This window comes from Passer montanus, unplaced genomic scaffold, assembly GCF_014805655.1.
Source record: "Passer montanus isolate IOZ18808 unplaced genomic scaffold, ASM1480565v1 scaffold110, whole genome shotgun sequence".
Taxonomy (NCBI): domain Eukaryota; kingdom Metazoa; phylum Chordata; class Aves; order Passeriformes; family Passeridae; genus Passer; species Passer montanus.
Genome location: NW_024357614.1, coordinates 1,458,755 through 1,602,933, shown reverse-complemented (window position 1 = coordinate 1,602,933; position 144,179 = coordinate 1,458,755). Strand labels below are relative to the sequence as shown.

Sequence of the window (144,179 nt, the reverse complement as noted above, 5' to 3'; positions counted from 1 at the left end):
ACTAGAAATTATACATTTTCTTGTTAAGACTCAAAATATTCAGTATCTATCTTTGTTACATTAGATGTAGTTAACACTAGAAATTATACATTTTCTTGTTAACTAACAACAACTAACAACAACTAACACTGAAATATTTGCCTTAAATGCATGGTATTTCACCAATGTTTTCAGCCTCCTACTTTCAGCTGAAGGAAACTTAATGCATTTACACAACATAAAACTTGCAAATATAAAATATAAATCTTGGTAAAATATGCCGAAAATGGCAGGTATGTCTGAAGCAAAATTCTTCTGATGCATGTACCCTACAGATACATGTTTTTGCTGTAGTTGTTTGGACTTTAAAATATACCTGGATAGAAAAGCAAGACAGTATCTTACTCAAAGCTAAAGATCACATGTTAGAACATGCATAGTTTTTGCCAATGTACAATATAATCTTTTATAATACTGCAATACTTCAAATACCAAATAAAATACAATCAGCTCAAGATTGTTAATGCTCACATTCCAAAATTGTAACTCAACAACTGAGTTGCATACTCTGTATTCTACCATAAATAGGAAGAAAAAACCTGGAAAAATAAGTTGCCTTGGACACTGATACAACAGCTACCTGAAAATAGTCCTGTAACAATAATCTTATTTCTTATTGGAGTTCTGCAGAAAAGAAAGCAAATATTTTCTCCTAAATAAATGGAAAGCACGTGTATTTACAGATAAAGAGGATACATGGATGTATCCTCTTCTTGTATCAATTTTTTTAATAGAAACTTTACCTAGCATAATACTTTAACAAACCTGGTTTCTTTCCTATTTGGGCTGTGGTTGTGGAGTGCTAGTCTCTCCTGTTAAGTTGCAAATGAAGGAGAGAGAGTAAACCATTTGCCAGGGGCCACACTTGGGCTGTGAACTGAATGTGGGTCTTCCAAGTAATGTGTTAGTGCTCTAAGCGCTTAGACAACCATTCTCAATCTGTGGAGTGTGAAACACCAGCCCTTGCAATCATGAAAATACTTTCCAAAAAATAAATAGAACATAAGTGAGAAGTGTGACTACGCTGACAGCGCTCATTATGCTACGCTCATGCAGGGGTCATAAGCTGAATATGAAAAGTATCTCAAATTGCTTCCTCTGTCAAGCCTCTGCAAAAAATAATAATAATTTTAAAAAGCAGAGGTTGGTTAATTCTCATGAGATGTTATAGTATTCCTGATTATATTCCTGCTTTTTCCTGCTTCCATATTTTATCTTCATGTCCAATTTGAAAATAGAGCAAAAATTATGAGTATATCCCACTTTCACGTGGTATGTGATGTCACCAAGCACAATATAGTGATTCACTACCTTCTTTCCATTTATATTTTCATGCTTCTGGAAGGCAAACCTGGGTCTCTACAATGATTTTCTTTCAATATCTGAATGAAGACCGTAAACTGGAACTCAGAGGTAATTCCAATATTTATCATTTTTAGGGTACTTCTAGGACCAAACAGGAGATAGGCAAAAGCAAATTCAACAAAAAATTCTCCACAAGAGTCATCTGCCCTTGTATGACTAGTCAAGAAAATGAAATTTAAAAAAAAAACAAACCAAACCAAACCAAAACAAAACAAAACAAAACAAAACAAAGCAAAAACAAACAAACACAAAAACCAAACATATAAGTAGAGAAAATAAGTGGAAGCTAAATAGAAAATGTTACAGTATCTCAAGTGATATATCTCAAAATATATATCTCAAAAGATATATCTCAAAAAAACCTCCTTTTTTTTTACATATCAAGAACACACTGAATTGAAAATTAAATTTATTTTTCATTTCAATCAAAAGATGAAAACCAGCCCAATTTTAAAATGTTATCTATCTTACAATTTCAAATTATCACAGTTGTAATTTATTTATTTCAGCATAATACAGCCTCATCCTGTCTGAGAGGTGCTTTCAGGCACATGCTTGGAACCCATGATACTTACATCACAAGTGACAATCTCACACTGCTGCAGCTGGATAAAACGCTGGAGCTGAAAATAATTTTTCTTTTCCATCATGTAAACCTGCTTATTGAGTTGACATAGCAGTCCCTATTTAATATTGTTTCATATATTCTAAGCAAAACTTCCAACTACTTTGAAAGAGGGCTTAGGTGAGAGGTTTGTAGGGCACCTTCCACTGGGTTGCATAAATACATCCTAATACTGACAGGGACATGATCTAACCAGCACATGACACCTGTAGCTGAGGGTTTGGTTCATGCACTGAGGTTTCCCAAGTGCACCACTAAGAAAAACTGAATATCCTTTAAAAAAGAAACACAATTTATTTTCCATTTCAAATAAATGGATTTTAATGTTTAGTTCTAGCAGAAAAACCTTCAGTCTGTGAGTTTCACTACCTGGTAATGTACCTCAGATTAGGTATTGACAGGCTGCTGCTGCTACTCATAAATCCCTTTGTGTTCCAAGAAACTTTTGTTTCCATAAGGCCATAGTTTAAAGTAACATGTTTTTGTTTCCAATATTTCAAGTGCCTGTAAGGAAACAATTGTCCAAGCAGCTCTAGACCTTTCCAACTAGACCTTAACCCCCATTCTGGCTGACTGTTCTCTCTTTACTGTTCTCTGCATGTATCAGTTCTGCGTAGATGAATCTCAACACACAACTTAAAGTACTGTGAGCTGAAGCAATGAATTCCAATGGCAGGAGTTTAAATAATCACAGCCAACTTTAATCCTGCTTTAACACTTTTACCACTGCCTAGTTAAATCTAAATTGTGAGATATCAGTTTGCAAATGCTGATTGGATTTGACTGGTGTAATCATTCATGTTTACATTTGTGAACTCCACTAATGTTAATAAAAGGTGGTTTTGTGCATGCTATTTCTCATTGCATTCGTGTGACGTAATATTGAAAATGTTGTACATAAAGCTGCATGATTTTACTTCTCTGAGTTTACAGGTATTTTAGTGCTCACGAACAATATTGAAACAAGACTACTAGAATCTCTGTCTTATAAAAGATAGACAAAGAGTTTTATTTTCTTAACTAATAATAGACTTATGTCTTTCAAGACAAGGTTGAGAGAGGGAAACTGCTGAGATACCACAACTTCTGAGTTTGTTTCTTGTCAAACCTGTCTATCCAAGACCCAACTAAAACAAGCTATGGTTTTGTTAAGATGGGTACACATACCTTGTGTGACCTTGATAAACTCCACCAACGTTTTTCATAACAACACATTTGGCATCTGTCAGGAACAGCAGAATACTGGCAGTTTGTCATGAACTAAATGATGAAAAGCGTTCTCATCCCTGGGAATAGTCTTCTGGAAAGATTTCTGTGGAATACCAACACCTCAGACTGAAATTCTTCATTCAACAATGGTTCTCCACTCCCACATGCCTATATAATATAAACTGAAAAAAAGTAAGATAATAGTCTGTGTGCATTGCACTGCTGGTTCTCTCTTTGGCATCACTTTCTCCTCATCATGTTGGAGCACCTAATGGGCAGCGCTTTTCAGGAAACTAGCAGGCTGAGAAAGAGATCACCTGAGTACCAGGTTTGCTGCAAGCTGAGTGGATGTTATCCACTTATATCCACTTATACGACAGATTATTCAGAATGTGCACTGAATAATGCAAGTAACATGAATGCTCTTTATCTGCATGATTTTTCAATTTTAGACCTTGAATACTTATTGCTTTTTCATTATCATGAATTTTGCAGCATGCAAAAGCCAAAAAAAGGACTTAAAAGAATACAAGATTAATCCAAATAATATTATTTATACAAAAGAAATTTGCAAAATATATTTCTAGTGTAACAAAAATGTCACATGTAAATGAGTGTATCCAGACCCTGAAATAAAATTGACTGCATTCCTATTTTGCTACTTCTGTTGTTAAACTCAAGTAGTTGTGAAACCGATAAGCATTCTAAAAGAGTTCTTATGACCATACGTGGCAACTAAATTAATAGAACATGATCTGCACAGATAATATTCAAACATGACATGCACAGAATTAAATTCTACTCAGTTGTTAGAATAAGTTTTAGTTTGAACTCAGATTTTAATGGATAATATTTGTATTTGTTCTACCATCAATTACAGCAGGAAACAATTCAAAGATCTGATAGTATTAAATATATTAGAAATCAATATGTCTTCCAAAAATGTGTACTACAAAATAATAATCAAGATTACTTGATTACACAGTAATATTATATATGTACACATAGAAGTATTTTTATTGTAATATTACACAGTGTGTCATATTGTTCCACAGTATTTGAGCTGCAGTTAACAGCTGACTGGAATCTTAGATTCCCATGGTGATACAGATCCATACATTAAACTACCACTTACTCCTACTTGCACAGAGCTGAACCATACACTCTGCATTTCCAGTACCAGGACTTGCTTTCAGTGTGGCATTCAAATATTAAGGCAGAGGACTACCCTTTCCCCAGAGTTCCTGACTACCTGTAATTCCTTCAGCATTTGGAGAGCTTCTGGCAAGATTCTGGCTGTGGAACACTGCATCTTTGTGCAGTCTTTAGATGGGGAGCAGCAAACATTCACAAAATCCAGGACATTGGGATTTGCAAATGGCTGATTAGAAATGTACTTTGATTTGAAAATACAAGAAACAGTCCTAATGTAAGAAGTCTCTCTTCTAAGTCTTCTGGTTCTCTAGAAAAGGTGAGATGTTGCCTGACAAACTTCCATTGCCCCCTGTTGGAGAGTGAAATGTTAATGCTTAACCACTCACAACCCACCACTTGCAAAAGCAGCAGGTGCTCTTCTGAGACCAGGTTTGCAAAGTAACTGCCCACATGCAGAGAGGGTGACCACCCACCACTGGAGGCTGCAAGCTGGGTCTGAGCCACATAAGGGAGAAGGTCAATAAAATGCAGAACCTGTGAAGGTGAGATAGTGTTTTTCATCATATAAATGTCCTCCCTTACACAGCCTTGTCAGGTGAAAAAGTTCTCCCACCCCATTGGAGAAGGTTATCAGGAAATTCAAACATTATCCTGAGGGTTTTCATTCCTTCTGATGGGGCATAACTGGCTCAGCCTCACTGAGGTGAGAGGCAGCTGCCATGTCTTACAAGGTGCCCCCAGGCACCCCCAGACTCACTTCTGGGGCCTTCCACCAGACTGCACATGATTCACAGTGTAAAACTGCCCCCTGCCCAGGGGGAGAACCTGGATATTCCCACCTAAACATATATTAACCCACTGAAATCTATGTTTTGGGGGCTTCCCTCATTTCTGGCAGATCAGGACTGCAAACATGACTTCCACCAATGAAGACTGCAATTATAACCAAGTTTCATTACTAAATCTATGAGTGGTATTATCATTCTTCTCTATCTACTTTTAAACTTTCTTTCTCTTTCTTCTTTTCTTTTCCTTATGTATTTGCTTAAGTGATATCTATATACTTTGATATTGCTATATTTCTACAGGTAATAATGAAAGCATCTAAATTTTTATACTTTTATATTGCTATATTACTAGAGATAATAATAACCAAAATGGCTACATACTTCTTATCCATTGCAGCCAAACTCTGGTAAAGTAAACCCTCCATATATATATACACACACATATATATATGTATGTATGTGTACATATAGATATGTATAAAAATTGGCTGTTCAGTGCAGTTTCACTCTAATCTGTCCCCAGGGATTTATTAAAAAGAACCTGAGTTACCCTTTCCTTCAGGGCAGCATCATAATACCCCCTAAGAGATATTGCTGGATGAAGCCAATGCTGTAGATGAAATAAAACTAAATTTTAATGGAGAAATTATCTTTTATCAAAAACATAAAACATTTCTTAGGGCACTAGCATGACAAATTCTAGTGTATTCATCTGTCTTTCTCTGTATTCATCATATATAATAAGAATACCTATTTCATTGAGTTCTTATCCCAACATTTGTATAAAAAAATCCTTTAGTACAACAGCCAGTACAAAGCCTTCTACTGTCCTCTTCTCTGTATGTCTCTGCCTTATTGGATTAGCAACTCTGCATTCTACCCTTCCCTTCTTGGGACCCTCACACAGATTTATCATTATCCAGCTCCAATTTCAAGCCTATTCTACTTTTCCTCTACAGATGACATAATGTCCAATGTTCAATTACAGAGTTTTCTCCATACATCACACTTTCTTCTAATGTTACCTCCTCTAATAAAACCTCCTTTGTGATCCACAACCAACACAATCAGCCTGCAGCATTTTGCTTTATTTCCTGCTATTTTCCAGCTTTCTGGCTGCCACATCCATCTTCCTCAGGCTAGATACAGCACAGTCAGCCCTACTGCCAGATTTAGCACATTGCTTGTCCAGTTCCCCAGGCCACCCTGGTCCTTCCTAATAGATGTATTTGAAATAGAAATAAGCAAGAAAGAAAAAAAATTGTGAAGTAAAAAGCAAACTCTATGAAATACAGTTAATGAGTGCTACTTAAACACTGGTTTGAGATAGAGCTTTGGTCAATGCCATTGGTTACCAAAAATGATTGTTAAGCCAGTGAAATACACAATCAATAAATAACAGAATTCAGTTCTGGAAATTACTATGATTTTCCTCTCTGAGAAAAGTCTGATCCCAAACACAACAACTAAAAGGCATTCTGAGTCCTTCAAAAAGAGGCAAATGTAAAATTAGTCTTATAATCACAAACCTCTATAGTGAGGAAATATGAAAGACTATGACAAAACTCCACAAAAAATAGAAAGCAATATGCAACACAGCAGTATAAATAAAGCCATTTAAATGAGGTTTAATCAAAACCAGGATTAGGGCCACAGCAAATTAGCATTTTCTTTAAGTAGCTTAGGGCAAAAAGCTTCTCAGAAAATAAAATATATGAGCAGATGCAAATAAAAACAAATAATAATAAAGCCGTCTACAGAGATTAAAACCAATGCATTGCTACAGTCTGTAATTTGATAACTCTACTGAGCATACACATAAATATAAACGTGTTCTAATTAAGGCATCAAGGTTGTGGTGAAATGATAAGCATATTTTACCAGCTCATACAGAAGATCATCATTCAGCCAGTAGTCACCTCCACAGCTGCCCAAACCAGCAACAGCTGCATTCATTGGAACCACCAAGAAGGTGGTAGTTGAATTAGCTTTGAATTCCTACATATAAAAGCCAAATTAGGGGAGAAACAAGGAAATTAATTACTGCAGCTCAATAGTCCACAATGGGTTGAGCTCTCTAGAAATTCCCCCATGGGATAGTTTTCCGACAGAGAATGCTGCATCTACAAAGTTAAAGCATTTTGCAGGAAAACATAGGCTTCATCCAAAAATGCAATGAACAATCACTGGAATATTTACCTTTCACAATAACACTCAATTCAAAGTGAAATTATATCAGAACACAATACTGATGACCTTAGCAGAGGTAAATATTTAACCTCTAAGAAATGGAACATTTTGATATAGTCAGAATCGGTTTTGATATATTTTATTTCATCCTGGCTATCATAACTTTTCCATTCCTACTGAAGTAATTACTAAGCATGTCTCTCCAAGACAGCAAAAATCACTCATCAAGGTTGTAATACGGAATAGTAATTAAAATGGGCAATACAATGAAAGTTTTGTAAACAAAGGTATATTTCTCATAGAGCAGGAACATAATAGGTGTTTTCTAGGAGTGTTTATGTTAAGATGTTGTCACAAAAGAACTGAGTTATCTCAGAGAGAGCTAGAAACCACTGGGAACAGAATGGGAAATGATGTTACATAAAGTTGCTCTAATGCTGGTCCAAAGCCCTTACCATACCTAGCTGGTTGTAACGGAGTGTACAGGAAAACTGAGGGAAAAGAAGCAGAATTTTCTCCAAACCAGATGACAATGGTAAGGAAACAAATTTGTACTGGAAAGCTGCAGATATTGTATAAGAATGTAATGAATGATTTGAAAACAAGAGCAAGGTTTATTTTCTGGAATTAATATAAATGAATTCTTATTTTCCCCCACTGTCTTCATTGCTGTTATCAAGATAGAGATGATAATATAGGAGAGGATAGACTTATATACACTCTGTTATAGGAACTATACAAATAACATGCTGATATCTCTTGAATTACTGTCATAAGACTTCATACAGTGACAAATGGGTGATAAGCTCAGAGAAAAAGAGGATATCAGAGACTACAGGAATCAGGAAAAAATACATGCAACTGGCATTGGGAGTTGGAGAGCAGAAACATAAAGTCAATACATAAAGTAATGTCAGAGGAGTTTTCCTGATCAAGTGATAGGAGTGCAAAGTTACACTGAAGGACATAAAGCATTAGAAGAGTCTAGGTAAATAAAATACTTGCAACTCATATCCTTCCATGTATAATTTACACAGAAGCTGCTTGGGGCTCAGTCATTGTAACAAAGTAATATTGATAAAATATGAAGGAGTATCAAGTAAAAATTCAAATATTAATTGACTTTCCTAAACTATTAGGATACTATGCATACATATAATACACATAACTTTAAAATTTTAATATTTTAATTATATTTTCAGTGAAATATGTGGGTTTTTAATCTCTTCAAAGATGTACTCTGCTGTTATGTCTGCTTTGTGTCAATATCGTTGTGCTGAATTATCTATGAATTGGTTGTGATTGGGAAAATATTGCTGAAAAGATAATGTGTTATTGAACTGTGATTGTTCTTTGAGACTTTTTGTAGCTTAGAAAAAATTACAGGTCCACATTACACACAGATCCTGCAGAAAGAAACCAATTTTTCCAGTCTTGTTTGCCAGCCTTCAAAAAAGAAGCAGAAGTCAACATATGAAAAGTCACCATGTGAAAACTTTAGTATAAATAAAAAGATGACTATATGAATGGCCAGCTTTCCATGAGTTTCAATGTCTGTGCTCTTGCTCTGAAGTCTTTAGTGACTTTCAGGTTATTTGGTGTCTGTGGTGCTGAGTTGGAAAATGGCACTGTCCTCCATACTCTGATCATTTGGGTTACTCCTGACATGAATTTTGGCAAGGCCCAGGGTCTGCCTAAAGATGTACTTGGAGCAAGTTTTTGTGCAGCTCCATAATCTTCACTGCTGTGGAGACTGGGAGTTGTGAGATCTGTGTCTCCATGCAGAAGACAGTTCTGATGTCATTTAGAGTCCTTCCAGAGGCCCAGACTCATTTCCTGCTGTTACAAAGCTAGCAGTTATGCAATGGCGCGTCTGTGTGTGAATACTTACACAGCACAATGAATTAAAAGTTAGATTAAAGCTCTGAGTTCTCTAAAGGCCAATTTGAGTTGCAAATCCACTTTAATTTTTCCGCTGTAGTGGAAATCACACAGCTGATATCCCGAAGAGGCTGCATATTTTACCCACAGGATGTGTCTTTCCTGCCTGGAGATGGCTCCCTTGTCAGCAGCCCTGTATGAGTTGCTTTGCACCACTGTGACCCTTACGTACGCTAAAAAGCTGGAGTGAATATTTCACCAAGCAGAGTCCCTGTGCTCTTTGGAGCTGCTGGTCATTCCTTAGATCCCTATATATATTCAGGAAATAATTGCTGAGAATTCTGGGATTTTATTTTTTTCTGCTGATATGCACATGTTGTATGTTGGTATATATCCATACCTCTTTGTTCCTGCCCTAGCACTTTTTGTTAAATCTCATAATTGGAACACATATGCAAATATACAGGAAAGTATTGATGAATTCCTTATAATTCAGCTTCCAAGAAAAATATTTCAAATTTATGGGAATAATAAGTTAAAAAAATAAAATGGACAAAATATAAAAGCAAATGTAAAGCTATAGATTAAAATTTGTTTCTAGTTATAGTGGGTTTTTTTCAGATTAGGATCATACTTCTGCTGCTTTCCTGTTATCATGCAAGCTAATTAAAATTTGACTTCTACATCTCTCTTTCTAAAAGTCTTTTCTTCCTCTGCTGATGGTAAGGACAGGTAAGGAAAAAGGTAGGTATATGAAACATCAAGAGGAGCCAAAATGCAGTCAAGTTAATAGAACTCAAACTTCAACATGCACTTCAAAGCACAGCAAAAGGGATCAGGCTGAAGTTTCTTAAATGGGATCTCAATACAATACTTTAATACGTTAGGGCTCTTCTGTTTAAGCACTTGTTTAGACAAGATTTTCTTGCTAACACAGCTATAGAGATAAAACACCTGATTTTAAGTTTTCAATATACTGTGAAGCACACCTATTCTATGAAAAACCGAGGACCTGAGAATTAATGAAAGCATTGATTCATGCGGGGCCAGAAGGACAAAGGAAACAACTCTTTCCTTCCCTTAGGTCCTTTGTCTGGATGTAAGTGAAGATTTGGCACATCTCTTCAAGTTTTCTCCATGTCAGGATGCTGTCAGAGCAATACTTCCAAACCCAAGACAAATGCCTGGGAGCAGCGCTGTGCCAGGCGGTGGCCCTGTCCCTCCCTGCCTCCCCAGGGCCTCCCCAGTGTCCCTGCAGGGCCCCACAGCCAAGGCTGCTCTGTACCCTGGCCTTCCCAAAGCTCTCCCACAGAGTCTGCATCTTCTGTCCATCCCCTGGAATTTCCAGATTTTCCAGGGTATGTTCCAGATTTTCACCCTGGAACACTTTGAGGCTGTCTCAGGGACTCCATGGCTGCAGGACTCCTTCCCCTCCATTAAGGAATCATGGAAGCTCTCTCTCATCTTTCAGATGTGTGCATTTGACAGGCTAAACTTATCACTGTTATCTCCCTGCCTCTCAGCATATTTTCTCTTCAAGGGGTACTTTTTCCCTCAAATGGTACTTCTATTTATTTAGTCATACAGTAATCTGAAATGATTTGGGGAATTAATAAACAAGATATAAATAAAATAACGAAGGAAGCATCTACTGTGAAGCTCACTACCTCTTAAGAAGTTTGGGGTTTTTTACGAAAAAGGGAGCAGTAAACAAACCACAAATTCCAGTAAAGTTCTATTTATATCTTTGGTCAATAACTCTGTATATGTTTTGTTATGTTTTGCAGATAAGACAGAAGTTATCTTCATTAACTTCATAAAGCCTAACTTCTCAATTGAAAAGCCTAGGATATTCAATGTGTACTAAATAAGAATGTCATTTTCCAGCTGTATTATTTTGATTAACTGATGTTGCAAAATAAGTTTTTTGCTGCATTTATTAGCATCTAAGGCACTGCTTGTCTGAAAATATGCACCTATATATGAGTTTTGCCATCACCACTCTACCCCAGAACCAGGCTGGCAGCATGGCACAGGCCTTTTGCCATCCCTTGTCTTTACCACAGCCCCCAGGAGCTGCTAAAACCATGCAGCATCAACACTCACCAGGCTCAGGCCAGGCACTGCATGTGCACTGTGTTCATTTCTCCAGCTATGTCCCTCTGCTCTGCAGACAATGCTACTGTCCTTGCCCATGTTTTTGAGGGAAAGCCTAAACGTGTCATATCTGTGTAGAAAAGATTCAGAGATCACAGGATTACAGAATGGTAAGAGTTGGAAGGGACAGTAAAGGTCATCTATTCCCAGCCCCTACTGCCATAGGCAGGGACGTCTCCCACGAGACCGGGTTGTTTGAGGCCTTATCCGACCTGGCCTTAAGCACTGCCAGGGATGGGACGTCCACAGCTTCTCTGGGCAACTTGTTCCAATGGCTCACAACCCTCACAGTAAAGAATCTCCTCCCAATATTTAACCTAAATTTCCTCCCTTTCAGTTTGTACCCATTACTCCTCATCATGTCACTGCAGTTCCTGATGAAGGGTGCCTCTCCAGCTTCCCTGACGGCCCCTTCAGATCCTGCGAGGTTGCCATGAGGCCTTCACACAACCTTCCCTTCTCCAGACTGAGCAGCCCCAGCTGTCCCAGCCTGGTGTTGTAGGGGACGTGCTCCAGTCCCTTTATCGACTTCATGTTCCTCCTCTGGACTTGCTCCTACAGTTCCATGTCCTCTTATGCTGGGGACACCAGAACTGGACACAGCACTGCAGTGGGGTCTCATCAGAGCAAGGTGGAGAAGGAGAGTCACCTCCTTTGACCTGCTGGCCACACGGCTCTTGATGCGTTACAAAGAACAGTTACCTGTAAATTTTATTTACTTATATTAAAGACATGTAAATTCTTCAAATTTATCTCTGGATGGAATTCCACCTTTATGTTTTGGTGACTGTATTCAGGAATAATATATGAAGTAGTCTGTTTTCATCTGCATAATCCTCCTTGATTTTTTGCTATTAATGCTCATTCTAGAAAGAGACATGCTCCAACTATTTCAAAATTCAGTGGAAATGGGCCGAATAGCTCTTTTGGAATATCTTGCAAATTAGTCTTAGTGAAATAAAAAATTGGTTGATGTAGATTCAAAGTGCACACTGTTCAAAGACTTTTAGGTTACTAGCAGTGACTTACAGGTTACTAGAAGGCTAGATATATATCACTGATAACATTCTTTTTCTAACATCTTAAAAAAGATATATTCACTGAAAACTTTTGCCTTTTTTGCTGAACACCCTGAGTGCACAAAACTGGTCATGCTGTCTGAGCTTATCAAATCCAACCCCATTATTAAGGCAAATACATCACAATCTTACATAACAGTTTTTCCACACTGCTGCCCAGAATATTTGTAGATGTTTGCTGTTTGTGCTGTTTCTTTTGACCTTCTCCATTTCTCTACTTTTTCTTCTTTTTCTTCCTTCCTTTCTTGGTTTCTCATCCTTTCCTGTTTTGATAGTGACAAATGGTCATATAGTGACCTCTTTCTTGATCAGCTGCTGGACGTTTCAGCCTCCCTTTCCTATTTGTTTACAGCTGCCTCATTTTTTGTTCCTCCTAGTTTCTTCTCCCATGATGCTTTCTTCCCTCTGTAAGATGGGACAAGATGTAAGAGTCTTGCTGGCTTCACTCTGAGTTTTTCCCTGGCAAATGGCCCAAGTGGTTATGGGGTCTCATTCCCTCTTGTTTACAGCATTAGAAATTAAAGACTAGGCATGAATTCCAGGTGATTCCATAAAAGCAATCCGAATAAAAACAAACAAAAATATGAGCTTTGATTCTTTGGCTTCTCCTAAGTAATATATTTCTGACATGTAAATATCAGAAATATATCAAGTAATATCACCTCGAACTTGGTTACATAAAATGTAAGCACAGAACAGTCCTTTAACAGCAAGCTGCTTCCCTTTCCTTGAAGATGTTAAGGTTCTCTAGAATTACTTATTATATTTGGAGGTTGAACACTGTTTCATATTAATTAATCTGATCAATTTAATTCTTACATAATTTTAGTCTGAAAGAATATAAATTTTACAGCATTAATAAATACAGTCTAGCTAGTGGCATTAGAGAAATTTAACATCTATCTTTTTTTTTTTGTTTGGGAGTTGGCTGGGCATGAAGATTTAGTTTGCAAGTCTTTCATATTTCTGCTAATGTAAAATGACAGAGTCTTTCATAATCCTGCCAAAACATAAATTCTTTAGTCTATTAAACACTAGAAGTTGCATCTGTATAAAAGACAGAATATGTCACACAGAAATTGACAGAACAGCTATAAAGCAAGGGAGATGTAGCTTCCTTAGAACTCTCTGCCTAGCTAGACTAAGCTTGCCAATGCAATTGTGATTATTTTTCTCTATTAAATCTACAATTACCTATTACTATTGCTATATATCATATCAGAAAAGTAGGCCCTTTGGGAAGGCATTGCCAATTTTAACAAAAAAAGAGTTACTATGCCACCATGCACTCTTTATAATCATTAGAAGTTCTGCCAAAAAGTTAAATCAAAAATTGTCACTCTGTAGAGCACTGCCTCCAGCTATAAAACAGGAATGTTTTATGTAAGGAATGTGAAAATATCCGTTTGCTGTTAGGAGGGAATAACAGACTTTGTGGTCCAGACAAATCTACAACTTCATTTGAAACAAAAAAAGGTGTTTGTTTATCTGTTTTTTAGATTGGTGTTTTCTCATTCATCATATGGCAGATGATTAACTTTTTCATTTTATCTTTTGTAATTTAGTGACCCCATTTCAAAATCCTGGCAAAATACATTTGTTTTGTTTGTTTGGGTTTTTGGGGTTTTTTTGTTTGTTTGTTGGTTTTTTTGGGTTTTTTTTGGTTTTTTTGAGGTGCAGCTGATTAAGTGAAAAATTAGGAAGAATATGCAGAAAAAACTATTTAAAATATGTAGGAGTGCTTGTTTGTCCCTGTGTGGTGTCTAACTCTGGTGGTCTGTAACAGTTCCATCAATCTACCTAAACTAATGAACTAGCAGCAACTAACTCCTGGACTTGATGAGAGCTACAGCAACAGTCCAAAAACTTAGCTTCTCTTCCAACTTTTCTGTCATTATGCCTACGAAACCTAAGAAAATGTCAGGCAGAGAAAGCACTTGACAACAAACCAGTTGATTGATTCAGTGGATTCTTTGTGCATCTGTATATACCCATTCTTGCCTCAGTGGTAATACCTTTGTGACAAAAGTCAGCATTCTGCCCCAGATTTGGAGACACTGTGGTTTCCAGGTGAACAGAGAATAATTGCAACAGCTATAATACATTGCCAGCCCAACCTCAGAGACCATAATAATTCCTGTTATGAATGAATGCCCCAAACTAGACACAGAGAAGTATAAACTACAGAACAATAAACTGAGCAGTACAGTAAGCTGAGATATGTATAAGTAGGACATAATAATTACTACTACAACACAGATAAAATTATTCTGAATAAATGCATAAAAATACCAAGTGATTTTTCAGTCATTACTGCTTGCAAAATATATGCTGTGAATGAGAAGTTTTAATAAAAAAAGAAAGCAAAGAGGCATTGTCATGGAGTCTTACACTCAGTGATAGTATTTGCTCAGTAAGGAAGATAACACAAGAATGAGAAATAGAAAATAACATGTGAAGGGAAAACATTATAAAAATAAACTCTCTATGGGCCTGTGGGATCATCTGATATCAGACTCGCAAAGGCGTAGTAAACAAACTCAGGATTTATCAGAAATGGTACAGGTGAAATGGCTCTAAAATATGTCCTCATGAAAATCCAAGCATCTTTAGCTACCCCCTTCATTTTCATCATCCTGACCTTCTGATTCCAGGGAAGAGAGGGGAATGGCGTCCTGTACTTGTGTGCACACATACACTAGGCAAAAGGCTCGTGTTGCAGCTGCTGCCCCGTGTGATGAGTTCTCCCACAGACCACCCAGTGGTCTCCCCTCTGCTCCCTCAGCAGCACAGGAGAGACACATTTGCATTTTCAAGCATATCCTTTGATCAAACATTTCTCCTTCCCAGAAAAAGACAAGGCCTTGATCTTATGTATTTTGTGGGGAGTGTTCAGCACACAGACAGGCAGTGAGGCCATGTTAGAGTGACTCAAGAAAATGTCAGGGAAATCCTTCATAAAGTGTAGCTCCAGCTAGGGAAGGCAGTTTTAAAATTAAACTCTCGTTAAATATTAAAACATAACATGTGCCAGAATGTTTTAATCCAAGCAATTAATGCTTTACATATTGTCAGATTGTCTTTGTTGATGAATAATGAAATTAAAACCATATTTGTTTGCATTGATTGTGTATGTCAAAAAAAAATTAAATAGTTTGACGGATGCTATTCAGGCTTCACTGAGTGTTAGATTATTAGTCATTTAATGAAAGACATAATTTTAAGTTTTGCAGTTAGAAGAATAATAGTCTGATTAACATCAACAATAAATCAGTATATTATCATGGTACTTATAAAATACAATGCTAACAATTACATAAAAAGAAATCAGCATTTTATTGAAGGAGAACTGAATAAAAAAGTCTGGGAATGCTGCAAAGTAATTAAATAAAGACCATATGACAGTTGTTAATACAGTTTTGTAACTGTTTGCATTCTACATGCTTACTTTTTTGTTTGTTCATTTTCACCAATTCAATTACTTTGCACATGCCTGACGGTACAACATGGAAATTGAAATCAATTCCCAGCATCAAATGATACCTGCAGAAATAAAAGAAGGCTTTCTCTGATGCAGAAAGATTTAAACTACTGAATGACTAATAAATACAAATTCTGGTGTGAAGCTCAGACAGGTTAAATAAAGAGATTTTTCAGAGACTTCTTAGAGACTATCAACATTCAGTGTTAAAAGTGGAAGTAATGGAAGTTCTCGATAAACAGATTTTATACTACCAGCATTGAGTATTTTTTTTCCCAAATATCCATGACCATGTATGTTTGACTTCAGCTTCCAGTGCTCACAGTCTACAATTCTTTTTCGAAATTAAAGTCTATCTTATTAGGGAATGCATTTCCCATACCTAAGATTCTGGAGATTGATTAGGGAGGGTGGGTTTTTTTTTATTTTCCAGATAAACCAATACTTTTAGACAATATGTCTCCCAGGGCAACAAGATTATACTGCTTCAAATCAGGGCCCACAATATTCCTGTAGAAATTGCTCCATTTTGTGTTGGTAAAATAGGCATTGAAATTCAAATATAAGGTAAGCACCCTAATCAACATTTTTATTATTCTCAAACTCCAACTCTAAAAGTCAGATACTATTTCAATACACTAATTTTTATTCTAAAAAATTGAACTGCTTCGACAATGGAATTCATTATTTCTTCTCAATGCCGGTTAAACCAATCCTAAGAGCTAAAAGAATGGAACCAGTGATGGACTGAGGAGGAAATTTGATCTAGTTCTCCATCATCTTCTGTAAGCATCTTAAATGCAATAATTTCAAAAACAATACCCCTTCATAGTTTTGAAGTTTCAGTCTTTATCCATATTTTTGACAATTTGTTTTTAAATACCAGTTTCTATTCAGAGTACAACAATCAAAACCACAGGTTTGGGAGCATTACTGGTTGTTTGAAAATTCACGTAGTTAAGTCTGAAACTGAAAAAAACCAAAAAACATGTCAATTCTGATAAGATGTGGTCATGAGAATTCATAATTGCCACAGTGAGACTGTGTCCTTCTGCTGCCAATAACACTGAAAAATTTTATTTAGTATTTTTTAAAGAGATATGAATGCTTTGAGAACACCTGTAACAAAGCAGATGAGAAACAACTCTGGAAATAGCTGATGAGCAGCCTCAGGCACTTCTACCTCAAGACTGGTCCTGGTCACAATCCAGCAACAGAATAGATAGTTGGCCAATAATATACCTCAAAGCTGAAATTATATACTTCCTTTTAATCCTAACTAAAAAAATACACCCTAATTTGCATCAAATGAGGCTTTTAAAGTCTCTCATTAAGAAATACAAATATTATTCCAATACCATATAGCAGTAAGAATATATAATTCATAAAGGAAGCTGAGTAGACCAAACAGTAATTTTTTTAAGTATCTTACGAAGATTCCACTAAACCTTAAAAACTCTACTAATATAATCCACATCATTTTCACACATTCATCTTTTCCCAGTAGTATTTTGCACTTACTATATTACAGTATGTTTTAACACAAAAGATAGGTAGGGTTTAGCTGCACAGAAAGCATCAAATGATAATTATCATCTTATTATTTTCACTCAGTATCATCAGTTTTATATTCACTAAATTCAATATGGAAAGCAAAGCCACTCATAGAATCAAAAAACTGTTAGTACATGTTACTTTGGATAATTTCTTACTGTTATTACTTTACAATGTGAAATCCCTCACGGAAAGAGAAAACTGAAAGATGCAATAAAACAAGACTTCTATGTCAAACATATTAGTAAACTGAATGAAAATTCAGCATGCACATCTTAGTATTTCCAGGTGTTTCAAAATTCAGAGTCATTGCAAGACAACCTAAGTGTGCATGTTTTAGTTGAACGCCATACTTTTTCACTGTCATGAGAAGATGGGAAAAGAAGGGCAGAAAATGCAACTGAGATTCAAGACCCAGGAAGTATTTAAAAGTCTTGGAAGGAAGCCACTATGTACACTGAAATGCCAAATAATATTTGCAGTTCATCACTGAAAGTTCATCACTTTTAGTTGCTAAATCTAGATTTCTGTGAAGGCCTAGAAAGAATTTAGATACAGAAGCTTATGGATGAAGTCATAGTAGGATTTCTGAGTTTCACAGAGTTAAACTAATTTTGAAAATTTCTACTTCTAATCCATCTGTGATTTTAAGTCTACAGCAACTACCAGAGAGAGCAAGCACTAGCAGAAGATAGTGAAATACAGGGGAGAAGGAACTGGAACTTAAATCAGGGAAGTACAATAGAAGTGCCATTAAACTTGATGACTAAACCCTGTTCAGATTATCCCAATCAGCACATGCATTGACAAAGCTCCAGTAGCTGCTGTAAAAAACTGGTTTATTTTTCCTTAAATAAAAAGACCCTGCTATTATTTACAAATACCACGTGGTAGCAGGTGATTTACTGCAGACACTTCTTATTTCAAATAGCATAAAACTAAAAGAAAGTAGATAAAATTTTATGCTATCAGCAAATATAGAGTCTTGAGGTACTGTTACCACATTTTTAAATGTGTATTTTCATATGCTCTTGGAGTTTTATTTGTAGCATAAACTGCTCTCTTCCGTTATCAAAGATTTTTTTTCTCCCAAACTGCTTGAGGTCACTATAATAAATTTTGTGATCTGGGAGAGCTAATGTAGAAGCCTTAGGTGCACAAGGAGAACTTGCTTTACACACAGAGGGACTTTGCCTGTCCCTCTGTGTGTAAAGCTGTACATCCCTTTTGAGCCTGTGTGTCCCTCACTTTTCTGTCTTCTCTTCTATATTAGTCATAGGTGATTATAGGGCATGTGGTGCAAAGGTTTGGAGATGGCATTAATCTGTGTCAGCTAGTGATCTGAGGAAACCTTTAGCACACGAAAACACTGGACTGATGTTTAAACACTGGGACTAAGCAATGAACCTTTTTACAGGAGAAGTTGCATTGCAAACCTTCAAAAATATAGGCTGATTGATAGCTTAACTATTCTGTTATCACGACACATTTTTCAAGTCTGGTCACATACATCCTAGAGGTGGTTTTGCATGGAAATGAGGCAGAGAAGAAAAATCAAGCACAATCATTAAAACTAGAACCCTCAGGTATTTCAGCTCACACAAAAAAAGGACTCTAAAGAACCTTTCTGAACCCAGAACTTACTGAAATTATTTCAATCACAGCTGCCGACTCCAACTTAAGTTTAATGAAATAAAATTAATAGTTGAATTGACACTATGTTCCTCCTGATTCCCTTATTACATTCACAGTGTCTCAGAATTATCCAGATTATTTAATGAATCTCAAATATGAAATATATAAAAACATAATTCACTTTAGAAAAACAGCCAGTGGAGAAATTTGTTCAAAAAACCTACCTTGAAACAGCACTTGCTGCTATTTTTAGTTGTCTGACATTTGATCTCCAAATAAGAGACAATTACCAAAACTGTACATTCTGGGCCACTAAATTCTAAATTTAAATGCAGACAACTATTAGGGTATATTTTACAAAATTAATTCATGGACAGATCTGTAGTGATAGTGTTTGACAAAGAAAAAAACACAAACACTATAAATATCATATTTATATGACCGAAAGTAATTGGGACCAGAAAGCCACAAACAGAGAAATAATTATCAGTTTCCTAGTCACCTAGTTTTCTACTTAGCAAATATTATATGATTATTCTTTAATATTAAAAAGATACATTAAACTATGTATTGACAGTCAAAATTATTCTACAGAATAACTGTAATACTCTTCCTTTGTGATATTGGTTAATGGTGGCTATGTGACATAATTAGTCATAGAAGACTTGAGAATGTTAATTTCAATTTTTTTTGTTTGCATGCTTTGAAACTGTGGACTGTTTGCTGCTTAGCTACCAACTTTTCCCAAGCAGCTAAAAATGGGTTTGCTTCTCATAAATTATTGGTTTCTAAAACTGGATTTTTCCCAGAAGGACACAGTTACACAGGTGATAATTTCATCTCTATTATCAGCATGAGTTGAATTGTCAGAGAGATGGCATAAATTCCCAGAAAGTAATGATAAGATGCAATGGGAAAGTAAAACAGTAGTTCCATCTTTCCAGGTATTTAGATTAAATAATTATTTGTATCTCACAGCAGTGTCTCATACAACAATGTAGAAAACATTTAATTAAATGGTCTCTATATTTGTGTTGTATTGTGCAAGTGCATATGGTTGTACTGTTTGTATTTGTCAGATATGGTCAGCAACTACCTTACATTTTAAAATTGGTTGAAATGGGGTTATATCTCTCACTTGTGATGCTGATATCAGGTACAAATTATAATAAACATCAGAACTAAAATCCTGTAAGCACTGTGCACAGGACTTCACCCAGAAGAAATTCATTGAGATCAGAACTCCATCCAGGTCTGGGGTTTGTAGCCAGTTGTTCTTAACTTTGGGAACAGGAAAACACTGAACAAATTGCTTCACAGTCTGCTTTGTCTTTCTTTTTAAATACATAAAATACTACAATTTTCCAGGTCTACTTCATCTAACGTACCTAGTGGCATTTGTGGTAGGTTGGAGTTGTCAGATTTAATTGCAGGTATTAATGCAGAATCACAGTTATTTTGGGTCTGATCTTTCAAATCACCATTTCATCACCTGCATCATCCACAGCTGAGCATTTTCAAAGTGAGAACTTGGAAATTTGCAGATAATATTGTTTATAAAGGCAAAAAACACTCACCACCATTGTGCAGTGTTACATCACATTCTAGCACCAGTAACCTAATAAGCGTAGTTGTTAAAATTGGAAGCACAATGCTAACAGCTGACTGACAGCAGCTACTGATAATTTTGCACATGATGTTGTTAGATGCCTAAAGCAAGAGAATCACCAAATACAATACACAAACAGAAAAAAACAGTAAATATTAACAAGCATTGTGAAATACGTAGTAAATACCTGCAGGCCAGGGCTTGAAATTGGATTACTGTAAGGGGAATGATTCAAACATGAATCAGCTGGAGGCATGGTTGCTGCAGTTACTTGTGCAGCGAGTGCAGCAGGACTCCGCACACCAGCAGGGGCCATGGGCAGCATGGTCACTGTGTACAGGGCCACGCTGCTCTGCCAAAGAGGAACTGGAACTGTGAAGCACCAGCTCACCAAGATAAAAACAGTGTGTGCTGTCAGCAACCTGAGCCACCAACGCTGCACAGCGCAGAGCTGTTTGGGCACACATTTGGCACCACGTCAGCCCCTCCTCACTGAGCTCCCAGTCACCATGCTGGGAGGAGTGCTCCTGCCCACACGCACCGTCTACCGGTGTCATCCTGCCACATTGGTCACTGCACTTGGCATCACATGTAGATGTGTATGATGGATAAGGGTAAACTGTTCCTAACACTCAACCTGACTACAAGACTGCTCAGAAATATGACAGTGAAAAAGAAGGCATTTCTTGGGAATCTAGCAGGGGTTGTGACAGCTTCTGAAGTACAGCATACTTAAATATGTCAGTCTGAAGAATTATAACAGATTTTTGGTGTGATGTAGCTACTAAGATTTTATAATGGCTAATGAACACCAGAACTGCATCATCAACTTGTTGATAGACATATAAAAGAGACAGCACTGGCAGCAGGAGAGATTATGACAGTGTAGTGATAATTACACCACACCAGGCAGCAAAAAAAAACTAAGGAGAAGATGATGGACACTTTACTGGAGTGACACTATTGACATCTGATTCTTTGGGTCTGTACCCAAATTTGAAAAGTCTGTTCTATTTTATGCAGAAAGCTATGTACAAGAGTTGGCGACCTATTTTTCTTCTTGTCATCCAACTCTGATTTTTCAGTCTGCTGATATTATACATTTATTATGCACAATTAAAAAGACACCCTTGTTCTAATACATAAATTTGGAGATTGCCTTGTCTTGTCTCATAGCTTCTGAATTTGGGGAGAAGCAAAAAATATTTGTGGGAGTCCTAGCCAACAGAAGCATTATGAATATCAGTTTAGACTTTTGCTTTAATTTAAGTACTAAAGAATTAGCTTTGATGAAGTATCTCCCTTTTTCTTACTTTGTCAGCTTTGCAGCTGACTCCTTTCCCAGAGCAGACCTGATCCTTCAAGCTGTGGCTGCATGACCAGAACAAAACAGAACAGTAAATCTCTGAACCCTCTACTTGTGGAGGAAGAATGAAGAAATTGCTCTGAGTTATGTTAGTGGCTCAGGTTCAACTGCCAAGAATGAATTGGGAAGGTGTTCATTTTACAATGAGTAAATGAAATTCAAGAAGAAATCTGCTAGAACCAAGAAGGAAATAATATATGCTCTCTGCTAATCTGATTTGGAGAATGGTACACAGGCACACCAGCTGAAGAGGAAAGAAATTGTGCAAAAATTCAGTCACTGAAATTGAAAGTCCAAGTTGTAGACAAGGCAAAAAAGAGTTGACCCAAGGAGAGATTTTAATGGTCCAGTCTCTTTGTTACTGCTTGACAACTATTTTTAAATGCAGGTTTTTATGGCACTTTGCAGTCTTGTTCATTCATTCTTCTTTTAATTCGGTGTTAAATAAATAGATGGGTCAGAAAATTGACTAATAATTCTGAGAATATTGGGGCAATCTGACACTGCATCCACAGTAATACTGTTGACACCCATGTACATTTTCCCAAAGATGCACATAATGGGTAGAAATGAAATTAATTTAAACTGGTGAAACTCCACTGAATCCACAATTAACTGTCTCAGGCCCTCTTGTGAAACTTACAGCCAGGCCTGGCACAAGTATATGCTGTGTTATCTATATAGGGTACAGTCCTGTGTTTTGATAGCACTGAGTAGAAAATATAAAGGCTAAAAAAAGATTTTCATGTTCCTAAGCTGAAGAATCACTAATCTCTGCTATATAGCTAGTGACAAAATCTGGTTATCAGTAGATTGTGCTTTATCTCCCTCTGAACAGGACCTTATGGATTCCAACAGAAGAGAAAATTATGTTGATTTCCCCACTATTTAAATTTTTAAATATTAAAGTCCTAGTGCTACTACAGATATACCCATCATTTATTCCATTGACGTGTTTGAGGTGCCAGACTTCAGTGTACCACATTTGCAAGCAATGCTCTAGTTGGTCTTCTCAATTCTGAGGACATACCCAGCATGTAGAGAAAAACTTACTTTCTATTCTCTATTCTAGCAATGATCTTACCTTTTTCAGCTACTAAAGTCTGCAAAGATAGAATGATTACGTTTCTTAAAAGTAATCCTGCTTCTAAAATTTAAAGGTTGCATGTACACATGTGCATAGTTCTACTTAATGCAAAACCAGAGCTAGGCTTATTATTAATTTTCCAGGAAAAACAAAACCAGAAATAATGCAACACCAGGTATTTGATCAGAATAGCTTTAAGTAATGCAAATAATGCAAAGTGACAAGAATATGTATCTCATTACATACATTATCATTACAAGGTAAACAGTGTATCACCTTGGCTAAAATCAGTAATTGTTGGTTGTTTCTTTTTAGCCTTGGGGCAGAGGATATTTTCCAGCCCATTTTTAAAGCTTTTGCTTGGAGAAGAAAAAAGAAAAAAAAAGGAAAAAAAAAAGAAAAAAAAAAGAAAAAAAAAAAGGTGTTTCTTCATCAATAAAATACAAAATCTGCTCAACTTCATAGAGGAGCAATATCTATCCTCACAGGTCGTTAGAGGCAAGCACAATTTCTGACTTAGCATATTGCCAAGAACATCAAACTGGGACACCAACTGATAAAGCATTACTTAAATAATAATAATTATTATACTTGGTATCTAGAATTATTTGCATGCAGAGGTCACATTTTCTTTGTATCTTTCTGAATAAATGCTTACATACACAGTACATGCACAAGTGACACCTGATTTTAAGAGAAAACTCATGGTTTTTTTCTCAGCACAGACATTTTCTAGTGCAATACATGGCTATAAATTCTTTCTTATCACAAATTTATCAGAGACTACTAATATTTTCCATTCCAAAAGAAATCTGGTAAAGGAACTTGTAGTTTTCATTTGCATCTTTCATACTGCCAGAGCAATTAGTGCAGCTTTGTGCTGATCAGCAATGTTCCAGGTGAAAAAGCTGACATTTCACTGGAGACTTCTAGTGACATAACAAAATTCTAGGCAATCATCTCGTAAGAGAACCTCTCTACAATTCCTTCCAATCAAGTTGTCAATTAAGACATGGTTTTACTGCATAACTGGCATGAAATTCATAACAAAAGAACTATCTGACTTCAGAGTCATTGTATATGAAAAATTACTGTGTGACACCTCGACAAAAGAAACATTCTAGTACCTCGATACCATTAGATTCAATATCAAACTGCATAATACTGCCATAAAGGTGTCAACACTAATAAAAAACACCAAGAGCTACTGGCTGCTCAGTTTAGATGTAAACCTAGAGCTCAATAACATAAATGTGCTTAAATAAAGCTTGAAAGACCAAATTGAATACTTGATTTCCTCACAATATACAACAAAGTTGGGAAATTTGAAGACTTATCCTACCGCAAATTATACAAATGTCTTGTATGATTCTTCACTGGGTTAAGAATACCTCAGTAAGTTCAATGGCTTTGAGCTTAATTTGACACTTGGGTTGAATATGTCAAGTTGATTCCCATTTTCCTACCTTGAAAATTCTCTCAGACCACCTTATCATAAATACAAAAAATTTTATCCTATCAGTTTGTCTTCCCTAAAGAATTTCAGAAAGGCATTTACTGAATCATATCTCATTTTCACCTGTTCTCTCTTCTAGAAATACACAGAAAGTATTAGTTCCTTCTCTCAAAAAAAATCACCAAAAAACAAAACAAAACAAAAAAAATAAAACTACAACAACAAAAAACAATAGAAAGAAAAAAAATCCCAAACAAACAAGCAAAAAAAAAAAAAACCAACCCACCTGTGATAGTAAAATTTACACAGACAGAAAACTAGTGTTTTAAAGAGTGTACCTACCCTGAAATTACTATATGATGCAATAATACACATCTGAAAAATTATGCTTAGGAGGAAAAAATCTAAAACTAAACTAATGCATGAATAGACAAAGAATTTGGTTAATTTTGCACTCTGCTGCTCTGGTGAAAGGTCTCTAATGAAAATCTAGTCAGCAGAGAAAATTATTCCCTAAAAACATGGAGATTTTGATTGAAATGATAATGAGGACCATCCAGATTCATGATTCATTTCAGTTCAAAATCTAAAGGCTTTAGTCCAAGAGATGAACTCTTGACAAACACAGAAGAATGAGACCCATAACCCTTATCCTTTAAAAATAAGAAAACAGCTTTAATTACAAGTCAATAAATGCATTATGCAAGATGAACTCTGCATGTGTCTAATAGTAGAATTTGTAATATTAAACTAAATACTTGTGAACAAAGAGGTCTTTCAGTATGCAATATCATGAGCAAAACCAGTTAATCCAATCTCAATTTCAAAAAGCAGAAAAGGGTTTCTGGAACATAATCCACTGGTGTTTTCTAATAAGAACAATGAATGTAAAAGTCGCCTTTAAAATGCATGAACATCTGGACCATGCTAAATGAAAACAAAGTTACATAAACAAAAAATAAGAATTTTCTTTCTCTGTCTCATGTCTGTACAACAGAGAAATCAATTTTCTTGACACAAGTACATTGATGTAATTGATAAAACATTTAGCTGGCATATTTCTCCATATGTGTAACTTGGAACTGATGCAGCTTTGCTACAATAAAACAATAAAAACTAGGTTCTGCCAGGATTTTGTTGGGTTGGCAAATTCTAAGGCTCTCTGCAGAGTTCCTTTCCTCAATGTCTCTGTATTGGTGAGCCAAAAATTCACATAGTAATAGAAAGTGTTTCTTCTATGACAGCTACAACAGCAGGCAGAATTCACAATGTCCTGCAAAGAACTAGAGAGCATCCTAATTTCACATCTGATGCATTAAGACCAATGGGTGCAGACAGAAATCATCATTCACTTAATTTTTCATACCATTTAGAAAAATATTAAAGCTGTAGACATTTCAACCCTGGAAGTGTTCAAAGACATGTTGAGCAACCTGGTCTAGTGGGAAGTGTCCCTTTCCAGGAGATTTGGAACTAAATGATCTTTATGGTCTCTTCCAACCCAAATTGTTCAATGAGTCTATGTTTCTAATATCTATTTCAAGAAATTAATATAACTTCTCAAAAGCAGTAAATCAGTCAGGTTCAGCAAAAGATGTCAACAAAGCAGTCAGCTATGAATGACTCAAATATCTACTAGTCTTATTAATATCATGTGACATTCCTGAGAGCACACCAAAAATGTATTGTGCATTGTATCAAATCTATTTCCCTATGCAGAAAACTACAATGCATTTGGAAGCTAACATAATGCTGAAGACAATGTCAAGTGCAATAAACTTCTAGAGTTTGACATGCCTACCAAATTAAGCAAAACTTCACCAACTTCTTTTAATTCTCAAATAGTAGAATGCATACTCATGGTTTGAAGAGGTTTTCTTCAGAGGTGAATCATAAATAGAACATCTAAGAGCAAAATAAAACCTGCCACCTAATAAAATCATTTTTGATCACACTACATTGATTTTGATACCTTTATTTATGTAGAATCAATATTAAGCATAGAGAAGGATGTTTAAAACAGTAAGATTTTAAAATAGAGAGTGCCTTTTTCTGAATCATGACATTCTGATAGAATTAAAAAAAAACCTTTTTCTACATGATTAATGGAAGCTGAACCACATTTTAATTTTCATTGTGGCCTGTGAATTTAAGTATCCACTTCACTGGGATACTTACACAGGGACTACAATGTGTAGGAAGGTATAATTTTGTGGTTGTCACTCAAAAGCAAATGCTGTGCAATTCATACCTCAGTATCTTTTCTTGATAATCTGTTGCTACCCAAAGGAGCCCATTGTGGCTCCAAGAGCATCTTCCTATCTCTCCCTTGTCACTGCCATATTTTCTGGAAAAATCTCCTTGCGCAGGATTTCTCTCCTGGGAAGCTGAGAAGCCTCACAGAAAAATGAAAACAATAATTATCTGATTTGCTTCTCCTGTGTTTTCCTGCTGTGAAATGTGTTTGGACATTATTTACCAATAGGTGGTTGTTTCATCAGTTGCATGTGAATTGTTTTGACTTATTGGCCAATTATGGCTGTGTTGTACTCTCTGAGGATAGTCATGAGTTTTTCATTAGTATTTTTCTAACCTTCTGTCTGTATCCTTTCTGTATTCTTTAGTATTCTTTAGTTTAGTATAGTATTCTTTAATATAATATCATATCATAAAATAATAAATTAGCCTTCTAACAACATGGAGTCAGATTCCTTCCTTTCCTTTCAACGTCGGGGAACCCAGCAAATGCAAGACTCTCTCCACTGCAGTTTAGACCTGCTTCATTGTCATTGGCTGGGGGAGTGAGAAAGAGATCCACATGTTCTGTCAAATCTCAGCCCCTTTCTCCAATAACATTAACAAGGGTTGGCTCAGCAATTCCAGAATCTTCCTAAATACAGACATGTCTGGGCTGCCAATAGCGCAGTCTAGAGAGGTAAATAGCCTCCTTCATCTTGAGAGTGGTTGTGAAATAAAGAGCACCACTGCACATTATTTTTCTAGTGCCCAGGCTTAACTTTCATTGGAACAGAGAAAAAAAATCTCTAGAAAAATATTACATTAGCAAAATGTGTAGGAAGACATCTGCCTGAGACTTTATACCTTCCATCTTTGGCTCTGTGTGATCTATCACATTCTAACTTATTTTCCTTATCCAGTACTGGTATTGTAAAGATGAGCCTCACATTAAGAAAAATTACCTCCGCTGTTTTCTTGGACAACAGGAGAAAGTTAAAGTAACTGAACTGGAGCAAAGACACACCTAGCTGCTTTTAAAAAGGGGATGGATTAAGGAAGTTACTAGAACAACACAAGAACATTTCTCCCAGACTCCAGTCCTTTAAAGATTTTGGACTACCTGTCCCCATACTTATACAACATTGTACTCATACAACAAGCATAAGGGGATTCTCCCATTATAAATCAACATAACACAGCATACTGATCTTGCAAACTACCTGGAAAATTTATTCTTGCACAGTATCCTAGGATTTCTCAAAATTTCATTGTCTTTTGTCTATGTTTTTTTTTAATAATTTCTGTTGAACAGTTTAATTTTGCATCTGCATAAAAAACTGAGCCACTAGAACGTATGAAAAAAGCAAAAAAAGAAAGGCTGAAAATTCAGTACCAACTGATCACATTGTGGTAGGTTGCTCCCAGCTAGCAGCCAGGCACCCACATTGCCTACACAGCCTCTTACTCACTCCCCACAAGTAGGAAAGAACGAAAATAGGAATAACCATAACAAAAAATCTCATAGATCTTACCATCACAAGAAAACAGACACAGCACTGGAAACTTAACTTAGTATAAAACATTAATTACTAACTGAGGATTGTGACACAAAAAAAGAAACAATTAAACGCCTAAAGAAGACATCTTTCCTCCTCCATTCCCAGTCTCAGCTTCACTCCAGACACCTTCCTCCTCCATTCCCAGTCTCCTCATCCCCCACTATCCCTGCAGGTTATGTGAGTCTGGTGAGGCAACAGGCAGTGCAGCAGGCTGGGGTCAGGGCACAGCGCATGCCTTCAGGCTCAATCATGGACATACTCTCTGGTCTTGCTCTTCCATCTCTTAGTCTTAATGACAATTTTTGAACTCTATTTTCACAGAGGCACCACACATTTGGTTGATGGGCTCAGATGGGTCCTATGGTGGGCTTGCTGTGGTGTATGCTTTCTAGTATTACTAGTATGCTTTCATCATACTAGTACTTATTTTCATCAATTCAGACTACAAAATAGACAACTAACCAGTATCTGATGCATCATATTAATATCTCATCATATTAATACCTGATCTATTGTAGGCAGACTAGGCTTCAGGAAACACAGAAAAAATTACTGGAGGCCCATTCAGTGGACTGAAGTTGGCAACAAATATTTTGAAACGAGTTTAACACTCTTAAATGCAACAAAAATTCGAGAATCTCACAAGCTTCTCGGTTGCGTTTGGAGGAAGTGGATTTTGTTACTTAGAGGTTACTGCAGTCAGTATTGGTTTTTATCATGACATTTTCACTCCTCAGGATAATCACAGTATTTCCATGATTAGAACTTTGGATGATAACTATCAATACATGCTTTTCCACACACCATCTCCTCAGGGAACCACCGAGAGCTGTGAGCCTCCTCACCTCAAAGATGATGTGTGTTTTAAAGTAGAAAACCGTACAAAATATTATCAACTGCTGCCACATATTCTGGGACATTTTTATAACCTGGACTACCTACTGGATTATTCTAATAATTTCTTATCCTATACAGCTCAAAGCTGAAGGCTATTTGACTACATTATCACAGTATTAAGAAGGCTTTGGCACAAAACAACAGGACACATTCAACTTCCTAAGAGCACAGTACAGTGTATTCACCTGTTGTAAAAGAAATAACTACTGTCTCATAAATAAGTATTAATCTTAGCACCAGCTTATCAAAATTCTGCACACACAGATAATGTTATTGTAAGAAAATTAAAGTAAGTATGACAGAAAAAAAGGTTAAAAGTTTTCCACCAGTTTCTTTAAAAACATTAAAATACAATATTTAAATTACTGATAAGACTTATTATATATGGGCATTTGAACACTTATATGGAGATAGTTTCCTCATTTCCTGAAGAAAATTTTCCTGGTCTAGTAAATTATTTGACAAATCCTAGCAGCACCAGACATAGCAAGCCAACATGTATTTATGGCTTAAGAGATGTCCAGGTAGAAGAATGGTCGAATTATTCATCAGGAAAAAAAGTATAATATTTTAAATTCTACAAAACTAACAAAGAATCAAAAATACAAATCAATGCAAAGTAATGATTTTAAAATTACCTATTCATCATCAGAAATTTCCTTAACCTCGATTAGTATACAAATATCATGTCTTACAGAGACTGGTTTTGGAAATTATGGCAAAGGCATGCTTCCTGCTTACTCACTGCAGGGATTATTCAAGAAAGAGGACATCTACAATTCTGAATCATGCAGTAGTCACCATAGTAACATGCCTATCTTTAGAACAAACATCATTCTTACGGTGTTTACATTTATCAAAAAATCTGATCTCTATGAACCTAATCTAACATGACAGCATCTTTTCTCCATCCTCCATATTTGCTGTTCCAATCTTTTATTTTAGCATGGGCCCAAAGACTATCTTGATGCATATATCTTGCCAATAGCATGCCCTAGTTACTTTTAGAATATAAAATTGGTTGTTTTACTCTTGTAGAACTGGGACCATACTAGACCCTTGTGGGCCAGCACATTTGGTCAACATTTTTCATTAAGATTGTTCTGAAGGGAAGAAGCTATTCTCCTCTCAAATAACAAGTCATTACAAGGAAGTCTTAAGTACGTGCCTAATCTGAAGCACCAAACTGGGTTCTAATATTCCAGCTGATGTTTTCATGAGCCCCTTTTCATGATGTTTCATCTGTTTTCAAACAAAGCTTTACTCAGAAAGCCCACCAAAGCAGCTGCCCACAAAACACCTGAATCCACAGAGCTGATTGAGTCCAGAGTTGAAAAGCAAATCTAAGCAATTTAGGACAATACGTCAGAAATTAGATTATTTACTTTTAAAACCACGATCTCCAAAATATACATCTTGCACGTGTTAGTTGTTTTCTTTCCTAAATTACATAGGTTGTTGCATGAACACATCAGTCTCACACAAAGCAAGAAGTACCTTTCCACATTCTGAGTCACATATCTTTGCTCTCCCTTAAGTTACAAGACATTCCTGCCTCTCAGATTCTTTAAATTTGCATCACATTCTTTCACAGTCTGATCCAATGAAGGACCACTCTGTAACCTGCTTTTTTTTCCTTTGTTTTGAATGTTTTTGCTGGTTTGTCAGCAGAAAAACTGTCAAAATACATATGTTCTTACCAAGATAAATTATATTCTAAAATAAATCTTAAACTCAAATCTAAAGAAAGGACTAGGAGGAAAAAAGTATTTGGGAAAAAAACCCCACCTTTTTCGGGTAGATAAAATAGAGAGATAGATACACATATTTATATATGTAATCTATATAATTTAGTTACTACCTTTTTTTTGCATAATTTTCTGAAATGTGTTAACCTTCACAACTTCATTTTTCTGTTTCATTTCAACAGATTTTTAATTTTAAATGGGGAAAAACTTTTTTTATCAGCTGCTTAAATTTTTAATCTGAGAAAATGAGAAAAGGAAGTCTTTAATAATCTGAATAAGCCCTTCCTCCTTGTTCTCTTACTAGGTCAGACACATCAAACTATCAAGGTTTTGAAGTTCTATAGCAGCCTGCTAGTTTTTAAAGACATTTCCAGATATAACAACATTTTTTCTCCTTCTGAATTTATGTTTGCTGTCCATAATATCTCCATGAAGCAAGATGGTCAAGTGAGCAAATATGGTCAACAATGATGGGAAATTAACGACATATTTATTTCTTTTCACTTTAATATACCTATTATGGTGCTCTAAAGTTTTATAAATGTTTCATGAAAAAAAAATTCACACTTGAGAGTCATCTTTTGCTGCTATATATTGTAAGAAACAGTCATAAATGTGAGCTAGTGGGTGAAATGTTAAAGAGGAAATAAACTAAATATATTCATAGCACATTTCATCTTCGCAGAGAAAATCAAATTGTCCCGAAAAAACATGAAGCATGCCCAGAAAGCAAAAGAATTATTGCATTAACAGACTTCATCAATATCTGGCCTTTAGAGGTCGTTACAAGAAATGCAATAGAAAGTTAAAGTAATTTTGTAGAATTAAATTCTTCTTTTCCAAAATATGAGCAACTACATACCAGTGATTTACAAATGTTTAATTTCACAGGCTATAAATCTCGGAACAAATTGCTCTACATTGCCTTTGACATAAGTACTGAAAAAATACAAAATATTGAGGTTTTTGATTACTGATGATGAACTATCTTTAGACCATGAGCAACATTTTATTTGCACCAGTTACACTGAAAGCTTAAATCTACATCAGCAACTGGATGCAAGAGCTGCTCTGATTTAATGAGTGTCAATAATTTACGGATACATGACAGAAGGGCATATAAAAAGTTTCAAATTACAACAGTGTTCATCCAAAGATGCATGAAAATATTAAGAAAACTTTACAGCTATTTATTCTGTCTTTATGTCATATAAACTTCCTGCATATAATGGAGGTTTACATAGTCAGACATTTAGAAATCTCACAGAACTTTTCACTACACCTTTTGGTCCACTATATCTTAGGTCAATTTGACTAAACCATAATTTCACAGAGCAAAATAATTTCAGATGACCACTAAGTCGTGCTGCAAGATCCCTCTCTTTTATTATGTCTCTTGCACAGAGAACCTCAGCCTCCTATTTTCTGTTGGCTTTCCTGTCAATGCTTTAGGCTGCATGCAAAAATTGTACTTTACCATGTTTTGTTAATCTGTACTACATGTCAACCTGCTACAAGCAATTGCTTTAGTAGATCAACATTTTCAGAGCAATATTTAGACATCCATTTGGACATGAAAATGTTTCATCACCAACTCAGGGTGTTAAGATTTAGTGACATAGAGACATAGAATCTTCAAAGGAAGACAGACATTTAACTCTACAGGATGTAATTGTCATTGATTTTGCCCCAAAGTTCAGTTTCTGACTGTAAGGCTCTGGTATACCAGAAGGGGTGAGAGTAAGGCCTTATGAAGGAAATCTACAAATGTGTTGGCAGCATTTTTTAGGTGCTGAATCAGTTAGAAATTAATGAGAGTTTTAAGCCTACTGTGGATATACCATCATAAATCTTTCCCCAGAAGCATGCAAGGAACTTTATTCCATGTCTCCTAAAATGGTTTTGAAATTCCTTCAACTTGTCTTAATAGTTCAATATACTTGGCCATCTTCTTGCATTTAAACTGCCTGGGAAATTTGCCTAAATTCCCACAACATTTCAGCTAGTCTGAAACATCATTTTCAAGAAATAAAAAATGACAAAAAAAAAGTCTTCATGCATTATCAACTTCACATGCAGAAATATTGACTATGTAGGCCAGAACAGAAATAGATGCCTTCCATTTCATAACCTGATTAGCCACAGAGAAGTGCTAAATGAATCTGAGATCCATCTTTCCCAGAGGTGTGGTGGATTGTATTTATGATAACAGCATGGAGAATCACGTAGAGTGTACACAAAACTTCCTTATATTTTGTACTGGATGGATTCTCTATCCCATCCAATAAACGCCAGGTTTAAAAGCCCCAATGTTTTTTTCAAAATGCTTATCTTTGATTTCATATACTAGTGGCCAAAGAGCCTATTTTCCTAAACTTCACCCAATTTATTTTCCTATCTCTGGTTTATTTTTAAATTCATATTATATTTGAGATTAGAGAAGAAATTGAATATTACTTTTTAATAATTTGAAAATTTGCTGTGAGCATTTTTCATAAATGTATATAAGCTAAAATAGTATATATTCACTGAGCAATACAAGTTTATAAATTTATATTGTCTATAGAGTCTTAATCTTTTAGGGAAAGACAAACCTTATGCTTAGTACAGAAAAGTTGGGAGTCAGATATTAAAGACTAAAACAATTGATACGTGATATCACGAGTGAATAGATATTTTTAATTTGCTAATAGCTGTGTTAAACCAACCTAATAAACTGAGCCCTTCTTAGCACAGGCACCACTGTCCTACGTGAAGCAGGCTGCCTGCTCTCACAACCTAATAGGTCACTCAGCCTTCAGTATGGCAGTGATCATGACCAGGGTCCTCAGGGCTACATAACACCTAGGCTTTAGCTCCTGTGTTTCTCTACTTTACTAGAAATTACCATAAATACTAAGAAAATCACCATTATTCAGTATACCTATGATTAATAAAGTGAATATTTATATGTATAGATACATATATATACACACACATATATATACATATATATGTACATATCTCTCTGTCTCTCAAGCTATTACAAATTATATGTACTCAATAGTACAGCAACAATAAATAACAGCAGCATTTAATAATAACATCAACTAGCACACCTATAACAGTACAGGATACTACAAAATTAACACCATTTAAAAATTTTTATCAATAGTGTGAGAGCAGATATGCTCATAATAAAATACTTTTATGTATATATATGGTACCCGGCACAGTAAATAGAATACAGATGGGGCCAAAGCATCTCAAAGGGAAGGACAAATCAAATTAACCCCAGAAGTGGACCTGGAGAAGGACAAATAAAATCATCTCACTTCAAGGTGATCTGAGTCACAGAGTTTGGAGTCAGACAGGCACCCATAGCAAGTGACCAGAATATCGGAAGAGAGGTCATGCAGAGAGCTCAGCCTGATGGAGAAAAGGAAAACTGCATGTACTAGGACAAATTCTAAGAGAGATAAGCACTATTCTGAATAAAAAACTAGTCATTTTTTACACAGAATTATAAGAGAGTTCAGGACACCACTATTTAAAGGTATCCAATGGATGTTGTTAATTTAACCTCGACATCAAACAGAGAATTACTTTTTTCAAACCTCTTGGACAAGTTTTTGAATGTCCAGACTGTTTTCCTGGTTTTGCAGTTTGGAATAGCCAATGTCAGCTGCTGCTTTGCTTATAGGACACTTTTATCTTTTCAGGTGATCAGTATGGTTCTTATCCATGGTGTCTCATAATGTATCCAGTTTCCAGGCAGATAATTGATAGAAACTGAAGTCAGCACATATGTCACTGAATACAAAAAAGGGCACAATTGTTGAATTAAAAAGTCTCTGTCTTATAATCGCTTTTCACAGTAGTGGCACAGGCTAAGCACAGAAACAGAACTTAAAGGGGTTTCTAGTGAAAGTCAGCCATGAAGGGCATTGAACTTCAAGGGTGTGTTTGTAAACTCAAAGGCAGTACACACAGGACTCAGGAATAGTCTGGGACTTTTAGATCTGAATGCAAAGCAAACCCTGGCTTTTGATATTTCTCTTTCATCTATGCTTCTCATTTGTGGCTCCTCATATAAATGGGTGCACTAAGAGAGGGTTTCTCAGCATGGAAATATTCCAGGTAAGCCATAAAATACAATACTGTTTCTCCACAACAAGTTCCCATTATGGAAAATGCAACAGTGGAAAAATGAAAAACTGCCTTCTAGAAAAGGACTAATACATAAAGGAACAAGCAGTAAAACTAGAAAAAGTCAGCTATGCTGAAAGAATGAGACCATACCAGGAAAATGGCCAGCAATAAATCAATAACAGGTGTTGCAACTGGAATTAAAAGTGCAGCCTTATATGCAATCTGTCAATAACCAGACAGCCAAATTTGGCAGCTTAGACCAGATTACCCATTGTAGTCCCTCCCAACCTTACCCATTCTGTGACTCTGTGATTCAAGACCCCCTAAGATTCTTGTTTGCAAGCAGGGAAAACCAAGTATGACTTGAGCCCAAAGGAGGCATTCCAGATATAGCAAATAAACAAAAATAAATTACTGCATAAGATGTGAAAAGTTCATTATTATATTCTACTAATTACAAGACAGAGAAGGAAAGCATCTGTTTTCATATAACACTACCTGTAGCTTTTTCTTCTTTTTTAAATACTGGGATGGGGAATCAATTGAGAATTTGAAGATGTCAAAATGGCTGTAGCTGTTACAAGTACAGCTACTGACTTGCTGATAAAGCCCCTTCATTTTTGTCATACAAAGGAGAAGGAAATAATTTCAAAATTCTCAATAATTTTTCAAATAATTTGACTGTCTCACAAAACAGATGCATACATTTTCTTTAAACTTCTGTGATTTTCACAGTACTTAATTTTAAACAAAAAACCCACAAGGATCAACAGAGTTTTAAATACACACTGACTAATTCCCTGAACACCTAAGTTCCCTTAAATGATACATAGAAAAGCAGAGGTTAGGAAAGAAAATAGTACTTAATTCAGAGGACAATGGGTTAGAGACTCAGCAAAATTCTCACAAAAGGGCTGTAGAAACAAAAATAGGCTTTCTTCCTCTGCAAACCGACCAAGCAAAAAATCAATGGAGAAATACCTTGCCAATGCAGTTTCCTTCATGTAATTATATAATGTAATTATATATTTTGAGGACATTTTCACTGTTCTAAAAGAGCAATTCTATTTCCTAAATAAATATTCCTAGGCCATAGGGTCTGATCTATTCTTCTTGCAGTTTCAAAGAATATTACTTCCATAACCCTATCTTTTTCTCTGAGTCCCACTTTTGCCAATACTATGTGTATCTAGAGAAAAAGGATATGCATGTACACATATCTACTTCCACACTCAAAAAAACCTCTTACGTGTGTAATGTAAAAGAAAACATAAACCTCAAATATTTATAATGCAATGCTCATAATCCATTAGAATGCTGCTGTCATGCTCTTTGTGTAAGAAAGGAAATTTTGTTACAAACGAAACATTTTTCCTTAACTGTGAAGACAACCAAAACAATTGATGTTGCATCTTATTTTCAGCAGATGAAAGTAAATAGGCAAGTCATTTGAACTCATTTCCTGCAGTGCCTGAATGGGTTTTTTGCCAGAAGCCTTATAGACATGTTGCTTATGCAGCAAAGTATGGACTTCCGTTGCAGCTAAATTTTGATATTAAAATCCTAGCAGAAAACAAAGATCTTTTTATGCATGGCCCTGTTCTTAAAGATTCTGATGAAAGGAACAGGAGATGGAGTACTTTCATGTTAAATTCATCTAAACAAAAAATGTAAATAATTACAATGTTTTTGAATTTATCCTAATCAATAGTTTATATGCCTATTTTACCGCCTATTAGAATTGCTGTCAAATTTAAAAATAATTGAAGTAAACTTTGCTACTAACACAGTTGACTGGCAAAACACTGTTTAAATGTTAATCTGGTGTTTATTCAGATGCTTCAGACTTTCTACTTGCAATAGACTTCATTTCAACAAACAAAAAAATATAAAGGCAAAGCCAACCATAAGAAAAAAAAACAAAAACAAACTAACAAACAAAAAAAAAAAAAAAAAAAAAAAAAAACCAAAAAAACCAACCAAACAAACATTTCCTCTATTTTGCTGCATTTTCCCATTTTCCATGATGGCAACTTTGTCATTAACTTCTGTATTTCAATAAGCATCATAAATTAAATAAGAAATACATTCTTGTGTGAAAAAGCTATGGATTAAATCCATCATATTTTAATTTAAACAGAGATTATGAGAATTTAAGTCATTTGTCAGAGGAATCTGGCACTCACTCAAGTAAATATTCTGTTTCCCTAAAAGAGTTGATCTCAAAACAGTGAAGTAAAGCTACTCATGCCAGCAAGCTTATTTTTTTAACCTGCAGGGAAGGAAAAACTAAAAAGTGTTTTCCAGTAGAATAAATTTTACTGACCCTGTAAATTTAAGATTCATCCCTATAGACTTTGGTTTTCCTTTTTTGTTTAGTTATATACAAAACTGAAACATATTTGCCTCTCATATGCTTATCAGATTTGAGCATCACGTGGAATTCAGTGATGCTTACATATAACAAAAAAAGCCCATCTCCCTATTGCTTTGTAAGGCTATCAACCTTTTAAAACACATCCATCAAGATACTACAAAAGAAATAAAATCAGACATTTCTACTGAATATTGCTCAGTGCATCAGAACCACCCTTCCTGTGAGAAAGAAAGGAACAAGAAGATTATATGTTAAAGAAGAAAAGAAAAATCAGAAAGCTAGAGAATAAAGAAGCAAAAAGGTATTTTATCATACCAAAGGAAGGTAACATTTAATGGTGAAAAGAAACTGCCTTGGCTAAACATTTTGTCTGTATCAAAAATTTGGTAATGAATCTATAGAATTTTAACCATTATTTTCATTTACAAGAATCAGTTTATGAGCCCACAATGATTGTTACTAGGAGTCTTTTATACATCAACAGCTGCTGTCCATACTTTTTTCCAAGGAAGATGTTACCATGCTATGAATGTAGATGAAGTAACAACACATCCATGATTTCATACCACCAACAACAGTCATCCTTATGACTAATAAGGCTCTTTACCCCCACAAACTTTCTGACACTGTGTGCAGATCCAGAGTGCTCACACAATAGGCAAAAACTCACATTTTCACAGAAAGAGCAATTTCTTTCCTGTTTAGGCATACCACATTACTGCTGGCTCTCAACAGCCTCTGTTTTTCCAAATGGCAGAGTGGAGGAGATGGTACAACTGTGACTGTTCCTGAGCTGCCTGCAGTATTCAGTAAGTAAATAGATTTCATCAAAACCTGCAGTAGAGAGTAACAAGATTAACAGCTTCCAAAGACAGAAAGAAAATATTTTTTAAAAAATCTTTTCTTTAATTCTCCAAATGGGTAAGTGGACCAAAAAGAATAACCACAATACTCTAGAATAAAAAAATCCACCTATGAAAATAGTATTCCAACAAAGGAATAGCAAAAACTTTTAAAAGTATCACTATGGTCAAATTGCCAACATATAAATTGTGGTACATCACAGTGTTCTACTAGAAGGCTACTCTTTAATAATATAGATTATCTTAAATTTGGATTAAGTAAAAATGAAGTGCAGAAGGGGTTTTTTTGTGTATCTATGATGGTCAATGGGAAAAAAAAAAGCTAGCACAAGTTAAAACATGAAGATAAATAACAGCAAAGGCTTGGGATGCATTGAATAATTTAAAATAAATGTACATAAAAAAAGGTCATTTGACTTTTCAAAGATGAATGGAACTTTAAAGAGGAAATAGACAAAGTGTTAAGATGCAAAATATTACTTTTTTCACCCCAACCCCCCCCAGCTTTTTTCCCTGCAAGTCAGTGAATTACCAGCCTGGGCTTTTGTAAACAAAAGTCAGGCTTACAGTAATGACAGCTGAGTACTTGGGAAACATTGACATCACACCTATGAATGTTCTTGAAAGGTTACAGAACATTACACTTCATAAGGTTTCAAAACCAGACAACATAAAATGAAGAGTGCTAAATGCCAGAGAGGCTATATGGACGTTAGCAGATATTTCATTACACAATAGATGTGGGAGATCTTTAGTAGGGAGATCTCCAAGGAGTAGTAAGAAGATTCCATTTGCCGCTGCTTCATCAGTCCTCTTAACCTTTCAGCTCCAAAATATCCCAACACTACGCAGGATGAAGTAAATAATTGCTGTAACAAAGAAGGTTGTCCAGGCGTAATTTCACTGAAGGCATGGCTAGGTAAACAGGTGAAAGTTTAAAATACATCTGCTTATAGAAACCACAATACTGTTAAGTATTTTCAGAAACTTGAGCAAGCAAATAGGTATCTGGATGTTGATGTATTTTCCTGAAGAATTAGAGGACTTCTGCATGATGTGGTAATCAAGTCAACAGAGATGTTGCAAAGGCAGAATATGGTATTTGTTGTGCCTGAAGAAACAGTAGGGGTCTAAAATCATTTTGGTCTCTGCCTGTCTCAGAGATATCACCTGGGATAACATCAGCTTCTTTTATGCTTTTATGCTTCTTTATGAACGCCAGCTGAGCCAGCTGGATTTTATGAATCATCAGGTGACAGCATCCTTCCACTTTGATCCTTTACTGGCAAAAGTGTGCCTGAGTGTTTTCCAGGATAAAGAAATTTTCTACTTTAACAGCAACAAAGATGTGTCTAGCTGCAGTCAAGTCTACACAGGGGAGAACTGCTGAAACTGCCTTGCAAGTGAAAGTGGAGGAAGTGCACGGACTGCTTTAAACAAGTCTCAGCAGACAAAGCAATCCACTTGCTAAAGACAAGGAAAAGCTACCAAGGAATTATCTTCAGGCTGATGAAGAGATTTAAGCGTGTTTCTCAGAGTGGCAGCTAATCAGGGAAGCTTTTCCAAAGGCAGTTTGAAATTAAGGAAAAGTGTCAGAGGCAAATGACATGCCTGCCTTCCTCACTGCCCCATCAACAGCAGTATGTTCTCAGCTTAGCCTGAACTATCTCAAAATTACGGAAACAAAGGAAAGATATCAAAGCATGACATGGATTTCTCTGAAGTCAGGAGAAAGAGAGAAATTAAAGGACACATGCTAATGTAAAAATAATGAGCTAAAATGAGAGGTTAACTTGGATACTTTTATACCTTTAACCTGGAAAAAATGGGTTTGTTTGTTTTTCCTTGGGCATATTTGTTCTTTAGGAATGATAAAAAAGAAACTGCCTTTTACAAAATTGTCAGACCAGGATGCACAAAAGGAAAAGTAATTTTAAAAAATTACTTAAAAAATTATTAACTCCTCAGTATTTTATTTTTAAAGAAAGAAGTAAACTGTTTTCAAATTAAATTTCTACTGAAAGAAAAGGGAAAGAAGAGGACAAACATGCTGTAAAGAGATTTACTGTTCAGTACTGACTAACTTACACAATTCAGCTGTAAATTCTCTCTCAATGTAATCATCCTTGTGTTATCAAAACCAAAACAGTAGAGAATTTATTTACTTCAGAACATTAACAGTACTAGGCTGCAAGCTAATGTGGGTTGCCTTCAGGACAGCAACAAAATTATGCAGTTCATCCTCTTATGCAAAAGCAAGAGTAGGAATGAAGGCTGATAGGGCTGATACTCTGAGGGCACAAAGCTAAGCTAATAAATGACCTGCAGAGAGTGTGGGCTGCATCACCCTGCAGCCCTACCGGAGTCAAAGAGGACATCCATAAGGGATTGGGACCAGAGCCTGCCATATGGCTTGGAGACACAGATCACAGGATTTTCTCTCTTGCTCACTGTACATAATTTTTTTACTACAGTTACAGTGAGGAGGATTTCCTCAGCAAATGTGCCTATTGCTCATAGCACAAACTTCTAATATCTATATATAAAGATATATTACTGTACAAGGACTATTTCTGTTTCAATTGCCTATTTCCTCATAAAATGTTTTCAAAACATACTCTATTATTAGAATGGGGAAAGTGATAGCATAAAGAGATAAATGAAATGTGAACAAATTTTCTTTTTCAGTAAATTTTAAGAGCATGTTAAGCACTTGGGGAAGTGGTCCAATGGTCCACACGTTCAAATCAGCATTAAGCAAAAAGGCAGAATCACTTGATAATTTCATGTCCTCAAAGTTCCTAGGGAAGAAAACAGTCCATTATTCTAAAAGCAACCATACAGAGATTTACATACACTTGACTTGTTGAAATGCTGTAAATGAAAGTGAAATGCTTTGCTTCCCAGTAAATACAATACTGGGAATACAACATAATTCTTTTCACTTATGCCTAACAATATCACCAACATTTTTTTCAGTTCTGTTCCCGCCCTTTTTGCTTTCACCACTAAGGGAAAAGACCACTTTGCAAAGAATCATCACAGAATCACAGAATCACAGAAGCACAGAATAAGCTGACTTGGAAAGGACCCACAAGGTCATCGAGTCTATGTTCTGGCCCTGCAAGCACCATGTGCCTGAGAGCACTGTCCAAATGCCTCTTGAGCTCTGTGAGGCTGGGGCTGGGACCACTTCCCTGGGGAGCCTGTGCAGTGCCTGGCCACCCTCTGGGTGAACCACATTATTCTAATATCCAACTTAAACCTTCCCTGACACAACACTTTATTGAAAAAACAACTCTTCATGTTTTCCATCAGGACTGATTTGATGGATATATTGTTTTACCAAGTTTCTCCTGTCCTTCTTGGGTGTACCCATGCACCCATGTCTGTCATCACCTTATAAAAAGATAATTTCTTCCTAAGAAATTCAAAATATATGCATCATTCATTTTTAGACATCATAAACTTTTTCAAACTATATCTCTTTCAAACTATGCTTCTTTTCCCAAATCTCTCATTTAGAATGAGATGCATCAAAAGTTCCAGGTTTAACTATTATAATTCAATAACACCTTTTATTTCTACTACTAAACACTTAGATACTCTGAATATCATACTGATGGTATGCAATAAACTATTTTTACATATTTGGTTTGGTTTGGTTTTTTAATCTTAATATATACAAAATTATTTATTTAAATTCTTATATTCAGTGTTGCTGAGAATGACCCAAAATGAAAGAAAGTAGCTAGACATATCATCATCATCTTCCTGAAACCTAAATGTTTATGAAATTGTCTACAGGCTTTATTATTCTTTGACAATTCACATAAGAACTATTGTGGACATGGAAGAAATTTCACAGGGCAAGAAACAATAAGGTCTTAAGAAAGGTAATGAAAAATTGTTAGAAATTGTAGTTTAAAAATATTATATATGATTAACATATTAATTGTTTAGACTGGTTCACATTCCGATTGTGAGCCAGTTTCTTTATGTATCTCATTTATGTATCACTGGCATTTATAACTCAAAACAGCCAAATCTCAAGTAAAATCTTCCATTTGTAAAGCAGAAATATTTTTTTTAGCAGCTGCAAGGGAAAATTTGCAAAAAAAGGGCACATTAAACATTTGTCCAAGGACACAACAAGGTCCAGGAAAGGCCATTCACCCATCCTTTTCACACAGTACATAAGTGTACATTTCACTCAGCTCTTGATATGAAGAAAAGGTAATGACATGCCAATTATTATCTCAGGCTGCATAGGAGAGGGTGAAGATTTATTGATGTTCTCAGACATGATGAAGATGATCTGAACTGCCCAGAATGTTGGTACTCAAGCTGCCTTCTTGAATCCAGTCAATCTCTGCCAGAAAAAAATCCAATTTCAGTAGAGAAATGCAGTATAATCACAGGTGAGAAATTCTAGGCCACATCCCAGAGCACATATATCACATCCTCATCTAAGGAGTAGTAGAGCAAAATCCAATTACATATAGATTGTATAACACAGTAAGTACCTTTGCCATAATAACTAACCTTTTAATTGCATGATGGTTGTATATTTGATCTTTGCTCACAAAACAATGAATAATTTCAGATCCATGTAACAGGCTACAGATATTAATTCCTTAAATTCATACAAATCCATTCTCAGCTGAGGTGACATAAACTGAATTAAATGTCAGTGCATAGACGTTAATTCTTTGTTTTTCTGGGCTTGTTTTTAAATTCATATGCATGAAATAAAAGGTTTTTTTCTAGTGAGCGCCTTGTTAACTGGACTAGGGTCTTCGGTGCATCAAAAATATGAGCTAGCATGCTGCAGCACAATGGTTTTTCAGCCTAGGAAGTTCTGACATAATACAATTGCTTAATTCTATCATTTAAGCACAAGTAGCTGTATCTATCAGCATAATAAGATTACAAGGCTTTTTGTAATGCAAATGAGCTAGAGCCTTTTAAACCCATCACTAAAATTTTCATTGAAAGACATGACAGCGACCAGGGAGCCTAAGTCTACTGTTTTCTTCACCCTTTCAAGACCAGAGATTAGGACTAGAAAACTGGGCATTGATAGGCTGGCTTTTGCAAATTCTTTCACTGGTCTAAAACCTCTTTTTGGTAAAAGGCTTCATCTTCCCTGGTGCCAAGTAATTTCTTCAAAAGACACAGGGACATACAATGCCTTGTTCAGAGCCATGTTCAGGTCAGCAAAGTCCTCCGCTTGAAATTCTCTCAAGCTGTTCCCACCTCTTTTAACCTCAAAATTTTCAGATCTTTTTTTTTTCTCCTTAAACTCAGCCACTAGACAACATATGCACATGCAGCCAGCTATGACAGAGTCCTGGCTATTTGGTGATTTACCAGCCTCAGCTTTCAGCAGGCAAGTCCAAATACCATACATTTGGTGTGTGTCTCGGATCCCTTGATAAACACAGTGACTACAAGCAGTATCTAGTCCTCTGTTTCACCATACTACTGCCAGGATATCTCTACATTGCTGGTGAGACTGAGTTTACAAGGGCTGGATTTCCCTCTATTTGAAAACCCACAATTCAGACAAACAGTCCAAGCCTTTTTTCCCATCAAAAGTGAGGACATTCTTCCCAAATATATGCAGCTCAGTTTTCTTCCCAATTACCCTAAATATCCTCTAACTTAGAACAAGAGTTTTCTTACTTTCCCACCCCAGCTGACATCTCACTTGATTCTTTTACCCTAACCTCCTCTCTAATTCTATTCATAAATTTTATTCCCTTTCCTTTGCTCTCCTTGACCCTGGATGCTGAACATAATACCAGTCTTTGCAGCAGGAAAGGGGTTATGGTTAAATTGCTAACCTCTCTTCACTCTAGTATCATTTTAAAGAAAATCATCCTAGTCATATGCAGTCATTGATAAAAATAAACTAACTTTCTGGAAAATACTCAGAACTAGGAAAAACCTTCTGTGAACACAGTAATTGTCAATTCTCTCTTTAAAATGCCCACTTTTGGCACTTCAAAAGACAAATCTGGACAGACTTTTACAGTTATACTAAATGTCAGACACCTGACAAAGTCACACTGACAGAGTTCAGGTTCCCAGCACAAAGCCTGGAGATGCAGTAGCATTTTCAGAAGAGACACCATGAATTTCTTATTTGATGTAAGGTAACAAGCAGTTATCTTGTACAAGCAGTAACTGAAACAGTTCAGCCATTTGGGGTTACCAGAAAAAAAAGAGGTCAAACCATTTACCTATCATAGAAACACCACAGCCTAACTGTAACAGATGTGTAAATAATAAGCAACCAGGAGCAGTCCTGTGAGAGGCTGGACAGCTATAGCAATTTACAGAGCTTGAATTCTAAACAGCAAATGCAGCAAGCCACATGGCAGAGGCCAACCAGGCTGAAACCTGGGAATGCTCCATAGCACAGCAGGATACAGCCATGCAGTGACAGCTAGAATAGGTCCTGAGCACAGTACAACATCTGAATCAATAAAGTGCTCGGTATTTTCTGCTCAGCTCCCTGCACAGCTGTTCCATGGGACACCTGCATTTACTGACGTGTCCCCAGGCAGTGCCACTAGCACACTCCAGCAGAGCCTTCCACCTCACCCGGATTCTGATATACTTTTACATGCTATGCAGATTAGGGCTGAGACAAGATTATTACCTGTCCCAAGTGCTCAGGTGACTGTAGGCAGAAAGGCAAGCAATAACAGCCTGTCAGCTGTATCAGCCCCTCTCCACTACCATGCTTTTTCATCAGTCTCTTTATCAATCTTCATACTCTTTAACAGTCTTTTCTTCTTGTAATTAGAGCTTTCCCCACTGTTCAGCCTGTATATTCCCAGGAAACAACTCTCAGCCCTTTTCCTTATGGTGTTTACAAGCTCAGACTCTCCAGGGTACAGTACCACTGCCTCAGAGCACTGTGTGAGAGAATGAATCTGCTCCTGGCTCCAGAAACTCTCAGGGACAGCCAGCCTCTCATTCCAGCATGACACAGCAGGCTAGAAGGGACTTCTAGCCTTCTTCTCAAGCCCATCTACCCATTAATGGTGACATGTAAGAGCAGAAGATATTCCTCCACTAATCATTCTGCCTTCACAATTTTATTTTTAAATATATATTTTTTGAATGTTGAGAGTTATTTCACATATTTTGTGCATATACCAGAACAGCTGTAATTTCCATTATAAAGTTAGACTTGCCATTACTAAGAAACAATACGAAAAAAAATTAATAAAAGTTTTTAATTTTTTTTTTGCTGTTAATAATGAGCACTGAAGCAAATATGAAAGAGAATGAGGCAATAGATTAAAGCAGCACATTATGTTGACTAATTTAAGTTCTTGAAAATTAAGGAAAATTAAAGAAAATAATAAAGAAAATTAAATTCAGCCTGACATTTTAGTGATTATTTTTTAAATAATTTCATTAGGGTTTTAAAGGACAGTAAAATGGCTGTCTTAATAGAATCCTTATTAGAGTAAAAGAAGAAATGTTGATAATAGAAAAATATGAAATTTCACACTGCTTTCAAGGTTTTCAACAAACTATGACAGCCCAACAAGACACTATATTCTTCATGCCAAGCCCCCTGGGCTTTAAATAGTCACAGAATTAGTGTTTTAAGGGTCTCCCAGTTGTATTTTTTAACTAATAAGGATAAAGTGTTGTGGCTCCTGTGCCACCTCTGTTAATCCTGCTTAAGCACAGCAGTACAGAATTGGCACATTATCCAAGGGCAGTGCAAAGTAACATGCAGTTACCTAGTTCTTTTCAGAATTATTTTCAGCATACAATTAATTACTAAGATAAGCTTCTGTCATGGGAAAAGAACAGAGAAGCAATACACTTTACATTAATTCCTCCAGGGTGAAGCACAAATTATTTCCTGCATACACTGTTATGATTGCTGTTTGATTGTTCAGTAAATACATAAAATACTAGGCGTCATTAGGTAACCTGATTTAGGATATATACATCCTACTATATTATATGTAAGAGAATGATATAGTATAATTAGAATGTGAGTTGTGCAGAACCATCATGTAGCACTAGAAAGTTTAAGTGCAAACATGGAGATTAACTGAAAATTTTTACTAGGAACATGCCAATTTAGCTCATCTGAGAGCTAAAATTCTTTCTGCAGTTTAAATTTCATTCTTAGTTATTCAGAATATAACTTCTTCCCCATCAAGTTTTACTCCTGGATTATTAGCTAAGTTTTTATAGTTTTTCCACTACACAAAATAACTTTTCCTCTTTGATTTATTGCTCTGAGGTTCAGGAAAGCCTAAAGGAATAGAAAGGTGTTTCTACCTACAAATTCCTTCTCAATTTTTAAAACCCTTGCACATACATTTCCTTACTTATTTCTTTCCTCAATACCTGTGTAACCAGCACTGACAGTTCAATACTCAGTCTTCAGTTTTATAATGTATTGAAAATAGTAATGTAATTATGGCTTGAGAGAAACCAGACTGAAACTGGTAAACCAAATCACCTTTCATCTCAAGCCCAAGGGAACAGTGAAATGTTTTTTGTACTAGAGAGGCTGAAAAAATAAAAGTCATCAGACAAACCAGAAGTCACACTGGAAGTTCTTCAGGAATTTTAATTATATGGGCTGATGTTATATGCCAAAATAGGACTGACTTGTTTCAGTTTTCACATTTTGAGCATGTGTAGAGAAACTACATGAGAAAATAAAAGAATAAGGCACACGAGATGTCAGCATAAACAGTGGAGTAACTGAAGAAAGCAAGGAAAGGCTTCTGTGCTGAATATTGGCTGACCTGAGACATGAGAAAAACGGAACTATTGTTTCCTTGTGTTTGACTCCTACTTGTTTAGAGGCTCTCAACCGTATTTTTTTACAACTGAATGGAGTTTCTTTTAAAACCTGAGTACATCACCAATTCCTCTTAGCCAAAATATTTGATCACATCTTCTCTGCTATGTGTGAGATCAGATTTTTAAGTTTTCTCTCCTCGTCACCTTTAAGACCCTCTCTGGAACAAAGTGAAGGTCAAGTCACAGAAAACCAAATCTGACAAGCACTTTCCTAACTCTCTGATGTCTGCAAACCAGAAGTAATGGTGTGAAGAATACAGAATAAAGTGTCAGTGCAGAAAGGACTATCTCTTCAGAGAGCAAAGCACCAGTCTGCAAGATATTTCCAGAACTAACAAACCAGAAATAACAGGGTGTGAGATTTCACATTTTCACAAATCCAAAGTATGAAATTACCCCATTACAAAAAAGAGTGCAATGTAAAAAGAAAAAAAATCCATTTTGGGTATCACAGGTAATAACACTATAACTCTCATGCAGAATCTTTTAGGAATTTGACATACCATTTGAAAAATATATTGCAAATTTTCAACTGTTTACAGCAATTCAGTATTTAATTCAGGTTTTCCTTAGATAGACAAAATGCAGTACAAAATATTACACCAATGGATTGCATTTTGTGACTAGAAATTTACAAAAATTCTGTGAAGTGTATTCTGTCATGGCACAATAAATCACTACCAAGTAAGCAAAGGTATCACCTATTTGATCTCCATTTTTTCACTCCTGCAAAATCCAATAGATCTTACTCCTGGTCAGAAGAGTTGTTTTGTGTACTGTCTCCTTCCTTACCATGACTTTCTGAGCCCAGCATTTTTTACAGGGAAAAGAGCTTGGACATTAACAGGCTGCATAGCTTGGTCTGAACTCCATAAACTGCAGCCAGTTTACCCTGTAGCATGTGGTCTTTGTTGTCTATTTCCAATCTCTCCTGCAGTCGCCTTGCTCAAATCCTCCCTACTTTCTCAACACAGTTTGGGGTTTTTTTTGTTAGTCTGCCTTTTCAACATGCAGCCATCACTCCAGTAAGCCCAAAAATGACTCTTTTACTTTTTTCTCCCTTTTGCCGGCATCTTTCCCTCACTAGGAATTCCTACACCCTGCTGCTGATTTTCAACCATTTTTCTCCCACAAAACAGCATATACTTTTGCAGGAAATGACAGTGATATGATACAAATAGCCTCCTCCTGGTCAGTATTTCCTCTTTAATAAAATCTGATGGGTAGTCTTGCTAAAAAGTCCAAAGAAGCCTAAGCTGATAGTTCTTCACTGTATGAAAAAAATATTCACAGAAATGTCAGTTTGATTTTCTGCAAGCTATGACCATGTCTAAGATTAAAAGCAGATGATCCCTTGCAATCACATTCACATGTTTTAACAAGGTTGTTATTGCACAAAAAAACATAAGACACTGACCTAAGCAACCCAAATTAAGCATTAAATCAGCATGATCTCAGTTTATCCAAACTTGCTTAGAACATTTTGAAAGATTTTTTGACAAAATGATTGCTTGGCAAGTGCTTTCTTCCAGCACATGTTGCCTGCTCTCCCACAAGCATCATGGTGTTACTTGCATTTTTGCATAACTTACAGAAACACTGGCATTGGTTTACAACTGATATATATCTAATGGTGAAATGCGGTGATCTACTAGTGCACAGACATGGCATAAATAAACACGGAATAGCAGCCTGTGCCTCCCTCACACCAAAATGTGGTGACAAATTTTTGCACACTATTGCAAATTGTCATACAGCCAAACCCAAACTAAATTAGTGGCAGGAACTGCTTGTGCCATTGAACTAAACTCAGAACAGTTTTACAAGAATATAAGTCAACGTTTCTAATTTACAGCTGTTTCTAGGCCAAAGTTGGAGCACCAGTAAGAAGAAACCCACAAACATTTCTTGGAACTGTATGTAGGTTTTATTAGTACTCTGTATAGAACACATATTTCTAACATTTTCCCATGTCATCATATAACAAATATCTTACAATAAGCATCAAGCAATAATTAAAGTCTACCAGAAACAAGTTCCAACTAAGGTGATAGAAAAGCACAAGCGCTAAAGATGAGATTTTACTTTGATTTTCTGCACTAAGTATTTCTTGAAAGAAGGTTGGTAGGAAAATGGGCTGATAGTAACAGCCATATCTAGGAAATGGAAACGGATTCAAGAGTGAAAGCGGGAAATGATCAAAGGAATACACAATATACTGCTAAGAGAGAGCCAGAGGAACAAATTGTTCTTTTAAACAAATGCAAATAGTATCCCATTAATGGCTATCCCTATTATAATACTACAGCTCTATGCCCTTGATACAAATTGATCATAGTGGTTTGAGCATCCTTCACAGAGCTCAGACAAAATAGCGTGGAAAATGAAGGGCTGTAAAAATGATAGAGAGATAATTCAAAGCATCTGTGACTGAAGATGCATAAACAACAGTAAAATGGCTTAATAAACATCATCTGCCAAGTAACTCTGAAGCAAAGAGAGAGGAGGAAAAACTTTAAAAATATGATATTGTCTTTCTTTGTTTCTCATTGTAGGGACTCAAATGCTCTGGATACAGCTGTACTCCTACAAGACTGAGAACACACTGTACTCAAAGGAGCTGAGAAATGTCACTGAAGTCAAAAACAGCAGATTCACTAACCTAGGTATTACTTAATCAGGAGGAAAAAAGAAACCTGTAAGTCTGACGCAGGTTTGTTTTAAACCTGTCCAAATACAAACACATCTTACCTTGCAATAACACATATACAACTCACAGAATCATAGAATGGGTTGGGTTGAAAGAGGCCTTTAAGATTATCTAGTTCCAGCCCCCAGGAATACCTGTCAACAGACCAGATTTCTTGTAGCCCATCCACCCTGGCCTTCAACACTTCCCGGAACTGAGCAGACACAACTTCTCTGGGAAACCTGTTCCAGTTTCTCACCAACCTCACGGCAAATAATTTCTATCCGAGAACTAATCTAAATATGCTCTCTTTTAGTTTGAATCCATTCCCCCTCATGCTGTCACTACATGTCCATGTAAATAGTTCCTGTCTTGTAGGCTCCTTTCAGGTACTAAAACACCACAATTGGGTCGCTCGGAAACTTTCTCTTTTCCTCACTGAATAATAAAAAAAAAAAAATTCTCTCAGCCTTTCTTCATAAGAGTGGTGCTCCATTCCCCAATGACCTTGGCGTCCCACCTCCCTGTTCCTATCTCAGCCCATGAGCTTTCTGTCATATTTTTCTGCCCTTTGCTCTTGATGAGGGGGTAGTGACAAAGTGGCTTGGTGGGAATCGTCAGCCAGTAAGGTCAACCCACCACAAAGCGTCAATGCGCTATTAGTCAGACCTTTATAAAACATTTAACATAACACCACAAAAAATCCAAATTATAAACTAAAAGGCTACAAAACACAATAAAAATTAACTTCAAAAAATTAAATTAAATAGATGAGAAAAAATAATTACAGCTCATAATCTGTCTAAAAAACATCCTATAGGAATGCTTCACCTTGGATGGCATGAAATCAGAGATTGTTTTTCTGCTGCCACAGAGAGCACAGCTACAGTCTGTATTTTATGTTAGCCCAAACTAGAGCAGTATGAAAGTGATGCAAATATTTACAAAATGGGAAATCATATTGGGCAGTAGCAAATCCAAACAGGACATAAAAATCACAGCTAGTAAAAAGAAGAACATCAGCTCCCAGGTCAAGAGGGTCAAGAGTGTAGGTCTTCTACCTGATTGCATAAACAGAGAAATTCTGAGGACTTCAATCATCCACCATAAGCACTCCACAACTACTGGTGTCAATACTTTAGAATGAAGATGAACGTTAGTAAATCAAAGGAAAATTGAAAAATCCCCCAAAAATAATAAATTTGTAATGCATGCTTTATGAGAAACTACAGCATTTCAGTCTCCTTTATTTCTCAAACAGAAGGGTAAACCATTGTAAGTACCTAACAAAACTTTAAAAATCTCCACATATCATAAATAACATAAACATAACATCATCAAATGGATGGAAGCTGAAGCTGTTTAACGTCAGTACAAAACTGCATTATAGGTCATAACAGAATTTCCCTGACCGGCCATTTGACATAAGGTCTTTTTCCCTAAAAACTGAATTCAGGTCCACAAAATTACTTTAGTCCACTACTGTTCAGACTAGATGATCACCTTTTCCAAGGTCTTAGAGGCTGTAAATTTACAAAATTAACCATGTGTGGTAGCTTTGAGTTTTCAATATGCTAACATTTAGGATCCCCCAAAAAGTAGAACAATGTGCTAAGAAAATAGCTATTTATTTCAAGACATTTTCATATAACCTTTTCTCAAGCATGTTACATGCAGGTTTGACAAAATACACCTTCCAGTTTGGTTTTCTTACAGACAAACTTAACACAGACTTTCACATCCTAGTTGAGCTCCATTTTGTTTACTGTTCTTTCTCATTTTAAAGCATAAAAAACTCCACAAAGATTTTGTCTCTAGAAAGAGGTTTATTAAAATTCCAGTGTAGAATATTGTATTCATTTTCCTTTTTTTTTTCTCCCCTTCTGTGGTTATTGCCCCCTGAAAAGAAGGACTGTTAGAGTGAGCACTTGAAGGTGAGATTTTCTGGACCAGCAATATGCAGTGAGCAAAGACCTTGAAATGAGGGGGAAATGTGCCAGTTTCAGGCTGCTCGGAGAAAGAGCAGGGCTGACCAAAACTCCTGAGGCTGCTAAGCTGCTGCTTGGCACCTCCTGTTGCTGCTCTGGCTGAACAGAATCTGGCACCAGCAAAATGACCAAAACACTGAAGCAGATAAAACACATGGAGCTCATATGAAAAGAATGGCAATTTAACCATATGCATCTTTAAATTCTGCCAAAATATGAATAAGTCTTCTCTGCCCAGCAAATACCTTTATTGATTCTTAAAGTAAGCTTGACAAAATAATAGTTTCTTTTATATGCTTTAAATGTGTTTAAATTTACATCATAAGCTTGGAGCGCAAGAAAATTATTACAGGAATCTGGTGTTGGTCAAGCAGCTAAGTAAAAACTAACTTACAACAATTCTCCCATAGTGAAAGGTAGCATACAAAATAAGTCAGACTCTGCTAGGTCTCAGGAACTGAAAAGAGAAATCTGACAGAAAAAAAAAAGAAAAAAGAAAAAAAAAAAAAGGCGGCAGGTCAGATCTTTTCTGGAAAAAAAAAAAAAAAGAAAAAAGAAAAAAGAAAAAAAAAAGGCAGCAGGTCAGATCTTTTCCCCTCAATTTAAACCATCTCCTAGACCCTTGCAGTTTCTTAGATGGAGGATCTTCAAAGTTCTGCAAGGGCTTTAGAAGACAATATTTTCATGGGCAGCACAGCTTGAACAGATTTTTTTCCTGACTTCTTAGCTGATGGGGATATCATCTGGGAGTGATAATTATAATACCACTAAAACTAATAATTCAACTTTGATGAAGATATTTAAATGACTGGTAATATTCAGAAGCACTACCTACAAGATGAGATAGCAAATCAACACATAAAAGGCTGCTCAAGTTGGTCGAGGATACTGTTTTCAAAGGTAAGCCAGACTATGGTAAAGATTACAGATAGAGAAGGGGAACAAAAGGTGAAAACTTCCATCCTTTACAAGAATGATTGCAGTAAATTTTTAAGACCCCCCAAAGAACCAATAAACAGCCCCACAAAAATATCTGGACAGAGACCAAGTTTCATTTACAAGTCAGTGAAGCCATATTAAAAAAGGCAAAACTACAGGAAAGCCTACATGCTTAAAATACTTTCTATGGTTCAAGGTGGTTCTTTCCAAAGCAGTCATCTCTGCCATTGATTTAAAGCTATACACACATCTGCTATTAAACTCAATGAGTAACAGGCCACTGGGTTACAGTTGATTGATATTCTTCACTCTCCTGCAAAAACCTGATCCCCTCAGAAAAGATATTGCTGACATTTAAAGTATACACATACTGTGGTATTTGCTAAGGTTTTAAACAGTAATGAGTCTCAAATTCTGAGAGTTGGCTTTTTTCTGAATACCTGATTAACATAGAGAGGAAAAGCCGTATCCTGAAAACTTTTGAACACACTTAACATATTTCAGGCCTCACATATTATGCAATGGAAACATGATTGCTGCAGCATTTAAGTTCAGAGTGGCATCCTTCCCCTTCTGCACAGCAGTCTAAAGGGCAGATATTGAGAAGCATTTCTCACACTGGTACTTGGCTATCACATCTAAGACTTGGAATGGAGCCAGAAATAAAGTTGGAAGACGCTTTTCCTTCATGTGGCTTTGGACACATCTCCTGACAGAGGCAGGCAGTAGAAAGGTCAGATTTTTTTCTTTCCAACAGCATTGGCATGAAAAAAGAATAGTCAGACACAGCTTTATTTTTCTTCAGTAGCTGTAAAGCTATTCTGTGTAGTTCAGAAAGAATTTTCAATCTATTTACAAAGAGTTTTCAATACAAAGATCTCTTAAACTCCACAAATGGTTATGCAGTATTGTAAAATGAAGCCTCGTGAGACTAGTGTCTTTAAATTGTAAATCTCTCGTGCCCAGGACCGGAATAATCATCAGAGGAAAACAGGTATGGATGCAAAGCTGGCTTCCCTAAGTGTGGATGATGGGAGTTTTCAAACCATCTCCTTTCTCCCAGTTATATTTCTCCAAGCACAGTCCCACAGTGAGTGTTAACTACAGTCACAGCTGACAGAACCAGCATGCAATGAAGAAACAGGTTTGATAGGGAAGGGAAATGAGAGAGAAAACAGATGTATTCTGTGTCCATGAATTTCTAGACTTTGCTATCAGAGGGGGACAGATTTCATGTTATAACTAAAGCAATCATAATTTTTCCACAAACTACTCCTCAGAGCTTGATCACACAATTCACCAAATTTTCTTTTTTTCCCTATTGGGCTTTTCTATTTTTTAAACACTCATTTGATTCTAATGTCTTCAATCTTGCTTCCTGTTTACTTACTCTGATCACTTTATTTCAGTTTATTCAAACAAAAGACTGTCATTGCAGACTAGACCTAGAAATACCCATTTTAAAAGTGCAGACTAAAATAAAACCAATTTACAACCTTCTAAATCTAAGGAGAGATTAGATTTAATGTTCCAAGACAGTTATATAAGAATTTCAGAGAGTAACACTCTGAATATATAAACCTCCTGCTAATTTATAGTTCAGAACTGATCAAGAGAAAATTAAAACTTGAAGATTGTTTCTGGTTTACAATATTTTTTAAGTTCCATTGGATTTCTTCTCTTTCAGGTGTGACTTAACAACATAGCATGATCATTTATAGAGACAGAGACATCTTGTCATAACAAGATTTTTGCAAACAAATGCACTTTTGTATATTGAAAATTCTCTTTTGATACATGAAATAAGCTGAGTATACTACAACTTTTCGAAGTAATTTTAAACCAGAAACTTTCAAATTAAACTACCAAAATGCTTCACTGATAAAAATGTTTATTATTTTAAAGAATTGTTTGGAGGTTTTACTGAGCAAAGCAATATTGTTGAAATTGCATGCCTGTTGAAAGAAAAACTGTCAAAAAATACTCAGTTTTAATTTCAGTAAACACAAGCAGCTGATATGAGTTCAAACTACCTAGAAAAGAAATTTAACCAAACAAATACAAGTGAAATCATTGTCCCCTTACAGAAGAAGAGCGAAAAAAACTCTTCAGTTTTGGGGAAATTAAATGGTGAATCCAAATTGCAACAGGGAAAAGTCAGGACCGATGTTTCTTCCTGTGGTGGTCCTAAAAAAGGCATTAGAAGTAATGGCTGGAAGTGACACAGGTATGTCAAGACTTCTCTCCTGTGGTCAGTCTCCATGCTGGATTTCTTTCATTCAGTTTTTTCACCCTAAACAGAAAGATAGCTCTTATCACTTCCATGAAACATTTGGAGTTTCTGCTGGAAGTATTATCCTCTATTTTCAATACAAATAGGATCCAGAGCCATATGAAAAATAGCTTTTCACTCTTGAGAGGCTTCAGAGATGTTTATCATGCAAAAATGGCCACATTAAGAAAGGTATTATTATTACTGATCCATGTCAATATTAAATGCACTGGAAACGGGAATGATTACAGTATATGTAAATTTTCAGGAATCTAGATAAGTCTATCCTGTTCTTAAATAAATGTCATTGATCAATACTCTTTTAAATGAAAGGGGAAAAAAAAGTAAATTTTGAGGATTACAGAAAAAATTTTAAGTTCTACAAAATATTGCCTAATTCTGCATGACTGAGGTGTCATGAGATTCAGGGAAATTAAATTCAGCCGTGTCAACAGATCAAGGTCAGACACCAGCTTTGGAAGAACGCCTCACACCCCAAGCTGCAGCTTTTAACAGCAGCTGACACAGTCTTATATAGGCATATTATCCTTCAGCTTACTGGCATAAAAGCAGCCATGCATGAGATGCTAATCATTACAAGCTACCATAAAAAAAGAGAACTCTCTCCAAAAATATTTGAAACAGATGTTGAGTGCAACATTAGACATAGGTCTGTGTTGCCCTCTGGAATGTGAGAAAAACAAATATTCTAGTATTTTCAAGTAAAGAACTAAATTCCTGTGAGTGGATTTACCTCATTGCATCAGAACAAGATCTCTTGCATGATACCAGGTTAAAGAACAAGTTTGGGTTTGAAATGGTAAATGAGTTTGCAGTGACAATTGAGATGGCTACTAACTGACCTGGAAGACATCACAGGCTGTTCTGCCAGACGTCTAGAAAGTCAGACATTTATGGAAGAGAGAGCATTCAGTCCAGGAAATGTGTTGCTCCTATTGCCATTATTTTTTGTTAGCATTATATCCTGTCTTCTGAAGACTAAAAATCTTGTCCGAATGCAGATTTCCAAAGATTGCAGAGGAAGGAGAGGGTAGATACAGACCAGATTACTCAGTTTGGCTTTCACAAAGTTGTACCACAGCTATTTATAATGTTTAAAATACTGTTCAAAAATATTTGGTTCACCTTTAACCAGAAGACAGCCACTTTTCATGTAAACAGCTTAATAGTTTCTACCAAATTATCAATTATAAGTACAACTTCAAGTCAGAACACACTGATTTTTTTAAAAATCAAATTAAACATCTTTTAAAAAGATGAAACTTACTAAAGAGAAGGCAAGCATCCTGTCACCTACTTTGGGCTGTAAACTATGATAACAAGGAATAATGAAACATGACAAGAAGTTCTAAGATCCCTCATTGAAGAGATAATTAGTAAGGAAGCAAAGCCAAATTAAATACTGCATTTGACAACACAAGCAGCTTTTGAAGTCATGCTTTCCTCTCTCACAATTGTTGTCAGCTAAACTACAGCCTCCACAATAATCGTAAACCAAAACAATAGTGCCTAGGAAAAATAATGAGTAAGGAATAAGGAGGAAAATAAATTATTAATTAAGGGATTAGGAATGTCAAAATTTCCTGAGGACCTTTGACTGCCATTACTGTCCACAGCCAAGGAAGCTAAAAGAATTCAAATTTTTTTCCCGGCATCACTGCAGAGATGGCTGGTGACAATTAGCTCAGCTGGCTTGTATCCAAGTAAACACAGTTTCACCTAAATGGAGTAAGAATAATGATGCAGCTGTTAGGGACTCTGACATTATAGGCCTGTGAGTCTGAAAGTTCAGAATACAGTATACAGTCCTGCAAGGGAGATAAAACAGTGACTAGTAACTCAGACATGTTGAGATGGTGTAAAAAATGATGAAATTGAGGTGTTCTGGCTTTGTACTTTCCTCACGCAGACATAATTAAGGAGAGGAAAAAAGCTCACCACTTTTTCAAGGCAACAGAATTATTGATTTGTGTAATAGAACACAGAGTGTGCATACTGGAAGACAGTATAAATCAGATGAGATCTAGATGTGCACACCTGGACAACCACTGAACCTTCATCACAGGGTGGTTGTGACCTGCAAGTGATTCTCTGAGGGTATCTAGAGTGTCAAACAGTCTCTAGCATCCCACCTCACTCATCAAAATAATAATTTTCTTTGCCTTTAAGAAACAAAGCAGCTTATTCATGATGGTGGAAAGTGACCCAAAAAATAGAGATCCATTTACTGCTTTTTGAACCAGTGTCCTTGAATTGCCTGTGCTGCATGCCCCATTCAAACTACCCTGTGTCTCCCAAGCATTTTACCCCTCCACCTCCTAGAACTGTTGAATTTCTATTTGCTTGTGAATCACATTTGAAATGACTGTATCTCAGTTTAGCAGTTTCCTTCTTACACTTGCACCAAGAGAAATCCAGAGGGACTTAGCTCTTGCTTCTGCAAGAAGATTTAAGACTAGATGATCTGTGCTCTTTCACTACTCTCTTCTCTCCAAAAGAAATAATATTCACAGCAACAGGCCAGCATATTTTTCAGTTCAGCAGGGAGAATAGCATTATGCTGTGAAAACTGGACTTAGAGGATTCAGAGGAAAGTCAACTTAAAAAGCTGTTCAATCAGAATTGATTACATTTACATTTTACTGTGGATAAGAAAAACCTCATTTTATGTAATCTCTCGGAAATAACTAAAACATAAGGGAAAAAACTGAAAGAGCATAATATGGCCATCCATACACTTCTGCAATGCTAACCCAAGGTTAGCCTTGAAAAGAGAATACAGGTCTGAAACTGGACCTATACTGAAAGCAAGCTTTCCATTTTGCTGCTTTTTGCTGTCAGAGATATACTAGTGAAAACAGAATATTTTCATTGAAAGTGCAGCAATTATTCTGAGTCTTCATCTTTCTTAAGAACACCTGATAAAATATTTGCAGGGACTTCTTGCAGGGGAAGGAAAAAAATCTGAAATATTACTATGGACCTCAAGAGTGTACTACTTAGGTAAGTATTAACAGTGCTAATTCCCTCAGAACTGGAAATAGTTCAGAAAAAAGAAACCTCTAGCATTCCATATTTCATTTTAACAAAGGCATACATAGAACATCATAGAACTGTCAAGACTGGAGCAAGTAAGGGAAAATGGGGGGAAAACCAGTTCAGGCAAGAGAGAAAAGCAGAATATATGAAGAATAATACCAAAGTGGTTAAAATAAGCAATGCTGACATGAAAAAATACCTTCCCCAAAATGTGCTCATTGATATTGGCCTTCAGGCAATGCATTGATATTAAAAGCAACTTACCAAAAGTAACCTACCTTTTTCTCCTCAAGGCAGTGTTTTATCATTTATGCACCTGCTGCAAATATTGTTTATATATAATCACTTTACTAAGCTTTTCATTAAAATACTGTCCATTCAGGGTGGAATGACATGTTTCTTGTTACTAGGCATCATCTATTACATCGTCTGCAAATCTTTGACTACTGAAATGTTACTCATTTTAAAAGTACAGAGAAAACTACAACTGTAAAAACCACCTGTCCCATTATAAAAAGCAAATTTTTAAGGAATTGAAAGGATTTTTAAGAAATGTAAAACTCTTCTTTTCCCTAAGCATTTAAGTTGTTGAGCCATCCCCATTATCTAGCAACATTTAAGTACTAGTTTATATCACTCCAAATTATTTTTTGAAGTGTTTTGTAACCTTCAACTGCTTAATATGTTCTTCTGCTTTGTAAACAATTACCACAGTGGAGGTAATTCTTAAGTATTTCTGACAGACAGAGCAGCAAAATGCCTGAATCAATCCACATGCTTTTACAGGCTTTTTATAATCAAGAACCTGTGTTTAACTCCTGTCTAAAACTTAAACTGTTAAAAAGCATGATCTCATTGTAGCAGACACAACAGAGATAAACATCAAATTACAATCCCTCAATATATTAATTTAATTTTAAGTCAGGTAAATAAAGGGGATAAATTACTTAACTCTTCTCTCTTCTCAGAAACTGTTCACATTGTTCTACGTATACCATTGACATAACTGCTACATGTTATATTTAATTTAATTTATATTTAATTTTCATAAACTGTTGCACAGGACTACTAAAATAAATGCAGCTAATTCACAAGACCTGAAATTCTGTGAATTATTCTAAATATTTTTATGTTAATTTAACTTCAAGAGCAAAGGCCTATGCCCTCAAGTATCCACACCTCCTGCTCTCAAATAAACAAAAAAGAGATATTTTTGGATAGAACTAGTTTTAAGGACAGAAAGAGAAAGCAGATGACCATATCAAAAATTCCAACATGAAACAGAGGATGCCATTATATCACTCTTTTTGGTTACAATGGGTTTCACACAATCACACAATCCCCAGGTATGCAGAGATGCTGCCGTAATCATGGAAGTTCGGATGTCACCGCATCACAAGCCTGAGATCAAAAGCAACAGGACACACATGCAAAAGAACAAATGCTATAACCACACCTGGTATTTAATCACAAGGTTTAGCTGGAGCAAGTCAAAAGCAACAAAGTGGGATCACACAGACATGGGAAGCAGACACAGGAAAAGCAAGCGGAGAGACAGTGGCAGTCCTGAGGAGAACATGTGCACCATCAACCACAGCTGCCAGCACCCTGCTCTGCTTCTCTGGGATGGAAGGGGCCACTGGTTTTGGGCAGTGTTTATTCTTAGGGCAGGAGTCTGACCATAAATTTAGAGGCTACTTAGACTGTCTATTTGCTCTCTGGCTACCTGAGCAAGTACAGTGCAGCTCACTTTGCTGATAGTGCATACAAATTAAAAACTGAAAAATATGCTGTATGGTACTGCTAGTGCTGCATGAAATATTTCTAATTGATTCTAAATCAAAAGATATTGTCCAGGTTTATAAAAAAGCAACACTAATACATTAAACACATTTTTAGGCCACTCTGACCTAGAATTACTTTGAACTCACTGTGATATCTTCAATTTAGAGAAAACAAATTGCCAACATTTTTGTAACCAAACTTTATTAACCTGAGCAACATTCAAACAGCAACATGACCAGCGCTGATCTAGTCATTCCATCTGTTTGGTTTAGCTCAAATATTTTGATAATTATGTCAGCTCCCAGAGTAATTGTTAACAACTCTAGACATTGTTCAAGGTTTGTACAAATTACCTCAGGAGCAGTGTTGCTGGGATGTTTCACACCTGCTGCTCCCAAAGAAGCAATATTTCCCTCTCCATTGTTTAAAGATCAGAAGACTAAAAGAGACCTTTATATTCATCAAGTCAGCAGAAGGAAGCCAGCAAATTTTCCCCAACAGAATGATCCTACCAAAGGCTTCCTCCTTAATAGTTAACATCAAGGAAACCATTAAGAACCAACTTGAATAATTAGAATGTTATGACAAATAATACAAACAGCATAATGAAAACCAATCCATTTTTCACATTTTCAGACTTCTTAACAAAACACGAACTGCCAGATGCCTTGCTCACTGTTCTGTCCTCCAAGCTGCAAGCGTAGCCCAGTTATGAGGTGGAAGCCTTGTGTCAGTTCACAGATCCATGGGTAGTGTCTCAGATTCACATGCATTACAGCTGAATGGATGAAACTGCAGTTTTCACATCAAGCAGGAGAGCAAACCCAAACCACTCAGCTAAGGCACGTAAATCTCTTTGTCTCCAAAGAGAAAAGCTCCATCAAGTCGTCAGAACAAGCCTTCATCAAAGCCGGGACAGTGTTTTTGCCAGTGACAGACTAGCAAAACCACAGCAGGTTATCTTTGCCTGAACTGCCGCAGGGGTCAGCACGACTACAGAGCTGCACGGCCCACTCCAAGCTCTGCTCTGCATGCACAGCTCTGCACTCAGCTCCCACACACCCTCTGAAGTCCCTGGACATCCCTCTGCCAAGCAGCCCTGCGGCTGCAGGAATGCCTGCAAAGCTGAAGCGGGAATATGGTCTTTCCACATGCCTAGGTTAGAAAGGAAAATACAGAAGAAAAGACTGCTCTGAATGAAAGGTATTAAGAGATATAAGGAAGTCTGGCGCAGCTAACAACGATTTTTATTAAGGTTCCTCCAAGTATCAAATAGCATTAAAATTTCATAGAGATTTTCTACAAATTCCAACCTTCAGTTTCAGTTTCCCCCTCTCTAGCAAATTGACCAATCTGATCTCTTTTTATGACAAGGCTATGCACTTAGCAGGTGGTGGATGTGTATACCTAGACCTAGTAGACTTTTACATTATTTCCCACAGCATTCTCCAGGAGAAACTGGCTTCCCTTGGTGTGGACAGGTGTATGCTTTGCTAGGTTAAAAACTGGCTGGATGGCCAGGCCCAGAGGGTTGTGGTGAATGGAGCTACATCCAGTGTGGCAGATGCCACTAGTGGTGTTCCTCAGGGCTCAGGTCTCTTTAATGATCTGTATTGATGACCTGGACATGTAGATTGAGTGTACTTTCAGCAAGTTCACACAGATGATAACGAGTTTATCTGCTGGGAGGTAGTAAAGCCCTGCAAAAGGACCTGGACAGGCTGGATTGATCAACTGAAGACAACTGGATGAGACTGAACAAACTGAAAAGCGGAATCCCGCACTGGGACTTGACAATCTCATTTGGGGGCTACAGGCTGGGACAAGAGTGGCTGGAAAACTGCCCAGTGGAAAAGGATCTGAGTTTTAGTTAACAATCAGCAGGACATCAGCTAGCATATGCCCAGGTGGCCAAGAAAGCCAATGACATCCTGGTCTGTATCAGCAATAGTGTAACCAGCAGGGCCAGGGCAGTGACTGTCCCCCTGCACTTGGCACTGGTGAGGTCACACCTTGAGCCCTGTGTTGAGTTCCAGGTACCTCACAACAAGAAGAACATTGAGGTGCTCCCCACCTGTCCAGAGAAGGGCAACAGAGCTGGGGAAGGGTCTGGAGCACAAACCTCTCCACACTCTCTATACAAATACCTCAGTGGAGGTTATAATGAGGTGGGGATCAGGTTCTTATTCCAAGCAGAAAGTGACAGTACAAGAAGAAATGACCTCAAGTTGCTCTAGGGGAGGCTTAGACTGGATGGAAAATTTCTTCATCAAAATGGTTGTCAAGCTCCGGAACAGGCTGCCCAGGGAAGTGGCTGAGTCCTCATGGCTGGAGGTATTTAAAATTTGTTTTGGTGTGTCACTTAGAGGCATCTTTTAGTGGTACAGTGTTAGGTATGATGATGGACTTGATGATCTGAAAGATGTCCTTCAAACTAAATGATTCTATGACTTTTTTCCTATTAAAAAATACAAAAGCATTAATAAATGCTAAAAAAGAGTCACTAAAAAATTGATTCATAATCCAGATTAATATGTTAAAAAACATTTCTAGTGGCTTCCAGATTTTTCACCGAATGAATGCAGAGACATTGGAAACACCTCACTGAATTTGAAAAGGACTAATTAATAAAGATCATTATTTTATATGGCCTGAGATTTGTTAAAAATCCTGCACTGAATATTGAAAATCTATTATACAAAATGTTTGAAGTGACAGAGTAGAAAAGCATGCATAATACTGCAATAAAAATATGCCTGTCATCTAAAGACTTCAAGGGCTTCTCACAGCTGCTTGGATTTTCACAGCAGTGAATCGTTTACATTCTCCAAAACCAAAAGCAGAAGATTTTCCCTTTGCAGCTAAGAGATCTGACAGGTATAATTTAATCACACCACCCAGCCTGTGACACACAGCAGAACAAATCTGACCATGTCCAGTACAGAAATGTTCATCATGACCAGCCAGCGTTCAGGCTGAATAATACTTCAGATGAAAAATACAATTCCCTAATGGAACTATTTCAAATATGAAGGAGAAAGTCATTGTAAGAGAGCATATAAATTTCACAGCTTCTTACTCCTTCAGATAAGCACGTTTTCTTTCAAGCAATGATGATCCAAGTAATTTAACAGTTAACATAAAAGTGATGTTCTTTGAATCAAAGTTATAGCAAATATAACTGTTTCTTCATCCTCTGACATGGTCAGCAATGGGAATAGTAGTGCCTTTAGGAAATGTGAGTATAGCAAAACAGATTATGATAATAGCACAGATACTGTTACTATAAAGCCACACAACAGTTTCTATGTGATGGTTTCCATTTGCTCAATACTTAAGTCAATTAAATTGATTTTATTGGAGTCAGGGAATATTAACAATTGTCATGTTAAAGAATAGCACTGTGCAGATAACACCTATATGATGTGGCTACACCTAGCAACTAAACACCATCTCACAACAGCTCAAATTGTTATATCCTCTTCTAGTCTCTTCTTAAGGTTTCATAATTTAATCCAATTTTTGATTTTTCTCTCCTTAAAGCAAAATACTGTGTCAACAGAGTTATCTGGAAACAACAAACTTTCAATAAATTCAAAGTCATCAATGTATTTCTTAATCTCAGACTTTTATCATGATGAGAGAAGTCTTCTATCAAAATACATCAATGCGAAAAGCAATTACTCAAATAATTACTTGCAGCTTCATAAGTGTGAGAATGACCAACCTGGATTTTACTCTGGAGAGATCTCAAGAGGACAAGAAAGTGCATAATTTTCCCCATTATCAGAAAAAAATATCATTACAAGAGGGCAGAATTAAATGTTGGCAAAATACCTTCAGAACTTACTAGGATGGCTTCCTTGGGACAGATGAAGCACCAGATCACATAATATGCAGTGTTCACCCTTGGAATTATAGGGGCATACCTCAAGTTTTCCCAGTCAGGAGACAACAGAGAAGAAAAATCCAGATCTCCACAGTCCCTTGTGGAAATCTATACACTGTGGTATTTGATACAGAAGGTGCCTAGTAAGACATTCAAAATTTTGCAGTAGAAAGGATTGCTGCTATTAATAAAGGGTATTTGAAAATGTGTAAGGTTACATGTTTATTTTCAGAGCAAGATCACTCATTCGCTAGTGCAGCTTCTACCGTGGTCAGTTTAGTGCAATAAAATTACAGACTGGTCATCAGCAGATTTTTCTCACACATGCACTGAATTTTAAGCAGAAGAAACCACATATCTAAGAACAAAAGTCGGAAATGCCATGGGCTTTGTAAAGACATTTTATATGTGAAAATCTTCCCTCTGATCATAACACATATAAGTTTTGGCTACTGAAATTTTACCTAGAGCTAACAGGGAATTTTTATAAACTCAGCAATGTACCAACTCCAGTTTGATCAGATTATCTGAATTTTATTCTCTTCTTGTGAATGCATAAGGCCTTAGTGCACTGCTACTGTTCTCTGAAGTTCAATTAACACTGACACAGGTTGTATTTCCTGCTGATACAGAGAAGAACTTCCTGAAATGCCAGTAAAATTTTCATAAAGTGCACATTTCAGTGAACCATTTTAATAATTGAAAAACTGAAGAAGAAAATAATAATTAGTAGTTGCTTCGGTGAGAAACCACCAAAATTGTTATTACCACCCACATATGGCAACTGTGATACCAGAGAATCCAAGAAGTATATATGCATCAGAAAGAAATCTTGCAGCACTTCAGCACCAAGACAAAATAGTCATCCTGACTAATACATGTACATTCTTGCATGTCAATCTATCATCAAAATTACTTTTGAATTGTTAACAAATCAATCTTTCCAACAATGTAGGTATCACCTTTGCTAAATAAACACACAGTTATATCTAACAGGGGAAGTTCCAATCTACCTCTTGCAGGAGATTTAATGCATTCACATTATTAATGATTCATAAACTTTCCCTCAGGTTTCATTCCTTCTGCTGCTGAAGATTCTTTTTAAAATTAGTTCTTCTGTGACAGATATCTATGTGCCACTTTAAAGAGACATTTTTGCAGGGCACTGTCAGCATATTGGGAAAATATTTTAAATATTTAAGAGATTATTACTAATGCAACAAAGAACATCAGAGTAATAAATGAAGAAATACAGCATTGGATCCAAAGCCTATTTTTTTGCATTATTAGAAACAAATTCCAGTCCATGCCTTCCTGATACTTTCAGATGTTCTAGACTCAGATTTATAGAACTTATTACACACCTTTAGTTTTAAAAATACTGGAATTAATACACACATCTGGTCTCAGCATCTTTAGACCATGGCTCTCCTGAGGAATTGGGACACTGAAAGATAAAACAAACTCCCAGTTCTTTGCACAGTAGAGCAGAACTTCAAAAATTTAGTTTAAGAACCTGCTCCACTCATCTGTTACATGGCCATGAGCAAGTCAAGTAGCTTCCATGTACCAACCCTTACTCTGATGAGTTTAAAAGTTGAGAAAATGGAGACTATGCCAACAATACCACCAGGAAGATAAACGGGGCAAGCACTGCCCAAGGAAAGTATTAGTACCAAATCAACAACTGAATCCCCATGGAAGAGCTTTTTAAAAAGCTCTAATAAAAAACAAACAAACAAACAAAAAACAAAAGCAAAAAAACCAAACCAACAAACAAACAAACAAACAAAAAAAAAAAAACAAAAAAAAAAAAAAAAAAAGCAAAAAAACCAAACAACCTTTTGTAAGATCTCTGGAAACCAGATAATCAGAAAATTAAGGATACAAAGGAACTGTTTTAACCAGAAGTAGCTTCAACCTAGAAGAATAATACTGTAATTACTTCAAGTTAGGAGGTATTCACCTGGAACCTTTTCAGTCTTAAACTTTTATCGTGCTGTGTATGAACGAAAATTTAATCTAGCATTACCACAGAGAGATGTACTAGAGGAGAGAATTAATGTTTGAGCCCCCCAAGGAAAGCTTTCTATCTGACTGTATTGTCAGAATGGAGTTAATGTTCACCTACAAATCTGTAAACAGCATTCTATAGCAGTGCTCAGGAGTTCTTTCTGTCTGTCTGGATTTTTAATTAAACAAAAATTTCCAAGGATCTTCTTATCAGAGCCTGTTCTGGTTCTGTGTAATGATTGATCATTACATCCCTCCACTCTTACTTTGTAACAGTACTAGCAATCAATGAAAGCAATTATGCTTATAATAGAGTACACAGAGAAACACAAGATTTGATGACCCTTTAAAACTTCAATTATCCCAGTAGCTAAATAATATTGCTAAAACACTCCATCTATATTAATGATTTATACTGCTGGCCAGTCTTACTGTGCTTAACCACTTGCTGCACTAATTAGACAAGCTTACCTAGTGTTTCTGGCTTTTCACCCTTTTTTGGATAAGAGAACATTGCCTTCACAGGTTTTTGGTGGGTAACAACTGATAGCATAATGTTCTGATAAAAATACAGTGCCTGTCACTGTATTTTTATCAGAACATTATTTCATTTTTTAGCCATAAAGAATACCATGGAAGTAATATTGATATTCCCGTTGCACAAGACACAAACACCATTTCTGGACAAGAGACACATTTTCCATCATTTAATTGTTAAGAAGTGGTTGTACAGAAGGCAGCACTGAAATGCATATTCAGATGAAAGACCTGTGTCTACATTTATGGTGGATTTTACCATATGGATCTCAAAGGTTTAAGCAATGTATTTGATACTTTCCATGCATCATGAAGCTGTGAGAGGCACATAGCAGAGGCACTTAATTTCATGCAGACAATAGATCTGTGCTGAAATAACTAAAACTTTGGCTTCATTTGCTTCCTTCTCTCCAGCTCCTTCGCCATGCCCAGATGAGCTCCCAGATTGCCAAACAGATGAGTCAAAATGGGTTTTATCTTTTATGGGTTTATGAGGGCAGCCTCAAGATTGCCATCTGAGATTATCAGGACTCTTTCTATATATTTGAATACCACTCCAAGAATCAAAGAAGGAATTGGCAGTTGAAACACGCAGGGTACACACGAAGTTAATGTATTAATTAATTCCAATCTACATAGCCTGTTAATCAAATCAGAATTTCAAACTGTATATATTTGCATATTCCTTCATGACCACCAAAAAAGGCATAAAAGTAGATTGTTTAAAGGTGCATTGCTGCTTTGTGTTAAAGAGCGATAATACAGTGTTTTTGATGAGCAAACTAAGCCTTATATACAGCACCAAGTTTACTAATTACTGATAATATCCATGCACATCTTTTTATCAGCCAGATTTCACTAAATGATAATTGCAGAACTGTCACCTGAGATGTTTAGAACTGATATTTCTCAAAGTGGTTTGTAGTGCCATGATGACTTCAGTTACCTGACACAACATTTACCTTGCTCCAAAATAACCCTTAAAATGCACTTAAATGCTAAAACTGCAGGTAAGAAGTATTAGAAGAAAATATGAGAAGTACTGTCTGCCCAAGGTCTTCTCTGGTAACAGAACCAAGGGGCCAGGAATCCCAGAAGACAGAATTTTCTTCAGTCCACTATCAGCCCTATGCAAATTCACTAGAACTTACAATATTTTGTTGTCTGCTTTTAGTTGCCCTTCATACAACAATTTTAAGTCAATCAAATCAGTGACTACACCATCAAAGTGCAGACTGGTTCTTTCAGGAATTAAAAGTAAGTGAAAATAACATCATGTAGCATGCCTTTTGGTTGCCTCTGTAAATCACTTAGCAACAGAGTGCTCCATAAAATAGACAGGTTAAACCTCTTGGAGTAGAGAGCATAGCAAAGATGTTTAGAGACAAACTCTTTTCACGATGGCTAAATTTTTAAGTGAAGCACACTTTGCAACTACCACCTAGAAATGTTTCAAATCCCAGGACCCCACTGGGGCTTTGAAACATTTCATTTCATTTTTGGTCTCTTCTGAGGGGGATAGAGCAAACTGTGTGGGAGTACTGTTAGCTTGGTATGGGTTAAATGTCTCCATTTTCATCTACTTAAAATAGTATTTTATCAGCCCCCAAAACCAATGTTTTATGTAATTTTTATACTAGCTGCAAAATCTCAGAAACCATGAAAGCTTTTGACAGACTTATGACATTCTGAGAAGGCACTTAACAAAAATTACTGTCTAACTGGGTGTAGCAATACATTTACTATTGGGGCTTAGGGCTGAAATACACATAAACTGCATTATAATCATGTGAGTCCAAAGCAGTTATAACTAAACTGTTACATTAAGAGCTATGAAGATACATTACAGCCTCTGGTGTCTAACCACTATGAAAAGAAAATTCCTTAAGTCTCCTAGACCTTCACTTAATAGATTCCTTGTGTGCTGCAGACTCTCAGTCTACCTTAGTAAGACTGTCTGCTATGGTTGCAGAAACTGCCATAAATAAATGAAAATTCCTTCAATAATTGTAGACCTGCTAGGAAATAGCAAGAGGCCCTCACATGATCTCACACCATCAAGCAGGGATTTGATTAACTGAGCGCTTCTCCTCTGATGAGTGGTTTCAGCAGCTCTTTTTGGAATACTGGAAAATTAAATAAAAGCATGCCATTTGACTGTAAATTGGTATCTCCTTACAAAATAAGGTATTTTGATAATAAACAATACTGGCCTCAGATTCTGACAATGAAAACTACTGTAATTGCAGGCTCATTAAGTGGCCTGGAATTAATCAACACACTCAAAGTTGCAAAAGGCACGCAGATCAACATATCTTTTTTGAAAACAGAACAAAATCACCCAAAATTTCACATTAAATTTGAATGACTACAAATGTTTTAATTGCCTCCAGACATGAGTAAGATCAGCCATCAGAAGAATTCTATTAAGGGAACCTGGACAAGGGAACCTGGACCTTAGTCAGTGTTGACCATTGGCAGCCTCAGAGATAGATGATTTCTGGGCATTCACTTAAGCCATCTGAATCAGTGTTGTGCATAGCAGACCATACAGGGAATATATCTCCACATTTTAAAGCCTTCTTTTTTAATTCAGAAAAAGAAAAATGTTGAGTGGTTTTGTTCATTTTTCCTCCTTCTTTTCTATATTTATAGTTTTGCTAGCTGTCCTTGGTCACATATGTAAAAAACAGACTAAAAAAATAATCAGAAATTCATTTAAAGTATCTTTTGAGCTAGGAAAATTGTATTTTTCCTGATACAGTCCTCAGGTGAACTCATTTTGTCTTCATGAAAAAAGAAATACCTATAAACCCACATGTATTACATTCAGTCAGAAACTCTGCTACCTTTTATCATCATTTCCTAACAGGATTACAAGGCTCTCAGCACCAGAGCTATTATGAGCTCAGATAAGGTTACAGCAGATAACCATTGCATTTCCCATTGTTCATGAAAATCAGGCTGAGACTCATGCAGCAGAAGGCTGAACTGTGCAGAGCACAGACCAGCTCTGGCCAGAAGAGAAGGAGACACTGGGGAGCTGGGAACAGAAAGGTCAGGCAGCTCCAAGAGTGGTCAGGCAGCTTCACAAGCCTCATGGTCTCCATCGCAATGGAGAGTCTAATGGAGTGAAGAACAGCACACAAAGAGCACTGTCAGACAAAAAATACTTGTGTACTGCTTTGAAATCTAACCTAGGCACATTGATTGAAAGAGACAGCAACTAAATTTCTATTTTCTATGTGTACTTGCTGTCCTAATAATTTTGGAAACACTAACCAGATTGTACTCTTCGACTCTAGTATGAGATGAGTATAGTTCCTTTCTTTTTCTTCGTAAAGATTTAGGAGGAGGAAACTATTTGGTTATAGAATGCGATGAAACCTTAACAACTCACTACACTTGTTTTTTTAGCATTTACATTATTTTTTCGGCATTTACATTACTTTTTTGCGTGGGCTGCAGTTAGAAATGCAAACTGAGATAGGAACACAAACTCACGTCTACTTATTCCCTTTTTTTTACTTAGTTCATGGTAGTGCTGGAATCATAACTGTAAGACTTTTATGGCAGCTTCACTTGTCATGACATTGACTGAGATCCAGATTAAATCTAGGTTGGGTTCTTCTTTCCCATTCCAAATCCAAATCTTCACAAACTACTAACTGCTACATTAACCTATGTTCATACTTCTTCTGATGTGCCTTCACAAGGTAACTGGCAAAATAAAATGCAAGAGGAGTACAGGCAGGAAAAAGGAAAGAGGAAGAACTGGTTAAAAAGAAATTATGAATTCTATACACCAACTTGCTGATATTTTTTAAAAGCTATTTTAAGATTGTATGAGATTATATGCTTCTATAATTAGAAATTCAGAAACAATTAATCTTAACCTAAATGATATATTTATTCAAATATTATATTCTCAATTGTTCTTTCAGCTTATGTGATTTTTGATTCCAGTGGAAAAAAGGCACTTGACATCATCAGGGCAAATGTAGCATAGGGAAATATAAGGAAATTAGTATTCTAAAATGGCTCTTAGAGAGATGCACATACCATATAATTCAGAGAATTTCACATATTATTATACCTTGCTTGATTCTATCTTTGAGACCAGAGACCTTTCAATACATGATTTAAGTTAGCAGACAATGGGAACGTTGATAATATTCACTGAGAGACACAAACAGATGCACCTCTCAGAGCTCAGCCTGCCCGCTCATCTAAGATCCTGTCATGCCAGTTCAGTTAACTAATTTTTAGACAGATTAAAAATTTGAGTTATATCATGAGGATAGTATTGAAGTCATATAAATGAAACCATATTCATAGTCTACTTTATTTTTCCTAATTGACTTCATATCTGCTGATGTCTGGTGCTTTTTAGGTCAGTCTGCTGAAGAAACAGCAACGGCCTAAAGGGCAAAATTTCTTACTGCAGATGAATTGTGGAGAACTCATTCTCACACAAGCAGGAAGATATCTGCACCAACTGAAGTAGAATTTAAAAAACATAGCAGGAATGTGGAGATACTAATATTTCTTTTTCTCCTGGCTTAAGCAAGATTTTTGTTCATGCTAGAAGGAGGCTGTGTTATGTGAAAACAAAGTCATCACCTTCTTAATGCTACTCTGCCCCCAAGCATTGTGGAAGGAAATAGAAGACATAACTGTAGCAACATCAACCTCTGTTGGGGTATATTGCATTATATTAGAGAGTCTTTTCCTTTAAAAGAAATTATGCTAAACTATATTTAAATGCCTGTTTATCCAACTTAGAATACTTTATTATATCACTGAATCCTTCCATTTCATAAAGCTTTTTAATTTAACAAAGTAACTCCTGACTGATAAAGAACCTTTTACAGGGAATACTGCCCAATGAAACAGAATAAAAAAAACCATCAGGAGTGAGCTCCTCAAAGGGAGCTTCAGAGGAGACAATATCCAAGTTCCTCTGCCTGAAGTTGCTCAAGTATACAACTCTCTCAGGCCTCTGCCCCTCCCCACTTTTACTCATTTTAATATTCTCAGAATATGACTGCACTTGTCAACTTTTAAAGAACTGTTAACTGTAATTATTGATGGTAGCTGGAAGGTGTATTGAACTCCTCTGAAACAAACTTATTAAGAACAATTCCACCAACTAGAAAGCATAAACTTTCCCCATGCATTATTAATGCACTCGTCCTTCAATTAGAAAACCCATAAATGACTGAAGAGGATATATGTCAGTGGAATCACAATTTACTTTTTGGAGGATTGTAAGCCACCAAGAAGACTGTAATGAGTGTAAGGAGAAGGGAAAAGAGAAATAAAATTATACTATGCCACGTGAAGCAGTTACTCAGTTATTCCAAAAAGATGAGTAACTGAATTCTTATGTCAGTGTCATGAAATCTGATGTCCAGACTTTATGTTCACGTCCAGACATCACCTTTTTCACACTATTAATCAAAACACTAAGGCACATATGGTAATTAAGGACAGATAATCTTCTACTGTACATTAAAGAGATTATATGCACTGCAAAGAATCTTACTGCTAAAATGCTTGCAAAAGCCTCCTCATTTTCTCCTAAATTTTGCAGTCTCACTGGAGAGTTATCTGAGCTGCTTGGTCAACAAGTGTGGCTTTGCAATGCAAGGAACTCATTGCTACAAAGAAAGAATATTCAAGGAAGCAGCTATCCTGAAAGAAAAGGATGTTTTGCTGTTGTTGGGAAGTACATGCAATTACTACAGAGGTATTTTTGCAGGGATATTACAAGAAAGGTCTCCAAAACCACTCCAGGCAAAAGAGACATTGAAAGGTTTGAACACACAATACCCTGAAACAGGAAGACTGTTCTAGATGAAAGCAGCTGACAATCATCCACACTTGAGCAACCACCTTCCAAACCAGCCAACATTTCTGTCCATGGATTCTCATAAAAACACTGAATTTACTACTTGTTCTTTAGAATACTGCTCCTAAAAGCCAGTAACCATAAACAGAAGGTTTTCAAGTACTAGGAAGAAAACAAAAGAAAAAAAAAGAAAAGAAAACAAAAGAAAACTTTCAAACCACATCATGTATATATTCAACACAGCAAACTAACCTACCTGCAGCAGATCAAGTTATAATTAGCATCAGCTCATTAAAATATTCTCAAGGTAAATATATTGGACCAGAAATAAAATCAACATGCCAAAAAAATCAATAGTGACTACTGAAGCCATAAAACAGATTAAATAATTAAACACCTCAATTATATTCCTAAAAAAGAGTTTATCACAATCCTGAGGGATGTGTTCAAGTAGCTTGGGTATGGGAAGCAAAAGGAAGAACAGGACTTTCTGTTCCACTCAAAATTAACATATATGACCTATTCACTGTGTGGGAGAAAGCTGAAGCCAGAGTAAAGATTTCTGTCCAGCTGAAACTATGCAGGGTAGAAATTACAAGAGTAGCTATAAATCTTTCTTTCTCAACCAACACATTCCAAGACATTTAGTAAAATTATGTTCTTTAGTAATCTCCAACCTGTTAAATCGCAACAGATTTCAGTATTACCAATTTCCCCCGTCTGAACAGTTTTGCTTTGCACTTAAACAGAGGAAAGAAAAAAAAAGCTTATTGGAACTCTGTTCTTTCATTGTGAAGCAGTACTTTCAGATTTCAGACTATTTATGGGGTTGAGAAAAAAAAAATAACACCTGTTGAGAATTATCAAGACCATGTAACTTACAACAAATACCATATTCTTATATGGATGATTTGGTAATTGCTTTCCTAGTCTCACAGTTAGTTACTCACAGTTCCTTTTTCTTTAACACTTGTAGTTTTATGGCAATATATATAGACGTACAGGCAGAAAATATGTATGTAATGTAAAAAAATGGGGGTTTTGGTGTACCAGGTTCATGCATAAAATTACAAAGCTGAAATCAATCTCTCTTTCTCATACAATTTCTTCAGAGAAACTAATAGAAGATACCTTTACCTATTTGACACAAACCTACTTGACAAATAGAAGCTGGGAAGTACATGCAATTTTTAAGTTGTATTATATATGAAAACGACTGCTGTGTAAAAAGTAAATAGTAAGTGGTAAAAGGACATTTCTTCCCATTTCTTCCGTAATTTCTACTTGATGGCCTCTTTAAGATGGCAAACTTCTTACTTGTTCTGTTTCCCATCTATTCATGACGTGAATTACATGAGATACTTGTCGACATACTTCATGTTTCTCCACCTGAACCAAAGCATGGCTGAGAGTACAGCTGCGAAAAAATAAATTTGTTGAGAATATGACTTAGTATTAGAACGAGTACAATTTATTCTCAAACTGTCAAGCTCATCTGCAGCCCCACAAGGCTCTTTAATGGCCACAGTCTGCTCACAAAGTCAGGGAATGGAAGCACCCTCCAGTTTTGGGACAAAAAACAACCCAAATAATGAAAAATTTCATCTTCTAAAAGATCCTCTGATCAAGAAGAAAAGCCTCAGATAGCCTGGATTCTTCCATCTCCAAAAAGTAACAACACAGTACAGGTCTGCAGGTGAAAAAAAAAAGATATAACTGAGAATGCAAAATGTTTGTAACTTTGATGAAATCAAATTTCCAGGTGTTCATGTGACAATCGGTGATTAAGAGCATACTTTCTTTAGGAATACATATGGCTAGAGATGCTAACTCAGTTCTGGCCATAGTTCAAAATGAGGAATTCAGTTCCATCTTTCCCTGCTGCCATGATGCCGGTGCTTGTGAGGATGAATTTACATGAAGAACAGTTTGACTCTAGTGATGGACTTTGGTGCAGTGTTAATGGCTCTCACATGAAAAAGCTTCCCCTAGAGAATAAACATTAACCACTTTGTGATTTACAAGAGTAACATATGAAAAAGGCAATATGGATTCCAAAGTTCCAAGAGGTTTTTTCTGGTGCAGAAAAAAACCCCCACATAATGACACAATGTAAATAAATGGAATTTATTTCCATCTTCCACTTATTTTGACAGAATCATGAGAGCTTGAGACAAAAACCATTCATTTGAATAATAAACCAGACAGACTCATAGAAGCTGAGTTTATCTAAGACAAGATGAATGAAGACTGACAGACACATAAAAGGAGATATTAATGAAGTATATTGGTTTAATTTTCTTCAGAATTAACATAGAAATATATGCTTCTTTGTAAGAACTAAATACATTTTATTTAGATAAAGATGCACAATCAGAAAAGTATGATTCTCTACCATTGCTGAGAAACTAAAAAGGACAATAGTAACGGTATTTTCATTTCGTAACTTCTGTCTACAGCAATTAAATCAGCTTGTGTATTAGCAGTATAATGAATCAGTACATTGATGTTAACTAGTCTGCAAATCATTGCTTCTGAACTATGTAAGTTTCTGTCTTCTACAGTTCTTCACTGCTGTGGTAGATGATCAAGCAGCTCAGAGTTTGGCATAGTCTTTCAGGATCATTTCCAGTTTCTGGCTCAGCATGATGTTCCCCTTCACTTTTAGTTTACCAGAAAAGAATGCCTAAAAAAAAACAGAAGGGGCAGGGGGAAAACATGTATTCAACTCTTTACTCACAAACCAAAGAGTCATAGAACAAAAAAAGAAGCCAAAGAATGGTTGTTCAGCACTCAGAAGAAAGCCTTCAGTGCACAATGCTTAATGATTATCATTAATTTAAAGAAACTGTTCAATTCTAATATCATCCAGAATCAGATTACATGTATAGTCCAGACAAGACCAACTCTGTCACTCAACGGAAAAAATCAAATAAAATACATAAAGCAACTTCAGTGTCATCTTTCCATATATAGCACAGAGCATTTCTCCAACTGTAGGACAAATGCCATCACAGAATCTGATGGCAAAACTTCAGCAGGGCACAAAAAATAAAGCTCCCAGCATCATCCCTTCACACTACAAATATCCATATATCATTATAACAAATGAGAAAATGGAATGAAAAGGCTATATAATGAAAATCAAAGACCTAATGAAAATGTAAGCAACACACAAATTCATAACAAACACAAACTTGCACAATACATTACACATATATGCCAAAGAAATGAAATGGGTTTGTACATAGCATATTACCACAAACAGGAAATAGGCAAGATTTTGTTGCATTTGCGAAGTCATAAATCAATCAGTATTTTCATTTCAGTGCTGGTATATTACATTTTTATTCTCCCTACTTCAAAGAGCTGTTTCAATCTAGTTCGTAATTTTTTTAAACTAGTTTTGCTTTGCTACGTCTTTGCAGTCTGAAAGCCTTTTTTAAGTTCCTTAAATGTTCTTTTGCATAGTTCCATTAGCTTGAAATACATTCAAATAAAGAATAGAGAGAGCCAGAAGAAAAGAATTTGAATAGATGCTTTGAGTTTCTTTAGATGAAAAACTTCACAGAAACTCAAACGAAACACAAATGCCTAAACGTAGATGATGTTCCTGCATTGCAATAACTGTTCTTTAGCATTCTGATGATTACAGATCAACATCTTGTTTGTTTATACTTTATGCCTGCTGCAAACAGAAGGTCACAAAGGATTTTACTCAAGTGTAATGTTATAAAAAACATTCACTGTAATCATTAGTCTCCAATTTACAATCAAAGTCTCCAACAACTTCTGCTTGGGATCAAAGAAAAGGAACTGTCTGATATATGATGAGCTTAATTAAAGTTTTAATTTGCTCGAGCTTTAATCCGTAAGCTGACATATTAAATTTGTGACAGTTTAATTTACTTTTACACAAAACATTTTTATTAGTACAATTAGTCGTTTTAAGCAGTTGATTACTCCAAGAAGCTAAAAGTGCAGACCCAGATTACAGACCTTCCTTAAATCTTTATTTCCCTGAAAAATATCCCGGTTTAGGTGAATTTTGACCATCTACATGTATGCATTGTCTTGACATTTCTCTGAGCTGCACTACTAGCAATAAATCAAACCACTGCAACAAACATCAACTTCCTGCAAAATGACAATCAAAACAGCCTGAATGATCAAACTGACAGATCTAAGCTGGCAAATTGTATACTGTGAAGTATCAGGAAGTAAACAAACTCCTAACTTTGCACTGCCAGGCTTTATGTCACAGAATCAAAGTATAGTCTAAGTTGAAGGGACGCAGAAAGATAATCCAGTCCAACTTTGAAGTGAATGCGGCATATTGGTATTGAACCCACAACTCTGGTGTTACCAGGACCCTGCTTTAGCCCTTTGTGGTTATCTTAGTCTTAAGATAATAAAGATGGCATAAACGCTCCCTCACACTTTCTGGCTAATTCAGTATAAGATACTGATATGCTTATACCTCATCTGACTCTGGTCTCCACTGTCAAAACATTAGGACTTCAGAACGCAGTCATGAACCGCACCTTGATGTAAGGCAAATAATATGTCTACATACATGAGAGTATGTCTGCGACTCCCAGGCCTTACCTTTTGGGGATTGATCTTTTGTTGTACCACATCCATAAAATCCTCATCCGAGAGAGTGAAGGTAGTATCAGCAGAATTTCTGGCAGGTCCTTGATACACTGCTCCAGAGCCATTCTTTAAGTCAATTGCTGAGAAGCAAGAGCAAAGACAGTTTAATTTCAAAGTAAAGGTAAAACTTTCAAGCTTCAGAACAGTACTTTCCTTACCTATTATTATAAAGCAGCCAATCTAAACTATCAGCCATCGGCTACTTAGAAAATAATTGAAGTATAATTCTTCTTCATCAGTGAAAGAAAATAAAAAATTATTCCTGTACTGAAGGGGAGGGTGTTTACAGCAAGGACTTCAAAATTCTTGCAGCGATGGTAAAATCTACTTTCGAATCACACTGAAGATGCACAAGGTATTAATTAGTGCACTCACTGCAAAAACATCCAAGTTAGTAATAAACCTCTAAAGTTCAAAACCAGCATCTGTAGTCAGACAAGGCAAATATAGTGGTGTTCAAACACACTACTGCATTTTCCCTGGTCTGTCCCCCAGGCAACACAATATAGCCTATTCTGCTTCATGCAAGGAGTGTTTAAAGCCTTGCCAATTATCTGTCTTTCTCTCCTGGAAAGACAAAAATTCCTCCAAGTGTCTGTAGCTTCACAGTGTTCTTTACCCACGCCAAATGACCTGCCAAAATAATCTACTACAAAGCTAACACTATCAGGTATTGTGTCATTTGTTTAGAAGAGTATTTTGACAGGATGTGCTCTGCCGAGTCATTCTCAGATTCTGCAAATTCCCGTCTTTCCTTTACACCTTTGCCTCTTGATCCATCACGCCCCCACCCTACACATTATTCATGTGGATATTTCTATAACAGCATGGCATGTCTAATTACAGAATCATGGATGACGGTTGCTCTTCATGGACAGATTTTAAGGCCCTTGCCTTAAAATGGAGCTTTATTTCTGCATAAGCTATTTTATGTGCAACTTTTTTACAAATAATTTTTTGACAGGGTAAGGGGAACTGCAGAGACTGGGAGTAGCTTTAGTCTATTTAAATATTTCATTTTCTGAAATCTGCTTTAAGCAATATTTATCCACTTACCACAGAATTAGAAGGGGACTTAAGTATATAACATTGCTCAGTGAAAAGTGACATATTGGATTATTATTTTCCAGTTGATTTCAAGGTAAATTATAAATCCTGGAACAGATTTAATGCATATCACTAACTTCAAGGAATATGGGAAGAAATTAAAAAAGGTTACTGAGCATCAGATGAATTACCTGTATATTTGTGTTTGCGGGTAGGGGCTGTATAACAACATCCTTGTGACCCAAAACAGCTACTATATGATCTGACATACCTGAGCCTTTAACATTGCTCCTGTAGGTTATGCAGGCACAGACTATTATTAGGAAAACAAAAATTAAAAAAAAATCTACTGAATCATGAAATGCAAGCCACACACACTAACTAAAGTCTGAGAGTGGATACCAGGCCTAACTGTCTATGCGCTTTTAAAATACACCTCTACCCAAATGCTGATAATGTTAAGCACCATTCCAGCGTAGCCAAACTGCTCCTTTTGAGACAAACAGCAAGGACAGCAAGCACAACAAATTCATTCACAAGACACAGACATGGTGTCTAGGATGCCTGCAGTTCCTAACCAACTGTTTTGAACTACTTCTGGACCTTAGGATTTGCTCTTTGTACTTAATTCTGCTGACATTAATTTTTTTTTTCCTGTCCCACCACCATTCCTACACCACTCCAGAAGTGACTTAGATACTGAAAGCCTGACATACCGTCTCCCAAGACACAACTTCTCCTTCTTCACTAAGTACTGGGTGAAAAGATAATACTGATATTATTGATAATACTGATACATCAGTCCCATCAGTATCAAAAACAATTAAACAGGTCTAATGACTCAGAAAAGTTCTCACAACCCTTAAGTTTTATTTTAAATATAGTACAGCATTAACAATTGTTACATGGTCATACATTAAGACATCACTTAACATTATTACAGTCCTTGTTCTTCTGCATTTCCTAGCCAAATCCCAAGATCATAATTTTACCATCAGTAGGTACAGTTAATACTAACCTCTCAAATCACAACCACACCTTTAACACTGCACAATGATGGCACCCATAATCAAGGTGAATCTTTCATGTTTACAGAATCACTCAATGATTAAAGTTGGAAAAGACCCACTAACAACTAGACCAACTAAACAACTAGACCACAGCACTAAATGCCACACACAGCAGTTTCTTGAACATTTCCAGAGATGGTGACTCCACCCTCTCCGCGAAGAAATTTCTCCTGATGTTCAACATGCCACAGCTTGCGGATATTTCTTCTTGTCCTGTCGCTGGTTGTCCTGTCCTAGAGCAGCAAGAGAAGCCACCACCCACCTGGCCACAGCCTCCTTCCAGGCAGCTGTACAGAGCAGCAAGGTCTCCCCGAGCCTCCTTTTCTCCAGGCTAAGCATCCCCAGCTCCCTCAGCTGTTCTCATAGGACTTGTGTTCCAGACCCTTCCCCAGCTCCATTGCCCTTCTCTGGACTCGCTCCAGCACCTCAAAGTCTTTCTTGTGGGGTGCCCAAAACAGCACTTGAGGTGCTGTTTGACCTCACCAGGGCCCAGTACAGGGGGACAGTCACTGCCCTGCTCCTGCTGGCCACACTATTGCTGATACAGGCCAGGATGCCACTGGCCTTCCTGACTACCTGGGCATACACTAGCTCATGTTCAGCCAGTTGTCACCTAAAACCCTCAGATACATTTCCACTTGCAGCTTTCCAGCCACTCTGCCCAGCCTGTGGCATTGCCTGGGGATGTTGTAACACAATGGCCAGACCTGGCACTTGACCCTCATCCAGTGGGCCTTAGCCAATTGATCCAACCTGCCCAGATCCCTCTGCAGAGCTTTTCTACCTTCCAGCAGATCAATACTTGCACCCAAACTCGTGTCATCTGTGAACGGACTGAGGGACACTCAATTCCCTCATCCAGACCAACAACAATGAATTAAAGATATTAAACAGGACTGGCCCCAATACTGAGCCTTGGGGAGCACCACTTGTGACTGGCTCCACCACTCCCCAGACATCCAGCCAGTTTTTTACCCAGCAAACATTGTGACTGTCCAAGCTGTGGACTGCCAGCTTTCCGAGGAGAATTCTGTGGGACACAGTGCCAAAGGCTTTGCTGAAGTGCATCACCTGGTCATAAAAGGAGACCAGGTTGACCAGGCAGGACTTGCCTTTTCTACACCCATGCTGGCTGTGATCCTGGCACCTTGGTTCCCAGATGTGCTGAGTGATCACAATCAAGATGGTCTGCTCCATAACCTTGCTGGGTACCAAGCTCAAGCTGATCACCTCAAATCCTTAATCCCACCTCAAATTAATCCTTACTAGTTACTAGAAATTCTAAGAAAAAAAATTATTTTAATTATTTGGTCCTTTTTTAAAGGACCAATCCAGTGGTACATTCTTTTCCCAAAAATGTCAAAAAGGTTACTTCCACTTCCTCTAGATTATTTTTAAATAATATTAAGATTTTTGATAAGGAAGAAAAACATTTAAAAAAACTAAACAGCCACAAAAGCAAAGCACTTTGACAGCAAAACTGTCTTTTCTACAAAAACATGGAGACCGAACAATAGAATTATCGTTACTTGATCCATCCCTTTTCCTAGGCTTCATCATAAATGAGAGCTGACCTCTCTAATGCAAGTAGTGGGGAAAAAAAAAAGGTACCACTGTGGAGAAAGAGTGATCCAAAATATATGAGATATTAGTATTTAGAGAAGGAAAGTAACTCCCCACTTATAAAGAATGAAAAACTAGCACAGAAACTTGCTCATTCAATTTTTTGCAGGGTAAAAAAAGCAAATAGAAGGAGTCAAAACATACACAATCCACTTTCTTCCCTCCTGACCCATACCTAGTCTAGAATACTGAAAAGACAACTGAAACTAAACTAGAGTACCAGCTAGTGGATAAACTAGCAATGAAAGAAATAAGCTGAATGCCAGAACAGGTGCCAAGCATCAAAACAGAAAAATCCTAGCCTTCCAATGACCAGAGAGAGTATCCTTTTGTAACTGTGTAACATTCCGTTACACATCTGGCAGAAAAGTAGAATCAAGAAGTTCAAGAGAACGAAATGCTAGTTTTCCTTGAAATTTTTGCTCTTTCTTCAATATATAGGTGTTATACTACAATAATTAAAAATCTATTCATTATTATCATCAAAAAAATGCTGTTGACAGAGATGAGATAAAAATAGGAGAAAATTCACATATATAGGAGTCAAAACACTAGATAAAACAGTAGACACTGACATTTTATAGCAGGTTGCCAAAAACTTAAAACCCTAATATTTGGGGTAAGACTTTTATTTTGACTTTGAAGAGTGCCTTACTCTTTCTAGGAGAAAAACATTAACAGTCAGATTTTTTTATTTCGATTTGAGTTTTATTCTGCTTTACAGTGGATAAGTAAGGACAATACAAGACTCAACCACTAACCAAATAAAAACAAGTATTACCCACTCTTCATTGCCTGAAGTCATATTGCATCATAAATTATTGAGCAATTTCACCTTTAATTTATCAGCTGTTCACAACCAACTACAGGCAACAATTTCTTCCCAGTTCTCATAACAAAGTTTTATTCTTCTGAGAACTGGAAAGGAACAGAAACATCTCCTGCCTTCAGCACTAACTTCAGAAACATGAAGAAAAGCAACAAATGGGTAAACTCTTCTGAATACTGTTCTGGAGTGCCATTGACTATCAGCCAACAGATGTCAACAGCATTACCTTTTCTCTATGGAAAGTAAAGTGAAACCTTAACTCTAAAAAAAAAAATTAATATTTTATAATCCCTGAAAAAAGGGTATTGTTGTATAGTAATACAACAATATACAGGAGAGAGCAAAGCATGCTTTAGGTAATGAAGCAAAATCAAAAAAGCTGGGGTACGTTAGCAATTAAGTTTTTTGTTAAAGAGTGAAGGTAGTTTCAGTACCACTACACTTATTTCTGAGGTATTGATACTTGCTTTATCTTTTTTAAAAGAATTTTCAGCACCCTCTTGAATTAGAACAGCTTTTTTTTAATTTTTTTTTTTTCCACAGAAATACCACTAATTAAGGCCAGTTGTCAGGGATTACAGTTCAGCATAGTTTACACAGCAGATGAGCTGCCCAAAATTTCACATCCTGAGTGCACAATCAATTGCTCTACACCTCTTCATGGCTTCACACCATCCACAGAGAACTACATAGAAGGAAAGGACACTGCAGGTTAAACAGACTAGTGTTATAATACCAGTTCCTCCATAAAGATGTCTCTCTGTACCAACAAAAGCCATATTCCATTCACAAATTTCACTTCACTTTTAAAAATCCTGCAGAAAGTAGAGATCACACATAGCTGCAGTTAGAACAGTCACAGTTGCAGTTAGAACACTAGAAATAAATGTAAATATAGTAAAATAAAAGAACTTTTTATTTCCTTAGTTTGAAATATATCAGATTGATTGCATACACAAGAACAAATTTCACAGAACCAGAGAATCATTAAGATTGTAAAAGATCTCTGAAATCACTGCGTCCAAGTTTTAACTGATCAATACCTTGACAACCAGACCATGGTACTGAGTGCCACACTCAGTTATTTCCTGAACACTTCAGGAATAGTGACCCCCAGCACTTGCCTGGACAGCCCATTCTTTCCCTGATGTCCAACATCAACACCCCATGATTGAGGTCCATTTTTGCTAGTCCTGTGATTTCTTGCCTGGGAGAAGAGACTGACCCTCACTTGGCGACAACCTCTTTGCAGGCAGTTGTAGGGAGCGATAAGGTCCCCACTGAGCTTCCTTTTCGCAGGGATAAGCACAACCAGCTCCCACAGCTGCTCCTCACAGGAGTTGTGCTCCAGACCCTTTCCCAGCTCCACTGCCCCTCTCTGAACATGCTCCAGCACCTCAATGTCATTCCTGAACTGAGGGGCCCAGAAATGGACACAGCACTCATGCTGTGGCTGCTGCCTTCTCTCATCTGCTTCCTTTCCAGATCTGAAGAGGCTGAAGGACATTAGCAGAAAATGCAGGAGCTACAACAATTGCGTAAGGGAGCAATGGGCTGCGGGGCCCAGATTGTTTCCAGCACTGTCAACTGCTGCACTTATCACAACAGCACAAAGCTGTGTAAAAGTGACAAGTCAGAACATTAAAACACAAGAGAGAACAACTATATAACCATTTAAATAAGAGAAAGAGACCTATCAGGTAGTCCAAAAGAACCAGAAATACTGTTTGTAAAGGCCTAGGAGGCCCTTACAAAGAGAGGCCTGAAAAAAGATAGATCATATACATCAAGTGATAGCTTAAAACAAAACAAAAAAATCAGCCAAAATAATATTCCTCCTCATAAACAAGTTGTTTCAGTGATAACTTGTCAATAATTTTGACCATACACTGAAATAGTATTTAATATGTGAACCACATTGTGAATTAATTTTAATTTCATTTTTGCTTTCTTGTAGCCGTGTATATCATGGGATCGACCCTCCCAAATGGCAATTTTACTCAGAAGAGACAGCAAGATAATTCATAATTGATCTAATCTAGCAGCATAACATTTGAAAAAATTATTTACAATTCTTGTACACCGAAGATCAACTAATAACCACCAGGCCGAATTTAAATGTACAGTAAAGAAGTGCAATTCCACTAACTGAGCTGAGTAACATGAAAATCTGAAGCACCTTGGAAAACCAGTCTAAATTCAAGCTATAGCAAAGGTGACATTGTACGGTCATCTTCAGTTTTTAAAGTAAAAAAATCAATTTGACAAAGACTAAAATGTCTAATTGTGTATGGAAGCTTACCTTACATTAACAACCCAAAAAGTCAAGCATTCAAGTAAGCAAATGGCATTGTCAATTTTACATATTCTGAACTGATTGTCATTGCTTATCTGCATTGCAAAAGTCTCACTGATGACCATACAGAGATCTTACAAGGATCACATGAAGTCAGAAGTCGTTTAGATTATTGAGAATATCCCAACTGCAAAAATGCTGTCTTTCTTGGAACACAGACTTAAAAACTACCATCTTCTTCTGCGCTTACCGTGAAAAATGAATTATACCAGGTAGAAGAGACACTTGAATACTGAATAATAATGTAACATATGCAAACATGCAAAAAGAATTAAGTTTGCAACTGTTTATAAATCTCAAGTACTTGCCTCTGGAAGGTCTTTTGCTTTATGGGTTTTTTTGGGTATATGCTTTTTAATGGCAGGAAAGTGTTTTCAAATATTCCCCAAATAAAAATTTCATAATGCAGATTCATATACAGCTTGCCATTAAAAATATGCCATTGGATTAAACAGACATCAAAAATAGTAGGCACTTCTTCCATGTAGGGACAAACAGCGAAGGTTGATACTACAGTTGTCACAACTCCTAAAATTCTGCTAGTGAGTTTTCATAACTATTTTCATATTGACAATATAAAATTTTAGTATTTAGATTATTTGTAGCAGTCTAACTATTTTAGTACTAACCAACTCCTGTTTTCTTCATCCAAAAAGTATTTGAAATCTAAATACACACAAAAATATTCAGAAAACACAAACAAATACAGAAATAGGATGACACAGAAAGTTCTTTAAAAAAAGTCATATACAAAGGAAGTATTAGCATACCAGTAGTCCCAAAAGGAAAAGTAAACAACATTTTCTACAGACACCCTGCTGGGTCACCTAGACAATGACCTTCAGCCTTACGTATTTACTACACCATAGAGCCTACAGTAATTCATAAGGAACTAACCACACTGTAAAAATTTTCACAGTAACTTTTCCAAGCTTCTGAAAAGGTTTCATTTCAGTTCTTAATAGCAGTCAGCAGCAGGAAATGTTTAATATATTACATTAGCTTCTCCAGCCTCCATCCCACAGGGATCTTTAAGTTTTTTTTCCAAATGCATATAATAGTACAGAAAATTTTCAGTGCAACAGAAGAAGAGGGAATAAGACAAACAAAAGCTATGTCTATTTAATCTCTTTTAGCTAGAGACATATGAACAGGAAGAAAGCAGTACATTCTTCCTACTGCTTCAGTAGGAGAAGCATGAGAGGACAAAAGGCTGACTATTGATTTATTCGAAGCAGGAGGATTCTCTTGATCTGAATACAATAGCAAAAACATTCACCTGTTTCCCCTCTAATAAAATGTGATCTCATGAGGCAAGTAAGGGCACTGCTCAGACCTAAATCTCTAAGTGTGCTTGTTCTTCATCCAGCAATTTGCAGTTTCAGAACTTCCTGAGTGAGAAATTCTATTCATATCTTGAAACACCCTTCAGCAGATGTCTCCTCCAATGCCTTGTCCCTTTATTCTCTGGACATACGTAATGTTGAACTTAGGTGATCAATAAAGCAATTCCAAAGTTAAAGCCAATGCTCAATCAACCCAAAATAGTTTTCTAGTTGTTGTTATGAACATGACCATCACTTGTATCAAATTTATTTACACATGAATCACTAGACAGGACTGATGTGGAGTACAGAGTGATCGCGCAACCAACACAAGTTGCCACTTCAAATATTCAGGAGTTTAACCAACAATTATCACCTAAAATTATCTAATTTTATAATTAAATAATTAGATAATTATCTAATTATCACCTAAAATGTAACCAAGAACGCAAGTAAAATTTCATAAGACCTTTATCAAAGTTTTAACCATGTTTGTAATTTAAATTACTTCACGCAAACATGGAAAACCGCAGACAATAGTAATGATTAAGAGCAGTAATTAATTTTAAGACAGAACAGTCTGAGTTGGATTATTCAGTATTTCCCTTGTCTCATTTTGATGTATAGGCAATCAGCTTGCATAATCCACACAGGTATATTCATAATATTTATTAACTTCTACCCAAATGGAAATCACTCTTCATCCCTCAAAAACTGCTTAAAAAGCAAGGCAAGTAGAAAACAACTATCCTGCCCAATCTCTGAAAAATATTTTTTCTGAAACTTAACAGCCATCTTGCTACTCAGAATCTCTACTGGTCAACATTAGGAAAGTATTAGGTGAAATTACAGGCTTCTGAATTGCTCAACAACAGTTTAAAAAAAGTCACAGTGTACAGAACAAAACATAATGCACACCTCATCTGACCTACTGTGAGTCTCCCGTCTCAGCCTGTCAAAGAGCAGCCCCTTCACCTGCATCATCCTCAAAACTCTTTTGACTACATTCAACCACCAAACAAAAAGAAGTCTAAACAACAGGCTTGACCCAGACTTTCATTTCCCCACAAAAAGGCCTGAAAGTTACAACCTCACTAAGCTTTTTCCTTTTGGAAAATCTTTACACTCCACCAATAAAGCAGTAGACGTGTCAACTAAAAAAAAAACAAAAAAAAATTCCAAAAATAAAAAAATCTATCCAATTAATAAAAGAAGATTTGGGGTTGTTTTCAAAAATACATATCTTTATAATGAGAGCAAAGGATAATTTAAGAAGAAGAGGTTTTTGAGGAAGTCACTTTCCTCCATCAGACCACTTTGTGTAATTCTATTATTCATTTAATGAGTAAAAAGTTCAGTTGTGAGTCATTGCTATTACAGGCTATAGTTTCTCATCATCAACCAGTCCCATGCTTAAACAATGGGAAATCATGACTATGCCTCCATTAAACCTTGATCTCAGAAAGTTTAAATGGAAACAAACTGGGCTACATTTTCACTGAAGTGACAAGAACAATGCAGTAGAAATAATTACTTATTTGTTTTAGATCAGTTAACATGTACATCACCAGCAGACTAATTACTGTAACATTCCTACTGGGCTAATTTAGCAATCCAATCTGGAAAATGTAAATCGAAATGCACTGAAGTTCTAAAAGATGATGTAACATATGCCTACATCTAAATAGGTAAGTTACAGAAGTATGTCCCTTGGAAGATTAGTACCTGCAAAGTTTATCTGATCTTCTTGCCATTTGTGAACCCAGAATGCATTCAGACCTGTAGGTCCCACTGCTTACTCATCTACTATCCTATGCTTAGTTCCAAACTATCAGTTTAATTAGAATTATTACAATTAATCCCATTTCATAACAAAAATGCATTGGGGTATCATATAAACACTACAACTTACTCCACTGCATTGCTGTTTTTCCATCTTTAGTGATGTCCCACTGGAATACGGCGTTTACTTTCTTTACCAATTCATTTCCCATCTCTTTTACACGACGACTAATTTCTTGAAACACAAGGTTACTCTGCAGCCCTCCAGTCTTAAAAAAAAAAAAGGTATGAAGAATTTAAAATTGAAACTTGGTTAAAAGGTATTAAATATGTCACTTTACAGCACACAACTATCTACATCAAAATTATTAAATGCAGTTGAGATTTTTTCTACCACAAAATAATCACCTCTAGCCACCATCAGCACTAAAAGTACTTTGAAGCAGAAAATGCTTCATTTTAAATTTTCATTTAAATTTTTTTCAAATCTTGTTTTTATACTTTTTCTCATTTATCATTACAATTTGAGACATATTTTTTAATTAGTGCTCTAAGAGTTTCTAAACTGACCTTTTTTTCCTATGCACGATAACCACTGCCACTTTTTCCACAGTGAATGTTATGTTAGTTTTCAGAACAAAAAAAAGGTTTTACCAGTACATTACTTTGACATGAAAGATGTTCAAAATGTACTGCACTATGAAAACAGTCAAAACTCCAGTGCAGACAAAATTTAACAGTGGGATTAGCTACATTTACATTTCCAGCTTTTCCAAGCACATTATTTTGCAACCTTTCACTGTCTTTCTTTTTACTAATATTTTTACAGGATAAAAGGCTACATTTTAGAGAAGCTACTTCAGTGACATTTTTCGTCTAACTGGAACTGGAGCAAAGAAAGTCTCAGAGGTTTAGCTGTTCGCTGTACCTACCCGTACAGCAGAACACAAGACTCTTCAGGCTGCTATTGCGTCACCACTTTGGCCAAGCCTAACATTTTCCATTCTATTAAAGGATTCCCAATGGCCTTTAAATTTGACAATCTTCACTCAGTCAGGCTAGTTTCCCCTGGTGGGTGTCTGACCCTGTCAGCAAATTTCTGCCAAAGCACCTTAATTTCTCAAAGTAAGCTTAAAGAACACCTGTTCTGCCAAGTTTAAAAAAAAAAAAAAAAGAAAATCTGAGCAGTTCAAAAAAGTTCTAATGTTTGAACTTCATTCAACAATTCAGAATGTCTCAGAAGATTAAACACAAGCAAGCAAAAAGAAACAGGTTCCTGGATAAATCATAGAATGATAAGATGGCCTGAATGGGAATAAACCCTAAAGATAATCTAGTTCTAATCCCCCTGTTGAGAGGCAGGGATATTTTTCACTAGACCAAGGTGCTCCAAGCACCATCCAGCCTGGCCTTCAACACTTACAGGAATAAGGCAGCCACAACCTGCTGGTTTCTCTGGGAAACCTTTTCCAGTGCCTCACAGTAAAGAATTTCTTCTGAAGATCTAATCTAAACCTATCCTCTTTTATTTTGAATTCATTCCCCCTTATCCAGTCACTACGTGCTCTTGTAAAAAGCTCCTCTTTGTCTCCCTTTGGGTAATAAATGGCCACAACTAGGTCACCCTGAAGCTTTCTCTCTTCCAGGCTGAACAAACCAAATGTTCTTAGCCTTTTCTCATGGGACAGGTGCTCAATTCCCCTAATTTTCTTTATGTCCTTCTTCTGGACTTGCTCCAACAGGTCCATGTCCTTCCTGTGCTGGGGACCCCAGAGCTGGATGCAGTGTTCCATGTGGGGTTTCACCAGAGCAGAGCAGATGGGCAGAATCCCCTCCCTCACCCTGCTGGCCATGCTGCTTTGGATGAAGCCCAAGTATCACTCAATAGTCCTCATTCTGTGATCAAAATCTTTATATGAATGTCACTATCCCAGTATTTCATAAACTTCAAAGCATTACAATTTCCTTGTTTGCACGCAAGAATCAATGGGGAGAAAAGATAACAGTTTATTAAGGCATTGCCTTAATAATAAACTTAACAAATATGCATTGCCTTAAGTGACTTTTAGACCACATTAGGGTCATCCTCACTATTGCATACACAATTCTATGTTTTGTGGCAAGTACGGTACCCAAGGCTTAAGGCATGCATGCATGCATGCATGGGATTTTTTTAAATATACACGGTATGAAGAGCATATTGTGTGCTAGGCCTAACCACATGTACAAACAGCTCTCAGAGCCTTATTTCAAAATCATTCAATGACAAAACTTCTTTTCTGCATGTTATCTCATTTTCACTTATGCTAATGCGTTCTCGCCCCTCTCCCTGTGTCTCTGAAAAAATTGAGAAAGGTCACACACTTTACATCCTATATAAAGTCTGATCTTCAACATCTACAAAATAATAAGAAAAGCATTGTTCTACAGTAACACAGCTGAATTACATTAAACAATTTCTATTTTGAGCTATGCAAGTGCTCAAAACGTGGCGCTCACTGGTACATGCCCTTTCTTGTTTTGTAACATACAGCACAATGCTTATCCTGAGAGTTCAATTAGCATCAAGCACATCAAACACCAGCATCCAGTGTACACAATTGGAATTTTCCTCTCAGATCAACTAACATCTGTATCTTAAACAACATACATGCTAACATCTCCGCACCTGTAACTCCTGTGAATATTGCAAATAAGGTTGGTAAGAGACCTAAATATTTTTCCTGTGTTTTTCACCAAAATAAAGCCTAACTATCCATCTGTGCAAGTTAAGACTTCCATTGCTTCCACCTACCATCAGAGGCTCTCGAGCAGAAGGCTTTTCCAAGGCTGGTACTATATCCACATAGCCCCCTGCAATGGCAACTTCTCCGGTCTCCTTGATCTGCAGTGAGGGAAAAATACATTAAAGAGGTGATTTATTTGCAGAAAGTCACAAAAGAAGGGCATCTAAGGAGTATTCCTGATACTTTAAAATCAGAGATGTAAAGAGAAAACATAAAAGTTACAGAGTGAAAAAAAAGCCTCATAAATGTGCTGTAGTCTTGAGGCAAATTGTTATAATATGTTTTCCAAACAGCTCTTCAAGCAAAATAATTATTTTCCTCTGGAGAAATTGTACCAAAATATATTGCTGGTGTTCTGCTCACAAAACAGCTGAAAAACCTTATTTACGCCTAGTGTCACAAGTTGCTGTCAATATTTCTTCATAAATAGCTCTTAGAAAGACATTGCTCTACAATGTTTTTCCTTGAGGTAGATATTCAAGTGTCAAGAGTCCATTTAGACAATTTCACTATCTCCACATGCCTTATACTTCAACTTACACTAGAAACAGCTTTTTAAGGATTGCAAACAAGAAAGATTACAAAAAGAATGATGGAAAATTCTTTTCTGAATTCCCCCCAGTTTAATTTTTTTTAATAGTTAATTCAGATAAGAAAACAGGTTACAATTTGGCATTTTCTCTTTGAGGGATGTGACAAATCCTACTGACCTATGGCAGCAAACAGAAGACAGCAAATTGATTCACTGATAATGCATATAGAGAAGTGTATACCAAATACCAAACTGGAGAAATATCAAGTATCACAGCCTAGTTTATTGCACTACATTAACTATTACTCAAATCATGCCTGACAGCTTGTCACCTGCTGCCACTGTACTTCAGACAATGCTGAAAATGGATTAAAATCACCCTCTCAAAGTTTTAAGTCCATCTGTAGTTTGATTTAACCAGAGTTCATTTCAGCACAAAGATGGATTTAGTTCACAAATCCAACATGCAATAAAAAACAAAATTATGCACACCTCATAACTGTTTAAGATGCTTTTTATAATCCTGTTAAATGTTCCAATTTCTATCCAGAATCAGTTACTCCAAAGTTGTGGAAGAAAAATCCTTAGCAAAACTCACCAAAACTCCACATATTAGCAATTATTAAACCAAGCAGAATTACAACTTTTGCCTTTAAACACAACACAACAGCTCACCCTGCTTACAAATTTGGAAGGACTTGGAAGCACATTATGAACTCTATTAACTAACATCTATAATTTGATGGTATATGGAAACCATCAAAAGTAAACATATGAATTTTAGATTCTGTCAGGACTGGGTGATAGCACCTTTTAAATATAACTACAGTAATTTTCAAAGCTCACTTGAGGCACCAAACTACTTCATTTGCTACCAACAATTAGAAATGGAGATTTTGTACACAGTAGTCTCTACATTGCCTCCATTCTGAAATTCTGTAGCTGCTAACACCCATCAGGTCTGCAAACAAAATTTGCCTCCTGGAATCAATGTACATCCCAGAAAGCTGTATGAATACAGCATTCCTCTGTTCCTAAGATGCCTCTCCTTGTTTGATTTTGCCTGCCCAATCCTCCCTGCAGCTGCAACCATACCAGCTACCCTACTCACTAATCAAGAGTTGGCTACATCTTTACAGAGATGAGGCTGCAAAACTTTGGCCAGCAAAGTAACTCTCACTGCATAAGCCAAAGCAAATATTGACAAATACCAGTATCAAATCATAGATAAAGAAAGTGAAAATGTCATATGATGCTACATATGTGATGACATTCACTTTTACTTTTTGCCCTTTACCTAGAATTTTAGCCTTAGTTCCCACTAAGTACCCTATGACATGGAGACAATGATTACAGGACAGCCACATAAAATGCTACTAGTAGGACCCAAGAAAATAGAATAATGCAAACCAAGATCTTATAAAAATGTAAAGTCTGTTTCACTGTAGTTACTATGTTCAACTGCTACGAAATTTCCATTTTTAAGAAGTTCCTCTGTGTAGCTGCAGCTTAAGTTTAACCCAATCTAAGCTAAATCTGCAGTACACTTACATGCATAAACTCTTAAGAGCCGATTCAGATAAATAAAGGTTAAAAAAAAAAAAAAAATACACAAAGTTATGAGTAACTCCAGAAAACAAGTACACACTATGACGACCTGATGATGACAACTTTTTTATTATTTTTCACTTTCCCCAGTGGAAAATCACAAAAAAATGCACACATAATGAAAAGAGTCCTCATTTAATACAGTGATAACTTATGATTCTAATGGTACTTCTATTAGAAACCTAGTGACGCCATAAAACAAGTAAGACTATTTCATTCTATTTACTTCATTTCTTTACAAAGACTTTGCTAATGGTGTGCTGCTTAACGAGTCATCTTTTCTTGCTCCCCTCATATCCTTAGTGTTTTAACCAATACATCTTTCTCTGAAGCTCACAATGAAGAGATTGTTCTGACCTTTGTCTGAAAATGGATTCTATTTCCTTCCTTCCACATTTCTGTTTGCAAAGTTTCCCCTGGATAGACTGGCTTTGCAAAACGAACCTAAAGCAAAAAAAAACAGAAAAAAAAGTGGGGTTGCGAAAATATATGTCTGCTATATGTAAATACAAAGCTTAAACAAATTGGCTCTACTGAAATGAAAAAAGAGGAAAATTAAGTCAACTATCAATGCAGAAAGCCTATATATGTAAGCAAACATACAAGACAGAGGCATTAAAAAGCATGCAGCGGTAAGTAAAAGCAATTCTGTCATTAAGACATTATAAAAGACTTCCCCCACACCTAAGATTTCTTTTGGCACTAAAACAGAAAAATCCAGGAAATTTACTGCAAAGAACGAACACACAGACCTTGATCGCCTTGAATCTGTTCACATCATTATTTGCAAACTGCTTCAAAACGTTCCTAGCAGCAAACCCAAAGGTGCATAGTCCATGAAGTATAGGCTTCTTAAATCCTATTTAAAGAGGTAACATTTTAGCATTTTTCATATTAGGACCTGGAATGCAGCCTCTAGTAATAGCTATACCTTATTCACAGTATTTTCCTCCATTAGTGTCCTTAATATTTTTTTCTTTTTAACTTATTTATCTCAATGAAAAAGTGTCTGTTACTATTTATGATTTCCTCTACTTTTAGGCAAAGGAAAGTGCTTGGTGACAAGCTCTACTCTTAGCACTGCCTGTGCTCTGTGAGACTCAGAAGCAGAATTAGTCCCTGTCTGTAGAGGTGACAAAATAAAAAAATAAGGAGATTGTCTGTTTGAGTATGCATGCATAGGCACACCAGATATGCAATTAAATGTAAGCATGTACATTACAGGTAAGAGGTACTGTAAGCATTAAGAAGTAGCAACACTAAGATCATTTGATACTTCCTGTTTTGAATTCCTATTCATGGTTGGCCAAAGTTTTCTAAAGCAATGCCTACTTTAGGATTAATTTACCTTTCTTTAGAAAGAAAAGAAAAAAAAGCAAAGAAAACTTGCAGTGTTTTTCTGTTTTTCTTATACTGACATTTTTGTCAAGTTTCCTCAAACTCCTATGCTTTGAAGCAGGAGCTCAACCTTGGCAGAGGATAAGCTTTATATTAGTGTTCCATCTTTTTGCAGTACTGTAAAAATCTGACAAAATAAACCTTTGCCGACTGGCCTCAGATTTGCTAAAGTGCAACTGTTAAGTTATAAAGATGCTGCTTGTATATTCTGATTCCTTAAGGTTGTTCTGACCTGACAAGGCAGGTAAACAGTAACTGATCACACTTGCAACAGCCCATGGAATCCAGACAGAGCTGTCCAGCTTTGGCAGTGAAACTAGTTGCTTTGCCCAGAACTTATATGCTACTCTTGTCTGCCAGAGTCTGTTTTTCTTGAGCTCTTAACAACTTCTTATTGCATCTACACAGCACAAAATGTTCTCCCAAGGGACAACAGCTGGAAGAAAAGCAAATGGAACAAACAAAAAAAGAGGAGACAGGAGAAACTGGGGAGGGGAGAGGAAAGGAAAAAGGAAAAAGGAAAAAGGAAAAAGGAAAAAGGAAAAAGGAAAAAGGAAAAAGGAAAAAGGAAAAAGGAAAAAGGAAAAAGGAAAAAGGAAAAAGGAAAAAGGAAAAAGGAAAAAGGAAAAAGGAAAAAGGAAAAAAGGGGCACAATCAAGACAGAAACAAAAAAGCCACAAAGACACCATCCTAGCTTTGGCTGGGCTATAATGAATTTTCTTCTCTAATAGTCTGTACAGTGCTGTGCTCTGAATTTAGTGTGACAATAATGCTGATAATACACTTATGTTTCAGCTCTTGCTAAGCAGTGTCTAACATATGCCAAACACTCTTCCATGACCTATGATCTGCCACCAAAGAGGTGGCAGAATCTCATGCTCAGGATATAAACTGGGGGAAGCTGGCCAGGAGCTACTGATCATGGCTCAGGGATGAGTTAGGCATTGGTTAGCAGGTGATAAGCAAATGTGTCATGCACTTGTTTCTCACAGGTTTTACACTTCCTCTCTGTCCTTTTCATTATTATTTATAGTAGTAGCAGCAGCATTAGTATTATTACTATAATATTTTACTTTGCTTTAGTTATTAAAGTGTTCTTGTATCAACCCACAAGTTTTACCTTTTTTCCTCTGCAACTCTACTCTCCATCCCACCAGGAGTGGGGATGGGAGAGAAAAGGGAAGTGAAGGGAAAAAGAGGGAGGAGAGAGCAAGTGGCTGTGTGGTAACTAGTTGCATACTGAAGTTAAGTCATGGAAGATTCAATGCTGGGAAAGATGGAAATGACGAGACCAAAAGAAAGACAAAGCTAGCAGAATTAAGGGGGAGAAAGCGAAATTTTGTCACATTACATTAGAAGACATGACAGAACGACAGGCTTAAAGGAATATGAGTTTGTTTTCTCACCATAAGTATTGCAGTCTGACCACTTTGTAATTTCTTTCCCACAAAATTATTTATCAGAATATTAATTTTATTTAATATTAATTTTCCTTTTAATTAATATTAAAATCAATATTTAATAATGATTTAATTCATTAACATTAAAATATTAAAAGTGAGTATGTACACTTTTACCAACACTCTATTTTGTATACAAGGGGCACTGTTCTGAAAGGTCAAAGTTGCACTATTTTAGCATCATCAGTTTTCAGTATCTCTCATTCAGAATGTTACTGTGACATCTAGCTCTTTAAAAACTCAATTCAATTCAGTATGCAAGAACCAGAAACCACCCACTCTAATCAGAACTCAGAAACAGCCAAATATACACAATCTTATTTTTCCCAGTATTTTCTTTATAAAACTAATGCATACTCAAAGAAAAATCCTGTGAGCTAAATCCTGTGAGTTACTTTGTATCTACACTGAAACAAATCAAAGTAAATATTGCTTTCTAGTATCTGGAAACACAAGATACAGAAATAAAGGCACAAGAATATAAACAGGTGTTTTCATGTAATTTATATCTTCTGAAACATTACCCACAAGCAGTCTTAACAATAATCCAGGAATGACCTGAATGCATTATGCTGAATACTTGCTTCCCATGCAACACTGGTGAGAACCAGTAAAGAGAGCATCCACAGAGACTGTTACATGACAAGAAGGTGTGTGAATAGAGCTGAAGAAAAAAAAAAACATTTGCACATCTAGAAAGAAAATTTGTGGGTTCTCTACAGTCATTTCTCCTTTGATAGTACTTGCATTTAGTAGAGGTAGCGTACTCTCATAGTTCCAAAATCCAGTGTGGCAGTTTTACATTGAGACAAAAGGACGTCTTATCTATAGTATTAATTTCATATTCCTTGTCTATGTGACAATGCTCTTTGTGTGAGCAGGTAGAAGACTTCTACTTCTCTTATTTTGTTAGGTTTTTAAAGTATTATCATCATTATTATTCCAAACACTGGGTTTTCAATTATAAACATGTATTTTTCATCTCCATCACCATCATTAACAAACCAACATCACAAACAAACAGAATGCATTAACAAACCAGGGAAATCTCTTCTTGAACTCTAGCATTTGACAATCATTACTTATGAACACAAATCTATATAGAATTATACAAAACTGAGTTAACAAACCAATTAGTATGCATTTATGGAAGATGATTTGTGAATGTATGTTAAGCATGATCTGAACAAGAAAGCATAGCTCTGCTCTGTTTATCTTGATAAAAACACCATACAGTGATACTTGCATATTAAAAAGGAATTCATCAGGAAACTGCAAACTAATTATTACAGATTAGTAGTCTCATGTAATGTTTATGATGATACCAATATACATTCAGGAAAATTTCTTAAGTAAATCAAATTGCTGCCTGCCCAGAGTAATCAAACTATACACTACTTACAAGGCCTGAAAATATGTCCAAAAAATAACTTTAGAACACGATTTCAAGAAAACAGCCTGTTTCATTAACTGCATCTCTTCAAGAATTAGTTAGCGCAGTCTCTGATCTGGTGCTTTGGCATGTAGAATTATGTAAATTAACAAGCTAATGCACTAGCAAGAGGTGTAGTTAAGCAATCTTATAGGAAAGAAGTGCTAACAAGTTCCCACTCTTCCTGCCCTGCTGGATTTATTGGGATAGAGAAGATTAAACTGAAGAACAAAAAATTCCACTGAGACCCACATAATCTCAAAATTATTCAGATGGAAAGAACTAAATATTAGAGAATTTATGGGATTCCTTCAGAAACTTTGACAGTCAATTATTTCTGTTTATGAAACAGACATTGTAAAAACAGGACAGTGGCAATAAACAAGATCTAAAGGAAAACAGGTTAGAAAGTATGTTTCCACTGTAAGTAAAGTCCAAGCACCATTCCCCATTTTTTGAACTGAAGCGTCATGCAGAACTTTGCAGTTATTTTATTGCTGACTCTAAGAACAGCTATAAAACAAGCACTACTTTTTCCAGGTTGTTAAAGATGTACATAATGAAAAATAGATTAAAAATACATTTACATTATCCTTCATCCAAATATTAACACAATGGTATCCTCATCAGCTCACCTCCAAGAGCAGCAAAGCTTGGATCCACATGTAAAGGGTTCCAATCCCCACTCAGCCGATACAAGGCAGCCTGCAGGAACAGAGGAGTCAGAACAAGCAGAAGTCACATGGAAATTCATGACCAAGTAAGAAACATATCACAATCTATGTTACTAGTCCTTACATAATATACAACAAGGCATGTAAAATAGAAACTAATTATTATTGTTGTCTTTGACAAATTTATCGACAGTGTAAAACAGAAGTATATATACGAATTTTTTTAATAATGTACAAACACAGTATCATGTTTTTCCAACAAAAGATTCATCTTATGGGAATCAGAAATAACCTTTCTTTTTTTCCTTTCAAATTATTATATACTTCTCTCATAGCAGATTCATGGGTAGCTGATCCCACTATCAAAAACGAACAATACCCCAAAGTAACACTCCAAGCTTTCTCGAAGACTTTTGCTTCATGTTAAATAGTCTGTTTTGTTACTAAAAAAAGTAGAGAAACACAGATGTAGTGTGTTTTATATACTATGAATGTGAATAAACCTGAAAAGAGATGAAGAATACGGCTATAGTACTTCAGGTTTCTCTCCCTGTGCAGCTTTAGCGTTTTCATTATCAAATCTTCTATTTGCTGGACATGCAGAGCAGCCAGCAGTCCATATTATAAGAGATATGAAGAGCCAACCTCTGCTGTTTCTGAAATAAGAGCTTTTTCTCTGCCCAACAGATTACAGTGAAATCCAGTGACTAAATGACAGTGGAGTACTCCTTAGAAAAAATTTCCCAGAAGTACAGTGAAAATCAGTATATTACATTAACTAATGAAGATTCCAAGAATTTAGCAGCTTAATTATGATGACATATACAAATTGAACACAGATTTAATTGAAAAAAGCTTTTAAACTGAAAACAAATTGTATTTTAGTCAAGCACATTACTGGCCTTTAGAACACATTGTCAGTAAAAATTTTTTCCCAGCATTTTGAACTAGGACAATAAAAAAATGGTATGCACTTATTTGAAATATTGTAAATTGTACTAATTCTGTTTGGAGGCAAGAAGACAGCAGATTTTTCAAAGACAAGGATTAAAAAAAAGATTCCCAAAAGGAAGAATTTTCCAATATATGCCTAACACTGTTTTTCTATCAAGTCTGAAGCAGACAGTATAACTAGAAAGATTCTGAACTCTTGTTATCTTTCTAAACCATAATGCACCACTTTTCATTTATAGTCTGTTAATATTTGGGTCATTTCTCCACCTATCTACAGCTTTAACACTAAGCTGTACCTCTCTGTTATTTCCCATAGCAATTGTCATCAATACAGCAAGTGTTTTGAGCCTGAGTTAAGGTGGAATGTAAAGACCTTGTCTCTGTTTTCTGTGAGAGCTGGAACCAGATACTAAAAACAGCAAGAAGAAAATTGTAAACTGCACTATAGCACTAGCATGCTAATTCTTAGAAAGGTAAACAGTAAGCTAATATCTCTCTGTGGCTCTTTACATACTTGTTTTACTGTTTTTGAAACACTTCTTCTTTCAGAAAAAAAAAGACAACAGTGCATCTGGAATTTCTAATGGTAGTTTTATCTTTGCCGAAAATGTGCATTTATCACATTTTCTTTTTTTTCAATTATCTTCTAATTAATTGTATAATTTCTTGGGAAAATAATGAAGACTGGAAATTTAATACTAGTGTAAGACTGAAGTTCAGCTGGATCTGTTTAGGATCCTGAAAAAGACCAAAGAGAGGGCAAATAATTTCCTGAATATATAAAAGTTAAAACTCTATGAAAGACATTTTTAGTGAGAGACAGACCCATACTGTCTTTTCACACAAGTAAATTTAAATCTGACAATCTACAGAGAATTCTTCAACAGAATTCTATGAAATAGGCTATCTCTCTTCATCACTCAAGTTTTCTTTCAAAAGAGTCTGAAATCTAACAGCAAATTGCTACTCAAGAAAAAAGTTGCCAGATACTAAATTATTAAATAATTGAATAACTTCATAGCTAAATTAAAATTATAGGGTCTTACTGAAATTCTTCAAATAATTTGAACTTTTACAAAAGTTGTCAGGAAGCTGTTTTCACAAAAGAGCTGTTGCAATAAATCTTAATTCTAGCTAAATAAAATTTAGTTCCAGTAATGGAAAATTCAATTTATGGATCATAAGAAAAAAGACAAATGTCTGTGTTTAGCCCAAAACTCAAATCTAGCTTTGCAGCTGTTGCTTACTAAAACTGTAATACGATCTAACCATATATTTAGAGTGATAATAAGCACTACTTGGGAGACAATACTTGTACCAAATGACTTTCAAATTTACTGGAGAAAAAATACTTGTGCTTTGCTAACAAAATAAACGTAGCAGTTAGAAAACAACTGGGTTCAGAGAATTAAACATGGTCAATGTATTTAACTAAAATTCTGATATATTAATCTGGCACATTATACTTGTCTTTTTGTATTTTCAATAACAGTAGCTGGTCAAAGCTGGAAAAAAACAGTCAGAATTTTAAAAAAATACAGGCATCAATAATTTTTTTTTTCAGATTCAGTGCAACCAAATCAGATCTGTCAACAAATTGCATTTACCATATTTGGTAAATCTTCATTATATAAACAAAGTCAACATGAAAACAGAACTGCTTTAATGCCTTGTTGGCTCTATTTTCTGTATTCCTCCAGTAAGGACATTTCACAAGTGACAGCATTCTGGGGTACACGGGGAAAAAGAAAACAAAAACCCAAGCAACCAACCAAAGATGTATCCTTGAAAGATTACAAGAATCAATTGATGTAAAGCATTAGATTGAAGTCAGTCATAATATGGTTAAATTGTTCTCCAATTAATAACACAAACTGTCAAGTCTCATTTCCTAACAATTTAGGAGTTCTGACAGACCACACAAGAAAAGGCGATATCAAGCCTGTCGGTGCCAATTTTTCAGTCTTTCTGCAGACTGTAATAAAGGTCAGTGGTAAAGCTGATGAAAAAGGAAGCCAACTATCCACATATTTTCCCTTCTAACTGGGCAGAAGAAGACCTCTACCCAAAAGCTTACCTTACCAAGGAAAGGTGTGTATATACGAATACATGTATATACGGACATGGACAAGTGTATATGAATGCTTTTACAGATTATTTAAGACAAAAAGTAGTCAAGCCATCTTGTGAAGAAAACATCAACAATCTCATCTGCATGTGCCAATGGGCTCTCATTCACATTAAGAACAGTGAAAATTTCCAGTTAAAATGGCAGTGTTGTTGCTTCAAGGGCTCAAATTTAGCACATTACTTAAGTAATTCACTGTACATAAAACTTCCTCACCCTGCACTATTCATGCATTTTCTGTTTGTCCATATCAAATGTTTTTCAAATTTAGTATCAACTTACATATTCTGACACAGACTTCACAAAACATTAGTCACTTTTCAGTAGCATGACAAATATGCAAGAAGCCTTTCCCTTAAAAATGTGTCTCTCTTAATTAAAATAAACACATTTCTTTCTTTTGGGGAACTTCAAATGGATTAACAATTTTTACAGCCTTTACTATGACATGTATAGACAAGGGGAGGAAACAAAGTCGGTAAGTAATACCGACTTGTCGAAACAAATTGACTGCCAGATTCATACCTTTTCTTTTATCACCTTAATACACAAAATTTTATCATAATCCAAGGCCTCAAATATTTGTCAAAATTGCCATGATTACACAATTACATTCTGATCTTCCCAACAATAATAAACACAAAGGATTGAAGGTTATATAAAATTTCACATTAATAACAAACTTTCAAAGTAATTACTATTACAAACACTTACTATACAGGAGTTCTGGGAGTACCATTTATGTACAGTGAAACTTCTAAACAAACAACAGAAAGGTTATCAAACCTCAGCAAAGACTTCACATCCCTTTGTCTGGTTTCTATCATTCTTTTTTGTTTAGTACTTTTTCTTCTGTCATGCTGTCCATATTTGTGAACCTGCGTGACATCATTTTCTCTATCATGAAACAAATTATTTATGCTATAAATAGGAAAAAAATCACTGAATCTTTCAGGAGGCTCTTTTGTGCTACTGCCTGAAATTCACTTAAATTTACACACCTTTAGGCAATGCTGTACTACAGTCTTTACAGAACAGGATATAAATCAGAATTTGTTCTACAACCATATTTTGATGGGAACTATGTCATACCTTTCCTGTTCCACAACAGCTTCCAATTTCTCCTGTTTGCTGCCCAAGCTTTGTGCATTGGTGTAAATACAGCTGGGCTACCAATCCCACCACCTTTTTGTAGGTATGAAGACATAATTCCTACACTATGCTCTCAAGTGCTTCCATGTTTTCTAAGACATCAATAACTCTTCTATCTCTGCTGACACATGGATTCCATCTCCACTGAGACATCCTCCCTCAAATACTGTCATGCTGCCCTCACGCTTGCCTCTAGTGAGCCTGGTTTTATCTCTTTCCTGCTTCAAATCTAGTTTAAAACTCATTTAATGAGCCCTGCTAAATCCTGTGCAAAGATCTTTTATGCTTTTGAGACAGGTGTACCCCACCTGCTGACAGCAGGCCTGCTGTTGTGCAAACTGACCCATGATCAATAAAGCCAAAATTATGCCACTGACACCAGGGTGACAGCAAGCTATTGATCTGTTGTGTCTTCCTGTTTCTTCCTTCATCATTCCCTAAATTGTCTAAAACCACAAATATTTACATATGCTTAGGATTAAAACACACATGAAGACTGCAGAATAAAAGATGGCTTTCCACAGGTAAGGATTCACATTCGAGCTACACAGAAGCTTGAAAGGGTCTTATCACACCATCCACAGGCGCAAAGTAAAGCCTTGTAATAATAATGGACCTACTGGAAACAGGCAGAAAACATTTCACAGTAGATTTTAGCTTAATAATTCATTAAGCATTCATTAAATGCTTCCCACGCTCCTCTTTCATTCAAAAAATTCTTCTTAGTAAGTTTTTATTGTAAAGTCCACTCTCTGACAACAAATTAGATTTCTGCATAATTGTTTTCTCAACTGCTTCCAGTTACATTAGGAACTGTAATTTTAAACTGAATTTGACAGTGAAAAAGTAAACTCAGGTAGCTGCAGTATGAGCAGGACTGCGGGACTCAGAATGATTCAGGAAGGGATGGTGACTCCTGCAGTCTTAATCACAGGATGCTGATAACACTACTTCAAACAGCACAGGGGCCAATTATTTCCTCCTCTTTCAGAGAAAACAAAAATAACTGTATGTTTGAAAAAAAACACCAATGCACTAAAAACCAGCAATTTCTTCATAACCTGTCAATCAATGCTAGATTTATACCTGGAACAAAAGGTTTTACATAGTTTTTAGATTAGTCTAGGTATGATTTATTGAATCTCTCTCAAAATCTCTGAATGAGTAAATAATATTCACTTATATAGTGTATATATATGTCTCTTTTTTATGCTGCTAACTGTATCACATCCAGAAAAATTACCATCTGATGCTGTATGCCACTCATTTAAACATTCTCTGTACAACTACATTGCCTCAAACACTTATAAACATTCTTGCTTTATAGGTTAGAAACTACAAGGAGAAAAGGTTGTAACTGTCAAGCAGCAGAAACAAATTCCAGCTCTCCAATGGAAAATTTGAAGGCCTAGCTTTTTTAAGCACCTCACATTTTTGATCTACAGTTCTGAGATCTACAAGCTCAGAACACAGCCTCTGTGGATTTCAATTTCAGCCTGTGATGCTCAGACATCCTCCAGCTAGTCCTACTCCCAAATCCCACCTTCCAAATTCTATTGCCTAATCCTCCTCTACCAGTCACCGATTAAAGAAGCACCCATGCCTGAGTGCTTGGGATACGTGGGTGACAGTGGCCCACAGACCAAAGTACAGAAAATCCATTGCCAAACAACTGCAGTTCCAACCAGTCTCTAACCATGAGATAATTTTCCTCTCATTACTACTCAGAATGTAACTTGTTGCAATAAGTAACAGGAAAACTGACTTCCTACACAGTGTCAGTTGATGCCTACAGCTTTTTCCTCACATGTGGAAGGCATTCCTGAAGAAGAGGGAAACAAACACACCATTCACCCCAGCATCACTGAAAACTGTATTATTAAACACTGCACACAAATCAGATTAAGACTACAAAACCACAACCTTTACTTGGAATTTTCATCTTTTGAGATATCTGTAATACTTAACACACTATCATAGTTTTCCAAATAAAATAAACTTTAAAATAAAAGCAAACTTTAAAAAAAAATAAAAGCAACTTTAAAATGACAGGATATAAATAAGCTCCTTTGACTGACCAGTATTAGGCTCAGCTTCATCAGCTCTAAAGAATTCAAAAATTCTTGAAAGCAAGAATGGCCAAACTGCCTGATCATGGAAGCGTCAGAGCAGAAGTACCATGTGTTTGAGATCTCCAAACTACATGGAAAAGTAGCTGTAGCTGAAATCTACATGTGATAGCTCACACTACACAGCACTGCAGAGTCTTAAAGGGTTCACGGTTGCACGTACACACAGCTGGTTCAAAAGCATTACAGGCTGAGACACTACGTTTTGTCAAAACCTGCCTAAATGTGCCTTTTTGCTTTTTTGTCATGTCTGTTTCTCCCTACTAATATAAGTAACAAGCACACAGAGTCAGAATTCAGAGTAGAAGAATGCTTTGGAGAAATACATGATACTGTTGCAAGCAAAGAGAATTTTTCTACTGACAAATATTTTGTAAAATTACTAGATGTTTTATTGAGATGAGCTGACATAAACAAAAACTTGTAAGTCCTGCAAACTCCAAATACTACAGCTTTAGTTTTGCCATACTGCAAACAAAACAGGTAGCTTTCAGAGGAAGGTGAAAGACAACAGAATAGTAAAACTGAAATTACACGGTCAAAAATTTCATCCTGTGCACTACTGTTACGCTGTTGTCAATACACTGTGTATTCTGAATATTATTTCTGATACTTGAAGACAGATAACAGTTTTTTGGAAGGAAACTTTAGAATATCAGAACACTGCGTTTTTCCATGAGCAAACAAACAAATCATAGAAAGCCCACAACAAATTCGACACCTTACTTGTTTGCTTCCTCAAAAGTGACTTGTATTAGTCACGGTATTATCCACTTTAAATAAGCACTGAAGCTTACCTTGTGTATTGTCAGAAAATGAGCTCCCAAGAAAACACATTTAGAAAGCGAGTGAAAGCTATATGCAGACAAAATTCTCCAGAGATAGAGGTCATTGCCTGCCTGTTATTTTTCATTGCATTAGCAACCATTCAGCAAAATCAGCTTGATTGATTAATTTAAGCACCCAGTTTGAAAACTGTCAGGACAAAAGCTGTATAACTACATTAAATATTCCCTATAGGGTTGAAACTGAATGATACATTCCTTGCTAATGGCTAATAGTCAAACACCCTCTAGACATCTTGATCTTCTGTCAGAAGGTCTATTTAATTCAAAAGACTTATGGCAGTGTGTCTAGTAAAGTGAAGTTCAGGTTACAGAGAGAGAACAAGCTAGAAAAATACCACCACACATCTCTACAGGGCAAGATGCAAAAATTGTCATCTAGTTCTTTGCAGAAAAATTCATGAATACAGAAGAAAAATTTTATGTCCTTCTTCAGCAAGATGCAATTTTAAGCTTTCAAGGCTTTTAGAAGATCAGATCCTTCTAGATTTTTCTTAGCCACTTTTACCTTTAAGCAGCTTACATCATGGTACTGCAACTCATTCATAAGCACTGCTGGAATTTAAAGAACTTCTCAGAAATGGGTACAGATCTGAGAGAGATAAACATGTATTATACCTCTTACTATTAGTTTTTGATACCACTAACCAAAAGAATTACTTTGTTCAGTCAACAGTCACACAGCACAAAAATCTGTCAAGGAACTATAGGCACCCTTTCTTCTGCTGAATACACGGTAGTGGGCAGAAATAGTTATTTAGCCCCCCCATTCCCAGTGTCCTCCTCACTATGCAGTGCTTCATCTGGTCTGCAACTTTCTTCCTCTTAAAAAAAAACCACTGCAGTAGAGTTAGAACTGAATAAATTTTCAAGGTAACCACAGTCATTATCTTCAGTGAAAGACAGGTGTTTAAACATCTCTAAATTATGCATATAAGTCTATTTATCAGATGGTTTATTACATGATTATAATATGAAAAAGGAAACAATGCTAATTATGAAGAACAGTTTAGCCAGGTAATTATGGTAACATAAAAACTGAGTGTCACAAACATTACTGGACATAAGTACAGTTTAAGTTAAATCAAATGCCATCTTCAAACTGACTCTTCCAGTCTGTTTTATACTCTGTATCAATTCAATAGTTAAATGGCAACAGTCATTTCTGCTAACACGCTTTTCATTTAAACACTAAGACATTCAGAAATTTTGAAGCAGTTTGTGTGCCAGCTTCCATTTTTTAAAGAAGATTTTGGGCAGTTATGTGTCATTCCACAGACAGATAAATGTAAAATCTTGGTAAATGTAAAATATTTTCCCAAGCTGTCCTTCCCATGAAAGTCTGTATCCGTACATAAAGTTCCCGAGTGCTACACGTTCCCTGCTCCTGTACACCCATTCTGTCATCATTACTGAAATACAAATGCTACTGAATTTATTTGGTACAGAAGCCTTCTTGTGATTATCAAGTGATTATCAAATCCACTGGCTGTGGCTCCTCTAATTTCGAACCAGAGAATAATTCTCTTTATATATCTACCTGTCAGAGTAGATCTTTAAAAAAAGCAAGTGAAGTGGCTCTGCTACTTTTTATTTCCAAGAATCAGTTTTGCAATAGCAAGTTTCCAACTTGTGTGTTATAGTGTCATTACTATCTTTTATCTCATGAACTTCAAGCATTTTGTGCACAATATCAATTCTAGACATATGGTTTAAGGCTCAGAAACTAAAATTACCATATGAACAAGGCAACCATAAATACCATGTGAAAACTGATGAGCCTGGAATCAATTCCAAAATAATCATGCAGTGGAGAATCTTTCCAACATTCAAAATAAATACTTCTAAATACTGAACCTTCAGAGATGCTGTATCTCACCTAATAAAGAGTCAGCTGCTAGAAAGCACCTTCCACCACATTTAGCCACCTGCCCAGAGAAAAGTACTCCCTCACCATTCCCTGCTCCTTGCCAATTTTCAATGAAGCCTATCAAGAAGAATAAGACACCTGTACCTCCTAGACCAATGCTGTGAATTTTAGGAAGCAGCCAGTACATCAGTAACGTAAACAAAAATGCTGATCTTGGCTCTCTTTCCCAGCTGAAATGGGTAGGGCTAACTTGGACTTCAAGCACAAGAATCAGCTGGATGAGACTTAATTATTCCATATATAATCAGAGAGGCTAAGCAGACATTGCAATTACCACAGTTCAGCTAATGCTCAACATTTTAATTCCATCTTCCAAAGCCACAGCCACCTGCCATGACTGAGCTGATTTTGGAAACACCACTCTGTGTCCTAACCTTCGTAGCTCCAGACTTTCCCTTCTTCTTTGTCTGACACCTGCAGGTTTACCTTGAGAGGAAGTTATATTTCTTTGCACAGGTTTCTGCCTGGGGAAAGCAGATATCTGTGAACCAGTGGGAATGTGGACAAATAGAAACATATTTGGACAGTGTCTGTCAGTATTTTAGGTTTCCCTTGACTCCTCCTATTACACAAATTTAACTTTTTCAAAACTGTAAGTCACAAGCAATTCCCTTTTTTTTTCTTTTTGGGTCACAATGTGTTTGTTTGCACTATATGGTGTAAATTTCAGGAAGCCTGAACCTGTACAAACATTCATCTCATTCTTTTATACAAAATTTGTAATAAACTATTATAAAATTTCGTAAGTCTTAAGAAAATAATAGTTCACACAGTACATTGAACACAATGTCATAAGCTAGAAGAAATTTCAGCTTTACACATACATACACACACATACACACACAAATAAACATAAATAAGCAAGTATAAATTCCTGAGGTATATCAGAAATACTAAACTATTACTTAACACTATTTAACACTCCTTTCTCCAAACAAAACAAAGATTTCTACTTCTAAAGAACACAAAGCTTTACCTGATCAGCTGTTGTAACATCAGAAATTACAGCATCAGGGGGTCTCTTTGGTGGAACTGCTGTTAACTAAAGCACAAATATTAGTATTATTAGTATTTCACAGCAGAAATCTTTTATCTATACCTAATGCCAGAATATACCAGTTATGTATAAAAAGAAAAAATATTTGCCAAATTGGTACGCTTCCTCCTAGCCTTTCTACATTTACAGATAAATAGAAAAAGATACTTAGTACAGAAAACATCACTTATCAAGGTTAGCCTTACAAAGATACTGATTCTGAGGCATCAGATCCTGCCTGCAGCTACATGATTCACCTGATGTGTCTGATAACATTTTTTCCAAATTATTCAAAAAAAGCCAAGCAAAAATTATTCACTCAAAAAAAAGAAGTTGTCTCACAGAATAGTAAAATGCTTTGGAACACATAAACAAAAATGAAGCTTTTAAAATAATATTTTTAAAGGCACAATGAAGAACAAAATTATTTACTACCTCACCTGTGGAATCTGTTTCATTATTTTTCACCCTTTAGGAGCTTCCAGCGCCTTTTTGTTTTACACTTTTTTCTTTTACCTTTTTTTTTTTGCAATTACATGCTGCATATTAAGCCCCACTTTACTGAAAAAAAGCTGTTCCTAGTGCAATCTACAGCTTCACTGTTCCATTTTGAAGACATAATCTTACCAACAGACTGAAAGAGAACATTCTATACCATGACAACCATAAAGTACACCATAATCAATCCAAGCTCTTAAAGTAGCTGAAATAAGTTTTTCTCCTCTACTCCTTGTATTTTCAAAACAAACAGAAAAGTCCAGAAAGAAACTAGCATAAGCTCTAAAATGAAATGAAGCAAATTGATTCTCACCTGTAATAATTTCACTTATCTTAATTTGTGTAAGGTCTTTTCCAAAGGAAAGAGAAATAAAAAGAAATCAAGTGCTTTGTAGTTTCATGTCTAATAAAAGCAAAGGCTCTCCCCTACTCATTAACACAGAGCAAGACCACTTCTTGGGCAGAAGACTTGATAACAGCACTCCTCTTGTCACTTCGGAGAATCACAGGGACCTACACAATGAGCTTGATAACGAGAACATTACCTAAACATGCTCTCAAAACAAGCATGATTTGCCAATCGATTGGCTCGTTTAAAGAAATTCAGCTTAACCTACTGAGTCATTAAAACCAGCCAAAGTGAATAATCAACAAAACCCCTCTACCACAGGTCAAGAAACCCTCAACTCAAGAGGAGACACATGACTTACACAACACACCCAAGACCTCTACTTGGAAATCTGCTCCTCTTGACTTGCAATACAATTTTCAAATACAATAAAAGTGTTACATGACAAAAAGACACACTACAACATATGTCTTGTTCAGCCCCTCTTTTTGCACAGAGGGGCATGAAACTCTTTTAATTGGGAAGGTCTGCAAAGAAAAAGCAGGAAAATCCACCAATGGAAAACTGGCCTCCTGCATGCTGATGTCTGTGTTGAAATTGCTGTATTTTTGTCTTAATGAGACTATATTTGAGGGATTTTTTTTAATCATGGGAAGGAGCTGCCTGAAACAGGTATTCTTCAAATGTTAAAATGTAAAATAATGTATATAACATTCTCACACTTCACTAAATAGAGTGAAGAAATTGCAGTTGCCTGAAGTGCAATGTTTAACTGGACTTTTGGATGTCATCACAATAGGTTAGCCTTGAACCACGGTTTTTTTACATGCACTGCTTATAAAATCTGATTGCAGAACAATTAAGGGCTCCTTCAAAGACCTCAATACACTGCCTACAACAATCTCCTGTGAATTTTTTATACTATAGAGAGGCTCTTTAAAGCAGCAGGAATTTCAGTACCTGATTTGTAAAGTTTACATATCGTAAAACTTCTATATAATTGATACAGGTTTAATTAAAAAAACCTGTAAGTTTACATCTAAAAATCCCAAAGAACATCAGATACATGAAACATAGGTATTTCATCATTAATGTTCAAAATTACTGAGCTTAACATCCTCTTATTGCTGTAGTGCCTTAGTGCTCTAGTTCACAATAACAACATGTAGTCACAGCTGACACTGCCCTCAAACACAGCATTGAAGGGGACAATGTCAGGTACCCAAATAGCTACCTCCAAGCATTTTGAAATACACACTCTGTGTTCATGTGACAATGTTTGCTACTTACTAACTCTGAAAACAGTAAAGTTCAGCTCCAAACTATAATGCTACTTTTCTTTTCCTCTTGATGGTTTCTAAGCCTCTTCCATACAAACACATAGATTTAGAAAGAGCTACACCTAGAGATCTTTTCTAGAAACTGCAAGCTCAACCCTAGTACTGCTTTCCATTAGGATATTCTACCATTTCAAATATTTCAGTGTAGGAATATTTAGTCTGTGTAATGTTTATCAACTCACTTTTCTCTCTAACTCTCAAAACCAAAACACTGGTTTCCCAAGACCTGAACAGTACCTTTTCACTTGGGCTCTGCAGAGAACAGAAGTATTTAAATTCCATCTGAATTTGCTCAGCCACACTGCTTAAATGCTAGTTTATACTTCCTACTTCTTATACCTAATATTTTTCTTGCAGTGCTGACAGAACTCTTTATGTGTTTGGTGGTTTGTTTTTTTTAAATACGTTTATGTGTGGATTTACCTTGGCCTTTTCTGATGTTCGTTTTCCACCAAATCCTCCAGCTCCAACAAAAAACAAAGAGAACTGATTATAACACACGAGGTCCTTTCCACAATAGGTATTCACTGAAAGACAAAGAAGAGGAAGGTCATATATTGTCCTCAATCTCCTTTTTCATACAACTAGCATGTGTTGTTACAAGAGACAAGTTGAGATGGAAATTTTACCAAGCTCATTTTAACAACTGACAGTGGTCACACTTTCACACTGCACTGTTGCAAGTCACTTTCCTAGTAGGGAAGAGTAATGATATGTTTGAAATAATATAATTAACTAGATCTATTTGAAAGCATTAAAATTAAAAAATGAGCTATTAAATTAAAAAATTGTGACAACATTCAAGGTGCTAAAAACATTTGACAACACAGAACTGAAATCAGATTTATCTCAGCATCTCAGACTGCATTCATTTATTTAAATATAGAATTGTACCACAAAATATGATGTATTAAAAGCTACTGAGAATACCCAGTGTGTTAAGTAGACTATAAACTCTTACAAAAAGTGGTACTAGCAACTTGTATGAGAAGAGTTCCAGATTAAGGTCACCTGTTTCTGCTTTTGAAAAAGTTAGACTTCTTACAATGAACTGAGATTCAGCTTCCTATTGTGGTTCATAGGTATTTTACTCCTTTACATGTCAGACTGGAATTCACGGAACTGGTTTGTTAATATTGTTCATTTCCAGTTCTAAAAGAAATTTAAAAACCAGAGACTCTGCTCACAAAAAAGAACTTTTGCATATTGCAGGAATAGACAGGCTTCATGTTAGCCCTGTATGAAAACAAAACACAGCTATGAGGATTGGTCAGTAAAAAACCTTTTACAATTTTATCTGACCACTGAAGGAACAAAAGGTCAACAGCATTTAGAGATTCAGAGTCTGTAAACCTACTCTTTCAGTCTAATTTCCCAAAGGACCTTGGCATAATCACACCTAATGAGAGTAAGAGTCTGAAAACTGCAAGTTATCAATTTGTGGAGACATTCTTATCCTCTAACTTGGATCTAAAAGGAAGCAAATGGGTTTCGTTTAGAATAAAATAATGCAGACATAAAAAAGGAATGCAGGACATGCTCTTAAAGATGGATGCTTTGCAGATGGCTCTACATAATATGATGATATGATTAACCTTTGCAAAACCACCCACAAAACACATGCAAACATGCAGACACATGCCCCTTCCTGTGGGGTGGTGGAATATAAACTGGCTACCTTCAGGCAGGAGAAAGTATTATTATTGTTAAGAACTTTGATCTGTTTTCATACTGCATTATTCTACCTACACAGGAATAAAGTGTTCTTATTTCAGCACGCTAACTACTCAAGAACAATTACACTTTGATCTGTTTGCATAGTGCATTGTTCTACCTACACAGGAAAGAAGTGTTTCTAATTCAGTAGGTTAACTGACCAAGAACAATTACACAGCCACATCTCACTGAGATTTAATAAGCTAAAAGTCTTCTGCGTGGAAGGGCTGGCAGTTATTGGTATAGCTAGTTAAAAATGAAGCCTCATAAATATAACTGCACCCCCATCAAAAGCCATAAAACATTTTACCATCTATTAGCAAGACTGCTCCTGATCCTTTGTCCAGAATATCAGCAACAGTTGCAACTGACCTTAATTCTCCTGTAAGAATAGAACATGGACACATTGTAAGGTTTTGCTTCAGGAACAAAGCCCACAGATCACTCTTTATTCCTTCTTACTAATTATCCTAGTTACTAACTTCCTTAGCTACTACTATCATTATTGTTGCTGTTATTATCAACATCATCGTAAGCATTGTAAAAGTCAGATTAATTACAATCGTCCTGACGATAACAACAGTGTCTGGGAATCTTTGCAAGTCTTGGTTTGAATATCTGAGTGTTGTTTTGCTCGGGGGTATTTTAATAACTTTTGGGGTCTTTTTAAAATAGAATTTTGCTACCGTTCATGTATTCAGAGCTAAACACATCTCTATTTAGTTTCAAACATATTGCTATCTTCAAAGATAGCCCCAATCATTTAAGGCTTGTCCATAGATTTCAGGAGGACTGAGGCAACCACAGTCCTACAGAAGTTCAGCTCAGAGCCTGTGCACAGGGGTCCCTGACGTTTGTCATAGAGATTACTGCTTTAGAGACACATGTGTATACAAATCAGCCTCTAGAATGCAAAACCAAAAACCTTTATAAAGTCCTGGCAATCCATTACTAATCATCAGACTTCTTTGTATTAAATATAGTTTTCAGATAATTTTTTGTTTCAACAAAAAATTCTGCTATTTACTTACAGCTTGCAATTTTTTTTTTGTTACAATCTCAAAAACTTGGTTTTTACAAACTACCAATGAGGAAATCCAGACACATGCATATCCAGACACGTCACATTAATCTGAATTAATGTAACAAGTATCTCTCAGATACTGTAATCTGGGAAAAATCAGCCATCTCTGAAAAGAAATTGCTACTGCAGTAACTAATGCCTTGAGAATTTTGACAGGAAGAAAAGTATTTGTTATTAGCTTCCTCATCAGGATATCCATTTGGTTTTTACATACATAATTTAAATCTTATCCTCTTACAGGCACACCGACACAATCAATGTTAAAAAATTCCTAGGTAAACATCCCAAAAGTTTTATGATACCACTTTATTGAAATATTTTAAAGTTTTGGTAGTATCAAATTAGATGAATAATCCATAGCTATGGAGTATATTTGCTTATTGTATCAAAGATGATGCATACTTTACTAAGTATACTGTAGAAAAGCAATACCTGATCTCAAAAACACAGTTTCAGAATTCCTTCAAGAACACAACAGGTTGCCTCTCTTTTCCCCCACTCCTAGTAAAAACGATACGCACTACTGCAGTTTGAAACAAAGCTCTGCTATTTCCATTTACAACATGGCTACAGGAACTGCTGTCATAGTGAAAAACACATCAACAACACAGACGGACTGACCTGAGGTTGGTAATGGTTTATAAAGCTCCAGATATTGCTCACCATGCAGCATCTATGTAGAGAAAGACAGTGTTGTAATAACAATCAACAGATACCTTCCCCCAAGTCAATACACAGCTATTTTAGAAAGTGTCCAGAGCAAACAAATTTTTAAAAACCCCGTTTTATTATTTTGTTTTTCTAACTTCATCCCCAAAATGTTTTCAAATAAAGTTTTGAGCTTTTATGGTTTAAAAATAGTGAACACAAAGTAAAACTGAACATCAAATTCATCGTACATCTCATCATAGGAAGATGCATTATACAAGTGAAGTAAATGAATAATTTTTTAGGATGTAAGAATTCAAACCACTGAATTTTTAATTTCTAGAACAAAAGGAACTTAACAATATTACAAAAATACTAACTGAAGTCACCTTTCAGTTATATGACTCACAAGCAAAATTAAGTACTTTACTCTTCCATACCCTTGCAAGATCAATATTTAGTCCTGAAAGAGAAGGAACACCATCAAACATCGATGTCTGAGCAGGAATTACTCCAAAACTGGGTAAACAGCAGAATTCTTCACTTCCTTCAAAGAGAAATTTTAGGTGGTCTGGATCCTTAGTTGACATTCCCACACCAAGTGCATACAGAATAGGCTCCAAGTGAGTGTATTTATACACGTTGGTACCCAATTTACGGCCAACAATGCTTGCCTGGAAATAAGAAGCCAGCATCAAGTAAAAATCAAAACCAGTTAACACTGAACTTGCATTCTTTGTGTAATTCTTCTATCAAACCTGATGCCTGAGAATTTTCTTTACAGTCACATGTACACATAAAGTATGAGGAATAAATACACCATAAAATATTAATGCATTCATTGCAATACAAGTAACCCAAATGCAAGGCATTATACCTTGCTTCAAGCAATCTACCTCAAGTATAACTGGCATAACTTCATACAGCTGCACTCCCAGCAGTGCATAAGATTTTTCCAAAAACAAACCACAATTGAAATAACTAACACCATAATAAGACTGAAACGAGGAAAAATTTTCTATAGAGAAGGAGCCAGAGCAAAATGACACTGCCCAACAACACCCAAGCTCTGTCACTTTTCTGAAAAATACTCTAATTAGAGACACGTAACAGAACTTACAAGCGCTTAGATTCCTATCATCAACAGGAAGAATAGAGACTGGAGTCTGGAGACATTTTTCATTCTGCCTCCTTGCTTCACATTTTAAACCCCACCTTTCTTTTTGCAGACAGCAAACCAGAGTACAAGTTGGGCAGCAACACTGGTCTCTCTGCTCAATGTTTTCACCCAGCTTTGAGTGTATCTGGTAGACAGATGTACTTACTGTGTCAACAGAAGAAGAGACCACTGATCCAGAGCTTGTTGAATTCATAGAAACATTCCCTTGAGATTCTATCTGACTTAGAGCATCACTCAATACACTTATGGACTCTAGAGAAAGGAATTGAAAAAAAACTCACTTTTAGATAACCACACATGACATACTCCAGTTACAGACACAAAACACACATATCAATCAGCAAAGGAGATATAGCCTGGTATTTCTCAGTTCACCTTCAAACACAGTAAATATACATCTGCAAATTGAGCATGGTGCTGCATTTTACAAGCATGCACACAAAAGTAGAGGAAAAGTGATTTCTACACAGGTTCCATCAGTTCTGCACCCACCAGTCAACCATGACACTTATCTCAATGTGTCAAGGAGAAGATAATGAGTGCTGTATGTTTCAACTGTCTGAGAAACAAATATCTGAAAATTATGACTGATACTCTTAGGGGAATTATTTGCAATACAAGTCACAGGTCTCATCCCCTGACTGCTACCTTCTTTCCTGAACCAGACAGATAGAAAAAAAAAGTCTGAGACTGAACAATGATAAAAGTGATGATGCATGGCTGAATTCAGCTATGGTCACGGTAGGCCATCAAGAACAACTTGTTCCTTGAAGCTTAATAGGGCTAAAATCAACATTAAATATTAGAAGGAATCAAATAAAAGGTGATTAGAATCTCGCACAGAAAAATAAAAATGTGTTTAAATCAGAGAAGTGCAAAATCATTTCTTGACTACGTTAATGCAGAGTCACTCCCCTCCACTTCAAAACCCCTGTGCTCATACTGACTTGCACTTCTACTTGCATTAAGACAATGCTGCTCTATCACACAGCACTGCTCTAAACAGCCTGCAAGGTGAACTGCACGCCCTCTTGCAGCATCCTGTTTTCCTAAACTATCTCTTGCTTACCAGTCTCACTGCCAGAATCATCATAACATTTGTTTGTGGCCTGAATCTTGTGAAGAAAAGGAACATCTGAGAAACAAACATATGTTGTCACCTCTTCTGCCAAAGACAAGCTTGCTCTTTGGATACAAGCTCTGTCACAATATGACATGAGGTTATGACACTTATATAATATGAAAATGTGCAAAACAAGATTTCTAATTTTTAAGAACCTTTTAAATGGTAATCTCTTTTATCCCTTTGTTCATTCATTAAATGAATAAAAGAAAAGCAATACAGAGCTGTTGGGAGAAGTAACAGACTGTTTCTACTTTTTCTGCATGAACAAAAGGAAGGTTTCACATTGCCCTAAAATCTTTACAGAAGAACACAGGTTTGACTTCCAAGCAAACCTGAATGTTTCCTCAACTTAGCATGGCCATAAACTACTTACATACAGGAATATAAAGATCACTTTTAATGGTGAAACCTAAAGATTAACAACATGCATATTTAACACAATTATTTGTCAATATTAAGACCAACAGTATAAAGATTGTAGTATTCTGCACCATTATTAATTTACAAGTAATCTCCTCTGCAAGGAGTCTTTCTTTCAGAATGTATGATGTGAGTGGACTATAAACTTGGTGACTTGGCTAGTGTCTGGCTGAACACTAAGGAGATCACAGAGTCCTAGAAGTTTCGGTTGGAAAGGACTCTTAAAGTCATCAAGTCCAACCCCCTACAATGATCAGATACATCTTCAACTAGATCATGTAACTCAGAGCCCCATCATACCTGACCTTGGATGTTACAGGATGGCACATCTACTACCTGTCTATGAAAAACCCTTTCCAGTGTTTAACCATCCTTTGTAAAAAACTTCTTGCTCACCTAAATCAAGCCTTAGTTTTAAGTCACTACCTCTCATCCTATTGCAACAGGCCCTTCCAAAAAGATAAGTACTGAAAGACTACAAAAAAGTGTCACTGAAGTCTTCTCCAGACTGAGCAAGCTCAACTCTCTCTGCCTTTCCCTTTAGAAGAGGAGTTCCATCATTTTTATAATTTTTGTGGCTCTCCTCTAGCCTTGCTCCAGAACTGTGCCAAAGACTGCAGAGCTGGATGTTGCACCCCAAGTGGAGAGGAGATCTCTGTGGGGCAGAATCAACTCCTACAACCTACTGGACATGTTTCTTTTGATGCACCCTGGGATATAACTGACTTTTCAGGCTGCACGTGTGCATTGCCAGCTTTTGTCCAACTTTTCATCCACTAGCATCTCCAAGTTGTTCTACACAGGGATGTTTCAGATGCCTTCATCCTGTATTGATACTGGGGCTTGCCCCAGCCCAGGTGCAACACCTTGCACTTGGCACTGTTGAAGCTCATGAAGCTTCCATGAGCTCACTCCTCAAGCTTGTCCAGGTCCCTCTGGATTACATCCCTCAGGTGTGTCACCACACTCCTCAGTTCAGTGCACCCTCAGCAAGTTTGCAGAGGGTGTACTCCATCCCTTGTCTACGTCATTGATTAAGCTATTACACAGTCCTGTTCACAATACAGGTCCCTGAGGGACACCGTTCATTACTGATTACCATGTGGACATTGAGACATTGACCACGCAACCAACACCTCCATCACTGAACAGTTCATCTGCAATATCAGATTCAGCAATTTATACAAATGTTATGGGGGTATGGGGGGCTGTGTCAAAAGCCTTAGACAAGTTCAGGCAGTTGATATTCACAGGCCTTCCCTTACTCATTGATGGAGTCACTCCATCACAGAAGGCCATTGGGTTGGTCAGACAGGACTCACCTTGGTGAGTCTGTACTGGCTGTCTCAAATCACCTCCCTGTTCTCTGTGACCTTCCCACACACAGAGTTGAGGCTCACAGGTTGGTAATTCCCAACTTTCTAACTTTTTTTTTAAGACCCAAGAAATATACAATTATACCAAGGGGTATAATTTTGTCAGAAACAAACCCAGTAGGAAACTTTTTAATTAACACAATTATCTTACTATTGGTATAGGGATATTTTTTAAATTGTTGGACTATCAGTGAACTCTAAAACCTTAAGTGTTCACAACCTCAGAATGGCCTGCTATTAGACAGAAAATCATTAGCAGACAAAGGGAAAAGACTAAGCTGGAGAACAAAGGTTAAAGATAGTCACAACAAAGGGCATCTCTTTCCAAAAGTATTAATTTTCCAATAAGGGGACATTGCATATGAACCATATCCGTTTAACAACAGAGGAAACACCACAAGTGTTTAAACCTTTTTAAAATACATATAAGGAAAGCTGACACTGAAGCCGGAACACTTCTCTTATGCAGATTCTTCATATACACACAAAGTATGCATACATATACACCTTCAATGTGTTTTACATTAATTTGCTCTATGTCAGTCATAAGCTTTTAAGATGTGCCAGAAGTCAAACAATGAGAAAACTTAAGTTATTTTCTGTAAATAGATACCTTCTAAGAGAATTAAAAAGGCACAAAAATTTCTAATAGCCAATTACAGACCTTGTAGTAACCTGAAACTGGCTCATATTATCACAATCAAAGAGAAGCTTGAGACAGAGTGCCTCACCCATGTCACAGACACAATAAATTCTGCTTCCCTAAATAACAGAACAACACACTAACTTGTGCAAGAGAAACTACAGAATGCTGTGTACAGTATACAGCCTGCAAGACAGGGATGGCTGTCCTCTGCCTCTACCACAACACAGTCCGATTCCATTTCCACAATAGTAAAATTGGACAATGACACAAGAGCAAGTAGTACACTACAAAGGCAAGGAGAAAACAGTTGGGAGTTGCACCAACATGCAGTGCATGATGCAACTGTGACCTACTGCACCCTGCACCAGACATTCAGAAGCTTCTGCATCACACTTAATTTGGTCTTTCTGCATTATGCACAGAATACAAAGTCATAAAGTCAAGCCTCTCCTATCAGTATTACTAAAACAAGAAATAAGATTAGCATCTCAGATTACAAGAGTTTTCTACTACATTAAAAGCAAATACTTTATCTAATTCCTTTTTGTTTTTGTTTTTTTTTCCTACCAAACCTAATGCTTAGTACACAAATGCTCTTCACAACATCATCCTACTCAAATTAAGGAAATCTGCAGGAAGAGTTTTAACTTGCAGGTGTTAGGTATTGTACCTTTAATCTTTACTACAAGTACTCTAATTAGTTTCTTTTATTTCACAGTCAAATATCTTCAAGCAATAAAGAGGAGAATTTGACAGCAATAGAAACTTCTAATAGAACTAAAAATTCTATTCAGCTAACAAGAATTTTCCTCCACCCTTATGCTGGTTTTCACAAATACACAATACAACAACTAATGCACAAGTTTTTATTCAGTATCTGTGGCTTGATGGCACTGGAAGGAAAAAGCTGTATCTTGACTAAGTTCATAACAGAAGGCAAGGAATATCCATGCCAATATAACATTTATGATTTCCTGCCATATTGTATTGTAAGCACTTTTACTTGAAGTTCAAAATCTTCTTCAGTTTTTCCTCCCCATAGCATCAACTGGCAGATGTGAAATACCATATATAATATTGAAGCAACTTTGAAAAGAAATCCCCATCTACAACACCTTTCTGCTAGCAACCTATAAAAGTAACACAGTGCATGTGACAGGTCCTAGAACAGATCAGAAGTGATGAAGCTGGAATTATGTTCTTATAAATACCATTCCATAGCACAACAGAGAACATGTATAAACTTGCATACATTTGGAAACAGGATACCTGTAAGATAAGGATCAGTAAGGTGACCTAGAACTACCATTTGGATGGTTATATTCCTCAGTGTGCCAAGATGTACGGGAAAGGACAAACTGTGCACTATTCTGGTTCTAGTAAAGGCATCTAAAAACATATCTTTCAGATTTATAACAAAATATCGTAATGGATTTCAGAACCAACAGCTTAAAAAACAACTGCGCATTCAATTATCTTTGAAATGCAACTGACATTGTATACACGGATGCCTTTTTCCCTCTTTTGCCCTGCCGTCTTAAATGCTGGCAAGGAACAACAAAAGTAAACAAAGCATTGAAAGAGAAAATCATTTCAGTCACCAGCCAAGGGGGTGATGTGACCCAAGAACATAGGGCACAGTAAGAACTTTTTTGCTGTAATATATCCCATGATTTAACCAGAGCTTTTATGTAGTGAAATGTTCACCAAAAAGCAAGACTCCAAGACTGAAAAGAAAAAAACAATTTCTCTATTACTATGCTGTCTGCATGTGGGTGCAATCAAATAAAACACTGTCATCAGTCTGACTCTAATGCTTCCAATGACAATGATGTCACTTCTCTAGAAACTGTTATGATAAATAATGTCTTAATGCTATATGCAAGAACTCAGCAGTTGCTTTAGAAAAATCTGACCATACTGAAACAGTAAACGATTAATGTAACACATTTACAAGAAAATTCATTAGTTCTGTAGATTTTGAAGTTTCACCAAATGTTTGAAAGAAATCATTCTCTTCTAAGCTTTGCGTACCCAAGCTATCCACATACACAGAACCAAAGCATAGTTTGGATAGGAAGGGACCTTTAGAGGTCAGCTAGTCCTAGCCTCCATTAACTCCTGAATAGAGACAACTCCAAGTAAATCAGTTTGTTGAGAGCCGTGTCTGACCAGACCTTGAGTATTTCCAGTCATGGGGCATCCACCACCCCTCTGGGCAACTTATGCCAGTGTGTCACCACCCCGACTGCAAAAATGTTCCTTCTTATATCCAATCTAAATTGATACACTTTTAGTTTAAAGCCATAACCCCTAGTCCTATGGCAACAGTATACATTTGTCCCATCTTTTCCCATCTTTCTCAGAGGCCTCCATAAAGTACTGAAAGGCTACAGTAAGGTCTCCCAAAAACATTCTGTTCCCCACGCTGAATAGCCCCAACTTACAAGTCTCCCTTACCTTGGATGGTTCTGGGTTTGCTGGCATTATCAAAGTCACACACCTTGTCCCATTTATCTCTCACTGCTTCAGGTGTCATTGGCTGATTTTTTCCCCTGGCAATGGCACCCAAGGATCGCTCCCAGCGCACTAATGGGAAACATCAACCAGAGAGTTCCAGTAACAAACAAAGAAGTTTTTAATTTCTTTAGACAACTTTCCTCTAGGCCACTACATTCAAGATGGTACAGTAAGGGAAATGTTTTAAATACTCCAATGTAACTCACCAGTATAACTTCCAGCTGGACTAAAAGGGCTCACTGCTTTAACTAACATTTAGAAAGGGAATAGCATTGGTTTTAAGTTTCACTGAAGCTGTAACAGACTTTTTACTCTACCCAGAAACACTAGTTTTAGGATTCTGTCTACTGAGAAGTTGTAGCTAGTATTTATCTACAGACTTTCTCTTCTGACATGACTTTGACTACTACTGCTTAGGAATCTTCTGAAAGCATAGAAAACTACAGGGAAAAAGTGAAAATTGCTTGTTATCTGTAAAAGAACCTTAATACCAGTAGCCAGCACCTCTAAACAGTCTCTGAAGTTGCACTTCAATACTGTAACCTGAGAGAAATTGGTAAAGCCAATGTGAAATTAGTTCCACAAGGACACTGACTTCCTGGATTGTAATTCGAATACTTAACCAGTCATGTTGGTTTTGCCATTAAACAGCAGAAGGCAATGAACATGGGTACCATACCATACTGGTACCTCATTAATAATCTGGTTTCATTTCAGTGACTTCAACCATAGCCATTATAATGATGAAAAATGTTATTTTCTCTTGATCAAAGTGCAGATTTTCAGCTGTATTAAAACCTAACTGCTTCTGAAGGGCAACAAAACATTTTGTGCTGCTATCCTGCTTCTTTTTCATCTGTTTGCCACACCTCTTGGAAACACCATTCCAGCTACACAGAACACTTGCAGTTAGTTAGAAATGCACAAAATGGTTATCAAGATGGAAAAAAATAATTAAAAGTAAGCAGAATGACTTCCGGAATTAACAGCGCTACTTCCAACCCTCTGATACTCATGAAGGCTGAAAAGTTGTACAGATCATAACAGTGCGTGTACTAGGTTCAATGGATTTCGGAAGAAAGCCAAGATATCTCACACACAGAGTATTTTTTTCTTCTCATAAGTCCTCATTATTTCCTGCAAATTTTCCTTAAATTAGTATTTAAGTTAGTTACTGAAGTCACTAAGGAAAATACATGGGTAGCATAGCTACTGGTTATTCAAGAAGACTAATTGTCTTAACATGCCTACATACTAGTATTTTATTAGAAGCATAAGTAATGGTGGAAAGCAATGAAAAATATGAAAAATTAAAAACATGCCTGTTTATCAGCATGTGGTATTTTACATCATGAAAAATTAAAGTTATCAAGAAAAGACAGCAACGTATACTTAGCACTACAAATTTGACTTCAAATTATGCCCATAATCCAAGAGTTGAATTTTCTCAGGCAGATTTTCTGTCACTGTCAGTTCAAAAGCATAACAATGCACATACTGAAGTTACCAGTTTTTCCTACATGAAGTTAAAAGTTTTAACTTTTACCAAATATAAGCAGTTTCCTCAGAACCCTAGGCTTTTATTCGTCTTCTTGCCTGAGTAAAAAATGTCTTGAGCATACACATTAAGTCTAAAGAAAATTTGCACAGTCTAGATGTCAATTCCAAATCAAGATCAATCCTCCAACATAAAATACTTACATTTTCCAATCCATCCAGCTCCGACCTGCCAAGAAAGAAAGAATATAATCAGCTTAGGACATGTCACAAAGCAAAGCTTTGGTAATGCTGGGAAACAAAACCATACTTCAGAACAAACTCAATATATTAAGAATTTCTGAACTACTGCTGGTTGTCTTTAACAGTTTAGTTAAGCACCTGAATGTGACCAACATAGAACAGTTTCCATCAATATATGAGTTAGCAGTTTGATCCAATACCTATAATGAATATCATAATTAAGTAATTATTCCCTCCTGCAAGCTACTTGGTATGTTAGAACTTTGAGCACAAAAATGTCTTTTGAATTGTGGTATCTTTTCAACCTTAAAAGAGTACAATAAGAATTTTAACAATGAAATTAGTAGCATTTTGAGCACAGAACAGAACTTGACTAAACTGCGACTGCCTGAAGTACTTATCAAATACTGTACAACCAGATCAATATGCCTTCTGTCTATGCTGAGTATGTAGTTCACACGTGGTAATTTAGTTTCAGCAAAAAGTTTAAGGCTGGACAAGATAAAACAACTGAGTTTGGGAGAAAGAGCAAAGGGAGGGAAGGAGGGAGAAGAAAGGAAAAAAAAAAATTACCTCAAACAGACTGCCATTTTCAGCACAGCTCTCGTGGCAAAGCCAAACTACTAATGGAGCAACATATTCTGGTTTGAAAGCATCAACCAGATCTAGAGGAAATCGGAGGGGGGAAACATGAAATAGATTAAATAATTTGGTGAAAGCATAGAGTATTTCTAACACCCTCTTATGAACAGCGGAACCAGGAGAATTTTATCAATAGTATTCTGTAATTAAAAGAAAGGACCAGGTAAATGAAACATTTGAAGGTTCAATAAATATGAACGTCTAGTGAGATACATATATGCTGCCTAAGCCCATGACATCGCTTCTCATCCAGAGAGATGAAAGACTGTTCAACTGTTGGGAACACTGCTACATGCAGACTGCAAAGCCAGATAACCTTTCCACCTGACAGGCAGCCTGAAGTAAGGATAAGATAGCTATACATAATCCTGACAGAGACGTACCTGAGCAATTTTCCTTTTAGTATGCTAGTCAACTATATAGACAAGACATTACGGAAATAACTGCGGTGGCTGATTGTTTAAGAATGATCTCATTTGGAAATGCTGATTTTCCAAACGATGTAGAGAATTATCACCCTGCTAAATTTACATATCAATCCTATTTTGGGATTTTCATCGACATAAAGGACAAAAGAAAGCTATCTGAAATTTGAGACACTGTAATGGAACAGTGTGGTTGTCCAGGCAGTTCTTATCACATATTCTATCCACTGTCTGAATATTAACTTTGATTAATGTCCTTTTTCAGCATTTAGAATATTATTTTTTCAACAGCAGTAAATAGATATACAGCTGTTCCTCAGCTAAAGGTCATCAAGCATTTTCAACTGTAGCCAGATTTTCCCAGATGAAGAGCTAGAAAAGCTTATTATTACAAGTACTTCTTTAATAGCAAAAACTAAGGTAAAAAGAAGTTCATTTTCAGAAGTTCCATAAAAGTAGAAGAAAGTTGAATTCCATTTAATATGGCATGTTGTAAGCGCACAGCAAACCCCTTAGGTTTTTCCAAAGTATTCTACTTTATGCCACATATAATTTAGTCTTAAAATCTAGCCCTATGCCATTATCATTAATGTTTGTAATCCACTCCTAAAATAATTTAAAAATAGGTACTGGAAGTTAAAAAAAAAAAACCAAAAACAACCACACAAAAGATGCAAACTGCATTTAAGAGTTCTTAGCAAGAACAAGAATATATGGGTGAAGTTGAACATAAATAACAATGTATGGCAATGAAAAAGCATAGGTGCCTGCAGACATCTGAAGACAAATAGGAAAGTCCTGACTAAGATTAACAAGGATAATTTGATGACCACTGAAAATGATTTTAAGTTTTGGTGTTCAAATCTTTTAGGAGTACTTGAAAAACTGGATAGGGATAGAATGAACAAGATAAGAAATAAATCATCAGAGCTGTAAGTATCTTACAGAGAGATACTTACAAAGGATCTTACTCTCCTTAAAATGACTAAGAAAGAAAATTCTGCGGTATTTTTTATCATCCTATGTAGATTAAATATCTTCAGACTTGCCAGCTACTGTAATCCATTTTACGTTGCATGCTTCATGTGTTTAGATCTCCTATAAACAATTCCATTAAATCCTGGAACTTAGAACTTACAAGATTGCTGGAGCCATGACCTCCTGGATTATTTTGACCTAAACCAGGCTACTTCAGTCAAACAAAATCAAACATTCGATCTGTGCATAACATACAAAACATATTGCTCTCCAATACCCTATCAGTCTGACAAATGTGATGATTTCCTTGGATTTGAAATCTGCCCATCATAAGGGAAAAGAAGGTCAGGCGTGAAATGAAATAGGCTGATTGTAGAAGATTTTCTGAGAGCAATTTCCTTTAACAGACCTTTTTTTTTTTCCAAATTATTTTTCTTCTGGTCATTTGCTTAAGTAATTAGTCAGCCTATTTATCCTAAATTTACACTTACGCTGTTAAATCTGTTCAAGCTTTCAAAGATTAGTAGTTGTGCAATACAGAAAAATTAAGCAACTCAGTTCACTATCATCTCCTGCTGGTCATGGAACCACTAAGTACACACATGACGTGTTGTGTAAAAACTAAGTATTCTGCAATTAGGCAATACTGCAACAAGTGCAGACACCACATGCACATACTTGATATCACATGTGATGAAACAAACAAGCCTTTCCACTAGTGTAGGAGGATCGTAGAAGAGATTATAATTAAAGAGCTTGCTACATGAAATTGCTTTTGCAAATGAGAAAATTTGCTTCATATCTTGTGGCAGAAAGTAAAACTCCTCACAATAGACAAAGTAAATAAGTTGACAGTTCAAAGACAAAATGATAGTAGGAAAAATGAACTGATAGTATATGAAGTGTGAAGAACTTGCATTTTCTAAGAGGTAAGAAAGTTTGTTGTGCTTCAATTCATTGAAAAATACCAGTACATGTAGACCTTAAATTATTCACCTTGTGGCATGACAGTCTGGGTCAGCCTGGATCCAGCAGTAGGAGCAATTGTATTGCAGTGGATGTTATACTTCCGGCCTTCAATTGCAATTGTGTTTGCAAGACCCAAAAGGCCAAGTTTTGCAGCACTGTAGTTTGCCTGACCAAAGTTTCCATATATTCCAGCAGCTGAGGATGTCATAATTATTCTTAGGGGAGAAGAGAGGAAAAAAAATTAAATTGTTTCTTCAAGTTACTTGATTCTACACAACAACATTTGCCATCTTTGGCATTATAGTCTCCATATTCCACAAAACAAAATATTATTTGTTAGTTTTGCTAACAATCAGGTAACTAATGTTTGATGGATAGCAAACATCTCACAAATCCTGACCACTGTCAGAGTAGCAGAAAACTAACACAGTCATGAGGCTGAGTGATATTGCAACACTAGGAAAGACATTCTGTGACATCAGGTCCTGTAGAGAGAAAAGTAATTTTTTTCATTTTTCTCCTCATTTCACATGGTTTTATTCTCACAACTAATAAAAGGTTTCATCACTCAGAATAAAATTACTTTATTGAAAATTACTTTCCTTAATATTATCTATCTGGTAATATCTGAAGATCTGTTCTCACAGAATTCACATTCGAAGAATTCTAATATGCATTAAATGCATGACAGAAGAAGACAGAAAAAGAAAGTCTTGCTCTTTGCTGTTCCCATTATTGCTTTGGAGGTGACTGCACTGGTCATGCAAGAGCTCTAAAATCACTACAGTTCACAGCTGGTTTGAGGCAAGAAAACATTGTGCTGCAGGTTATCTCAATTCAATAGAAATGGGTCTACACCTCCACTTTTAAAAGAACCCTGTCATGGTTTGACACTGGCCAAATGCCACGAAAGCTCCTTGCTCACTCTCCCTTGCCAGAGCTGGGCAGAGGACAGAAAAAAATTAACAATGGGGTCATGAGTTGAGATAAGGACTGGGAGAAAACACTCCAAGGGCAAAACAGGCTCGACTTAAATGTACAAAGTGAATTTATTACTAAGAAAGAGAAGTATAATGAGAAGTAAAATAAGCCCTTTCTAAAATAACCCATCCCTCCTTCCCACCGACATCACAGGGATACAGGGCAAGCTGGTTTCGTCAGTTATCACCAAGATTTTCTTCTGCTGCTCCGGGAGAGGAGTCCATCCCCTGTGAGACCATGTGGTCCCTCCCACAGGAGACAGTTCTCCCTGAAATTCTTCAGCATGGGTCCACTGTCACAAGCAGCAGCCACACCGCACCCGCTGCAAATGTGAGTCACTCCCACAGACAGTCCTCCTAAAACTGCTGTGACGGGGGTCACTCTTTCCATGGGGTGCAGTCCTCCATGGACAGGCTGCTCCAGCCTGGAACAAGGGCCCTCTCTCTCCACTGGGTCTTACACTGGATCACAGCCTCCTCCAGGCATCCACCTGCTCTGGCATGGGCACCTCCCTCATAGGCTGCAGGTGGATTTCTGCATCTCCCATGGACCGTGGGCTGCAGGGGCACAGCTGCCTCACCATGGTCACACCACAGCCTGCTGAGGAATCTCAGCTCTGGCACCTGGAGCACCTCCTGCCCCTCCTTCTCCACTGACCCTGGTGTCTCCATGTTATTTCCCTCCTTCTCTTCCCTGGGCAGAAAAAACTGTGTGTCCTTTTGGTTTGATTTTCTTCTTAAATCTGGCACACAGAGGCACTACCATCACCTCCAACTGGTCCAGTCTTGGCCAGCAGCATGTCCCTATTCAGAGCCACCAGTGATTGGCTCTGCTGGACACAGCAGAAGCTTCCAGCAGCTTCTCACAGAAGCCACCTCTGTAATCCCCCCGCTACCAAAAACCAGGCCATGCAAAACCAACATGAAGCCTTATCAGATGCTGTTGAAATCTACTTGTAAACACAGGGCATAGCTGGGATCTACATACATTTCACTTTTTTTATCTGCCTCACTGCCAATAATCTAATGTTTTTAATCTAAGTAAAGAGAAGTGTTGCAAGTAGTGGTTCAATATAATGAAGAAAAGCTACCAACTGTATGTAGAGCAGGCATTTTGCAGATGGCACATGTCTATCCACAAACTGCAGAAGCACTCACTACCACTGTTATCTGAGCAAATACAGAAAAGGTTACAAGGGAAACACTATCCTAAATGGATGCAACTCTAGAATTAAGCTGTTTTTGAAGAAAACATTTAATTTTCATCTCCCAGACTAAAGACTTTCGCTACCCACGCAGTTCACTTCCCTGGATGAGAATGAATGTTATTCAGGTCACAGGATGAGAACACAGCTCACACAGTTTTCAACACATGGGTATGGTCAATATTAATATAATCAGTGCTTTGATAAGGTTTTTGATAAAATACAAAAATGGAAAAAAAAAATCTGATTTCACTGAAGTTTTTGAGTTAACAGTAATACATACCAAAACAGACTAAGAACACTCCCGTAACTTTTAAGACAAATGCAATTGTCCAAAGGGTTAAAATTGACAAAGAAAACTCATGACAATCCTACACCAAACAAAAAAAAAGACCATGGCCTACAAGCAGAATTGCATGTACCAGTCATTTGAGTAAAGAAGGAGCAGAACAAGAGTCCCTCAAACTTGCAGTAACATACAAGTAACAAACATTTCTAACAAGTCCTTGTAAACCGAAAGGGTATTTTTACATAGTTGCAACTTCTGTTTGGGAGTCAGAAAAATACATTTAAATATATTGGAAAAAAAACCTTTAAACTTTTGGCTGAGGAAGTGGAGAGGAGGGATCAGAACTGTAAAAACATTTTCAGTGACTTTGCTTCAATCCAAAGAAAGAGAAAGAAAAGAATGCAAGACTCCTCCTTCACTGTTTGGGCACACATCAGTCTGTTATACCCTACTGAAAAATGCAATACAGAACACACATTTTTACCTCCCAAATTTCTGATTTTTCATATGATTCCATGCAGCTCGGGTGACCAGGAACGATCCCCTCAAATGAATTCTGTGAATTATATCTAGGAACAAATTAACGTCAGTTTAGTAATTCCAGGCTTTGTCTCCCAGATTGAAATGCACCATATTTCTTCCTCATTACAAAAATGCACTCCCTTCAAACTGGTTTTTTGTTGTTTTTTTTTGTTTGTTTGTTTTGTTTTGTGGTTTGTTTTTTTTTTTGTTGTTGTTTTTTGGTAGGTTTTTTGTTTGTTTTGTTTTGTTTTTTGGGGTTTTTTTGTTTGGTTTGGTTTTTTTGAGCATTTTTTGGGGGTTTTTTGTTTGGTTTTGGGGGGGGTTGGGTTTTTTAGGGGGTTTTTTGTGGTTTTTTTTGGGGTTTTCTTTTGGTTTTGGGGTTGGTTTTTTTTTTGGTTGGTTGGTTGGTTTTGGGGTTTTTCTTGGCTTGACAGATCATTTTTCAGCACTTGCCTGAAAATGCACAGGTTATGAAGGGGCTGCCCACATATACCACCTCTTGGATGGGCCTCTCCTGTACAGAATTCAAAAGCATTCAAAATTCCTGCACTTAAGTAGACTCAGACAAGAAGTACAGCAGATAGACTATCTTTGTAAAGTCTCCTCCACTGACTTACCATCATCTACTATTTCAATTAAGGTTTTGCTTTTTCTTTGGTCCCTTGCCACATTAGTTTGCTTTCCTCTCTGCTTAGTTCTGAGTCTTTTAAGCCTGTTTAGTATTCAGCCACTCAGTCCTGGCACTAGGAATGCTGTACTCAGAAGAACTATTGTGTGTAATTCACACAGCTCTTTTTCTTACTGCATTTGGCAACCAGGAGTGGGAAGAAAAGCCCTTCTTCCCCTTTGGAACTACATACACCTACCATGCGTTGCAGCACAGACCTGGTTTGCACACTGACTGCAAGCAGCTTTCCATTAAGCTTGCAGGGAAAAAGGTAAGCCTTCCCTGTCTTCTGTTCTTTCTTGTTCCCATGAGAGGGATGTACATGTCACCCTTTGCACAGAAAGAATATTTTGCACAGAAAGTCATTTTAAAATCAACTCACCCCAATCCTCATCACTTATCCGAACAAAGGAACGGTCTCTCAGGATCCTAAAATGTGACATTAGGGAAACAAAACAAACACAAGTTCAACATTTGTTTACACAAAAGGGACAGCCCACACTCAAACAGGACAGGTATACTCACCCAGCATTGTTTATAACAATATCTGAAATAAAAAAAAGGTAACTAATTCAATGCACTGATAAAATACAAACTTGTTTCTATTTTTCTCCTACTTCCAAATATATACAGACAGCAACACTCAACATATGTACCATATTATATATATTCTATAGCTCCTTGTCCTGATTAATGAATTCTACCCTTGGACAAAAATTACATCATCATGCTTCAGGACAGGCAAGTCTCAACCCAACAGAGACTTAAATGGGACAAAGCCTGAAAGACAGGCACAGCTGTGAAGTGCTGGCTGCCTGGGAATCCAATACCTGCAGGATGCAGCCATCCTGTACAGCTTTGAAGCCTGCTCTGAATTTCAGAATGCCCTGATTATGCAATTTATGCCAACAGCTTTGTTGCAGTAGCCCAAACGATAACTAGAGGAACTACAGAGTGTCAAAGCTGATAAAGTGACCTGGATCATAACAATTTCTCATCAGATATTTAACTGGGCTCCTGTTGACTTTGTTTATGTGTACTTTAAGCTATTTAACCCTGAGCTAAATTCACCAAGTGGTTTCAAATCGTGGAAATCACATGGTTAAAAAGAACGTTAACTGTTAGATAAAATACCTTAGGATTTTCTTTTTTTCATTTCTGTTAATGCGTGTTGACCTTATGTAAGCAGAAGAGTTTACAAAACATGAAATGATGTTTTCAGCAACATTATTTATGCTAATTCTATGCAGCCAGTTATAACACTTCATAGACTTTGTGCTTTGTGATAGAAATTGTTGAAATTCCAAAATTCTGAAGAGTGGCAAAACACAAATCATAAACTAAGCTTTTAACTTCTGCTAAAACCACAAAAAAAAAAAATCCAAAACAAACAGGAAAATTGGCAATTCAGATTAAAAGCTGAAAGCTCCTTATTCAGATTTCACTGACTACAGGCATGACTACAGGTAAGTACTACTGTGGTCAAAACGTATTTCATACACATGTTGTTAATTGCACTGCTTATAATGGCTTTGCACTTGCAAACAAGTTTCAACATGAATTAGGCAACTGTACCTATCCTCCCAAAAGCTTCAAGGGCTGTCTTCACAAGCTTTTCACCATCTTCCACGGAATCTGTAAGAAAAAAGTACAAATTCTCAAATAAAATTAACTGGATACACTACACTTCCAGGATATTAACAACTAATTCCACAGAGCTAAGAAAAATAAATTGTGCACAGCTCCAGTGAAAACTGAATTCAAATACAGCCATTATCTGCATGTGGCCTAAAGCAAATCCCACACAGCAAATCTAAATGGCACGACATATGCCACTGCAAGAAAAACACAAAGCAAAGCAAGCAAGAATTATCCATTCCCATTTAGCTTCTGAAGACTGTGGATGAACACCTGCTTAATAAATCAATTTCAAAAAGTGAGATAAAAGAGATTGGCATTAGTAGACAAATCTTAATTAAAAGAGGCAATTAATGCACCTGCTTTTAGCATCTGTCTCCTCACACCACATGATATCACACCTGTTTAACGTATATTTAATGGTAAGTTGGCAGTAATCTTTCACTAAGCAGCATCAACTTTTCATTTAACATGTCCATTATTCATACAGATAAAGCATTACACTCATCTGGAAAAATAACATACCATAATTGGGTACTGCTTTCCCTCCTTTTGCTCTGATTTCATCGACAACTTTGTCAGCAGCTGAGGAGCTTTTGCCATATCCCTTAAAATCACCTCCAAGATCATTCACTGCACATGAAAAAGAAATGAAATTTTTGTTGTTAACACTCAGACTTCATGGTCTGTCCTTACCTCATTATCACATTGGAGGTTGTAAGGAGTATTAATAAAGCCTGCTGCATCTGGGTCTTATTGAGAAGCACAGATGACAAGAGAAAAATAGTAGGACATATGACTATTTTTTTGAAGTCATGCAACATACATTATCCCTTTTTCTTTAAATAACATGGAAAACAGAACCTTTTTCTGCCCTCCACCATGTATTCAACTTGCCTGCCCTGCTCAGGCTACCTCTGTAATTGTGCTGTAGTTCAGAGATAAGGATCTAGACTATACCCCAACCATAGGCCATTTATTCCAGTCTCTATTGCAAGAACAGTAAGCAAGACTGGAAAGACTTTGTTCCTGTTTAATAGAGTAGCTAAACCACTACTAGTCAACACCACCACCGAAAAGATCCAGCGGTCTGAACAAAGCAGGCTCCAGTGCCTGCTCTGGAGCTCCAGATCCTGCTCAGGTGGCATAAGAGGTCCACCTGACACACAGCTTTTCCAGGCTGCTCTCCACACTGGGGCACACGTCACTAATGGCAGCTGGAATGTACCCTTGCCACACTCTGCTGCACTCCTGCACATCCCACAGCTTCACAGAATTAATTACCAGGGGAACAAAAACAATCCCCAAAACCCCATAAAAACACTGTATTTAGACAAAGGATTTTTAAAAATTCTAAGTTGTTTAAATGGGTTCAAAAGAGAATTGTAAGAAAGCCAGAATTGACTGAATTTAAATTAAACACTGGTGTTCTGCTAAACAGACTTTTGCTATGGTGAATTCCAGCTTTCTGCCTTCCAACTTCTATCCTCAAGAAACCAGACACAGTGAAATCCACAAAATATGCAGGATATTCTTGCTGGTCTTGATGCAAACAGCAATGCCAAGTCTGTTCCATCATGACAAAATGAAACACACCCATTTTGTGCTTTTTTTTTTAAACTCTCCATGTAAACAGGAACACGGCTTGCAGGACACACCACAAAATCACTCAGTATTTTCCAGATCAAGAAGCCTCATCTGGAATCCTATATTCAGCTTTGTGTGCAGCACTTCAAGAGAAATGTAGAAACATGGCAGAAAACTTTTTTAGTAAATAAAAATCCCAAAGTACAGAAGAAATGAGCATCAAAAGGGGAGAGACATATTAAAAAAAACAAAACAGAAAAAACAACAAAGCACAAACAAATCAAACCAAATGCAAAAAATACCCAGCCTTAGGCAAGAAGTACAAGGACCTTAAGACTGAAGCAAAAAACAAAGGAGACAAAAATACCCGAGCTAATAGATCAATATCTAACAATCCAAACATGCAGCCAACACAATTCAAGTGAGGCATTAAGAAAAATTTCTGAGTGTAGTGATGTGTTAGGATAGGCAACGCAGGAAGACTGCTAAGTCTGCAACATCCATGGTATTAGAGGAAAGCGAATCAGGAACAACACCTGGGAAAGATTCGGGTGGTATACATATACAAACAATTCAGTCCTGTTAAGACCTTACAACTCTCTACCACAGACAAGTTTATATATGCTTGTCCCACACTTCAATAGCAATTTGCTGACAAAAACTTAATTAAATATTTGGTAAATTTTTCAGAGGTGGTAAAGTACCTTAGGCCGAGCACAGGCACTAATGCAGTTGAAACTGAAATGAGTATGTAAGCAAGAGTTGAGCTATTACAGGCTTTAAAAATAGTAACTCTATGAGTGTGATAGAACAATGAAAAAAAACTAACAACAAAATAGAGAAATAACATTATTTTAAGCCCAAACTTTACACCATACAATTTTCAGTTGAGAACATGCAGTCGAAAAGAACCAAAGACTATAGTCTGAACCTTGGAGAAGAATTCCTCTAAGGCTATGAGTGTGTCACAGCAGAGTAGCAGAAGCAAATCTGAAGGGTGAAACAGTTGGTGCAGAGCACCTCACTCAAGTTTTTTAAACAGTAAGGCAGTTGATTTCTTGTGGTATTCTGGTGTCACAAACCAAACACACATGAACAATGCTGGTGTGCTGATAGATTGCATCTTCTAGTCTGTTTTTAAAGCACTCATGCAATTCAATACCATTTCACTATACAAGCAAAAATACAAAAAAGACATATATCAGGAGAGATGCTTCAAAAGCATAACTCTAAACTAAAACAGCAACACAAGAGCCCTCAGATAGACCAGAAGAAACAGCAGGTCTGGAGATAACACAGGATGCAAGACAAAAGCAAACCATCCCTTCTTCCTGCTTTCAACTTTTCCTGATGAGAGGCATGAAAGAGATAAAGAAAAACAAAAAGCAGTTGTAGCAGGCAGCCTTAGGGTGATGAGAATGAAGTTTTCCACCTAGGTTGCTCTTGTCAATCTAACTACACCAACAGCAACTCACTCAACAGAGATGCAGGACTGGACAAAGGCATCATGTTGGGGTCTACTGTTATTCTTCCAACTACTCAAAATATTCCTCCAGAGTTTGATCATTTGATCATTGTTCTTGTAACATACCTTCATTTCCATAGCTTACAAAAGGGAAATTGTTTTAAAGAGACAAGGCAGATATGAGCCTCATATCTGCTTTTTAAAAACTAAGTGTTTATACAAGTAGTTTCTCAACTCCTTGAAGTCAGATTTGTAAGAGAACAAGACAAAAAAATACAAGCATGTAGAGGTAATACTGCAAGACAAGCTGAAATGTGGTGAAGTTTCCAAAAGTAAACAACAACTTGCCCTTACAGTCAATTCTTAACTTACTGTTTAGTTATTGCACAATAAGGCCAAGAGATAAAGGAGCATTAGCCATGGTCAGGCAATAAAATACATTTTCTTCAGATCATTCTGGAAAGTAAGACCACCACCATATACAGAGAGTCAATATAAAATATTTGGACTGCTTCAGTGACACAATTTTTCCTAAATAAGAACTCAATGTGAATTATTCACGTCCATGATAAATACAGCAAGTATCAAAGATGGCAATTAACAGAAAAAAAAGAAGAAACAACCCAGATTTTTTTGAAGTTGTCTACACACATACACATTTTTAATCAATGAAGTAAAACCAAACAATTTTCATGAAATTTTGTAAACTGAGATTGGTATTGTCATTAGAAAACTACAAACAAAAACAGTGATCAAGGTCTTGTCCATAATCTCTTTAAGCATTTAATCTTGAACTCATGAACAGTACCTGTACAAATTCATTCATAGGCAACAAAATCACAGAATCATTTAGGTTGGAAACATCTTGTAAGGTTAAGTCCAAACATTAACCTAACACTGCCAAGTCCAGTGCCACATCTACACATCTTTTAAATACTCCCAGGGGTGGTTATTCAACCACCTCCCTGGCCTGTTCCAGTGCCTGACAAGCCTTTCAGGGAATAGACTTCTCCAAAGAGCCAGTCTAAAAATGGCAATGCTGACTGCAGGTGAGTACCCAAAATACAGCTCAACCTTCAGGATTGCCTTGTGATACAGCATTTTTCATAACTAAATATGTCCTGCTAAGGTTCAACCAAGGAACTACAAAACCACCAGAAATCCCCTACTGACAGCTATTTGGCACTGACACTGATACCAGACAGCTCTTCTGTCCCATGAGCTGCAGAAAGAAACAATGCTATTGAGTTACATTTCAGTAACTTATTTCTTGGGAGAAAGCACAATAAGACAACATATTCACATATTCAAATGGTCATATTGGAAGCTTCTGAGCAGAATTTACCTAAGACAACACACTCCCTGGCCACAGACTGCAGTAAAGACTTGTATGCATAGATGAAAGTTAAATCTGAAGAATCTGAAGAAATTATCTGACTCAAACTGGCTTTCCAGCAAAGGTAAGCCCTTGGAGAAACTTGGGCAACTTGTTTCATAAGAAAATAAAGCTTAGAGGCAAAATTAAACAGCAAAAGATAAGACAGAAAACCATTGAATAACAAAGGTTACTGTCAAAAAGGGCATGGACTGTCGGAGGCAAGCTATGTGAAAAGGCAAAGGTTACTGTCTAGATCAAGTTAGTTAAGATAAAACTTACCAACTACTGAAGCTCCTCTTTCAGCAAAAGCCAGAGCATATGCTCTGCCCAAACCTAGTTTAAAAAAAAAAAAGAAAAACAAGAGTGAATTTGTTTCCTGGATCACAATTCAAACAAAAGCTACACAAAAATGAATCGCATTAAGGAAAATGCACCAATTCAAAACAAACACCTTGCAGGTTCAAAGTAAAACATTATTTCCCCCAGGAGCAAAAAATCTTTTATAAGAACAAAATATAAAAGTAAACAAGCAGATAAATAGTAAGTAAAACTTCCGGTCAAGAGAAAAAAACCCCAAACAAACCATGCTTACGCTTTGTTATGGGATTCAACCGAAGCATCTGGGAAAGCTGTATGCTGCTGTGTTTGTGCTTGTGATAGAAAAATATATTTGAAAGGAAGAACCTTTAATGTCCTAAGGTAACACTGAAGAAGGAGGGCATGTTTCAAGTTAATTAATTACGCACTAAGTGAATAAGATACTTTCCTAGTTAAAGTTAAGATTTGAAAAAGAAACTGAACAAAATTTAACTGTGATTGAAGATATATTGGCAAAATCATTTGGATACAAAGGAATGCCTAATACCTCAGTTAACCAAACAGATACATAGTTTGCCTGTCCTAAGAGAAACTGTCATTTCTGCATTGCAAACAAAAGCAAGGGTCTTGAACCTTCACTCTGGCTTAGATTCTAGCTGTGTTTGGCATTCATTGCAATGAATTATTTACAGATATACTATCCACTGTACCAATCAAAAGTTGTTGGGATTAATGGCACTGATCCTTTTTTTATTAATTTCAAAAAAAAGGGGACTGGAATGATTAAAAAATCATCTGTCAGAAGAAGGTTTCTCAGAATACAAACAGTATCTCTTTGCACCTCACTTGGACATTCAAAGCCACTTCTCAAAACAAAAGGGGGAAAAAAATAAGAACCGTATATACTGTTTTGAAGCACACTAATTTCACAGCAATAAGTTGAAAATTTCCTTAAGACTCTCTTAGACCTCAGCAACGGAGAATTTCACATGTGAGGTGCATATATACCCACTGCTCACGTAACCCAAGTCCAAGAAAACCTTTTTTTGTTTTGGAAAGCCACTAATAAGCACACAAAACTCAGGCCATGTTATATGAGCTCGCCTTCTCAACTGCTAAGCAAGGATTGAACGTTTAAGAACCAGAACTAACCTTAAAAAAAAAAAAAAAAACAAGACAGGTTGCATAAACAATGTCCAACACAGTACTTCACAGAGGATCTGCTCAAACTGAAAAGAAACACTATTCACATATGTGCGCCTGTGAAAACAGGTATCACTTGGACACAAATTAGCGATTCAGATGTCTAAATAAATTCCCAGCTCTGATCACCAGCATCCAAAAAATCAATGCCAGAAAACAATGCTATGAGTAATGCAATCCTACTACAGAGATGTAAATTAAATAAAAGCAAAACAATAACTAATCTGTAGACAACAGGACCTCCCTTAATCTTGGCTTAAATTTAATCAATGCTTACTAAAAAGCTGTTGTGAAATAAAACATACAGGAGGAATTTTCTCTATTAGCAAACCATTTTTAAGCAGTCTAACCCTAGGAGTGCAAGGGTCACTGTACACACACTTATGACATGCAACTTTTACTCAGAAGCTTTGTAACTGCCACAGTGACCTTGTTTTGCTATTATGCAAGATCTCAACCTGTTCTTCAGTGAAAATTACTATATAGGGAAAAGGCCACAAATACAGATCTGGTAAAAGCAGAAAAGCACCATTAAAAAACCTGGTCTCAATTATTATTAGGTTGGTCACTTTCAGGTGATGTGCATGGACTGTTCAGTGCTTTCCAAAACAACTTCTTCACAAGACATCACTTAATCTAGGGCCTCAAAATGACTCCTCTGCCTATGTGCGCACCACAAAATGAGAGCAAAACTCCACTGTGGGAAGGGCACAACCTTTTCAGAGTATGGCTAAATAAGTTTCCTAAAGAGCTCATCACCAACACAAACTTTGCCTCTCACTCATCATCCACACTGACAGTATTTTTGCTCAGCCACCACAGCAGGCAATGGTCAAAGCATGGGCGCAGAGAAAGAAAAAAGAAATAATAATGAAAGGGAGAAGAAACAAACAACAAAAAACCCCAACCACCCAACCAACGCCACGCCGTAACAGGAAACACAAAAACATTTCCTGGCTAAACCAAGCATTCCACGGCAGACTGCGCTCCCCGGACAGATCAAGCCTGCAGACCACCAACAGCGCAGGCCAGCCCTGCTGCTGGCGGAGATGGATCTCCCTCCGCTCCCACCTGCCTGCGGGCCGGGAAGGCAGCAGCAGGTGGGCGGCTGCTTTCCGCAGCACCGACGGCACCCGTGAAAGCCGTGCTGCAACAGCGCTGTGCCAAGCCGCACGGGTCACACGCCTCAGACGCTACGTCCAAGCTCAGGTGGAAGGAATCAGGACACCAGGACAGGAGGAGGAGGACATCCACTGCCGAGCGGGACGCAGCGGCGCTGCTCCCCGCGGGTGTTTAAACAGCAGAAATGCCCCACGTTCGGAGGGGTGCCCAGCGTGGGCAGCGCGGGCCGGCCTGGGACGGCAGCAGCTCCCCACGGCAGGAGCACGGCCCTGACCCTGCACGGCCTTGGCACGGCCAGGGACGGCACGGACAGCACTCCCCGCAGCCCCGCTTCTCCCCCCTGCGGAAACAACCCGCTTTTCCCACCCGAAGCCGGACCGGCCGCTCCCGGGGCACCTGCCGGGGCCACGGCGGCTCGGAGCCCGCACCGCCCGGGCTGCCCCCGAGCCGTTCCGCCTGTCCCACGGGTGCGCAGAGCCCGGCCGGCGCTCACCTCCTCCGGCGCCTGTCACCAGCACCACCCGCCCGTCGAACCTCAGCCCCGCCGCTGCCATCGCTCCGCTCCACTCCGCGCCGCCCGGCACAGCCGCCCCGACCCCAGCGCCCGGCCCCGGCCCCGGCCCGCCCGCGGGAGGGACAACACGGGGCGGGGAGGCGCGCCCGCAGCGCGCATGCGCCAGCAGCGCCGCCCGCTGGGAACTGTAGTGTGCCCTGGGATGGGCAGAGGAAGGGGAAAGGAGGAGGAGAGGAAGGGATGGGGAGGGGAAAGGAAGGGGTGGGGAATGGAGGGGCGGGAGCGAAGGGATGGGAAGGAACGGGGAAGGAGAGGGAAGGATAGGAAGGAACGGGGGAGGAGGGGGAAGGAAGCCTTGTGCAAAAGAAGGGGGGAAATACGATGGGATGGGATGAAGAGCGGGAAAGAAAGGAAGAAGAGGAAGAGATGGGGAAAGGAGGAGGATGAGCAGGGGAAAGTGATAGGGAAGATGTGTGCTAATGTCTTTACAAACAGTTCGATGCGTGGAAGTATGGGTGTTAACGTCTTTGAAATCGGTCTTAATGTCGCTATTAACTTCAAGCTGCAGGTTTGTTGCAGAGGGCAGACAGCTTGACTCCTGAAATAGACAAGGGTCTGCACAAGCTTATGTTTCCGAACTTTGGGGTAAAATGCCAGATTCGAGGTGGAATGTGTGGTGCGTGGTTCAGGAAGGCTGTACCTTTCTAGTACGTAAGGCGATGGGGAAAGGAGCAGGGCAACATGCCACCTGGAGTTTAGGATAAAAGGAGGCTGTACCCTCCAAAACCTCGAGACATGAAATCCTGCCGGTGTGTGCCCTAATGAACTCTGTCCCTTTTATTCGAATAACATTCTGTCTCCCTTACAGACACTGGCTTTTCATAGTGTGATTTTCCATGCAAAGGGAAGGGATGGGGAATGGAGGAGAGGAGAAGAGAGGGAGAAGGAGAGGGAGAGGAGAGGAGAGGAAGAATAAAGGGAAAGGAAGGGATGGCAAAAGAATGGGTGGGGACGGGATGGGGAAGACAGGGGGAGAGGAGGGGTTGAGAAGGGTAAGGAGCAGATGCAGAGGCCAAGGAGGGGCTTGGGATGGAGGCAGTAGGGCCCAGGATCAGCCCTGCCTGGCCCTGCTTTCCCAGCTGGCTGCTGTGAAAGATGGGAAGGAGCAGGCTGTCCTGTCCTGTCCTGTCCGCGTGCCCAGCGAGGCCATTGCTGGGCTGGATTGTGAGACCAGGCTACCCTGGCTAAGGCACCACGCCTCCTTTTAAAGTTAACCTGCAGTTATTTCTTTTATAGTAACCTTGTTCATGGTGTGCAATTTTTATCTTCCTCTATTTACAATTTCCCACTGGAAACACTGCTTTGAGCACTGGGAACTCTGCATTGAGCAGTGAAAGGGCAATACACCTCCCTTTCTTTACCCTGCGGATTTTGGCTGCCCGTGTGCGGAGGGCCTGCAGGCATTCCCAGGCCCAGCACGGCATTCCCACTGGAACCTAAGGACTCACCATCAGGCATGGCTCAGACTCTCAGAAAGGGTGCTGGGAACGTGTCTAACAAAATATAAACCACGTTTGGCAGCAGTTGTGGGAGAGTGGGGAAGCTGAGGGAGAAACAGCCCTGCGGACACGCAGGCCAGTGAAGAAGGAGAGCAGGTGGTCCAACTGCAGGAGCAGATTCCCTGGAGCCCATAGAGATGATCATGGTGAGGCAGCCCATGGAGGTTCACACTGGAACAGATTTGTTGGCAGGACTTGTGATGCTGTGGGGGACTGGAGGAGCCTGTTCCTGAAGGAATGCACGCTGTGGGAGGGACCCATGCTGGAGCAGGTCATGAAGAGGTGCAGCCTGTGCGAGTGACCCCGTGGTGGAGCAAAGGAGAACAGAGAGGCACAAAGAGTAGAAGAGTGCATTGTGTTTAGTTGAACCAGCCAGTGGCTTAAGTACAAATATACACATTTAAATATTATATTACTGCAGGTGTTGTGTGAGGCAGTGTTATTCAGAATGTAATTGTTCTGGCATTTCATAGGGCCAATGCTTAAATCTAGGGGCTACTCAGGGAACAGAGGATTGTGCACAGAATTATTTTTTCTCGGAAATCATCAAATTATTTATTTGAGATATCATGTACATATTCCCTCTGCACAGATGAAGTTTAATTCATGATTAACCTTTCTTGTAAACTTTGGATTATTTCTAGAGCTAATAGAAACAAAAAAAATGGTTATAGTCTTGGCTGTAAATGCCTTGCTGTCTACAGTAAAGAAAGGTGATAGTTTCCTGAGCGACACCTATCTGGAGACTTCCAAAACAGAATAAATTATAATTTCTGACCTCAGATCATCTGTAGCATTCACTCACTCCTATAGAAACAGTGGGAACAGAGACTAGTGGTCTATGATTTTATGACACAGTTCAGCTTGCAGCGGTTTGAAAGCTTCAACTGCAACTTACACTGTGGGCACTAGAGCGAGCCCGTGCTACAGTAAGGCTGCCCTAAGTGCCCACATTCATAATACCACCCACAGGGAAACTACTGGAAACTACAGGAAAAAAAATAATTTCTGAAGGCAGAGCGAGCCCGTGCTACAGTAAGGCTGCCCTAAGTGCCCACATTCATAATACCACCCACAGGGAAACTACAGGAAAAAAAATTATTTCTGAAGGTAGCCAAGGGAAACTGCATCAGATAAACAATCTGCAATCAATCACACGTTTCAAGTGTGGGGCAATAATTCTTGAATGTGTGCAGAGACAACCCATTGCACTGGAGGTGTTTTCTGCTGTCACCACACTAAATACCCTCAGAACTAATTAAACTTTGGCAGTTTGTCTATGTCATTTGAGTGCAGCTCAACAGAAGAGCGAATTGCCCAGCAGTGAGAGGCCCGGTGCAACTGGGTGTGTTTTGCAGAGAGAACATCGCTGATTGTGGTTTGGCTGTGCTGTGCTTGGCAGCAGGAGGAGGCTCTTTCCTGGGGGGGAGCAGGGCAGAGCTGTGAGTCAGATTGCAATTGCCCTTCCTGAGGAAGTAACAGATTGAGCCCTTAACATCTGTGAGCTTTGGTTCAGCCTCAACACTCAATGTTTTGTTTATTGTTGCTACAGTGTGGGATTGGGCTCCCACCTGGGAAAAGAAAGGGAAGTCTCCAGGATGCTGTGAGAGCAGCATCTAGTAAACACTGGAAATACCTACAAGGACTGAGTGGTCATCCTTTCAGTACCAATTTTATTTGCATAATCCCCTATGTAACCATATTAATCTAGAGCAGCTCAGATATGCAGGCACTTCTATAAACAAAGCCTAAGAGAACCAGGTACATTTTCAGTACTGATTCTGTCCACCACCAGATCGTTCATGATCTTGAACAAGCCATTTCAGCTCTAGTCTTTCACATTCCATAGTCTTCCATCTGTTTTTATAGATGATGGGCTGTTCAAGAATGGGACTTACTCTTGAATTTGTCTAGAAGTGGTTACATGGCCCAAATAAAATCAGTCCCTGAAGTATTTCTATAGCGGAATTTGTTGTTTGGATACCAAATAAACAGGCCATGTTAACAAGTCAGGAACTTTTACAGCTTATTTTTGTGCCTAGAGTGGGATTAGAATCAAGGGAGAGCTCACACTTTGATATAACTAAGAGTTTCCTCAACAGATTGGCGCTTTTCCTGTAGAACACAAAATAAAGCACACAGGAGAGACAGTACATCGCTTCTGTATTTTATGTTTTTAAAGTTAAACTTGTCTGTATTAAAAAGATGCAAAATACAAAGAACTACTCTGGATGGAAAGGTGTTTGATGGGTAACAGTCAAAAATCTTTGTTTCAGAAGTTATATCAGAAAATATCTGTATCAGTCTGAAAAAGGTATGATGGAACTGCTGCTGCTTACCGAAGTGAGGTGATGGTAGGTGGAAACATGAGCAGAGGAGGTGTCAAGCCACAAACCAAGGTCAAGCACATAGTGAGTTTTCAGTGATTGAGCCATAGTGCAAGAATAATAGCAGGACATCTACATTCCAAACACAGCCAGACAAGGTTTAACAAAATAAATCAGTTCAAAAATGAGGATCGAATTTGCTTCATTTTGTCTTAGTCAGCATTATGAACTAGCATATATTATCATTAACATGTATACTGAAATTTCAGACATTTTTCACTAGGAAAAATATGCCAAAAACCCCACACAGTACCTTGTAATACTGAACGTGATGATGTTTCTTTCCTTTTATGCTTCAATGCCCAGAGCAGTTAAGTTCGTTTCATTAGCAGCAAAATTTCATGATGTGAAACGAATTTGGTGTATGTTCTGACATCTTTTGGGTAACAGGTTAGATAATTTGGTTTGGCTTTTTTTCTTTTACAAGTCTTTTGTAAACTAGGGGCTTTCAGTAGGGCTTCCCACAGGAAGTCGTTATCCCATTGGAAATGGCTTCTGCTGTCTGCTGCTGAAGATGATGAGCACCTTGGAAACTTTTATTCAGGGGGAATAAAAGAATTTACTGACTTGCTTTTACTCTGTATTTTTAACATTGCTAAAAGATCTTTTTGGATTATAAAGATAATTTTCAAGTACTTTATTTGCTTGCTAAATGGTTTTGCTCATGGAGATTTGCAGAGGCCTATTCACTGGGAACAAAGACTTCTCTACAAACAGGATTGAAGGGGAAGATATTTCTTGCCATGATTGGAAACTAGATACTGAATCCATGTTAAAAACTGTAGCGCTTTTCACTGAATAGTGAAAAGTACAGCCTTCAACAGATGGTGCCTCCCAATAGCCTTAGTGCTCTAAAACTCCCTATGTTTGTGAACACAGATGTCTTTTGCTGTGACCAAAGACGCCTTGCTTGCAGCCAGGTCATCCTCCCCATTTCCCTTCTCCCTCTCTGCAGCCATTCTCTGGCTGTCAGTGCAGAGAGGTCATTGATGAGTCTCAGGCCCTGAGCTGGTCACATGTTTATCTCACAGAAACTGACTGCATGGCCCAGCTCATCATAGTAATTACTCCCTTAGTAAAAGTGTTTAGATAAACCTGCTTAGAAACCCCCACCGAGAAATTCCTCATAGCTTGAATGTAATATTTCTATTGATTCCTTTCATCTGCAGTATGTCAGCATATAGTAGTATTTCCATTCTAGCTTCAATTCTCTTGACTTCTTTTATTTTTCTGTGAGCCTGCAGCAGTTAGTAAGTGGGGATTTTTTGCCATTGAATCAGTTGTTTGTCACCTTCAGAAACTGAAAAGCAGCTTTCCTGATGAGATGTTGAGGAGCAGCCTACTGTGTAGTAAACAGTGCACACATTCTTATGCACCAACTGCAAATATAAATGCAAACATTTTTATAGCTGTTGTCAACAACTCACATCACAGGAGGTCTCATATCCCTGTTTTGGCAAGAAACATTAATTTTGGCATTGGTTGCACATACCACTCAATTAAGTGGAAAATTCAAGCAGGGGGTACAAGCAGAGCACTATGGAAGCTCTCCATTTGATTCCATCAGAGACTTGGGATTTAACGGAGGCCGAAGCCCTAGGTCAGTCAGGGCTCAGTGGACTGCTGAGCAGGTATGAAGTGACACAGTAGTAGAACAAACTTCTGAAGCAGAAACTAGTTGCTTGTGCATATCTACAGCTTTGAAAATGCATCCTGTGGTGACAAGTTAGGGAGGCGCCAGCAAAAGGTTATGGTGTTACTCCCATAACACTATTTCATCCTCAATGATTCTTCATGAAAAGTCCATTAAATTGGTTCCCTTGAAGGGAAAAAAAAAAGAAGGAAAAGAAAAAAAAAGAAAAAAAAGGCAGTAAAACCCCACAAGAACTAAAAACGAGAACTAAAATGAGAAGTAGAAATTCTGGCAAATAACCATATGTCACATTCTGTGGAAATCAGGTGCATATTTGCACTACTATCAAGTTACAAGTAAACAGATTCTGCAGATGAGTTGAATCTTTAATGAATAGTAGAAGATTTGAAATGCTTCCTGAGAAAACAGATTTGGTCCACTTGCTTCCTGAATCTAAATGTCAGCCATACTGACATTTAGAAGAGCTACAAATTCCAAGAGGTTCTGCTCATAGAATAAATCCAGACATCTCCTTTAATGAACACAAAGTGTTGCAAAAGGTAACTTACAAAAGGTAAGTTACTTTTAAACTGTGCCTTCTAAAATGGCCTCTCAAGCTGCCACCGAGGACATTTTACAGTTTTTAATCCAAATTTTACAGAATTTTTCTCTGTGCACAACATACATTCATTTTCCCTAGATTAACAGCAGAGTTCCAGTTGTGTCTCAGAAATACCTACTCTGCCAGCTTCCATCTCAGCAAATGCATCACAAGAATGCAAATGAAAGCAAAACACCACAGGTTTGTATTGTCTGTATTCCATGGTGAGAATTCCTCCCCAGCTTAAGTAAAGAACAATTTTAGTCAAGAATACATGAAGTATGGCATAGCCTTCTCTCTAGAAGCAAGATGGAGAACAGCAAAGAAC

At 37.0% G+C, this 144,179-nt stretch overlaps 1 protein-coding gene across 2 annotated transcripts; it reads right to left on the bottom strand.

Annotated features, from left to right (window-relative positions):
- Positions 1-74,641: 74,641 nt before the first annotated feature.
- HSD17B4 (hydroxysteroid 17-beta dehydrogenase 4) lies at positions 74,642-137,810 on the bottom strand. 2 transcript variants are annotated; one of them, XM_039730923.1, is made up of 24 exons: positions 137,651-137,810; positions 134,794-134,847; positions 130,610-130,717; positions 130,022-130,081; positions 128,972-128,993; positions 128,829-128,875; positions 127,742-127,826; positions 124,811-124,998; positions 122,343-122,434; positions 121,731-121,755; positions 119,970-120,098; positions 114,087-114,193; positions 113,202-113,435; positions 112,735-112,786; positions 111,340-111,411; positions 109,737-109,840; positions 107,067-107,132; positions 96,914-96,983; positions 92,741-92,847; positions 92,346-92,432; positions 89,857-89,946; positions 87,193-87,331; positions 76,983-77,110; positions 74,642-75,060 (listed from the first exon to the last, which is right to left on the bottom strand). In XM_039730923.1, the coding sequence occupies exons 1-24, from the start codon at positions 137,709-137,711 to the stop codon at positions 74,971-74,973; spliced, it is 2,217 nt and encodes a 738-aa protein (XP_039586857.1). In that variant the 5' UTR covers positions 137,712-137,810; the 3' UTR covers positions 74,642-74,970. The 2 variants fall into 2 exon arrangements, with proteins under 2 accessions (XP_039586857.1, XP_039586866.1); XM_039730932.1 differs by lacking the exon at positions 137,651-137,810 and adding an exon at positions 135,107-135,183.
- Positions 137,811-144,179: the final 6,369 nt, after the last annotated feature.

What these genes read in the sequence shown, in the direction of transcription:
- HSD17B4 (XM_039730923.1), bottom strand. Translation starts at nt 137,711, where the DNA reads ATGGCAGCGGCGGGGCTGAGGTTCGACGGGCGGGTGGTGCTGGTGACA. An exon ending in AGCTGGATGGATTGGAAAAT is followed by an intron (nt 120,099 to 121,730) that starts GTAAGTATTTTA and finishes GTTTCCCATTAG; the next exon opens with TGCGCTGGGAGCGATCCTTG. An exon ending in TAAATATTGATCTTGCAAGG is followed by an intron (nt 112,787 to 113,201) that starts GTATGGAAGAGT and finishes TTCTCTACATAG; the next exon opens with ATGCTGCATGGTGAGCAATA.